Genomic DNA, 119,630 nt, shown 5'->3' on the forward strand with positions numbered 1-119,630 from the left:
CAGAGGCAGAGAAGAAGAGAGGAATTCATCCTCTTCTCCTTGAAACAGGAACACCAGGATGCAAGCGCACTTGAGCTTGCAGGAATAACCAACTACCTGAGGGTCCAGGGTGCAATCGACTGCATACAAGTGGCTGTACTCCTTCACGTTGATGGGGAGCAACACTACAAACATAAGGGCTACAACTTCCTGAATGTGCAGTTGGTGTGTGACCACACCAAGAAGTTCATCTCAGAGAATGCCTGCAGCTCTCCTGGCAGCACCCCTGATGCTTTTATCTTGCACAATAGAGACCATCTTTGGGCCTTCAAGATGCACCAGAGGATGATTGCTTGGTGACAAGGGCTATCTCCACCACACATGGCTTATGACCCCTTTTCACCATCCACCACACAGTCAGAGGGCCTTCAATTGAAGCCACAGAGCAACCCTCAACACCGTGGAGCAAGCCATCGGAATCCTGAAGCAAAGGCTTTGCAGCTTAGATCACTCAAGGGATCTCTTCGGTATTTCAATACACATCCAAGAGACAGTTTTAGGTGGTGTACTACATTCTCTACAACCTTGCAATTCTGAGGGCTCAGTCACTATCTCCTGGAATCCGAAGGCCACCTTGAGGAGAGGAGGAGAAGAAGGTCGCATCCACAATGTGCAACTGGGCAAAGTAAGAGGGACCACATTTTGAGGCTTCACTTCAACACCCACCCCAAAATGGACCCACCATTCCCTAACAGAATGTTCATAGCCGACTTCACATCACAAAGTTTTCTTAGCAACATCACTCAATAAAGGCTAATAGTGAAAACTTTCACTCAACAATTTCATCCAGCAACACATGAATCGTGCAAAAAAAACCTAGAACTATTCACGTTAAAATAAAAGCAAAATACTGCAGATGCTGGAAATGTGAAATAAAAACATAAAATGCTGGAAAAACTCAGCAGGTCTGACAGCATCTGTGGAGAGAGAAACAGAGTTAACATTTCGAGTCCGCACAACTCTTCTTCAGAGCACATGTTCTGTTAGGGAATGGTGGGTCCATGTTGGGGTGGGTGTTGAAGTGAAGCCTCACAATGTGTTCCTCTGAGGAAGAGTCATGCAGACTCGAAACATTAACTCTGTTTCTCTCTCCACAGATGCTGTCAGACCTGCTGAGTGTTTCCAGAATTTTCTGTTTTTATTGCGCGAACTATTCATGCTATGCATCCCTTTAGTGCCTGTCTTGTGGGTTCCCTTGCTTGACTGAGTGCTCCTGTGCAATATTATCACACTGGCTGCTGTATGGCTGTGGAATGTAGCTGACTTTCACTTGGAGAGACTGGAGATGGCCTTACAGGACACCCTAGAGTAGCTCTGGACCTGAGGGCCTGCACCATCTCAGTTTAAGTGGCAGCATTCTGGGCTGGTTGGCTGAGAGGGAACAGCAAGAGAACTGGCAGTAGTGTCAGTGGTGGGAGGAGGAATGGTGTCATCCTGAGAGAGGTCAGCAAGTTTGTGCTCCATTGTGCCTCTGTCATTCCACCAGGGCAGCACCTCAGCAGTCCTGCTGGAGCACAGATTGCCGGACTTCTGTGAGAGTTTGCATGCCCTGTTGAGCACATAGGTCCACAGCCATGATTGCAGCTGCCTGTGCCTGAATGGCAGCAGCTAGGGATCTCTTGACCTCTGTCTGAGATTCTACCGTAGCACTGAGACATCATGAGGCCTTCACCTGTGCTGCAGTGGAAGATGAAACAGTGGCCAGCAGATGTTCCATCATGGGTGAGTCGAGAAATGCTACCACTGAGGTTTCTATCACTTCCACAGTGGAAAGGAGTCATACGGACTTGAAGCATTAATTCTGTTTCTCTCTCCACAGACGATGCCAGACCTGCTGAGTTTTTCCAACATTTTCTGTTTTTATTCCTTGGATGATGTGCCTGCCATAGTTGAACAGCTATAGGTTTACGGAGACATGTAGAGGTGTGTGCGCAGTTGGCATGACTGGAAGGTGTGTGTGTGGGTGAAGTGCAGTTTAAGGATATTAGGTGAGTCCTGAGTGTCAGGATGTGCTGATCGGTGAGTGATGGGAGTGTGGTGCAATGAACAGTGTGCGAGGTGGGTGGTTTGGTAGTGCAAGATGTGATGTGCAGATGCATTCCCTCACCTTAACCACCCAAGTGAGACAATTGAACTTCTGACAGCCCTGGGGCTAAAATGCCAGGCTTTGGATTGTATCATTGCGGCATGGGCAGCAGAAGTCGGGGTTGATTGGCTGACAGACAAATGCAAGGGCATTGGCTGAGTAACTGTGGTGGGCGGATGATTGCTGTCATCCTGAGAGAGGAATGTACCCCTCCTTTCTACCAGTTCCACCAAGGTATCCATTGGAGCATGGGAGAATCTTGAAGCATGGCCTCTTCCCATTACACCTTAACTCACCTTTTCCTCCTCACTCTCTCTTCCACAAGCAGTTCCAGTACCTGCTTTACTTGGACTGCACTGTCTCATTACAAGATGGCGGCTGCATTTAAGTAGTGCAGGCTAGCTGTAAGTGATGCTAGCCTCGCACAAACTTGAATCCCCCGCTGAACACCACATTTACCACTGGCTACAGCAACAATCATAAATTAGCAGGCAGCATGAAGTTGGCGTATTGCCTGCATCAGAAGCAAGGGGCGTGAGTTAATCACTCATTGTGTTCCCCGTGCCTGTTTGAAGAGCTAAAAAGTTTATTTTCCTATGGCTGTATAAATATTGAATTAATCACCAACATTACAACAAAAAAAACGTTGTAAGTTAAACCTACTTAGAACATTTCTTTTAAATGTCCCCATCATTAATATACACAACAAAATACTTATTCATGCATTTTATTTTGAGGAATGCAAATATTTGGAATGGAAGCACCACAGAGTAACAGTTAATTGAAATATTAGTGGCAAGTATTCATCTGTCAGCTTCCCAATACTGAGTTTGATTAGTATGGAATGCATACTAAGTCAATCTCTGATTTGCTTGGCTGTTCACTTCCATCCAAGACAATATCACTAATGGCTCTTGTTGGATTTAGAAGATACCTCGCATTTGGATATACACCTGCCATTTCATCCCAGGTTGGCATGTTTTTAGCTGCTTTCAACCATAAATTTTCAGGCTCGTCTTCAACATCTTCAGTAAACCATGCCTCCTAATAGCACAGTAAAAGAAAATTGGTAACATTTTCTTAGCATTTAATTATGACTAGAAACATCAAGCTATATTAATGATGAAGAATCCTCAACCACTTTGGCTCAGTGGATAGGCACTCAGGAGAGAAAATCTAGAATTAATATGTAATTTTATAAAAGCAATTATGAGAAGATGATTATGAAGCTCATTCAGCTCTCTTAGGCCAAGGCTCCCACCCTAAAGACCCTGGAATTCACCATTGATAAGAAGCTAAAGTGGACCAACCCTATACACAGTGTGGCTACAAGAGCAGGGCAGAGAAAGGGTATTCTGACAAGTGGCTCACTTCCTGATCGCTCTAAACCTGTCCATCATCTACAAGGCTTAAGACAGGAATGTGATGGAATACTCACCACTAGCCAAGATGGGGCAGGCATAACAGCATTTAAGCTCAACACTTTCCAGGAAAAAGCCATGAATCTCTGTCACTGGAACCATCCGTCCATCATTTGCACATTGTGGCTGCAGTATGTACAATTTACAGGATGCACTACAGCAGCCCATTAAGATTACTTCAGTTGCAACTTCCTCCTTTGTGGCATCTACCACCAAGAACAAGAGCTGAAATGCTTGGGAACACCTTCATCTCCAAATTCTCCTCTAAGTCACATACCATCCATCCTTCCTTCATCACCACTGGGGCAGAGTCTTGGAATTCCCTCCCTGAAACCATTGTGGAAGCATCAATACCACAAGGACAGTAGCAGTTCAAGAAGAGGGCCCATAAACACCTGGGGATGGATAATAAATTTGGCCTTGCCAGTATCACCCATGTTCCAAGAATAAAGAACAACAAAAAAGGAACTATGATGGCAAGGGCCAGCTGAAAAAGTTTTCCTACTGTAAAATATGCAGCATTGAGTTTCTTTTCAAGTACAACCATTTGTTATTGTGCACATGACAATCAATACACCAAACAAATATTGTGTGAATGGGATACAGGTAAACAATGATTGGAGAATGAATGGAGAATGGCCTTAAATAGCTTACATAGCATTTGTCTGCAATAAGGTTAAAGAGAACTTGTGGTATGACTAGGCAAAGATCTTCCACTTAGTGTTCCCCAAGTAAATTGTATCAAGAATGAATCAGGGTTTGGTAGTATAAATATGATAACTCTGAGATATTCTTCAAAAAATGCACGCTGTGTTTCATCATACATCCTACATATATTCTGAAAACTCCAGTGAACAAACTACAGTTTGAAAATATGCAAAAGCAACTAGTGAATATTTACTATTCCTGCTTATTCCTAAGGCCTTAAGAAGGCTTTCTCTGTGTCTTTGTTATTTATATGCATTTTTGAAGTAGATTATAATACTATTTAAGAAATCCCTAAATTCTAAAATTTCCACTTTTGTCTTCAAACTCTTACTTGGCCTTGCCTCCCCCGATCTCTGTAATTTCCTCCAGCCCTAAAACCCTCCAAGATATCTGTTCCTCCCACTTTGGTCCATTGAACATCCCCCATTTTAATTGTGCCAACTTTGGTGGCCAAGGCACAAAGCTACGAAATTCCCTCCCTAAACCTCTCTATCCTTTTTTCTCCCTTTGAAGTGCTCCTTAAAACCCATCTCTTTGATCACATGTTTGATCATCTGCCGTAAAATCTGCTTATGTGACTTAGTTTCAATTTTTTTGATAACGCGATTGTGAAATGCCTTGGGGTGTTTTGTTATGTTAAAAGTGCTATGTAAATAAAAATTATTGCTGTTGCTGTTTACAAAACCAACGGAAGATGGACACATGAACCTAAGTGTATTGGGGCTACCCTTCCATTGCCTCAATCATACTCTCAGAGTATGCAGGAGGGAGAACTGACCTCTATATGCTTGGGAACACTGCAGCATCGGTTCAACCATATGTATAATGATTGAACAGTATTGCAAAATATTTTGCAGGGTTTTGGAGCCCATTTGTCACAGCATGTCAATTCTGTGTATGTTTGAGTAAAAGTGCAAAATTAATCTTGAATACTTAACATTAGAGAAAACAATGAAAGGATCAAGGCAGCAAAACAGCCAGCAAGATTAGCAAAATACTGGAAGGTGCAACACAGACTTGCCTTGATTTATAAACTAGGAATTTATGCTGAATGAATGGGATGAATATTTTTCAGCTTGTGTAAGTATATAGTCTGAAATGTGTAAGGGATGCAAACTGGGCTCAGAATGGAGATGGTTAGACTTTTGATTTAGGTTTATTCAATATATTTATAAACCTAAAACCTATTTCTTTCTTTTAATAGTTAATTGTTAACTTATTTTACCAATGATCATCAAAATTGCAAGCACAATAATAGGTAGCACTTACTTGACTTATCATTATCCAGTTTTCTTCTAATACATTTCCATGTGCACTGCTAAAACTTAAAGCGTGTTGAAGAAGACGGTTTGCATGTCCCAATTGACCAGCCAACATATAGCAATAAGCTTTAAGATGAAAGAGTCGTGGATAGAAAACTGGGCAGGTGTTGCATCGTTGTTTGAATTCACGCAGGTACTATTAAAATTTGAAATTAAATGTCATATTTATTCTTACACATTTTAAAACCATATGGTGGTATTTACTTTAATAATTACTGCATTATAATTAGATGCAAATTCATCATATTGAACTAGGAAACAGCTCTCTAAATTTGTGTCAGAGGTCTCTTCACATGGTGGCTAAACAAACACAAAACCAACACTAAGATGCTGGAAGGTTATTGACCTAGCACAAAGTGTGCTTTATCCAAATGGGAATAAATGCATAATAGGACTGGTTAACAAATTGGATTTTGCAGTCAATGGCGAAGCAATGGTGTTCACCACTGATCTTGAAGAAAGTCATTCACAAGGATATATTCATTTCAGTGGTGCAAATTTCTCCTTTTCTGACATCAGTTTGAATCTGGTGCCAGGAGGTCGTGGGAATCTTCATGTCTCTAGCAGTAGTGATATCATCAAGCAGGCTAACCAGCCAATCACATTGAAGTATTATCATTGATAGAAAATCACAAAGTAAAAAACACTGAATCCCTTCACTTTTATTTTTACATTTTACAGAGATAAAAATAAAAGATTGGGATGTATACATGGGATTAGATAGAAACTAAAATATCATGAACAAACTTAAAAAAAAACAAAATTCATTTATTTTTTCATGGGATGTGAACATCGCTGGCAAGGGAGAAGGTCTGTTCTGATGAAAGGACACAGACCTGAAACATTAACTCTGTTTCTCTCTCCATAAATGCTGCCAGACCTGCTAATTATTGCCAACAATTTTTTTATATTCAGCAAATACCATCCTTTGTCCTGGCTATGACTCTAACCAGTAGAGAGTTTTTCCCAATTCCCATTTACTTAATTTTCCTAGGAATCTTTGATACCCCGTTCAGTCAAATGCCCTTTCATGTCAAGGGCAGACACTCCCATCTCACCTCTGTAATTCAGCTCTTTTATCCATGTTTGGACCAAGGCTGTGAGAGGTCTGGAGCTGAGTGGTCCTGGCGGAACCTCAACTGAGCATTGGTGAGCTGGTTAAGTGCTGCTTGACAGCATAGTTGATGACACCTTCCAGCACTTTGCAAATGATTGAGAGTAATGGATGGGGCAGTCATAATGGAACAGCTTGACTAGGGGTGGGGCTAGTTCTGGAGCACAAGTTTTCTGGATGTTCTCAGGGCTCATAGCCTGTGCTATTTACAGTGTGTTCAGCAGTTTCTTGATATCACATGTGGTAAATCGAATTGGCTGAAGATGGCAACCGTGATGAAGGGTGCCTCCAGTGATAGGCAATTTGCTGGCTACTGGCAATGCTTGCCCACCTGCAACCCTGGAAAGGTGGTCTTTTTCCAGGAAGTTGCAGATGTTAGCAGTGACCTGGTGTTTCTCATGCTGCTGCAGGAGCAGTTGGCAGTAGTGTGGCTTATGCTGTTGCCCCTCACCAGAGGTGTAAATGGAGCTTCATAAGCAGTCTCTCAATGAAGAAACACTTTCTGCTATGCACCCGCCTTGATAACCCTGGCGAGTTGCGGACATGGCCTGGATTCCTGGTGCTGTTGGGAAAGAAGGAATTCAGGGTTAAAAAGGCTTCTTAATTGGCTCAATTGCTTTTTCACCAGGCCCAAATGGGTTCCCCACTGGGTTTGGAACCTTCCCCAGGGAAACCTCCACTTGGCTGGAAAATTTCTGCCGTTAAACACCATGCAAATCCAAGGAATGTATAACAAAATTAACCAGCAATATATGCTAGGAAAACAAAATTCATAAAAATAAATCATATCATCATGATTCTTTGAGTAGGATAAAGTGTCACTTTTCCTGTATTTTGTTTGAAGTGGTTACATGAATGTCATTCTGAAATTGAGAACTGAAATATAATAAGGGAAAAACAAACCTCTTTTGTTTGCTGGTAGACTTCCATGACAGTTTCTTGCCTTTCCCACAATGCCTTTCTAAACACTAAAATCTGACACTCCAAAAACTTGGAATAACCATACATTGAGAATAGTGAGGCGTTTGTGTAGGACATCAGTCGCTTTGCCATTTTAAATGAAGGACGAGCTTCGTTCCATTCTGCCAATCTAGAATACCTGTTTGACCAAGTCTAAATATCAGCAATGTAAATTATTACAGCTAAAAACATTGAACAATATTTTCCATACTGATGATAGCTCTAATGAACTGCACTTTAAATATCCGAGAAATAAATAATTGTAATATCACTCATTAGGCAGAAATTTCCCGTCGGGGGGGTTGTGCAGGGGCGGGTGCTCCCTGTGCGGGCGGGGGGATTCCCTGAGCCGGGAGTGCTCTCACGCATGCGCGCAAAAGTGCGCACTGATTTCCCTGTGGCAAAGTGCTGCCTCAAGGAGCTCGGCTCAAGTTTGAAAACTTTATTAAAGGGAGAAAAAAATATTCCTGACATGTCCTCTCATGTGATACTGTCACATGAGCAGGGACATGTCAATTACTTTTATTTAAAAATTTTATACACATTCTAAATCCCTAATGAAACCTCATTCCACCCTTCGATGAGGTTTCATGTTTTTTTTGAAGGCCACTTGGGCTCTTCGCCTGCCCGCCAACCTTAAGGTCGGCCGGGCAGCTCATTTAATTGTCTTAATTAGTTTTTAACAGGCCTTAATAGGCCTTTGACAATTTGGCGGCTGCGCGCCCGCCGAACTGACAATCTAAATAACACGCGGTGACATCAGGACACATGCCTGATGTCACCGTGTGTCATTTTACCCTCACCGATGGGAAAATGCTGCCCGTTATTACAGCATAGTTACTACAGGAACACTTGCCAGTCTTTTGAGTAATTAAAGAATGTGATTCTATAAAAACAGAACCATACGAACATGTGAAAACAAATGAACAGTGTTGGACAGAAAATGACCTCCTAGTTCAACTAGCATGCCCCATATGGTTATCATGCATCGACACACCCCACTTGGCCGGAACCATAAAAAAGATGAAAAAACATAAAATCCAGGCCATTGCAGGGGGAAAAATGCTGGAAATGTTCTCTCAATCTCTTTAGGCAATCTAAACTGGTCCAAGAGATCATATAGACCCTGATTTATGTTATATGTTGCTGACCTCTATATGAGATGATCTCTGTCCTAGCCAGAAATATGCCACCCTCTTGAAGAAAAATAGTGAATCAACATTCATCACACTAGCTAGTAACCTGTTCCACTGTGCAACTATTCACTGGGAAATAAAGAATCACCTAACTTCCATCCTAGTTATACCCTTGCATAACTTTTAAACTTGATCCTTAGTTCTACCTTATCTCATTTTAATTGGTTTACATATAATCTTGTCTCCTCATTACTTTATAAACCTTGACCTATCACTCTTGAGCTCTTTGAACCTATTTTGGTAACTAATGTGTTTTGAACTAGGAATTAATCTTGTGACCCTGCTCTGAACCCTATCTAGAGCTTTTATTGCCCATTCAAAAGCAAAATACTGCAGATGTTGCAAACCTGAAATAAAAACCAAGTACTGGAAATACTCAGCAGGTCTGGTTGCATCTGTGGAGAAAGAAACAGAGTTAACTTTTCAGGTTGTGACCTTTGATCACCTTTCTCTCTCCACAGATGCTACCGGACCTGCTGAGTAGTTCCAGCATTTTCTGTTTTTACATTTACTCCCCGTCGTGTGAGGCATGCCAAAACTGGACATGGTATTGGAACTGAGGTTAGCCAAGGTTTTGTACAAGGAAAAAAATGGTATGCTCTGCCTTGTGGTGCGTTGTGTTGTGAATGCAACTTAGATCCCTTTTTGCCTTAGTTATAACTTCACAACATTCACCATGAATCTTGATGCACTAAAACATCCAGACCTCATTCTTTGACAATTGGCTTTAATTCTGTTCTCTGCAGGGAGCAGCCACTGAACATTTCACCCTACAGCCTCTGTGAGAAGTTCACTCAAATTATAATGCCCCAGCCTCATTAACATTGAACTAGCAAGCTGCCCACTGGAAACAGCTGTAAAGAGACAGCTAAAATATGCAGGTCAGGTGGCTCAACGGCTGTCCACTGACATTCCGATTTTTTTTTATATTCATTCATGGGATGTGGGCTTCTCTGGCTGGGCCAGCATTTATTGCCCATCCTTAGTTGCCCTTGAGAAGGTGGTGGTGAGCTGCCTTCTTTAACTGCTACAGTCCATGTAGTGTGGGTACACACAGTGTTGTTAGGAAGGGACTTCCAGGATCTTGACCCAGTGATAGTGAAGTAACAGCGATATATTTCTAAGTAAGGATGGTGAGTGGCTTGGAGGGGAACTTCCAAGTGGTGGGGTTCAGTAGAATCCTGTAGGTGAAGGTACGGGTGACTTGTGTGCCCAGAATGGCACTCCTGTTCTTCCTGGCCTCACAAATAAAAGCTTATTGCTTAACCTTTTGGGGCCTTAGTTGGGTGTCCAACACATTTCATCGGTCAGAGTGACCACGGCAATTGCTCTAGCCTATACTGTATGCTTTTAGATTTCTTTTTAAAATAATCAGCACATTTTAATAAGGTATCTGCCAAATGCAAGTGAATGCATAAGAACATAAGAAATAAGAACAAAAATGGGCCATAGGGCCCTTTGAATCTGCTCTACCATTTAGTAAGATCATGGCTGATTCTTGACCCTCAACTTCACTTTCCTGTCTGATCACCATTCTCTTAGTATCCAAAAATTTATTGATATTGACCATTGAATATACTCAACAAATGAGCATCCACAGCCCTCTGGGGTAGAGAATTCCAACAATTCACAACCCTCTGAATAAAGAAATTTCTCCTCATCTCAGTCTGAAGTGGCTGTCCCTTTGTCCTGAGACTATGCCCTGTAATTCTAGACTCTCCAGCCAGGGGAAACAGTATCTCAGCATCTTACCTGTCGAGCCCTCTCAGATTCTTCGGCTTCAATGGGATGAACTATAATTCTTTAACTCCAGAGATTATGGGCCCTTTCTATTGAATCTGACCTCATAGGACAACCCTCTGTGAACCTTTCTGCACCCCTCAAAGGCATGTATATCATTCCTTAGGTAAGGAGACCAAAATTGTACAGAACTCTAGGTGTGAGAATTGCAGCAATATTTTCTTACCATTGTACTCCAACTCCTTATCAAAAGATCAACATACCATTTGCCTTCCTAATTGCTTGATGTATCTCCATGTTAACTGTCTATTTCTTGTACAAAGACATCCAAATCCCTTTGAACACCAACATTTAATAGTTGCTCACCATTTAAAAAAACATTCAGTTTTTCTATCCATCCTACCGAAGTGAATAGAATCATAGGCCGCAATTTTCCGGCCCTGTTGGCGTTGGGCATCATGGCAGGCAGCAGGTGGGCGGGGGGTGGGGAGGAACAATATGGCGAGAAGACCAAAAATTGGTTTCATGCCTGCGTGAAAACACAGCAGGATCATCTGATGGAGTCTGCCATGGCGGAACACCAAACCCGTTGGAAGCCGGCGTGAACCCGGTTTGCATCCCGCCAATGAGATGCAAAGCAAGGCCCGACTGGAATCATCGCCCCAATCCAGATTTACCATTACACCAGCGGGAAAGCACACCAGCCCAGAATATGTCTGGACAAGTGTGACGTGCAGAAATTGGGCCTTGCTCAGATCACAGGCATCTGAGGAGCAGAAGATGCTAGATCCCTCCAACTACTGGACTACTGGATCCTGGAGGAACACATGCATTGCATGCTAGGTGGATCCTCATGGACATGACTCCATCATGAAGCAGCTCACGGAAGGTGGGAGGTCTCCATTATTGTTTTGGGTCTGTTTTAGAACATCACAGTCTTGGCTATGGGCTGCTACGGATAATCAGCGAGGGGGGGGTGGAGAGGGAGGTCCAGCTGTTAGTGGGAGAGGAAGGAGTATCCAGCAGGGGGGGTTGGGAGAGGAAATTCAGTTTGACTGGGAGAGGAAAGTGTACGGGAGGGGGGTGGGAGAGGAAGGTCTAGGTTTGACTGGGAGAGGAAGATATACTGGGCAGTTGAGGTTGGGAGGAGGGGAATGAAGGTGTCAGAGGGGGTTGAGGTTGGGTGGAGGGAGTCAAAGGTGTCGGGGGTGAGGTTGGGGGGGGATGAAAGTGTCGGGGGTGAGTTTGGTAGGGGGAAATGAAGGTGTCGGGGTGAGGGGGTACAGGGGAAGAGGGTGTAAGGGGGAGAATGTGGCATGTGGGGAGGTAGGTGTAAGGGAAGGAGTTCGGGGGGAAGGATTCTGGAGGGGAGAAGGAGCTGCGGGGGAGGAGGGAGCTTGGTGGGGGGGGGAAGGAGTCCAGGGGGAGGAGGGAATTCAAAGGGAGGGAGGTGTCTGGGGGAAGGAGGTAGTTAGAGTGGAGGAGGGAGTAAGGGGTGGGGGATGCCCAGGTGAACGTCTGTAGAGTCACTGCCTGCCTGCTCCTGAGGAGCAAACTGAGGGTGGGCGTGGTAGGAGAGAATGGTGAGTTTGAGAGGGGGCAGATGGAGCTGGGATCGCACGGGTGCATTGATAGCAGTAGAAGGGATGGTGAGGGTGGTTGGTGGGGACTCAGAGGCAGACGAGGACCCTTGGGGTGGGAAGGAGGAATTCGGGGAGGTCATTGTGGATGGGGGTGGGATTCTCAGGAAGTTGGGGAACGTGCACGTTGTTCACCTGGACATCCTGAAAAGACGAGGGTTTAGGTTGGTAGGTGGCAGTGGGGAGGTGGAAGTTGATGCTGGGGTGTCGACAGTGATAGCGGGAAAGAACATGGGTGACTGGGGGAGGGGAAATGACAGGGGAGTTGAGCAAAAATCTAACTACGACCATCGTTGTCGAAATCAAAAGTGAGTGGAGCCTTGTATATGACAGGCACAGCTGCTGCATGGGAGTTCATCAGTGAGTGGGCGGAGTTACAGATCAGCTCAGATGGACAACTGATAGAGAACCCCAGCAGGCAGCACTGAAAATGCTCAGGGCAGTGGGATGAGTGTGATGGATGAATGCTCATGTGCATGGGAGATTGCTTGCATGAGGCTCCAAAAGGCCCTGCCACACACAGAGGTCTCCTTCCAAAATCACCCGTGGTCCGGCTGCGCGCAGCTACACTGCTAGTGGTGGAAATGCAGTGGGAGGACTCACAAAGCCTCTCAATGAAGCTGAAAGATAACATTACATATTATTCAGTGAAAGTGAATATATTTTCAGATTATAAAGTGACAAAATGTGTTCATTTGTACAACCACTTGTTATCAGAAGTTCTTAACTTTTCTAGGCCTACCGCTTCTTCTAGGTGTTGCCCTGACATCCGCAGCAGGGGTGGAGACAGCCTGTGCAATGGTTGGCCCTGTTACCTCTGATGACTTCGCCATGTGTCTTCTGGACAGCTGAGGCCTTGAGAGCCCCGGCTTGCTTTGGCTGTCCTCCTGTGGGCCAGCTGCTCCCTCTGTGGTGGTAGAGGACGAGGTTGAGGGGTCAAAGGCAAAGGGAACCCAGAGGGGGCGGACAGCCTCTGAGATTCCTGAGTGGATGACCCGGGGTGTCCAGCTGCTGCTCTTCCTCTCTTTGGGTGCTCAGCGGCCCCGCCACTGACTCCTTGAGGGGAAGGAGCACCTGGAGGGACGTTGAGGTGCCCTGCCTTCCTCTCGGGTTGCCACTGCAGGAACTCACCAATGGCTACTGCAAAGGAGTGCAGGTCTGCGTGCATCTCCACGTTCTGCTTGACCAGGGTCTCCATGGTGAAAGCCATCCTTCCCATGGAGACCTCCATAAATCCACATATGGGCACCACTTCATCAGAGAGCAGGTAGATGCACTCCTCCAACTCGCGTGCCACTCTGTTGAGGGCTTCCAACAGCTCTGCATGATGTTCCCCTGCCTTTTGCTAACTCTCCACGGTGAGTTGGAAGGCTGAATCCAGAGGTTTGTCATCTGACTCGGACCTGATAGTTGCCTCTTCCCCAGCAGTCTTCCGAGTGCCGGGGAGCTCAGCTGAACCTGCCTCCTCCTGCTGCGGACACGTTTCTGTGCAGTGATCACCAGATTATGAAACTGAGCCTGCTGTAGATCTAGGTCCCACCAAGGTGTGTGTCTCTGCGCTGGTGCAAGGTGTGGGTAAGTGCTGTGACGGGCCTTCCGAGCTGCTTATTTCCAGCTCTTCAATGGAAGACGTGTCCTCTTGACTGGAGGTGAGGACCTGGATGAAGCTGAGGACTGACTGGCTGAGGACGTCAGTCAATTGGCAGAGCTCCTGTGAACCAAAGTGGAGATAATTAGTGCATGGCAGCAGAGTCAAAAACAAGAGAAAGAGCACTCACAGTTGCATTTTCACTGCTGACCTCATTGTTGCTGCAGGCATGGTCTACATCCTCACCAGTCAGTGTGACGGCAAGCTCCTAAAAATGAGGAGCCTAATGTGGGCCACTCCACCCTTGGTCTGGGGCCCCTCCCTGCTGATGTGAGCCAGCTTCAATAGCATGAAAACAGGTTGAGAGAGTGTGAATAGGAACATGGTACTGTGTGGAATGTTTGTGTGGTGAACGGAGCCATGGACGGGATGAGGACGCGAGCTCCAGAGGATATGAGCCTGCTGGAAATGTGAGGGTATGTGTGAGAGTTAGTGGTGTTGTCCCTTGAGGTGTGAGATCCCTGTGGATGTGTGATGGGTTTGGGAGTGTGTGAAGTGAGAGTGATGAGGTGGTTGACTTACCCTGGCGGAATGGATGAGATCATTCATCCTCTTCCTGCACTGACCTCCTCTGTGCTCCGGTAGTGCTGACTGCGGCTGCCACCATCTCCCAGACTGGATTGTTGACTCTGGTGGACCTCATGCGGCCGGGGAGGACGGGGGACGGTAGAGGACATCACGGTGGCCTTCCACTGTGTCCAGTAGGCATCCCAAAGAGGTGTCACTAAATTTGGGGGCTGCCGTCTTCTTTGCTTTGGGGCCATCTGTTGCCTTGAGCAGTCCTGGTCTGTGGACATGAAGTAGGCTGCGCTCTGGTACGCTTTAAATATGGCGCCCAGAGCAAGGAAGCGCTGAGGTCACATCGGGGCGAGCAAATCCGAGCCTGGCCACCAGCAATCCGGAGTGTTTCCTGTGAATGCATTATTAATGAGGCGGGACGCGCTGGGAATGGGACGTTACAGCGCGAAAACACACCATTGTGGCCAGCAGGTAAAGCTTCCTTTTTCCTGCCTGCTTCAGCACTTTGTGCAAATCTGGGATGATTCTGCCCATAGACTCATAAAATGGTTACAGCGTGAAAGAGGCCATTTGACCCATCATATCCATGTTGGCTTTCTACAAGAGTATATCAGCTAAATCCCACTCCCCCACACTTTCCTGTAGCTCTGCAATTTTTTTCTCTTTAGCAGGTAATCAAAAACCCCATTTGAAAACACTACCTCCAGCACACCCTCAGGGAGTGCATTCCAGATCATAGCAACTTGCTGATTAAAAACATTTTTCCTCATCTTCTTGTCACTTCTTTTGCCATTCACCTTAAATTGGTGTCCTCTCTTTTGCGACCTTTTTGCCAATGGGAACAGTTTCCCTCTATCTGTCTAAACCCTTCATGGTCTCGAACACATCTATCAAATCAAATCTCCTCTCAACCTTCTCTTCTCTAAGGAGAACAGCCCAGCTTTTTCAATCTATTCATGTAACTGAAACCCCTAATTTCTGGAACCTTTCTTGTAATTTTTTTCTGCACGCTCTCTAAAGCCCTCACATTCTTTCTAAGGTGTGGTGCCCAGAATTGGACACAATTAAGGATAAACCAGCAATAAATAAAGGTTCACCATAACTTTTTGCTTTTATATTCTAAGCCTCTATTTATAAAGCCCAGGATCCCATAAGTCTTTTTATCCACTTTTTCAATCTGCCTTCCACCTTCCAAGATTTCTGAAACTATGGGCTGAATTTTGCCATCGGCGAGCAGGGGGCGGGGCTCGCTCGCCGACGCGCAAAATGACGCAGGATGACATTGGGCGGAACCCCCGACGTCACAGCGCTCCATTTAAATTTTCAGGAAGGCGGGGGCGCAGCGAAATCAGCTGTGCGCTCGCCGACCTGTCAATGGCCAATTGAGGCCATTGACAGGATAATTAAAACAATTAAAGGCCCTGCCCGTCCACTTAGCCTCAGGGAGATCTGCACTCTTTCAGGCGCATGCGCGCAAGAGCACACTCTTGTATTTGGGGAATCCCCGACCGCCCGCATAGTGCTTCCTGCCGGGTATCACATTGGGCGGGCCTTAATTGGCCCGCCCACTTAAAATGACGGCAGGGCCCGCTTCTCCAGCCGGGATCGGCTCCCCGCCCACCGGAGATTGGGTCGGACCTGCCCGCCCGGTAGGCAGAAAATTCTACCCTATGACCCTATTTCCTGCACCAACTTTAGAATTCTGCCCTTTATTTTATATTGCCTCTCCTTGTTTTTCCTGCCAAAATGGAACACTCCACCCTTCTTTGTATTAAATTACATCTGCTAATTGCCTGCCCATTTCACCAGCCTGTCTATGTCCTCTTGAAATCTATCCCTAGCCTCCTTACAATTTATTGCATTTCCAAGTTTTGTGCCAGCTGCAAATTTTGAAATTGTGCCCTGCACAGCCAAGCCCAGGTTATTAATATATAACAAGGAAAGCAGTATCTACCCCTGGGGAATAACACAGTATACCTTCTTCCAGTCTCAAAAACAACTGTTTACCAGTACTCTCTGTTTCCTGTCACTTGGACAACTTTGTATCCATGCTGCTACCGTTGCTTTTATTCCATGGCCTTTAACTTTGCTAGCAAGTCCATTACTTGGCACTTTATTAAGAGACTTTTGGAAGACTATATACAACATATCTACCACATCGCCCTCGTCAACCATCTCTGTTACCATAACGATTACTCAAGCAAGTTAGCTGAATACAATTTGCTTTTATCAAATCCATACAGGCTTTCTCTAATTAATCCACAGTTGTCAAGTGACTGTTAATTTCATCCCAAATTTCATCTCTAAAAGCTTTCCCACCACTGAGATTAAACTGACTGGTCTTTGGCGGATCATATCAAATAGCACGTCCCTTCTGTTGCTCGCAGTGGGCAAAGTACAGGCCGTACCCACCCAGCCCATGTTTGCAAAACTCAGAACACAGTGTCCAACATTAGATGTGATTCTGTGATTGGACAACATTTGCTAAATAATCCTCAGTGTGCTAAAAATTACGTTGACAACCAATTTAAGATTGTCAGTCGGGCTCGCAGTATGGTGCGTGTGTGTGTACTGGAAGTTACATATATTAATGCACAGGGCCCTGTTCTTTGCCGACAGAAAGAACATGTAGACACATTGCATCTGTTTCAGCTAAATAAAATAATTGATTGATAGCCATTCGCTGGTTCATTCGTCAGGGCAATGCCTTGGCCAATCAGAGTCAAGCTGCTTGGTTTAAAATGTCAAACAATGCTTGGCAGTTAACTGTTAGTCACGATTAACTGGTGCATTCTCCATGCCAACGCCTCTACCAATCAGAGCTCACTTGCCAACTAATCAGCACTTTCTTCTCATACAGTATAAAATCGTTGCTTCCTCTGACATTGGTATTCTTGCGATTGTCCTGATGCAAGATGAAAAGCTTTGACAAAATATCTTTTTTCAACAATACTACTGGGTATCTGTTATTCTACATACCACCCGAACCCTTTGATTAGATTCCAGCCTGCACTTCTGGGTATCTGTTATTAAAGAATTCTAGACATTTAAATCCCTTGAACATCTGCTTTGCATTTTTTTATGCTGCTTCTTTGGGACGTTTTTAAACATTAAATGCGATATATAAATGCCAGTTGTCCTTTGATGTCCTATTCCTTATCTAGTAACTTTAAAGGAGTTCAATAGGAACATGCTGTTTGCATCGGGCACATGAAAAGTATCTGGTGTGAGCTTAAATTGTAACAACTCAGGGGTGCTGAATTTTGGATGAGACATTAAACCAGAGCCCAGTTTGTTCTCTCCGGCGGGTGTGAAAGATCCCATGACATTATTTCAAAGAAGAGCCGGGAAGTTATCTTTGATATTTACCCCTCAATCAACAACACTAATAACAGATTACCTGATTATTATCATTTTGGGGGCTTGCTGTGCGAAAGCAGCTGCTGTGTTTCCTACATTACAACAATGACTGTGCTTCAAAGTTAATGTGTAAAGTGCTTTGGGATGTTCCAAGATCATGAATGTTGCTATATAAATGCAAGTCTTTCTTTCTATTGAGCAATTAATATTACATTACCAGAGTGCTACAGATGAATGAAGCACCAGCAGCAAGCTCTTTTCAGACTTTATAACAGGATCATCGATTACTCCATTGATAAAAGCAAGGCATTCATCAAATGGCCTTAGTGCAAAACCTGTAATAAAAATAAATGCCTTATGTCACTTTGATGGATTGTTGATCAATGCTACAAACATAAAATTGGGCACAAAACAGTGGATTTACTTGACATAAATTTCTTTGAAAATTGTGTTTCTTTTTTAAAGTTATATCTTTATGAGGGATATAATTCCTGAAGAATGCAAAGCTTTGTACCACGGTAAGCATTATCAGAATCAGCCATTCCTAGATCAGGGAGAACTCCTTCACTTTACTCTAACCTGACAAGCACATTAAATGCATCAGAATAACAGGAGAAACATGGCAATAAGTAAGGCATTGCTGGTCCACGAGGTCCTTAACTAATTTAGGACTTGCCTGCACATGCAGTACTCAGGAGGATGTTCATGCATGTATTTTATTTGGATGTATCTGCTAGGCAATGTTGGAATTATGTTTTTATGGGTAATTTCAGATGTAAGGAACCAGACATGTCAACAGCCCGCTTTATTATTGTGGAGCTTGGAGGTACTCCTCCTGATCCACAAAAATATTTTAAAACTTATTAGGTGGGATTTTCAAAGTGGGACCAGGAACCCGACATCTGGATGAATTCTGGGTCCCGACACCACACAGTGTTGCACTTGCCATGCTATTTTTAAATTCAAATAGCTGAATTGACTATGAAGCAAGTTTGGCATCAAATTAAAGGCGGGAGTTGCTGGCCTGGCACCAACAGCCCAGGCAGACGGCAGCCATGTTGGGGTCTGCCGCTGCCTTGCCAAAGAGAGTAGGCAGTCCCCCAGAGGGCCAGCAGTGTGATAGGGCTAGAAGGGGCCATGAAGGAAAAATGAAGGTCCAGCACTTGTAACAGCGCATGTAAGTCTTGGTAAAAAAACAGGCAATAAACAAAGATAAATTTTAATTGCTCCCATGCTGAACATGACAGCTGAGCACTAACATGCACCAGACTGTTCGGGTTCATTGTCATAAAATTTAAAAGTTCAATTATGAACTGGATAGGCACTTTACCAATCTCTTTAAGGAGCTTAAGGGGCTGTTAATTGACAGTGGGCAGGTTTTCCGTTCCCTCCGTCCCTGTCAGCCCTTTGAAAATTGCAAACTATCCCAAAAATGTTAGTATCCCGAGACCACCTCCGGGACAGTGATTTTCACACCTCACCTGCACAGGGTCCCGACCCCACAGCCCTTTGAAAATCTGACTCATTGTTTTTGATCCCCTTCGGCTGTGCCAGTGAGTCAAATTGAGTGGAGTGGCACAATGGAATTGGTTATTGGGGTCTTATATAATCATTCTGCCTTATGCCTAAAATAGGCCCCTTCCAGCATGCAAGCAGCCAGATCTGATACAAGCAGTGCAGCATGTTTTTCTCTGTGATGTTCAAAGTGCTGTTATTCCTTTTCTGCCCAGCAGAGTCAGTATAATCTACGCATAGAGTCATCAAATAGAATTATTGAACGGTTACAGCACAGAAGGTGTCCATTCAAGCCATGTGTTCATGCCGGCTCTCTGCAAAAGCAATTTAGCTAGTCGCAATCCCTGGCCTTTCCCTGTGGCCCTGCAAATTTGTATCCTTCTGGTGCTTATAAAATTCCTTTTTGAAAGCCCAGATTGAATCTTCTTTTACCACCCTTTCAGGCATTCCTGATCATAACTACTCGCTGCATAAAGAAGTTTTCTCAACTACTGCAGTAGATAGATGAGTTACTCAACTACACAGAATTCCCAGCCTCTGACCTGCTCTTGTAGCCACAGTATTTATATGGCTGGTCCAGTTTAGTTTCTGGTCAATGGTAACCCCCAGAATGTTGATGCTGAAGCTTTCAATGATGATGAAATCATTGAACATCAATGAGCCGTGGTTAGACTCTCCCTTGTTGGAGATGGTCATTGCCTGGCACCTGTGCAGCATGAATGTTATGTGCCACTTATCAGCCCAAACTTGAATGTTGTCCAGGAACATGGACATGGACTGCTTCAATGTCTAATGAGTCAGGAATGGTACTGAAACCTGTGCAGTCATCAGCAAATGTCCTTGACTTTGACCTAATAATGGAGGGAAATTCATTGGGGAAGCTTTTAGAAACAATGGCTGGAATTTTCCCTCAATTGCATGAAGTGCTGTGGCAGGGGTGATAAAAGACATTTTTCCTATCAGTCACAAGGGCTTGTTTTCAAGCCATATCATCCGCTTCCTGTCTCATTAATTATGTAGCCACAGGAAACATGCCGTATCTCTGGTGGGTGGCCTCTGATTAGCCCGCCATGCCATTACCTTACCATTTCCACACTCCGGGTGCCATATCTAAACTGCAGCTGCACACACAATTCCCAAAGCTTTCAGCCCAGGACTGCTCCAGTGATGACATGGTCCCAGAAAGCCAAGAGTTCAGTGACCTGTCACTGGAATGCCTTTTCAAGGCCCACTGTGATGTCCTCTACCCCAGCTCTGGCCGCAGAAGGTCCAGCAATCTCACCACTCTGGCTTGGGAAGCGGTGGCAATGGTGATCAGTGCCATTGCTGCACACAAGAGATTGCCGATCCAGTGCAGAAAGAGGATGAATGATCTCATCTGTGCCGCCACGGTAAAGCAACCATCTCATCACTCTAAAGTCTCACACTCACAAGGCCAACACATATTTGCTAGCATCTCACTCGCTGCCATCTCAAGGGACTTTCACTCTCACACACACACCCTCACATCTCCACCTGGCCTAATCTCCTCTGGAAACTGCCTCCTCAGCCCTCACCAGCTTGAAGCCACTTGCACAGATCCACATGTGCCCTCACACACACTCTGGGACACCTGCCTTCCCCAAGCAAGCCCTAGCCCTGCAGCCGTTGAAAAGCCATCCCTGCCTTACCACTGATCTGGTAGGTAAAGACCTGCCTGTGAGCCCCCCTAAGAGCGATGTGGTGCTGCCTGTGAAGCCTAACGCTGATGACCGCATGTGCTCTCCGAAGCAAGGTAGACCAACGAACCTTGAAGTCCCGAGCAAAGTGCAGGTCGCCAGGTGCACGTCACTTATGTGCTGTTGTGAAACACGCCAGCGTGATTGTGAACTCATGATCCAGCATGGAGGGGATGATGCCAGCAAGCAGGGCTTATAATGAGATGCTAAAATATTGAAATTAGGTTCCCGACGTGCAGCAGTGGGAAACGCGGCCCGCCATTGATGGGTGGAGCAGGCAATCGCAAAGTGGCTTTACAATGTGAAATCAATTTTTGCGATCTCCTGATATTTTCCGCTCCCACCCGCTGCGAAAAACCCGGGCTAATAATTCAGAACAAAATTAAAATTTACTTGGACAAGTATGGACTAATTAAGGAGAGCCAGCATGGATTTGTTAAAGGTTTAATTGTGTTTAACTAACTTGATTGAGTTTTTTGATGAGGTAACAGCGAGGTTTGATGAGAGCAATGCAGTTGATGTGATGTAAATAGACTTCCAAAAACTTTTGATAAAGTGCTATATAACAGGCTTGTCAGCAAAGCTGAAGCCCACAGAATAAAAGAGAAAGTGGCAGCAAGGATACAAAGTTGATTGAGTGATAGGAAACAGAGGGCTGAATTTTTTTGCCTGTCGGGCGGGCGGGCCAGACCCAATCTCTGGCGGGCGGGGAGCCGATCCCCGCCAGAGAAGCGGGCCCTGCCGCCATTTTAAGTGGGCAGGCCAATTAAGGCCCATCCAGTGTAACCTCTGCCGGGGCGCTTCATGTGCAGGCAGGGGGGGGATTCCCCAAATGCGAGAGTGCACTCTTTCGCGCATGCGCACGAAAGAGCACACATCTCCCTGAGGCTAAGTGCAGCCTCAGGGAGATCACTGAAAGGTTTTCAAACTTTAAAAATAGAAAAATAAAAAAATCATTAACATGTCCCCCTCATGTGACAATATCACATGAGATGGGACATGTTAATAAATTGCACAAAAACTTTATTAAACTTTTTTAAAACCGACATGAAAGCTCATCCTGCCGGTGGATGAGGTTTCATGTTTTTTCAGAAGCCCGCCGGGGCTCCTGGCTTGCTCACCAACCTTAAGGTTGGACGGGCAGGTCCTTTAATTGTTTTAATTATCCTGTCAATGGCCTCAATTGGCCATTGACTTGTCGGTGGGCGGACAACTGATCGCGCTGTGCCCCTGCCTTCCTGAAGATTTAAATGGGGCAGGATGATGTCGGGGGTTCCTCCCAACGTCATCCCGTGTCATTTTCGCGTCAGCAAGTGGGCCCCGCCCCCTTCTCGCCGACAGAAAAATTCAGCCCAGAGTGTGTAGTGAATGATGTTTATGGACTTGAGGATGGTATATAGTGGTGTTCCTTTAGGGGTCGATGGTGAGACCACTGCTTTTCTTGATTTATAATAATGATCTAGGTTTGGGCGTACAGGACACAATTTCAAAAGTTGGAGATGACGTAAAACTTGAAAGAATGGCAAAAGGTGAAAGGATAGTGGTAGACTTCAAGAGGAAATGGACAGGATGGTGGAATAAACCGACACGTGGCAGATGTAATTTAATGCAGAGAAGTCTGAAGTATACCAAATGAATTTGTAAATAATAAAGTAATTATTCATCCAGCAGGATATAACAAAGTATAGTCAAAAACACTTATTGCATCCTGCTGAATGAAATCATCATTAACACTGCTAGTAACAGTGCTAATTGCAACTCCTGGTAATGATTTGTCATGGACAGAATGCATGTGCTCTCTTACTGCCCATGACCAGCATGTTTTGTATGGAAAGAGGTGTGCCTATTCTTATCCCATTTGAGTGTGTATCCCAATTAAATAATTCAGCAGCAAGCTTTTGTAATCAAAGAAAATTATTTATTCTCACACAATTACTCCGAATTAAACGCAATGTCAGACACACTTGTTTTCACACACACATATGCACAAAGATAAAAGTTATGCACTCTTACAGATTGCAAGCTACCCAGCTCCTGCTTCACTCCTCTGTGGCACTTCAACTGGGTGAGGTACCCTGGAATGGGCGGTTATCTTATGAGGAAAGGTTGGACAGGCTAGGCTTGTATCCGCTGGAGTTTAGAAGAGTAAGAGACGACTTGATTGAAACAAATAAGATCCTGAGGGGACTTGACAGGGTGGATGTGGAGAGGATGTTTCCTCTTGTGGAAGAATCTAGATCTAGGGGTCACTGTTTAAAAATAAGGGGTCACACATTTAAAACAAAGATGAGATGAAATTTTTTCTCTCAGAGGGTTGTGAGTCTTTGGAACTCTCTTCCTGAAAAGGTGGTGAAAGCAGAGCCTTTGAATATTTTTAAGGCAGAGGTGGATAGATTCTTGGTAAGCAAGGGGGTGATAGGTTATTTGATTTGAGGTTACTATCAGATCAGCCATGATCGTATTAAATGGCGGAGCAGGTTCTAGGGACCGAGTGGCCTACTCCTGCTCCTCGTTTGTATGCTCACTGTTTGTCTGCTGGTTTGGGAACTTTCTCTTTCCAGATTTAAATCCTGGGAGAAGGTGCCTGCTAACCAGACCTGTGGTTCAGCCCCTTCATTCTGTTTAAATTCTACAGGCCTTGCCTTGAACTCTAGATTCTACTGGCCTGGTTTTGGCTTATTTAGCTTCTATGAGTTCCATCCTGACTCCTTTACCTTGGAAGACTTTCTCCTGACCTCCATAAAATCTGCTGGTTTTCCTTTTGTTTCCCTAATCTTTATTGGCCCTATTTCCCCTTGTAGGATTTTAGGGACCTCCTCAGCTCTCTGCAGCTGAGCAGAATTTTGCTGGTTCCCTTCTGTTTCCCCAGTCTCCATGGACTGCTTTTGGCCTTCTGAGCACAGTACCTGGCACCCTGTCAAGTCCATTCCTGGCGATAGGTCTACCACCTGTATGGGTAAGCTTGGAACAACCATGCCCATCACTACACCGGTGACCAACGTACTCTGCACATAAAATTTCATGAGGGAAACCTCTAAATATGTACCAGTAAACCCTTTTATCAGCACTGTGTTATTTGTTCTGCTTTCGGGTGGCATCTCAGCAACCTTTGCTACAAGAAGTGTTTGAAAGCACTCTGTGTTGCTAAAAACGGTTATTTCTCTCCTCGGAGCTTGTGATACAAAAGGAGTCCTTTTCCATTTGTGTAAGAAACCTTGACAGGTATTGTGTCCTACCCTCACTACATTTGAGTTTGGGATTGGTACCTTCAAGGCTATAGACATGGTTCTGACTGCAGCTCCCCCTGTTGGTCTTTTGGTGAACCAACAGTTTACTTTGATGTATCTAGGCAATGCCCCAACCAATCAGCACTCTCTTCTCATACAGTATAAATTGTTGTTTTCCCCTTATGTTGGTCTTGCGAAGTGTCCAGGTGAATGCAAGACATTCGGTCGGTTTGCAACTGAATTTTCTAAAGGGGTCGGCATATTAAAATTGACCCCATGGGGAGAATTTTATCCCCGTCGGTGGGGGAGGGGAGGGTTGTATGGGGGCAGGCGCAGGCGGGCGGGCGCGCAGCCGATTGGTTGAGTGCTGCCATTTTATGTGGGTGGGCCAATTAAAGCCCACCCAGCATGATGCGCACCTGGAAACGCTGAGCAATCCCTGTGCAGGTAGCAGGGGGGGGGTTCCCTGAGTTGGGGAGTGCGATCTTCCACGTATGCGCGCTAAAGAGTGCAGAAATGCCTCAGGGAGATTACTTTCACCTATAAAACAATGAATAAAGGTTAAAAAAATATTAAGAACATGTCCCCTCATGTAAAACTGTCACATGAGCTGGGACATGTCCATTAATTTTATTGCTCACCGAGCCGAAGATTCTACCACATGTGACAACAGTATATGTGGTATATTCAAACTTGCAAAAAAAATTATTAATACTACTTAAAAGATTTGTTGTAAACATTAAGGCATAGGGTATTAAAGGTGAAGACAGCAAGATTGGATAGCCCCCGAAAACGATTGTGATGCTGATTAGCCTACACTCATTGGGTGTAATACAGAACATCTGCAACATCTGCATGCTGCCTGTTCATTTACAAGATTTATGTGTGTAGCCAGCAAGAATAAGCTATTGATCGGCTGCATGTATTAGTAGGGAGATCAAAATTGACACTTATAAGATCATATTCATAAGATCATAAGAAATTGGAGCGTGAGTTGGTCATTTGGCCCCTCAAGGCTGCTCTGCCATTCAATAAGATCTGATTGTGGCCAAAATTCCACTTTCCTATTTGCCCCCCCAATAACCCTTGACTCCCTTGTAGATCAAAAGTCTGTCTAAATTTGTCTAACTCTTGAATATATTCAATGATTCAGCCTCTACTGCTCCCTGGGGAAGAGAATTCCAAAAACTAACGACCCTCTGAGAAAATAAATTTCTCCTCATGAGCCTTAAATGTGAGCCTGTGCCTCCAGTTCTAGATTCCCCCACAAGGGGAAACATCCTCTCAGCATCTACCCTGTCGAGTCCCCTCAGAAACTTGCCAGCATTACTTAAAGCTAGCATGCACTGCTCACAGCTAGCCTGCACCTCTTAAAGGGAATTTGCATTATGGCTGGCACAAATGCTGGGAGTCCTATCTGGGCTGAATATGATCTGGAAAAGATAGAAGAATGGCTGAACATGGGAAACCATGGGCCTGGTTTTCTGATGCTGCACTGGGGATCTTGGTGGAGTTACTGGAAAGGAGAAACATCCTGTACCAGGAGGCCCCCCTAACACAAAGCAAAAAGGCAGTGAGAGCAGATAGCAGTGGAGTTCAAAGCCAGGAGTCTAGCCCCAAGGACCTGGATACAGTGCAGCAAGAAATTTAATGATCTCACACAAGTGGTCAAGGTCAATGAATGCATCTGCAAATGCCATATCCTACCAGCTGCAGCATGAGTCTCTGCCACTGCTCAATCCGCCTCACCCCATCATGCACCTATCAGCAATCTCCATCAATCAGGGCTCATGCCTAACATTCATATGTACCACCTCACCCTCACAGACCTATCATTGTTGCAAGGCTCACATCCACATCTTGCAGCTTGCACATACTGCCAGCTATAGCACGTCACCCAAACACTCACAGATATATTTCTCTCTTTCTTGCAGGAAAAGTGACAGGAATTAACCAGAGCGGGAAAGGTATGCCTGCATGTCCTAACCCCCATGAAGGAGGCGGCGCTGACCATTATTGGAATGGCAATTGCTAAAGCTGTGGCCAGCAACAAGACTAATGCTATTGAAAAAACCTCATTTTCCTGACTTACCAGCTGCAGATGATTCAAGCATACATCTTTTCTCCCCACTCCCCTCACCATAACCTTATCCTTGTGCCTTTTCTTTACAGATATCTAAGATGTACAACTTATGCAAATTGTGAAGAACACCAAGAAGACAGTGATGATGAAGACACACCATCACTTGATTTCACACTCACTGCCACCAACTCCGATACTGCCACTGTGCATACCCTAGGAGGTGGGATCTGCATGTGGTGAGACACTGAGCATGAACAATCTGCAGCCAGGGCAGGGGGCAATAATAGTTCACCAAAGGGAGAGGTCGCACAAAGGTTCTGCTGGAGTGGACTCAGATAAGGAAATGATATGATAGAATTCAGGTGAAGGTTGATGGATATGCTCAATTAAATGCTTGCTGCATTGGGATGCTCATGAGAAAGATATATTCAATGTCAAGGAGCATGGAGGTGACTGCCATCAACTTGGCATGAGGCTTTGATCAGAGTTTACAACTCATATTTTCCAGCAGTAAAGTGGTGGCCACTACCACGATGCAACTTCTGTTGGCTGATGTCTCAGTTTCCATTGCAGAACAAGCAGCTTCCACTAAAAGTCTGAATGCTGCAGTGGAGCTCAGACTGAAATCATGCAAGGTCAGCTTGATACCATGCAAGCTCAGACTTACATACCAACATATGAACATATGAATTAGGAGCAGGAGTAGGCCGGTCAGCCCTTCGAGCCTGCTCCACCATTCAATAGATCATGGCTGAGCTGATTGTGGCCTCAACTCACTTTCCTTCCTACCCCTATACCCTTTGACTCTCTTCTCAGTCAAGAATCTATCTAACTCAGCCTTAAAAATGTTCAATGACTCTGCTTCCACCACCCTCTGGGGAAGAGAGATACACAAATTCACAGCAGTGGATATTTCTCCTCATCTCTGTCTTAAATGGGAGACCCCTTATTTTTAAACAGTGCTCCCTAGTTCTAGTCTCTACCACAAGGGGAAACATCCTTTCAGCATCCGTCACCTCTAATTCTTCTAAACTCCAATGGATACAAGCCCAACCTGTCCAACATTTCCTCATAGGATAACTCCCTCATCCCAGGAATCAGTTGAGTGAACCTTCTCTGAACTGCTTCTAATGCAATTATGTCCTTTCTTAAATAAGGAGACCAAAACTCAACACAGTACTCCACATGCGGTCTCATCAATACCCTATACAACTGTAGCAAAACATCCCTACTTTTATATTCCATGCTCCTTGCAATAAATGACAAAATTCCATTTACCTTCCTGATCACTTGCTGTTCTTGGATACTAATGTTTTGTGATTCATGTACTAGGACCCAGATCCCTCTGTACCTCAGATTTCTGCAATCTCTTTCCATTTAAACAATATGCTACTTTTTTATTCTTCTTGTCAAAGTGGACAAGTTCACATTTTCCCACATTACACTCCATCTGCCAATTTTGTGCCCACTCACTTATCCTATCCATATCCCTTTGCAGTCCTTTATGTCCTCTTCACAACTTACTTTCCTACCTATCTTTGTGTCATCAGCAAATTTAGCAATCATTCCTTAGGTCTCTTCATCCAAGTCATTAACATAGATTGTTAATAGTTGAGGCCCCAGCACTGATCCTGGTGGCACTCCTCTCCTTACATCTTGCCCCCCCAAAATGACACATTTATCCCTACTTTCTGTTTCCTGTTAGCTAACCAATCCTCTGTCCATGGTAATATGTTACTCCCTATACCTTGAGCTCTTCGTTTGTGTAGTAATCTTTGATGTAACACCTTGTCAAATGCCTTCTGGAAATCTAAGTACACCACATCCACAGGTTCCCCTTTATCCATGACCCTTGTTATTCCTCAAAGAACTCTAATAAATTAGTTTTAAAAAATTTCCTTTTTGCAAAACTATGTTGACTGATTGCACTGAGATTTTCTAAGTACCCTGCTACAACCTCCTTAAAAGCAGATTTCAACATTTTCCCTATGACAGATGTTAACTGACCTGTAGCTTCCTGATTTCTGTCTCCCTCCCATCTTGAATAGAGGAGTTACATTCACTATTTTCCAATCTGATGGGACCTTTCCTGGATCTAGGGAATTTTGGAAAATTTAAATCAATGCATCTACTATCTCAGTAGTTACTTCTTTTAAAGCCTTGGGGTGAAATGCATCAGGACCTGAGGACTTAAAAACTTTTAGTTCTAATAATTTTCTTAGTACTCTTTCCCTGGTGATTGTAATTGTTTTAAGTTCCTCCCTCCCTTTCACCTCTTGATGAACTCTTTTTCTGGGATGTTATTTGTTTTCTCTATAGTTAAGACAGATGCAAAATATTTGTTCAATTCATCTGTAATTTCCTTTTTTTTCAGTTATTAATTCCCCAGACTCACTCTATAAATAACTGCAGAAACTCTGACTATCTGTTTCTATATTTCTAGCTAGCTTTCTCTCACACACTAATTTCTCCCTCATTTTTTTAGCCATTCTTTGCTGTTTTTTTATATTCTGTCCAATCTTCTAACCTGCCACTAATCTTTGCAGAATTGTACACTTTTTCTTTCAATTTGATACTATCTTTAACTTCCTTAGTTAACCACAGATGGTAAGACCTTCCCCTAGAGCTTTTCTTTCTCACTGGAATATATCTTTGTTGAGTGTTACAAATATCTCCTTAAACGCCTGCCACTGCATCTCTATTGACTTATCCCTTAATCTAATTTCCCAGTTCACTTTAGCCAGCTCTGTCTTGATACTGTCTCTCCCTCAAACTGAATGTAAAATTCAATCTTGTTATGATCACTGCTACCTAGGGGTGTCTTTACTATGAGATCATTAATTAATCCTGTCTCATTGTACATTACTAAATCTAGCCTGCACTCTGGTTACCTCTAGCAGGTGCTACTCTAAGGAATTGCCCCAAAAACACTGTATGAGCCTCCAGGCTACCTTTGCCAATCTAATTCATCCAATCTATATGTAGATTAAAATCACCACGGGCAGAATTTTATGTTGATTGGGTGGGTGTGGGCCCAACCCGATCAGACACAAAATCACGCAAGATGACGTTGGGCAAGCGTCCTGACGTCATCCCACGCTCATGCAATACTTCGGTCAGCAGGCACGCGCAGAAGTTTGAAGCCCGCCCACCAACAATTAAGAGGCCAATTAAGGTTATTAAAGGTGCAATCGTCTCCGATTTTTCATGGTCCGTCCAACCTTATGGTTGGTGGATGGGCAAATCGGCCAGGCGGACTTTGCATTTTTCATGAAACCTCATCCAAGAGCGGAATGAGGTTCCCATTATTAAATGAAAGAAAAAGAAAAATCTATGGACAGCATTTTTATCATGTATATGTCCAGGTGACTGATTGTGTTGCTTGGACATTTTTTTCCCTGATTTTAAAAGCTTTATTTAATGCTTTTCAAGTCTTCAGCTCCCTGAGGCAGCTGTTTGCCTTCAGGGAGCTTTCTGTCAGTGCTCACCCGTGCCTGCGCTGACATCAGTGCTTGCCCTCTTCCCGCACCGGCAACGCTGAACTTCTCAGTGTGTGTTTCACGCTGGCTGACTGTTAATTGGTGAAACATTGATGGTCAGCATTGTAGAACTGATGACACATGGGAGTTGTCATTACTCACATCATAGTTGAATGAGTGGGAGCAGAGCCTGGGTAGAAAGGGCCTGTCTATGTTACCACCTCTTCTTCTTCCACAACCTCCTCCTCTTTCACTTGCTCCTCATCTGATAGCTGATGGCACGGGATGTCCTCTCATAATGAACATGTTGGTGTTGCGCAGCATGCAATATACCGCCACAGATCTTGAGGCCCATTCAGCTGAGTGCTGCAGGGCTCCTCCACAGCAGTCCAGGAAACATTATCATTGCTTCAGCACAACAATGTCTGCTCTATCATTTCTTTTGGATGCAGGCCAGATCAGGTAAGGACAGCAGATTTCCTTCCCTAAAGGGGCATTAGTGAGCCAGATGGGTTTTTGTTACAATTGATAATAGCTTCATGGTCACCATTTTAATAATTAATTGAATTTAAATTCCACCACCTGCCATGGTGGGATTTGAATCTGTGTCCCCAGAGTGTTAGCATGGGCCTCTGGATTACTAGTCCAGTAACAGTACCACTACATCACCACTTCCCTGAGTCATGTGAAATGTGGTCAGCACTTGTTGCCCAGTAGCCACCTTGAAAAGGATAGAAAAAGAACTGGGGGCAGAATTTTATGTCCCGAGGGTGGGCGCGCTCCTGACCCAATCGGGTGTAAAATCACGCGAGATGACATCGGGCGAGTGTCCTGATGTCATCGCGCATTTGCGCGATATTTCACTCACTGGGCATGCACAAAAGTCGGAAGCGGCCCACCAATAATTAAGGGGGCAATTAAGCCCATTAAGGGCGCAATTGTCTCCAATTTTTTGTGCCCTGTCTAACTTTATGGTTAGCGAATGGGCAAATCAGCCAGGCGGTCTTTACACTTTTCATCAAACCCCATCCAAGGGCGGATGAAACTCTGTTATAAAATAAAATAAAAATAAATATCTGTGGACAGCATTTTTATGAGGTATATTTTCAGGGGCTTGATTGTGATGCATGAACATTTTTTTGCAGCTTTTTAAACCTTTATTTAATCATTTGAAGGTCTGCAGCTCCCTGAGACAGCTGTCTGCCTTCAGGGAGCTCTCTCGCAGCGCTCACCCGCACCCACGGTGACATCATCGCCCACCCTCTTCCCGTCCCCACCCCGGCACCGCTGAGCTTTTCAGTGTGTGGTTCACAAGCCAGTGTGAAATCGCATTCGGGAGCCAATCAGTGGTCTGTTTCCTGGCTGATCCCGGGCATGTCAATCACGTGCGCCCACCAAAGGTAAAATTCAGGCCTGGGTGTTTTTTCTAGACATTCCTAATGGTACATGCAAAGCTTCTTAGTCTGAACATCTCCTGGTATATATGTGCATAAAGAATTTACAAGGGGAATGCAGGGTCCAAATTGCTGACAGTAACAAATTAGAGTGCATGGCTAACTCTGAGGAAGAATACAGGAAACTACAGGCAGACATGGAGGAGTAGGCAGATATGTGACAAATGCAGTTCAGTACAAGTAAAAGTGCATTTTGATAATAAATGATAATGCTGGAAGTGTAACATGAATGGGAAAATTATCGGCACAGCAAAGGAATACAGATCCACTGGTAAGAATACAAGCATCGTTGAAAACATGGGGCAGAATTTTCCGTTTGTCGGTCAGGCGGACCCAACTGACTCGGTGGCGGGCGGGCAGCCGATTGGCGCTGGAGAAACGGTCCGTGCCACCATTTTCCACGGCCGGGCCAATTAAGGTCCGCCCAGCGGGTAAGCGACTCCCGTGGAGAACGAGAAAATAGTCGCGGGGGCGGGTGGCCTCAGACCGCTGGTTCCAATGGGGAGCAGGCAGCCTGTATAAAGAGTGGCCAGGCAGCCTGCTCGAGGCAGTGCGCCATGGCCACTCGTAAAGAAGGACATGCTGGATTGAGGGCAGAGGAGGAGGAGGGGGCAGGCTGCAGGAGAGGCCAGCAGGGGACCACTGTGCCCCCCGATTTTCAGATGCATGCCTTGCTGTCGTCCTCCAAGACGTGGCTATCCGTCGGCACGTGCTGTATCCAGAGGATGGGAGGAGGAGGGCCCCCCATGTCACCAGCCAGGCATGGGAGGAGGTGGGTGACGCTGTAAGTGCCCATGATGATAAGTGGCGCACTGGCACACAGTGCAGAAAAAGATTCAATGATTTGCTGCACTCTGAACGGGTGAGTACCATGTCTGTCTTGGCCATTTGACCCAGAAGGCAGCCTTAGCCCTTGACCCCCCCCACCACCATGTCTTGCTGTCGTTACTGCATAGGGCATCTGTAGCACACTGGGTGGGAAAATGGGTACTGACCATGCTTACATCAGCTTTAGTGGTTGAGGAGAAGAAGGGTTCTCCCCGCAGCATATGTTGGTGTTTGTGGCATTTGAGTAGTCTGGGGGCAACCTGCAGGGGAGGCCGCATGACACATACTCAGAACTCCAACACATGTCATATTGATGGTAATGAGATGGTGCAAGGGGTGCCTCAAGGTGTTTTGGCCAAGTGCCATCTGCTGGCATCGGTGCCGCGCCTAGTTGCGCCTCCTTGCCATGGGCGCTAAGACCCGTATGCTATTCAAAGTGATGGACGCTGAATGTGTCCAAGGTGGCCGTTGGGGGAGGGGGTTGGGAACAGCCGTACTATCTTCTGGTGACTGATCACCAGTAGTGTGGACAGGAGCCACTGGAGGCCTCAGATGGGCCACTGTGGTTAGTGTGCGGTGTGCGCATGCAGAGTACATGAGCAATCAGCCCCAATAAATCCTCTTCTCTGTTTTGCAGCCAAAAAGTCACCACAATGCCCGGGAGTGCCAGAGGACTGGAGGTGGGCGTGACCTCCTGCACCGCCTCACGCCTTTCGAAGAGCAGGCCATGGAGCTGGGCAGGAGGCAGGAGGCCAGGGTGGCCAGGGGCAGCGAGGCTGGGGTCCAGCGGCCAGGTATTTGAGGTCCACAGTCCCATCCACTCTGTCTGCCCACCATCCAAACCATTGATGGTTGCTGCAATCGTCAATGCTGAAACAATGCTCATTCACAGACTGAGACACTCTGACGTGTGGGTTATACAGAAAGGACCTTCGTCCCTTTGAGGAATTGTGCCTCCACCACCTTCCAAAGTCACCTTATCCCATTTGTGACCACTATCACCATGGTTTAACATGCCATTGGATCGCTGCTGCACAGCCAAAGAGTTATTCCATCTTAGGAGGTTTGGGACCTCCTACACCCTTTCAGCCAGTGTGCCCCACATTACTTTGTCCAAAAGGTCCTCAGCACCTCAGCTGTGAACCTCATGGCACTCAACTTAGATGAATGCCACCATGTTACTCATCCCTGCGCCAAGGGGAAATGTTGCCTTCTGCCCACCCAGTTTATGCTGCTCCTAACGGAATGAAGGTCAATAATGTGACCTCTCAATCTCCTGTGATCCACGGCAAATGTCACAACTGTTTGCGATGTTTCCTCAGCCCCGCAACTATCCAGGCCACAATGCATCCAGGTCAGGTACCTCTGCACTCTCCCCACTCCTATGGTTCATAACAAGCCATGTGCCATTCATGAGGCCATCTGACCAGCCTGTTTGCATGTGCGTTTAATGCTTGGGGCCCGTCTTGATTCTTTTCTACCTCACCAATGTTCTTCTCCTTAGGGTCTTGAAGGGTGAGCGAATTATGAGGCTGGGGGGGAAAGGGATGAAAGGTTGAACTGAATGTACGCTAACTGATGCACTGTCCTTGTTGCTAATTTCAGCATCACCACCAGAGCGACCCACACGTCTGCACCGCAGACCCTCCTCCACACCTGAGGGCCAAGACGTGCAACCTGCGGCACATCATTTCAGCCAGCCAGGCACCAGCGCAGATATACACACCTCGGTGGGAAATTTACCATCGGCTATTGTCCCGGGTCACAGTGGAGGGGGCGCATCACGATTGCTGGAGGAGATGGTAGGGGCAGAGAGTGCCGATGGCGCCAGCAGCCGGAGGGCTGCAGGGGACGAGGCACATGCTGAGTCCGGCACTGATGACGTGCCTCTGGAGTTGTCCCCATTGCAGTAGCTGCAGGACAGGCAGCAGGAAGTGTGTTTGCATCTGGCAGGATTGCATGAGGGAATAGTTCAGTTGCTCTCTGCGACGGAGGGGTCCAGGCAGAGTGCACATGAAGGTTTGGCCCTCAGGGCAGAGCTTCAGGCTTCCTCTAATGAGAGATTGGCGACTCTCATAGAGAGGGGCTTCAATAGAATGGAACATTTTATGATTGGGATACGCTCTGACCTGCAAGCCCTCACAGCGGTATTGGCCATGGGTGGTCATTCCCAATGTGGGAGATGTTGTGGACATCAAGCATCGGCACTCAGTGCCCATGCATCTGCGGTGAAATGGACCTCACATCGACGCAGCAGCTGCCTGTCATCGCTGCGAGCTCCTCTCAGGGCGCTCCGGATGAGGGCAGCAGCTCTTCTGCCCCTCTGCCAGTCAACGTTTCTTCCGTTGAGGCTGCGACAACTAGGGAGGTGCCAGTTCAGGAACTGGCCACTCCCTCCCAGGCGGGGCCATCACAGGCTCCACGGGCCAGAGGACACCTGCCAAGGTCATCAAGGCCAATAGGACAGCAGAGTCAGCAGGCTATCTCTCAAGCCACTTCGAGCGATGGGGCGGCACATAGACGTAGCACCTGAAAATGTAAGCATAAGGTACCTAAGGCACTCCCTGGGTTTGGCACTGGTGATTTTGTGTTGGCCTTAGAATAGGGACCCAAATTTTTCTTATCGCAAAAAAATGCTGTGTGCTTTTCTTTTGGACAGAATAAAGTCCACCTTTGTTATCATTGCTGAGGGTCTTTCGTTTGTGGTGCATTTTTTCTTTTTCACACATTTATCATGAGTGTTTGAGTGGACATTGATGTTTCCATACTAAGCCTTTATATGCAGCTGAACAGGTGGAAGATGTGGCACCTAAGTGCCACATGTGGAAGTGCCAGGCAATGCTGTTCCTGCTGATCAATGTGTGTGAAGCTAGCTGAAGGTTCTTTGTATTAAATTGTCCCGGGTGTCCCTGCCTCCTTGGTGTAAATATGGGTTGTCGTTCTGCCCCTTGTTATCACCCTGTGCTTCCTCATCCTCTAAGGCACTGCTGGATTCATCATGTGCAGCCTCACCCAGGGCGTCAAGGTCTTCATCGTCAACTGCATCCCCCCTTTCCAGCGCAAGATTGTGCAGGGCGCAGCACACTGCCATGATCAGAGAGACGTGATCTGGGTGGTACTGGAGTGCGCCCCCTGAGCGGTCCAGGCAATGGAAGCGCATCTTGAGAAGACCGTTGGTTCTCTCCACCACAGCCCTTGTGGTGCCCTGGCTCCTATTGTACCGCTGCTCAGCTTCTGTTCTTGGATGGCGTCACGAGCCACCTTCTGAGGGAATAGCCCTTGTCACCCAGCAGCCAACCATCCAGCCGAGCCGGAGCACTGAAGAGCCCCGGCACCTGGGAGTGGCTGAGGATGTAGGTGTCGTGGGAGCTGCCTGGATACCTTGCACAGACTTGTAGAATCAGCATCCTGTGATCACACACTATCTGCACGTTCATGGAGTGGAAGCCCTTCCTGTTGATGAAGGCACCAGGCTCACCTACTGGTGCCATAATGGCCACATGTGTGCAGTCTATTACACCCTGGACACGAGGGAAGCCAGCAATGACTGTGAAGCCTCTGGCTCACTGTGCCTGACTTGCCTGGTCGCAGTGCAAGTGGATGAAGGTAGATACCTGTCTGAACAGAGCATCTGTAACCTGCTTGACACAAGTGTGGACAGCTGATTGGGAGACACCGCAAAGATCACCCACTGAGCCCTGGAAGGAGCCAGAGGCATAGAAGTGGAGGGCAACTGTGAGCTTCAGAGCCGCTGGCATGGGGTGCCCACCCACACAGTTAGGGGAGATCTCAGGGCCAATTATCTGACAGATATAGTTGACTGTCTCCCTTGAGAGTCGAAGCCTCCTTCGGCACTGCACCTCAGTCATATTGAGGTAGCTGCTTCGCCGCCTGTATATCCTGGCAGCAGGATAGTGGTGTCTTCTGCGGCCCCTTGCGCCTTGGACAACCTCTTGGCCCTGCGTCCCTTGTGCCTGCGCCTGGCCTCCCAAAGGTGGCTCCCCTGGAGGCTAATTGTCCAGTCCTGGCCTCCTCCTTATTCTATCCCTCCCTTCCTCCTCAGGGGAGCTGCCTCCAGTGGAGAGGTCAGAACCCATACCCCCAGGCTAAATGGAGGTCTCCGGAAAGCTGCAGGCCTGAGAAAGATTACTGTCTGCAGACTGGTTTCAAAGTACACAAGAAGCTCTTGGAAATCGATGAGAACTACTAACAATCATACAGGCAACTTTTAAACACTTTCAGCAATTAAAACTTTGTGTAAAACATGAACAACCCCTCTGAGTCCACATATCCCGACATTGCATGAGTTTTCTTAAAAAAATCTCCTACCTGCCTGCCCGTTGGGCCCGTGCTCCGACTCGAAGTTCGCACGGGCCCCTCAAAATCCAGGAAAATTAGCAAGTTAAGGGCCTTAACGAGGCCTACAATTAATGGCAGGCGAACGCCCTGTTGCTGAGCGCGCCCACCAACCGAAGTATCGTGATGCCGCGCGCTGACGTCGGCACGCTTGCACGACATTTTAAGCGCTGACTTAAGGGTGGGCTCCACCACCCACACGTCAACCGGAAAATTCTGCCATGGTTGAAATTTTTTAAAAAATCCTTAAAGGGGCAATCAGATTTTACACATAGGGCCATTGAAGATAGGAGCGAGGAGGTAATGATAAGTCCAGGGCATGAATTAAATAACATTTTTGATATTGTGTGTAGTTTTGGATCTGTGGAAATGGTGTATTACAGATTCAGTGGTGTGACATTAAAGATCAGAGGATACAGTTATGATGTCTTGCTGAAGATGGAATTAGATAAGCACTTGAAGGGAACAAAAAATTATAAGGGCACAAGAGAGAAGCTGGGAAATGGGATTAGACTAGATGGCTCTGATTTGGCATACACATGGGCAGAATTTTAACTGTTAAGGGGTTTCTTTGGCAGCAGGCAGAAGCATTAAAGCCTTGAAAAGTGCCAGTGGGTCAGGAACCCGATCCTGCCCACTTCCAGGTTTAATCCAGACGGGTCTGGCAGCAAGCAAGGAACTCCCATGGAACTGTTGCATAAGTAATTAAAATATTCAGAGAGGCAATTAACTCAGAATTTAATGCCGCATTCTGACTTTACCTACCAGCGCATGGGTTTCCCGAACTGTGTGGAGCTTGCCAGGGCCAACCAGGCACAGTGGGGAGTGCTAGTTCAGTGCAACTGACCAGCTGAGAAGCCTTCAAAGGGTCAAACCCTGCTTCAGCGAGAGGCTGGTGCTCATGGCACTTCTGAGAGTGTGTTTTCACTGCTTAACAGGTGATTTCCAACTTCTTGCAAGTCAGTTCACTGTCTTTGACGTTACTCACTTTGAGCTGCACTTCCCTGCTATCTGGTTTCACTGTGGTATGGGAGCAGCTTATGCAGCTCTCCCTTCACCTCTGATGAGGAAGAAGGGGAGCAGTAGGAGCAGCAGCAGCACCTGCTTTCTCCTCAGTCACTCCACAGGACAGAGAGGATCCAGCTTGAAGGAGGTGATGCCCCCAACACAGGGGGGAGAGTTTCTCCCCATCGGGGGGGTTGTGCGGGGGCGGGCAAGGGCGGGCACGCAGCCAATCGGCACCCCCGGTCGGCTGGGCGCTGCCATTTTACGTGGGTGGGCCTTAATTGACCCGCCAGCGTGACACATGCCTGGAAGCCCTGTGCGCTCCCTGTGCGCTCCCTGTGCGCTCCCTGTGCGCTCCCTGTGCGCTCCCTGTGCGCTCCCTGTGCGCTCCCTGTGCGCTCCCTGTGCGCTCCCTGTGCGCTCCCTGTGCGGGCGTAGGGGGGGAGGGCGTCGCCTGAGTCGGGAGTGTGCTGTTTTGTGCACAGAGGTGCCTCAGGGAGATTAGTTTTGAGTTTAAACAGTTTAGTGCTGGCCCTGGAGAGGGTCCAGAGGAGGTTCACGAGAACGATCCCAGGAATGAAAGGCTTAACATATGAGGAACGTTTGAGGACTCTGGGTCTATACTTGATGGAGTTTAGAAGGATGAGGGGGGATCTGATTGAAACTTACAGAATACTGAAAGGCCTGGATAGAGTGGACGTGGGGAAGATGTTTCCATTAGTAGGAGAGACTAGGACCCAAAGGCACAGGCTCAGAGTAAAGGGAAGACCTTTTAGAACAGAGATGAGGAGAAACTTCTTTAGCCAGAGAGTGGTGGATCTATGGCATTCATTGCCACAGAAGGCTGTGGAGGCCAGGTCATTAAGTGTATTTAAGACTGAGATAGATAGGTTCTTGATTGGTAAGGGGATCAAAGGTTACGGGGAGAAGGCAGGAGAATGGGGTTGAGAAACTTATCAGCCATGATAAAATGGTGGAGCAGACTCGATGGGCCGAATGGCCTAATTTCTGCTCCTATGTCTTATGGTTATGGTCTTATGGTCTAATAAAGTGTTGGAAAAATTTTTGACACCTTCCCTCCTGTGAATCTGTCACATGAGCTGGGACATGTGCATTAATTTTAATAACATTTTTTCTGAAAGTTTTAAATCATTCATGAAACCTCATCCCACCCGTGGAAAAATGCAAAGGCCGCCTGGCCTCTTCGCCTGCCCGCCAACCTTAAGGTTGGACAGGCAGCTCAGCTGGTTGCATTAACTGCTTTTCAACAGGCCCTAATAGACCTTTGGCAGTTCAGCGGGCATGCAGCCAACTCAGCTGCACACCTGCCGAACTGAAAATCTAAATGCCGTATGGTGACGTCGGGATGCACGCCCAAAATCACCCCGCGTCATTTTATGCCTCGATGAGTGGGCCTTGCCCCCGCTCGCTGAGCCGAAGATTCTGCCCAGGATCTGCAGGCAGAGGTCCAGCTCTTTTGAAATGTGTGATCACCAGTGACTTAGGAGGCACAGGCTTTCAGGTTACTGCTGACATCTGCAGCCTCCTGGAACAAGACCTCCTTCCCAGTGGATCAGGCGTGCATACATTGCCAATTACCAATGACGTGGCTAGCACTGCAGGCTACCCTCCCCCTCCCCCACACCCAGCCCCACTCTGCTTCTCTGCCTCTTACTGAAGTTTGTTGTGCTGTTCTCCTGAAAAGAAAGAAAGCAGAGAGTTGTGAGTGTAAGAAATGGATTGTGTAGGAAGGAGGGAACAACATATGTGGAGGGTGATCGTGAGATATGGGTGAGATGAATGAGGAGAATGCTGGGAAAGTCAGAGTGTAGGGCTTTGCACTTTAAAATGTTATGCCACTCACTTTTCCTGCTCTCCTGACATCCTGGATCCACTTGGAATACAGTCACCAGGTTCACGGAACCACATGCCTGTTGCTGACTTCCTCGGCCATTTCTATCCACACCTGCTTGGTTTGAGAGGCTGGCCTTTTCCTCCTGTCCTTGGGAAACATTACCCCACTTCAGTCCCTCAGTCATCAGGCTGTCCAGGTAACAGTGAGTGATCTGGGAGGGGTAGGGCAGCCTCCCCAAGTCCCCTTTCTGTTTCTGTAGTTGCTCCACCCTCAGGAATCAATGTACAGTTCAGTCATTGATGACCCCTGCTGGGTCCCTTTAAATAGAACCTCTCTCTTTTGACAGATACAGTGTGTCGTCCCATCAGCCCTCTCTGATTGGTCAGGAAACCTGAAACCGGGGTGCTAATCCCACAGCGCACTGCTTCCCAAACCATTTTCTGCTGTGACCTCATTTTAAAGATTTACACCTCAGAGTGAAAATTGGGGCACAGGGCGAAAGTTGTTGAGTGGGCTTGAGGTTCAAACAGCAGGGATCTAGACACAAAAACCTACTAAGACACCTACCATTTTGCAGGCTCTGTTGGGCCTCAGAGCTCATTGTTCAGGTGCACTCACAGGCAAAAAATTACAAACATTTAAAGAGGCCTCAGAGCCGATCCCAGGACTGTCTGAGTCTCTGCTCATTGCTGCCTCAGAGCTCATGACCCCAATTGCTCTTCCTATGACCCCACTAGGAGTCGCGACCCACAGTTTGGGAATCCCTGCCATAATGTGTCACGACAAAGGCCAGACAGAACAAATGGGTAAAAACAAAAAGCTAAAAGCTACTGCGGATGCTGGAAATCCAAAACAAAATAAAAACAGAATTACCTGGAAAAACTCAGCAAGTCTGGCAGCATCGGCGGAGAAGAAATCAGTCAACGTTTCGAGCCCTCATGGCCCTTCAGCAGAACTGAAGCATAGTTTCAACAAGGGAGAAATATAAATTGGTTTAAGGTGGGTGGGGGGGAAGAGACACATTGAGGGTGTGGTGTGAGCAGATAATCAAAAGATGTCAGAGACAAAAGGGTCAAAGAGGTGTTGAAGGTGGTGGTCTTTGTCTGAGAAAAGTGCTAATTAAGAATGCAAGACAGGATATTCAAAGTACAGCTCTAGTGGGGGTGGGGTGGAAAGACTAAAGGTTTTAGTTTTAGATTTAAAAATAATGGAAATAGGTGGGGAAAGAAGAATCTATATAAATTATTGAAAAAAAAGGCGGGTGGGGGGGGAAAAGAAACGGGGTGGGGATGGGGGGAGGGGGGTTTAAGATCTAAAGTTGTTGAATTCAATATTCAGCCCAGAAGGCTGTAAAGTGCCTAGTCGGAAGATGAGGTGCTGTTCCTCCAGTTTGCGTTGGGCTTCACTGGAACAATGCAGCAAGCCAAGGACAGACATGTGGGCAAGAGAACAGGGTGGAGTGTTAAAATGGCAAGCGACAGGGAGGTTTGGGTCTTTCTTGCGGACAGACCGCAGGTGTTCCGCAAAACGGTCGCCCAGTTTGCGTTTGGTCTCTCCAATGTAGAGGAGACCGCATTGGGAGCAACGAATGCAGTAGACTAAGTTAGGGGAAATGCAAGTGAAATGCTGCTTCACTTGAAAGGAGTGTTTGGGCCCTTGGACGGTGAGGAGAGAGGAAGTGAAGGGGCAGGTGTTGCATCTTCTGCGTGGGCATGGGGAGGTGCCATAAGTGGGGATTGAGGAGTAGGGGGTGATGGAGGAGTGGACCAGGGTGTCCCGGAGGGAACGATCCCTACGGAATGCCGTCAAGGGGGGTGAAGGGAAGATGTGTTTGGTGGTGGCATCATGCTGGAGTTGGCGGAAATGGCGGAGGATGATCCTTTGAATGCGGAGGCTGGTGGGGTGATAAGTGAGGACAAGGGGGACCCTATCATGTTTCTGGGAAGGAGGAGAAGGCGTGAGGGAGGATGCGCGGGATATGGGCCGGACACGGTTGAGGGCCCTGTCAACGACCGTGGATGGAAAACCTCGGTTAAGGAAGAAGGAGGACATGTCAGAGGAGCTGTTTTTGAAGGTAGCGTCATCAGAACAGATGCGACGGAGGCGAAGGAACTGAGAGAATGGGATGGAGTCTTTACAGGAAGCGGGGTGTGAGGAGCTGTAGTCGAGGTAGCTGTGGGAGTCGGTAGGCTTGTAATGGATATTGGTGGACAGTCTATCATCAGAAATTGAGACAGAGAGGTCAAGGAAGGGAAGAGAAGTGTCAGAGATGGACCATGTGAAGATGATGGAGGGGTGGAGATTGGAAGCAAAATTAATAAATTTTTCCAGGTCCCGACGAGAGCATGAAGCAGCACCGAAGTAATCATCGATGTACCGGAGAAAGAGTTGTGGGAGGGGGCCGGAGTAGGACTGGAACAAGGAATGTTCCACATACCCCATAAAGAGACAGGCATAGCTGGGGCCCTCCTGGCTAGCTACTGGTTTCTCTGCTGTTTCCAGGTCTGTTATGATAAAAATTCTGCCCAATGGACAAAATAACCTCCTCCTCTGTTGATGTTTCCAAGATTCTATGAAATAATTAAAGTATTTTATTTGTGAAACATTTCAGTCCTAATGTTTTTATGCATATGGAATGAAAAATAGAAACTGAAATACTAAAATAAGTAGACAGAAATTGAGAATATTTTAAAAATGTCATCCGTTATGAAAATACTTACCCTCCTGAAGAGAAAAATCCAGACAAGCTGTATAGAATGTTGCCTGACCAAGTATGTTGTGTCGTGAGACTGAAAAGTCCTTCATATATGTCATTAGGTCAACATAATCTCCAAGTCTACAAAACAAAAGATGTTTTATGTTAATAATAATGTAATGTTTATTGCTCGTAAAGTATTTTATGTGTGAACATGTAATAAATCGCTGTATAAAAAACAATTGCCTACTACAAGGGTCTGGTAGAATAGTGGTTATGTCACTGGACAGAGAACAGGAGTTCAAATCCCACCACAATTGCTAGAGAGCTCAATTCAGGTAATTAATTAAGTAAATCTGGTTAAAAAGTTAGTATCAATAATGGTGACCAAAATTGTCAGATTATTGTAAAAACCCATCTGGCTCAATAGTGCTCCTTTAGGAGAGCAAATATTACCTATAGGCAACACAGACCCACAGCAATGTGGTTGACTTTGAACTGCCCACCGAAGCTATTCAGCAGAAGCAAAAAGCAGAAGAAAACCAAACAGGCCATCCAGCATCAACCTAGACACTGGATTTGGACACAACCCTGCAAATACTCACTAACATCTAGGGGGGCTTGTGCCAGAATTGGAGAGCTGTCCCACAGACAGCCTGACATAATAATATTTTTACAGAATCATAGCTTTCTGCTGACCTTCCAGAGTCTTCCATTGCTATCTCTGGAAATGTCCTGTCTCACTGGCAGGACACACCCACCAGAGATGGTGGCATAGTGGTATAGTTAGGAGTCCTGAGAGTCCTCAACATTGAACTTAGAGTCTCATGTCATCAGGTCAAACATGGGCATGGAACCTCCTGCTGATTATCACCTACCCCAGCTCTCCACCCCACCCCTTCCCGTTCATATACTGATATGGACCAAAACACCTTTATGAAATAACAAAATGCATGCTGGACATCTGAAATGAAAAGAGAAATGCTTGAAATACTCAGCAGGTCCAAATAAAAGATGCTGCTAAGACTGTCATTTTGTGAGATATGGGGAGCATTGTTTGTTCCAGTCCGACTCAGACCCCCTCCCTCATGTCTTTTTCCGGTAAACTGATGACTGTATCTGTGCCATTTCCTGCTCTCACCCCGAACTGGAAGATTTCATCAACTTTACTTCCAAATTCTATGCTTCTCTTACCTGCACATGGTCCAATTCCAACATTTCCCTTCCCTTTCTCGACACGTCTGCCTCCATTTCTGGGAATAGGCTATCAACAAATATTCACTATAAGCTCCCTGACGTCCACAAATACCTTGACACTTTTCACACTGTCATTCCTGTAAGGGCTCCATTCCATTCTTTCAGTTGCTCTGTCTCTGCCACATTGTTCTGATGATAAAACTTTTCATACCAGCGCTTCTGATATGTCTTCCTTTATCCTCAACTGAATCTCCCCCCTCAGCGTTATTGATGGGACTGTCCACCATATCTATCCTGTTTTCTGCACTTCTGCTCTCCCCACTTCCCCTCCCTCTCATAACCATGATAGGACACTCCTTGTCCTCACCATTCTCCATTTTCAACAATTCATCCTCCATCATTTTCACCATCTCCAGCGTGATACTATTATCAAACACATCTTCCCCCCTCCTCCCCTCTAGGCATTCCGAAGGGACCAATCCCTTCAAAATACTCTGGTCCACTCCTCAGTCACCCCCAATACGTCCTCCAATTTTCCACAACACCTTTCCATGCAAACGCAGGAGAAGCGAATCATGCTCTTGCATCTCCTCTCTCCTCACCGTTCAATTTGCACACATTCCTTCCAGGTGAAACAGCAATTTATGTGTGCTTCTTTCAATTTAGTATACTATATTTTCTGCTCACAATACAGTCTGCTCTATGCTGGAGAGGCTAGACAAAGATTGAGTGGGCATTTTGCAGGACATCTCAGTTCAGTCCCAAGCATCACCTTGAATTTAAATATTTGGCCTGTCAACTCTGCCTTTCTCTCCATAGATGCTGCCTGACCTGCTGAGTATTTCCAGCATTTTCTGTTTTTATTTCCATACATCTCCATGTTGAACACCACTAGGAAGAAGCATTGAAATTAGCAAGGGCATAGCATTTACTCTGGGTATGGGACTTTTATGTCCATCATCAAGAATGGCTGGGTAATCACAACTGACTTTCTTTTTTCATTCATTCATGGGATTTGGGCATCGCTGGCTAGGCCAGCATTTATTGCCAATCCCTAATTGTTCGTGAGAAGGTGGTGGCGAGCTGCCTTCTTGAACCACTGCAGTCCATGTAGTGTAGGTACACCCACAGTGCTGTTAGGGAGTTCCAGGATTTTGACTCAGTGATAGTGAAGGAACAGCGATATAGTTCCAAGTCAGGATGGTGAGTAGCTTGCAGGGGAACTTCCAGGCGGTCATGTTCCCATGTATCTGCTGCCCTTGTCCTTCTAGGTCGTAGTGGTTGTGGGTTTGGAAGGTGCTGTCTAAGGAGCCTTGGTGAGTTCCTGCATACATCTTGTAGATGGTACACACTGCTGCCACTGTGCATCGGTGGTGGAGGGAGTGAATATGCATGAATGAGATCAAGCGGGCTGCTTTGTCCTGGATGGTGTCAAGTTTCTTGAGTGGTGTTGGAGCTGCACTCATCTCGGCAACTGAGCTGGCCAAGCCCTGAAGTGCATATCTGCTAGGCTGGGGTTTCAGACGGTGCTGAGAGAATCAACAAGAAGGAAAAACCTATGCTCTCATCCTCACCAATCTACCTGTCACAGATGCAGCTGTCAATGATAGTGTTGGTAGAAATGACACGTACACAGTCCTTATGGAGACAAAGTCCTGTCTTCACGGGACACCCTCCATTGTCTTGTGTGTCAATACCACTGTCCTAAATGGGATAGTTTCAGAACATATCTAGAAGCTTAAAACTGGGCATTCATGATGCGCTGTGGTCCATCACAGTAGAGCTATCTTCTAGCAGTAGAGCTGTAGCACTGAAGACTTTTGCTTCAGAACTAGCCGCATCTCCAGCCAAATGTTCCAGTAGCACCAACCCAATAATGTGGAAAATTGCTCAGTTATGTCCTGTCCAAAAATGTCAGTACAAATCCAATGTGGCCAATTACCGCCCCATTAGTCTATTCTCAATCATCAGCAAAGTGATGGAAAATAGCATCGACAGGGCTACCAAGTGGCACTTACTCACAAATGACCTGCTCACCAATGCTACATTTGGGTTTCACCAAGTCCATTTGGCTCCAGATATCATTACAGCCTTGGTCCAAATAAGGACAAAAGAGATGAATTCCAGAAGTAAGATGAGAGGGACTGTTCTTGTCATCAGGTCAGCATTTGATCAAGTGTGGCCTCAAGGAGCTCTGGTAAATTTGAATTCAATGGGGATCAGGGCAAAGACTCTGTATTGGCTGGAGTCATACCTAGCACAAAGGAAGATAGTTGTTGTTGTTGGAGGTCAATCATCTCAGTTCCAGGACATCACCACAAGAGTTCCTCAGGATAGTGTCCTAGTACCAACCATCTTCAGCTGCTTCATCAATGACCTTCCTTCCATCATAAGGTCCGAAGTGGGGATGTTCATTGACGATTGCACAATGTTCAGCATCATTCACAACTCCACAGATATTGAAGCAGTCCATATCCAAATGCAGCAAGTCCTGGACAATATCCAGGTTTGGGCTGACAAACGGCAAGTAACATTTGCACCACACAAGTGTCAGGCAATGACTCTTTCCAACGAGAGAGAATCGAACCATTGCCACTTGACATTCAATACCATTACCATCACTGAATTCCCCACTATCAACATCCTGGGGGTTACCATTGTCCAGAAATTGAACTGGACTAGCCATATAAATACTGCGGCTACAAGAGCAGGTCAGAGGCTAGGACTCCTGTGGTGAGCAACTCACCTCCTGACTCCCCAAAGCCTGACCATCCACATGGCACAAGTCAGGAGTGTAATGGAATGCTCCCCACTTGCCTGGATAAGTGCAGCTCCCACAACACTCAAGAAGCTTGACACTATCCAGGACAAAGCAATCCACTTGATTGGCACCCCATCAACAAACATTCATTTCCTCCAACACAGGCGCACAATGGCAGCAGTATGTACCATCTACAAGATGCACTGCAGGAACTCACCAAGCCTCCTTAGACAGCATTTCCAAGCCCATGACCACCACCACCTAGAAGGACAAGGGCAGCAGACACATGGGAACACTACCACCTTGAAGCTCCCCTCCAAGCCACTCACCATCCTTGGAAATATATCGCCTGCCATTCCTTCACTATTGCTGGGTCAAAGTCCTGGAACTCTTTCCCTAACAGCATTGTGGGTGTACCTACACCACATGGACTGCAGTGGTTCAAGAAGGCAGCTCGCCACCACCTTCTCACGAACAATTAGGGATTGGCAATAAATGCTGGCCCAGCCAGGGATGCCCAAATCCCTTGAATGAATGGGGGGGGTGGGGGTCACCATTGATCAGAGACAAGGACCGGCCAAATAAATACTCATCAGGAAATCTTACAAGAATACAACTGTATATATTCCTTAGGTCAATGCCTTGACCAATAAGAGTCAAGCTTCCTGGTTTAAATTTCAAACAATGCTTGACAGTTAACGGCCTGTCACCATCAACTTAGTACATTCTTCATGGTAACACTTCTACCAATCAAAGTCTACTTGCCAACCAATCAGCACTCTCTTCTCTTACAGTATAAATTTGCTGTCTCCCTTGGATTTGTATTCTTGTGAAATGTCCTGATGAGTGCAAGACGAAAAGCTTTGCCAAAAATGTCTCTTTTTTCAGTAATACTCAAGTTCTGTGCTATCAAACAACTGTTCATATAAATGCTGTGACTACAAGAGGAAGGCCAGAGGCTGGGTATTCTTTGTGAGTGACTCACCTCCCAACTCACCCAAGGTTTCCACCATCTACAAGTCACAATACAGGAGTTTGATGGAATATTTCCTTCTTGCTTGGATGAATGCAACTCCAACAACACTCAAGAAGCTTGACACTATCCAGGATAAAGTAGTCTGCTTGATTGGCTCCCCATTCACCAATTTAAATATACACTCCCTTCACTACTGATTCACTGTGGCTGCAGTGTGTACTATCCACAAGCTGCACTGCTGCAACTCACCAAAACTTCTTTGACAATAACTGCAGGTCTTGCCAGCAATCCCACATTTGATGAATGAATAAAAAAAAAAGCCACTAGCCTAATGTGGTCAATCACATTTCTGATTTGAATCATAGAAACATATAGCACTGAAGGAAGTCATCTGACCCATCATGACTGCTGGATCTTTGCAAGAACTATCTAATTAGTCTAACTTTCCTGCTCTTTGACCACAACCCTCCAAATTTCTCTTTATCACGTGTATATCCAATTCCTTTCGAAAGTTATTATTGAATGTGCTTCCAACAATTCATTTTGCATTAAAAATAATTATCCTCCTTTTCCCCTCGGGTTTTTTGATGATTATCTTAAGTATGCATCCTTTAATTACTGACTGTTCTAACAGTGAAAATGGTTTCTCTCAATCTATTCTATCAAAACATCTCATCTTATGTTCCTTGATAATTTAATTTCATAGTTGCTTGTTGCTTTCCCAATTGTTTTCTCTCCTAATCTCTTTGTATTCTCTTATCATGCACTCTTCTGTTTTCTACATACTCAATATATGCCACTTTCCTAACCCTCAATTATTCCTTTATGTCTTTATTCATCTATGCAGTCTCACTAATAGTTAGTTTGATCTTTTCTTTTAGTAGAATACATTTCCCTGCACTCTGTTCTAAATGTTTCCCATTGTTCTACATAGTTATTTGCCAATCTAGTTGTCCATTTAATTTTCCCAGGTTCTATTCTCAGTCCCTCAAAATCAGCTTTTCTTCAATCCATTAACTTGAATTTCATCATTGTTATGTCCTTCTCTATCATCATCTTAAAATGGTATAATGGTATAAAAATATTATGGTCGGTATTGCCTAGATGTTCCCCTACCTTTACTTCTCTTATCTGCTCTGGTTCATTACCTATTAATAGGTCCAATAGCAAGTCTTCCCTTGATAGGTGTTTCACACATTGGATTAAAAAGGAATCCTGTACACATTTTAGGAACTCCATTCCCTTATCCCCTTTATTTACTTCTTCTGTCTGATAAATATCAGGGTAATTGAAAACCCTTGTGATTATTACTCTTATGATTTTTACCCAATTCCCTAATTTGTCTGCATATTTCTTCCTCCACCTCCCTTCCACTATTAGGTGGTCACTAAACTACACCTATTAGTATGATGTATCCTTTATTATCTTTTAATTCTAACCATATGGTTTCTATTTTTGTCTAACTAATGATAGCTGTGTCCATTTTTACTGCAATTATGCTATTCTGAATAAGTACAACTACTCCACCTCTCCATTTTCCTTCTCTATCTTTTCTAAATATGTTATAACCTGCAATATTTAAGTTCCTGTCCTGATTTTCCAGTAGCCATGTCTCAGTGATCCCTACTATGGCTTTAATAAATCCAGGTTGGCTGACATTGTTCCTCTAAGTAACAATTAATTTTGTCCCAACTTATGGGGCTGAATTTTTCCGTTGGCGAGAAGGGGGCGGGGCCCGCTTGCCGACACAAAAATGATGCGGGATGACATCGGGGGGAACCCCCGACATCATCCCGCTCCATTTAAATCTTCAGGAAGGCGGAGGCACAGCGCGATCAGCTGTCTGCCCGCCAACCTGCCAATGGCCAATTGAGGCCATTGACAGGATAATTAAAACAATTAAAGGTCCTGCCTGTCCAACCTGGCCGGCAGGCCAGGAGCCCCGGCGGGCTTCTGAAAAACGTGAAACCTCATCCACCGGCGGCGTGAGGTTTCATGTAGGGTTTAAAAAACTTTAATAAAGTTTTAGTGAAATTTATTAACATGTCTCATCTCGTGTTACATTGTCACATGAGGAGGACATGTTAAGGATTTTTTAATTTTTCTATTTTTAATGTTTGTGCAACATTCAGCGATCGCTGAGGCAGCACTTAGCCTCAGGGAGATCTGCACTCTTTCGTGCGCATGCGCGAAAGAGCACGCTCTTGCATTTGGGGAATCCCCCCCTGCCCGCACAGGAAGCGCATAGCGCTTCCCGCCAGGTGTCACGCTGGACCCGCCCACTTAAAATGGCGGCGGGGCCTGCTTCTCCGGTGGGGATCGGCTCCCCGCCCGCCAGAGATTGGGTCGGGCCCGCACGCCAACAGGCAAAAAATTCAGCCCATGGTCTCTTTAGGCCCATGCTAATAGATTAAGAAATGAGAAGTCAGACATTATCTTAATATTCATTTTCATAAGGTATATGCATACATACTTTAACCTTTATGCATGTTTATTAATTAAATGCTAAGATAATTGTGAGTGCATTATTTCCTTCGTTATTGAATGGTTGTAGCTATTTCATAAGTAAGTATATACATATAAAGTATCTGTAGTTGTATTGTATGAGTATATGTATGCTGTTTTCTACTAAAGTTAGTGCATGTGACTAAAACAGTGTTGCCATAGCCACATCTCTAGCTAGTCAGCAATTTCTATTGGGTCATGCTGTTGTCAAGCAACTTGAACTTAAAAACAACTTTTAACAAGCACAATGGGACTCATTTTATTTCAAATCTTTGTTCTGGCAGGAACCATTGTATACAGCAACAGACTGGGGGACAACCAATAAAGGAAGGAGCAGTGATTGGCTGACTCATTTGACTTTCTAATTGCTTCACTGCATGCCTAATCAATATCTCTATCATACTTTTCAAGAATTTCTACAAAAGGACTCCCTTAAGCAAGCTGCTAAAAAAGTAGCACGACACAACACTTAGGTTGCGCTAGAACAAGCTACAGAGATGCAGCCAACAGCGGGTGCCTGTCAGAATTAAACATTGTGGGGATAGGTTGGGCAAGTCGAATTTAAGTAGAAGATTAGCTATGGTCTTATTGGATGGTGGATTGGGTTTGAGTGTCCATATGACCTACTTCTACACTTACTTCTTATGTTCTAGGAGCAAGTTGATATGAAAGCCCCTCAGGTGGAGTTTATTGAGGGGGACAGGGGGCCCAATGTCCACTACCAAAACTGGCAGCAACCTGCCAACCTGATCGCTGGGAGTCCTGAGTGAGTTAAGTTCCTAATTGGCAGCAGAAACCCTGCTACCAGTGCTCCTGGCTCCAATAGGGACATTTAATTGGTGCACAGAGACACTGATTGGCCAGCAGCTCTCCATTACTGGCAGCGTCACTGGGAGTGGTGGCAGCTGCCTATCGTAAACTTAGACCTTCACTAGGGATCATCATTAGATTCCTGGAGAAAGGTTAGTGAGGGCAGGATAGAGGTCATAAGGAGGAGGTCACCAGTGTTTGTGGGGGGATGTCAGAGAAAAGGGCAGGATGGGGTGGCTCTCAGCAGACTCCCCACCCCCCCCCCTCCCCTCCCCACCCCACCACAATGAATGAGGAAATCTCCCTCCTCCCCCATGCTAGCCTGCAAGAAAACCTGACAGGGTTTGCTTGTCAGTCTCCCCACACGGCGTGTCCCCCACCCGCCGCTGGTTGAATATCAGTGGCAGTGGGATGAGGCTTTTAAATGGACATTAATTGTCCACTTAAGGGCCTCAATTGGCATCTGGGTGGGAAGACGTTCTGCCTTGGGCTTAATTGGCAGGAGACGGGGAGGTTGCTGCCTGCAATCTGACCCGGTGAGAAGCAAGTCAAAATAAAATGGCAGAAACATTATGAAAAAGTTTTTTTCTCAGCTGCAGAAATGATGAGACAAACACTTCAGGCTCTCCTGTGTCAGAGACACCTCACCCTGCACCAGCTGATTCTGATAGCTGCTGCACATTATAAATTTCAGTCTAAGTTAACCAGGGTGCATTAGGAATGGAAAAAAAACCCCATCTCAGAATTGCCTCTGTAGGTGGGGGAGGGGGGATATTAAATTCTGCCAATCTTTTCCAAAGACCCTTTTGTAGTTCATGTGCTTCCAACTGACCTCTGTGACCTTGGTCCTTAGGTTATACTTGGGGGGTGGAAACATGGGTATAGGTGAACGAATAGTTCATACATATCATGAATAATATGTTGTCATGTTATACAATGAATAACAGGTTGAGGGATGCCTTTTCACTGGAAAAGAGGGTGAAGGAAGTAAGATAGTGGCATTAAAGGCAGCTTATGTTACTCAGATGGGAAGATTTCAGTGATGGAAAATGCTCTGATGTCCTTGAAGCAGTCACTGAGGATTGGTTTGAGCTCTGGTCATTGTGCTGATCTCCCACATGCAGTTCTGGATCCAATGGAGCCAAGGACTCTCCCCAGCAATGACAAAGTCCAGCTCTTGAATGCCAAAATTATAAGGATACAGAAAACTACAATGCTTTGTGATAGGCAGATCATCTAGGGCAAACTGCATTGATCTTACTGATCTATTCAGCCAGTAAGAGCCTGACTGCCTCCTCAATGGTCCATCTTATAGAGGCATCTGCCTCATTCTTGCACTCCTCTTCTGTCATTTAAGCCTCTTGTAGCAGTGTCCTGGAGCAAGATTAGGCTTTTTTACCTAGAGTCTATCTGCTGGCCTGATCTCCTCCCTTGAACAGGCCAAGAATAGCTGATTTTCACAGTATTCTAGTAACTTCCAGCCTATCAGCTGTTGGCACAGGAATCCTCTTCATTGTATCACACAAAACTAGCACATTGATGAACTGGAAGGCTCTTCAAAGGGGTGATCTGTGGGAGCACACAAAGCAATATGTATGATATTACTTGAACCCTGGACCTTGAGGAAGGGGTGGGAGGCTAAAATTCTGCCTGCAAACTGACCCGGTGAGAAGCAAGTCAAAATAAAATGGCAGAAACATTATGAAAAAGTTTTTTTCTCAGCTGCAGAAATGATGAGACAAGCTCTCCTGTGTCAGAGACACCTCATCCTGCACCAGCTGATTCTGATAGCTGCTGCACATTATAAATTTCAGTCTAAGTTAACCAGGGTGCATTAGGAATGGAAAAAAACAGGAAACCCAAAGCTACAGCACCATTGGCCCTCATTTTTACATATACAAATGAGGCAGGCTGGGACTCAGTGAGTGGATTGAAGGCACTTAAGAAAGCATGAGGGAACTTGGGGACATTGTATTAAAGATAGAAATCTGGCGGAAATAGTTTCTGTCTGATTTTCATGCCTGAAAAATTTCCTTTGCAATTTATGCACAACGTGCTGAAAATGGAGAGAAAATTTGCATCCTAAAGTTTACAGAAGAAACCTTCCATCATGAGGTAGTAAAATGAAAGTATTGTGATACAATGTGAACCCTAAACTCAAAGGGGGCTTATTCCCTTCCTGTTTGTGGCACATTTATCCATTGGGAATTGTGCAAGAAACTTTTTTGTGAGCAAGTTCTGGTGGAAGCCATTCCTGCCTTGAAAAGATTTCTCTCTCCGGGCTGCATCTCCGGGTGTCCCACAATGCACCTGCTATTTGTATTTCCAAATCACAGCTAGTGACAAAGTAGCTTCAATTTTCTTGGATTTGGACCGCTCAGGCTAAATTATACTGAGTTTCATAAGGTGCTGAAAACAGATTTCTACAATAGTAAGTGATTTTTAAAGTAGTTTTTGCCATTTTGCCTACAGATACTTTCACCTCTGTCTATTTCTCACAGATTTTTGGACTTCCAATCCCTACCCGCAGTCAGGGCTTCTCAGAAACAGCTCTGGCATTGCTCATAGACACCTATTCTTGTGCTTCTTTTAGGTGATTCTGAGGTATAGAATCCCAGGGGGTGGCTGACTTCTCTAAAAAAAGGCTCATAGGAATGAGGTGGCTCTTGTCTGATGACAGCTTGCTCTTTGGCAGTTTGATGTTGCCTTTGATGTCCCACTGTTGTGCTATGATGAGTGGGCTGGAGATTTAGCTTGTGCTGTGGTCCTGTGAATCTTGGGTGGCTTGGTAGTCATCGTCTTCTTCACCATTATAATCATCTTCCTCCTCCTATGTTGCCTATCGCTGTGATGCAAAAAAGGAAGCTAGAAGTTAAGCATGAGTGAGTATCACCTCTTGGGATTAAGGGGGTGGATGGTGGAGTTGGTAGGGTGCTGCACAGGGATGCCAGGATGACAGGGTAATGCCCAGTCAGTAACCTGATGCCAACTAGATATTGCCAATTTATCCATCTCCTGTAGCAAGACGTGAGTGCTTCCCCACATGCATTACGACTTTCTCCTCAAAAAGGCGAGGTAGTCAAAGATGAAGAAGACTCTTCCAGTTCCCTGCCTGTGGCATGCATTGAGTCAGGTTGTCCTGCAAGATAGAGTAACTGAGAGTAAAACTAGCAAATTAAATGTGTGTAATCACAATGAATTTTCCAGGCACAGGCCAAGTTAAATATTGATTTCAATGTCAGGCTCCAAGTGGGATACCTGGAAGTGCCATGAACCAGCAGAAAGCTTGCAGAAAGGCTTTCCACTCTCAGCTGCCTCAGGTCCACCCAAACTTCAGCAGAATATAACAGAACAATCTGTCTCTTGAGTCTGACCCAGCTTGCATTGCAACTTAGTGCAGCAGATGAAACTCTTTTTCTAGCTTCCTTTGCTGTAAAACCTTAGGCCAGAATTTTACAGCCCAGTTGCAGTGGGAACCGGGTCGTGAAATGTAGCGAGCCATTCTAAACTCCATTGACTTCGGCATGACCATAAAATCCCATTGCCATAAAATTCCACCCTTGGTGTGCCTTTGCTGCTGTTTGCTTTTGCATTTACTGGTTACAAATCTGTGTAGCAGTTTACCACAAAAGTCACAGCCCAGTGGAATGTTAATTTTAATGGCTTCTGAATTTATGTGGATTATTCTTGCCAAGAATGATCTACATGTAACTTTAATGTGAACATTATTTTAATGAAAACCCCTGCAGAGTGTGGGTGCGTGTATGTGTGTGTGTGTGTGTCAGGAATGCATGAGGTGGCTGGCTACCCTGTTGTTACAGGAGTATCTTAGAATAAGGGTAGTTTGCATAGTCTGATAACAAAGTTTCAAGATAATCCTGCTCCAAGCTGCATTTCTTACGGACTGCATTAGCCATCAGACCTTGCATCCTTTTGATCATATGTGCAGGGTTGGAAAAGAGTTGCTGATGAACCTGTATGTGCTGCCATCCTAGGAGAATGGTATCATGGATCCCATTTCTGTCATGCCACCAGCAGTTGGCATTGTCTCTGCAAAACCACTGAACTATGGGAAAACAGATCGTATGATACCAATAAGATTATTGAATCCCTTTGAGGTACGTCTGTGTAATTATGTTTGAAGGCTGAAAGAGACAGCCTTCTTGGATCTAGCACCTCAGCCATCCATGACGACAATATGAAAATTTATGTGTAAAACACAGATTGCCCTTAGGGCCCCTGCTGTGAGATTTTCTGCTGCAAATGACCCTGGAGCTGGCACCTCCAACAGGATGATCTACAGAGCTATGTAACCCTCCAGCATGGGTAATTGACTCCTCCAACTGACCACAGCCTACAGCCAGCTGTCTAAAATGGTCCCTGGTATCCAAACTTTTGCTTCATGCAAACGTCCTTATTTTAAAACTAGGACTTTGAGATTTGGATCTCAGAGGAAGTGCATCCTATCTATCTAATCTGCAACATCATTCCATCACCAGCTGCTCCATCTCACCAATACAATATGTGACCTAGTATACTTCCTTCTGGCTCACTCCTCATGGGGTGGATATCTTTGACCTGGAACTTGGGAGAGGCAAGGTGAGTGATAGTCCATGATGCAAGATGCTGGCTGGGCTAAGTATCTTGGGCTTTGTTTTTCCTTCCTGGGGCACATCTAGAAGAGGAGAGGAAGAGAGGTTAATGGGGAGCAAAGTTCATATGTTGCTTTCAGTAGGAGTGACAGGGACGTTTCATAATATGGTTTGCTGACAAATAACTACTGACCAAGAAGAAGGAACAGAAGCAGAATATCATCACAAACCCTGCACCTGTCCTCCTGTCCCTGATACCATCTGTGACCTCTTCCCCAAAACTTGGGGAGCCTTTCTTCATATAAGATAAAAAGATAGAGATTTGGACTTTTGCCACCTGTCACAGTTTTTTCTCTTTGTCATGAGCTGTATTCTTCTTTAAGGGGAACGTAAAATAACTAACTGTGGTTATGATGAGACACAGTAAAATTCAGCTGTCAACATGCAGCTCAAATGACTTATGCCAAGTGCATACAGTAAGCAACTACATTCAATGCTATTGTACAAATCTCCTGGGTACCTGCATTGTTCTGAAACTGTTTCTTTCCCCAGACTAGCTTCATCAGAAACACTTGCCACATCTTATTAGTGAAACTTGGTGCTGCCTGACACGTTGCAGATCCCAGAGGCAGTAGAAAAATGTTGATTATGTTGTCAACCCAGTTTTGGAGCTGGTGACCTAGTTACATTGGAGCAGCAGCACACTACTTCCTGGCCCTAAAAAAGTGAGCTTCCAATAAGCGGTATTCCAAACGCTGAAAGTTTTCAATAAATATGATAATTAGATTGAACCTAGAAACTACTCCAGAATCATGCCAGTTTTTGTTGGGATGTTGCAATTTGCTCGCTACCACATTTCCAGGTAGAGGATTCAGACCACAGAATTATGTACATTATGTATGAGCAACACATAATAATAACTACTACAACTACTTCTACCAGCAGGGAGCTGAAAGTAGTTTGTATGGGTCTTACACATAGATCTCCATGTCATAAAAAAGCAGCATTCTCTTCCTCTTTCCTAACTACTTACGCTCTTGGGGTGAATGAGAATTACTTGTGAAAATAGTAGGCTTCAAATGCGAATTGTGCAATGGTTACATTATTACATTTCTTTGATGACATTTCTGACTTGCAACAAAAGTGTTAATCTATTTTAAATTTGATTATTCAACATCTCTTTGAGAATAAAAAATACTAACTTATCAATTAACTTACCTGCCAGTAAGTAGCAAAGCCTTGGTCAGAAAAGGAATTATCAAAACGTCAATATTGGGTTTATTTATTAGTCCAGCAATTTTATGAGCCAGGCGTCCTTAAAATCCAAAAGAACATATTAGATAGTCTATACAGATAGTCTACACAAACAATGAAATGCTAGTTTTTTGTATTATTTGCATCGATGTTAACAGTAACAGTACGTACCATACTCAATAGATTCAGCAAGGCGTCCAGTGCAGAGCTTCATTTCTGAAAGTGCACATACTAAATTACCAATCATTTGTAATCCATTCTGATCCTTGTTAAGAACAAGACACTTCTGTAGAGCCAACCTTTCCATTTTTGCACTCTTCTCTTTAAAGCCAACAAAATGATAACAACGGAAAGAATCAATGTAGGCAGAAATTATCTATGGAGTACAAGAAAACAAAAATAAATTATCAGGAAAGTAAGCCAAGGGTTTCTGCTTGGTTGTGCTGTTCTTTTTAGCCTAATTCACCTGAAATCAGCATAACCGATACAGAGGATTATGTAATTTTAAACACAAATTATGTGCAGAGCTATTTGAGCTTCTGCGATATTTGGTGCTAGTTTAAAAACATTGCATTAGAAACAGGCAGGGCTTACAAAACTGGCCACACACCCAGGATTAATTAGTCACCACTGCGAGTTTCCACTAATTGAGCTGGTTTACAGGCTTCTGAGGAGGCTCCAACAATTAAGCTGCTCTTTTGGCCATAAGGACACTAATAAGAATTCTTTAAAAGCTTCTTAATGTATTTTTTTTAACCTTACTAAGAAACAGCCTACTATAGTATATAATTAACAAATGGTTATGTATATTTTTAGAAGTCATTTTCAGCAATTTAAAATTAGGCTAGTCAGAGGTAATGGATTGACACCATGGGCAGAATCATCCTAGATTTGCACTAAGTGCAGTAGCGGCCGTGAAAAAGGAAGTTTTACCCGCCAACCGCAATGGCAGCTTTTCACACTGTATCATCCCAATTCAGCTTCATTAGTAATACATTCCTGGAAACACGCTGTTTCGATGGTGGGCAGGCTGTCATTTTCCCACCACGCTGTCACCTTGCCGCTTTATTACACTGGACGCCATATTTAAAGTGCAGCCACGAGAACAGCTCTCAGTGCTTCCAGACAAACACAGGTGCAAAGAAGGCATGGCCCGAAAGGCAAGAAGACTGCAGCCCCTAGCTTAATAACTTGTCCCTCAAGCGCCTTTTGGACGCAGTGGATGCTGGCATGATATTCTCTGCCCCTGCTCTGGCTGCAGGAGGGGCATCAACATCACCAGTCCAGCATGGGAGACGGTGGCAATGGTGGTCAGCGCCACTGCCCTGCAAAAGAGGACAGTGCAGAAAGAGGATGAATGATCTCCTCTGTTCCACCAGGGTAAGTCACTCTTCTCATCACTCTCAACTCACCCACTTACAAACCCATCATACATCTACAGGGCGTTCACTGTCGATTCAAGGGACATCACCATTCACTCTCTCACACACACCTTCATTGTCCCCATCCCATCCATGGAACCGCTCACCACCCACACAGGCCAGGGATACTTATCAACTGGTCTGGCAGGCATCCTGCTTACACTCTTTCAATCTGTCTTCATGCAGGACAAGCTGGCACACAACAATGGGGAGAGGTTGCAGACTGGTGGAGGAATGCCTGAAATCCAGGTCCTCACAGACTTTGAAAATAAAACCATCCAGGTGGCTGGTGAGGATCTGGACCAATCCTGTGCTGACAGTGGGTTGGTATTGGTATACCAAGTGAGGATCCAGTAGTGCAACATCCATCAGACAACCATGCTGTGAGTGATGTGTCCTGTTTCAGAGGCCACTGTCATGCATTTTCCTTGCTTCTGCAGGCACATCTGGGAAACAGTCAACAGAGTCCACCACCTAGGTCCTCCAATTAAGCCCTGAAGAAACCTTTGAAGAGGAATCTGAAGGCACCTTCATTGAAGTCCCGTCACAGCGCTCACCCACACCCTCCGCCAGCGCAGAGAAACACACCTCAGTGGGACCTAGCTTTCGAGTAGCCTCGGGATCACAATCTGGTGAGCACATTACACTTTCTGATCCACAGCAGGTTGAGACAGGGACTTCCCAGGTGTCCAGCACTTGGAGAACTGCTGAAGGCCAGAAATCTGCTGAGTTTGAGTCAGATGACGAGCCTCTGGACTGGGTCATGTCACAGTTCTGGAGCTCCAAAAACAAGCTCGGGAGCATCAGGAAGGGATGTCCGCTGCACTCATCAGATTGCAAAGCACGATGAAGGAGTCAGCCCGCCTTCAGACTGGGGTGATAGCGCCGGCATGCCAATGCACCAAGGGTAACACTGGTAGGATGGCAGCTGCCATGGAGACTTTGATCTGGGATGTTGCTCCTGCACTGCTGTGCGGGCTGAACTCCATCGCTGACGCCATAGTTGGCCTCCAATAGTGTGTACGTGAAAGGGGTGTGGGGCAGCTTGATCTCACTCCAGCTACCCCTTTTCCTCTAGGAGTCAGCCAGGGGCCCTTGGGTGAGCAGGATCTGCAGGTGCACACCCCAGGGCCATCCACCCAGGTGATTCCAGGAGTGTCCGGTCCACCTGAACCTGCTCTTCCTATGACCCCAGCAGCTCCAGTTCCACAGGCCGAGGAGGGTGCCACTGCCACACAGCATGACCGCAAAAGCAGGCTAGGGCCCTTCAAGTCTCGGCCCTCCAGAGGATGCCCACCTAAGCTCATCACAGACAGCGCGTCGCAGTCAGCAGGCTGCCTCCACCTCCACTGTGAATGTCGGGGGAGTATCAAGATGTAGTGGCAGGGTTAGAAAAGTTAAGAAGATGCAGTTGCACAGCCTGGGCATGGGTGTAAATCACTTGTACATAATGTTCACCATTGTAAATAAACTCCCAAGAATTTCTCCCTGCCTATGGCTCCTTGTTCTGATGAGCAGTGTTCATGTCATTCTGCACATGATAAAGGCAGGTGTCTCAGTCCAGGGCCTCTTCCCTGTGCTTTGTGCAGTCTTCAGAACAAAGTGATGGTCTGGCTTCACACTCCCTGGACACATTACTGATGCCTGCACCTCAATGGTGCTTGTCATCACTGCCAGAATGTCTTGGGCCACGTCACAGATTTCTGTCTTTCTCGCTATGTACTCTCAGCACCTTTAAGGTGGGGCTGGCCCATCTCTTCAGCATCTGTGGCCAGTGATGCAGTGTCCCTGAAGTGGTCAGATGCTGAAGGCGGACAAAGGATTTGGTGCATTTAAAGTTTCATTGCTGCATCTACATGCTATGACACTGATCACGGAGCGCAAGTGAGCTGCCCTTGGCCAGACAGGAGTCAGACATTCACAGAGGCTATGTGAAGATCTATGGAATGTTCTCACTGCATGTCACCATCATCCTCCTGGAATTGAGCGACTGTTAGGACCTCTGCTCCGTCTCCATGACAGGATCCTTATCACAGAGGGTATGTGCGCTGCCATAAGCCAGACTGGAGGCAAACGTTCACAGGTGCAATGTCAGGTTCTATGGTGTCTCCTCACTGCATGTTGTCATCATCCTCCACAAATCCAGCAGCTATGAGGGCCTCCAGAGTGTGCCTGCCTCATCTGGCCAGTGCAATGGCCTCATCGCCGTTATCGTTGCCTTCGAGGACCTCCTCACCCTCATCCCTGTTGACGTCCTCCATCTTCTCCTCAGCCAGCTCCTCTCCCCGGTGCAGTGCCAGGTTGTAAAGGGCGCAGCAGGCGACAATGATGCGTGACACCCTCTGTGGACTAGATTGCAGGGCTCCACCAGACCGATCCAGGCACCGGAACCTCATTTTCAGCATCCCGATGGTTTGCTCCACCAAGTTGCCAATTGCAGCATGAGCCTCTTTATACCTTCTCTCTGCTGCAGTATGAGGCTGCCACACAGGTGTCATCATCCACGTCTTCTGTGAGTAGCCCTTGTCCCCAAGGAGCCAACTCTGCAACCTCTGTGGACCCTGGAAGACGTCAGAGATCTGAGACCGACTAAGAATGTAGGAGTCATGGACACTCCCTGGGAACTGTGCATCGACCTGCAGGATGCATTTGTGATGGTCTCACACCAGCTGCACATTCAGCAAATGGATGTTCTTGCGGTTGACATAGTTGACCGCTTGTTGTGATGAAGGTTTGAGCACCACCATGAATGCCGTCGATGGTACCCCACACCTGTGGGAAACCTGAGACCTGGGCAAGCACCATCGCTCTTGCATCCTGCCTTTCCTGTTCCCTGGGAAAAATGCACAAAATTGTGTGCCTTCGTGAAGAAGGTATCCGTGACCATGGATGCATTTGTGGGTGGAGGCTTGCGATATCCCACAGAGGTCACCTGTAGAACCCTGAAAGGAGCCACTGGTGTAAAAATTGAGTGTTGTGGCCACTTTCATGGCCACTGGCAGTGGATGCCTTCCATGTCCCCCATGGTGCCAAATGCTGCAGCAGCTGGCAGGTGTGACTGACCTGTCCCCTAGACATGCCCAGTCTTCGGTGCCACTGGTTCTTGGTCAGCTGCAGGAATGAAAGATGGTGTCTACAGAACCTGGGTCTAGCTAGGTACCAGTGATGGCTCGCTGTGGCTCTTCAGCGGCATGTGCAGGAGTCCCAGCTGCTCCTTCTTCTTGAGGGTGCTGCTCCTCCCTCTGACCAGCCAGACACCTCCGTTGCTCTCCTTCGTTCCTGCTCTCTGTATGCCACAAAGCATACAGCTAGGTCACCAGTCTCCATGTTCCTGATGTACTCCTCCTGCAGGATGAATGAGAAAGATGTGTGGGTTAGCTTTGGTGTTCTAAGAACCTCTCTTGGTTAAGTCTGAAGGCCCTTAACGCATCCCGGAGAATGCTGGCCACCAGTTGGATGGCCAAAGTTTAGAGTGCTGCATGACTGCCCGAAACCCCATCCACTTCCGCCTGACTCCACCCGACTGATTGGCGACAGCTTCACCCACTGAGCTCAGCCCAGGCGCAGACATTCTCCTAACCCACAATGCAAGGCTGAGCTGTTAGCTTGAATCAGGGGGAGACTAGTCCAAACCGGGATGATGTCATTGCAATGGGCTGTGAGCACCTCCACCAGTGATTGCTCCATGGCCAGCTTTAGCAAGGAGATTGTACAATGTGCCCAGTTGTCCAACTGTTCTGCAGTCCACTAAAATGCTCACTAGTTTGCAGTCTGTGGTGGAAGGGTAAAAAGTTGCAATTTCATGCATCTGTGTTGCTTGAGTGCGCAGATAAGCCAGAGGCCCGACTCCAAGCATGTCAATGTGGCTGCATCTAAACTGCCTCAGCTGTAGATGAATGGTCACTTTATACAAGGTTTCCCTAATGCACGGCTGCTTCCCTCCCCGCCACCTCGCATGTGCTTGTGCACTACCTTCAACTGCAGTGCAGCCCTTGCATCCCCCACCCCAATTTGCCTCAACCGCAGTGCAGCCCTTGCCCCGAAACCACATTGTCAGCCATCCAGGTGTCAAGAAATTATCGCGTTTTTCCTAATATTATTGTGGGATATTTTAAAGCAAGTTTATGTTTGTGTGTGTGTATGGTTCTATGAGTAGAATTTTCTGCTCATCAGGTGGGCCTGTGCCCAACCCAAATGAGCATAAAATCACCCGTGCTCGCCCTCCTCCCCCACCCACACTAGCAGCACTGAGGGCAGCAGCGCATGTTTCACGCTGGGCAGGCCTTATTTGGCCCCCCAGCGTGAAATCGCGGTTGGGTCCCGATTGTGGGCGGCTGTTGGCTTCCTGACCACTCCTGTTCTCCCCCGCTGAGCTCTCCCGACGAGGGCAAAATCCTGGCCAATGTGTGTGTTTAATTTAATTAAACTAGGGACATGGCTAGTCTGGAAGGTTTAAACTATCAAAGAAGTGAGGTATAAAACAAACATTTGAAGTGGAGATAAGTAAAGCTAGGGTGAAGTCTCAGCAGAGACTATGTGAATTAAATTTGCATTTTTAGATAAGCGGAGAAATGTTTGATTTTCAAAGGGACATGGAGAATGTTTACAACTGGCAAGATAAATAATGCAAAGTTATTATGTGAATTTTTCCTAAAAGTGCTGGCCATAATGAGAACGTGAAAGCTTTTTATATTCTGGGTAAAGTAACTTTTATTGACAAGTGGCAAGAATGGGGTTTACAGCTCAAAAAGGGAGAAATACATTTTATGACGGATGGAAGGCTGTGTGTGGTGAGGCTGTGTGAGATCTTGAAAGGTGACTGTGTGAAATAGACTTGGGAAAAAGCCCCTAGCCATCCTACAGAAGTTTGCTGTTCCAGTAACCAAAGTTGTGTTAAAAGCCTTTGAAAGTCCATTGTCAAGTTGATGCTTGTGGTAAAATTGCTGGATGACTTTATAAATTTGGAATCTATTTGGATTGTTGCCTTAATGGGTGTGTATAGTGGGGAGTCTGGTTAAGTCAAAATTTTTGGGAACTGTTATAACTGTGTAACTGTAATCTTGTTTATGTTTAAGTTTGTTCTTCTTTTGTTAATAAAAGTTTTAATTTAATCTTTAAAATCTCTAAAGGTGTTAATGGACTCATTACTTCTGACTTCGGTGCACCAGCTTCTCGTAATAAATACAAATTGCAAAATCTCAGTGATAGCGTGGCCAAGTTTCCCTTGTGGATTTGGTCAGCCTGGCAAATACCACCAGCCATATCATAACAAAATTGAGAGCTCGTCGGGAATTTTAAAAATTCCTGATAGGCTTAGATTTGGTGAATCTTAAGACTATGAGTACGAGAAGAACATTGAACGCAGAAGTTGGTGTTGAGGGATTTTAAAGTGGTTAGACTGCAAACCTGGCTTTAACAATCGCTAAGACGTTTCTGGGAGTAGAAGATGTAACCCTAACTGGTTTACAAAAAGTAACCAAGGCACAGTTAACAGGATTGGCGAATAAGTTGCTGTTAGGATTAACCACAGGGGCAAAGAAGCGGACATAATTGAAGTTATGGTGCAGCATTTGAAACTGGAAGAGATACCTGAAACTTGTGAGTTACAGCGGGAGGTAGTGTGACTTCAGTTGCAAGTGGAAAAACTTGAATTGGAGGCAAACGAGAGGGAAAAAGGAAAAGAGAGAACATTTCAAAGAGAAATGGAAATAAGAAAACTTGACCTTCTGAGGGAGAAATTAGCAATGGAGGAAAGAGAGAAGGAAAGGGAAAAAGGATATCAGCTTAAAAGGCTGGAAGCTAAAAGAAGAGACTTCAGATGCTGAGGAAAGTTCTGATGTGGAAACAATCACTTCCAGCCCAAAACCCAGTGGGGAGATATTTAAATTTGTCAGGTTCTTCTGAAGTTTGAGGAAAGGGATGTAGAGGCATTCTTTATTTTGTTTGAGAAGATAGCTAAGCAAATGAGGGGCTACTTAAAAATGTAATATTGAGTTACCTTCCAGAGAAGTGTCAAAGTGAGTTGGAAAAGCTATTGCAGTCACACAAAGCTATTTGTGGGAATAAGCTGGGGAAAACAAATTTAGCTACACATGACGTAGATGTGGGAAATTCACTTCCAATAATGCAACATCCTTATAGATTAAATTCAGGAAAATTAGCTCAAGTGCAAAAAGGAATCGAATTCATGCTTCAGAGTGACATCATAGCGTCTATTTGCAGTAATGGCAGTTCACCTATTGTGATGGTACCGAAACCGGATGGAATGCAAAGACTGTGTGTGGATTATCAAAAAGTAAATGCTTTGACAAATGTGGATTCACATCCTATTCCATGGTTGGATGATTGTATTGAGAAAGTGGGACAATCAGAGTTTATCACAAAGACTGACTTTCTGCGAGGATATTGGCAAGTATCATTATCGGAAAGAGCAAAAGAGATATCAGCTTTTGTAATGTTTAAAGGAACATAGGAACATGGAGAAATAGAAGCAGGCATAGGTCATTCAGCCCTTTGAGCCTGCTCTGCCATTCAATATGATCATGGCTGATCCTCTATCTCAACTCCTGGCTCCCGCTCTCTCCCTATACCCCTTGATGCCTTATGCCATTTGGTATGACGAATGCACCAGCAACATTTCAAAGACCGACAAACAAAGTAATTTCAGGACTGAGCAATTGTGCTGTTTATATTGACGACTTGGTAGTTTTCAGTCAAACGTGACAGGAGCATTTACAACATCTGAAAGAACTGTTTGATCGACTGCAAGAAGCTAATTTGGTGGTGAACTTGGCTAAGAGTGAATTTGCAAAAGCACAAATTACAAATCTAGGCCAAGCCATTGGACATGGTCAGGTGGCTACAAGAGATACGAAAGTAAAAGCCATTGTGAATTTCCCAGTGCCTACAACAAAACAGGAAGTTTTGGGATTTCTGGGCATGAGTGGATTTTACCAGGAGTTTGTACCAAAATTTAGTAGTGGTTGCTCCATTGACTGAACTACTAAAAAAGAACAAGACATTTCAATGGGCACAGAAGTGTCAGAATGCATTTGACAGTTTGAAAACTGTGTTGACTACTACACCAGGCTTGGCAGCACCTAATTATGCCAAGCAGTTCAAGTTGGCAATTGACGTAAGTGATTTGGTATTGGTGCTGTGTTGTTACAAGAAGTTGAAACAGGAATTGAAAAGCCTGTAGGATATTTTTCACGGAAGCTGAGTGTACATCAGAAAATATACTATAAACCATTGAAAAAGAAACTCTGGGTCTGGTGTTAGCGTTGCAGCATTTCGAGATTTATGATGCAAGCAATTCTTCAGAAACAATTGTTTATACAGACCACAATACTTTAAAATTTCTGGACAAATTTCGAGGCTGAAGTGCAAGACAGTTCAGATGAAGTTTATTACTGCAGCCCTTTAATTTACAGATTATATATGTGACTGGATGAGGAAATTTAATTATGGATGCATTGTCAAGAGTTTAAAGTTCAAAGGAAATTGGACATTTGAAACATGAACATTGGACTGATATGACTTCTGTTGATACAAAGGATTTGATGGTATTGTTATGCTAATGCATGTATCTGGTAGTGTAATAGTCTTGTGCATATAGATAAGTATAGTAAGCAATGCAAGTAAGATGGGTTGAGAAAATGAAACCATCTTTTAAGATTATGATGGTTCATTTTTCCATAAGAATGGAGGTGCCAAGAATTTATCATATTTTTCCTAATATTATTGTGGGATATTTTAAAGCAGGTTTATGTTTGTGTATGTGTGTGGTTCTGTGCGTGTGTGGCTAATTTAATTAAACTAGTGACAGTTAGACCGCAAGGTCTCAATTATCAAAAAGGTGAGGTATAAAACAGGCATTTGAAATGGAGAGAAGTAAAGCTAGGATGAAGTTTCAGCAGAGTGAAATTTGCATTTTTAGAGAACTAGAGGCGTGTTTGATTTTCAAAGTGACATGGAGAATGTTTACAACTGACAAGATAAATAAGGCAAAGTTATTATGTTCATTTTTCCAAAAGTGCTGGCCATAATGAAGACATGAAAGATTTTTATATTCTGGGAGAAGTAACTTCTAAAGACAAGTGGGAACAATGGGATTTACAGATCAAAAAGGGAGAAATATCTTTACAGAAGGATGGGAGGCTGCGTGAGGTGTGGCCATGTGAGATCTTGGAACAGACTTGGGGGAAAGGCCCCTTGCCACCCTTCAGAAGTGTGTGTGTCCAGCTCACTCAAAGTCTCAGGGTACTCAATTACTCATCCTCACCACTGTGAGAGTGCTTTTTGGTCTGTAGGGAGAGGGTGAATGAGAACTCTGAGGCTGGGAGTGAGCCAGACACAATCTCCCCCCACCACCCCTCACCAACCCTTCTCTTTCTCTCTCTCTCTCTCACACATACACACAAACATACACACCCTCGCTCACTCAAACACACACCCTCTCTCTCACACGCACACACACCCTCTCTCACATAGACACACACACTCACCCTCTCTCTCTCTCACACACACTCACCCTCTCACACACACACACACTCACCCTCTCTCTCTCACACAGACACTCACCTTCTCTCTCTCATGCACACACATGCAGCCTCCCTCTCTCTCTCTCTCCCACACTCTCCCTCACCCATACACTCTCTTATACACACACTTTCTTACACACACACACACAGTCTCTATCTCTCACACGCACCCTCTCTTTCTCTCTCATACAGACACACTCACCCTCTCTCTCCCACATACTCCCTCTCTCACATGCACTCACCCTCTCTCTCTCACACACACTCACCCTCTCTCTCACACCCACTCACCCTCTCTCTCTCACACACACACACGGACACTCACCCTCTCTCACGCACAAACACCCAGCCTCCCTGTCTCTCACACACACATACCCCCTCTCTCTCTCTCACATGCACTCTCCCTCACACAAACACTCTCTCTTACACACAAACACACACTTAATCTCTCACGCGCACTCTCCCTCACACAAACACTCTCTCTTACACACAAACACACACTTTCTCTCTCTCACACATACACACACACACACACTCTCACACACACACATTCTCCCTCATACACACACTCTCACAAACACACTTTCTCTCTCTCACACACACCCTCACTCGCTCACACACACTCACCGTCTCTCTCACACATACACACTCACCATCTCTCTCTCATACACACATACTCACCCTCTCTCTCTCTCACACACATCCTCTCTCTCACACTGACCCTCTCTCTTTCTCACACACAAACACACAATCACCCTCTCTCTCACGCCCATTCACCCCCTCTCTCTCATGCACACACACACACACACACTCACCCTCTCTCTTTCTCTCATGCACATACTCCCAGCCTCCCTCTCTCTCACACACAAACTCAGCCTCTCTCTCACACACACACACCCTCTCTTTCTCACACATTCGCCTTCTCTCTCACGCACACACACCCAGCCTCCCTGTCTCTCAAACACCCCCTCTCTCTCTCACACACACTCTCCCCCACACAAACACTCTCTTACACACACAAACACTCTCTTACACGCACACACACACTCTCACACAAACACTCTCTCTTACACACTCACACACACACACTCTCTCTCTCACACACACACTCACTCTCTCTCTCTCTCACAAACACACACTCTCTCTCTCACACATACACATTCACATCCACGATTCCTCTGACGCCCTACATCATATCAACCATTTCCAGTTCCCTGGCCCCAACCGCCTCCTCTTCACCATGGATGTCCAATCCCTCTATACCTCCATCACCCACCAGGATGGTCTGAGGGCTTTCCGATTTTTCCTCGAACAGAGGCCGGAACAATCCCCATCCACCACTACTCTCCTCCGTCTGACTGAACTTGTTCTCTCATTGAACAATTTCTCCTTAAACTCATCTCACTTCCTCCAAATAAAAGGTATGGTTATGGGTACCCGCATGGGCCCCAGTTATGCCTGTCTCTTTATGGGGTATGTGGAACATCCCTTGTTCCAGTCCTACTCCAGCCCCCTCCCATAACTCTTTCTCCGGTACATTGATGACTGCTTCAGTGCTGCTTCATGCTCTCGTCTGGACCTGGAAAAATTTATTAATTTTGCTTCCAATTTCCACCCCTCCATCATTTTCACATGGTCCATTACTGACACTTCCCTTCCCTTCCTTGACCTCTCTGTCTCAATTTCTGGTGATAGACTGTCCACCAATATCCATTACAAGGCTACCGACTCCCATAGCTACCTCGACTACAACTCCTCACACCCTGCTTCCTGTAAGGACTCCATCCCATTCTCTCAGTTCCTCCTCCTCCGTCACATCTGTTGTGATGATGCCACTTTCCAAAACAGTTCTTCTGATATGTCCTCCTTCTTCCTTAACCGAGGTTTTCCACCCATGACAGGGCCCTTAACCGCGTCTGGCCTATCTCCTGCACATCCGCCCTCACACCTTCCTCTCCCTCCCAGAACCATGATAGGGTCCCCCTTGTCCTCACTTATCACCCCACCAGCCTCTGCATTCAAAGGATCATCCTCCACCATTTCCGCCAACTCCAGCATGATGCCACCACCAAACACATCTTCCTTTCACCCCCCCTGTCGATATTCCTTAGGGACCGTTCCCTCCAGGACACCCTGGTCCATCCTCCATCACCTACATCTCAACCCCCTCCCACGGCACCTTCCCATGCAACCGCAAAAGGTACAACACCAGCCCCTTTACTTCCCCCCTCCTCACTGTCCAAGGGCCCAAACATTTCTTTCAAGTGAAGCAGCACTTCACTTGCACTTCCCTCAATTTAGTCTAATGCATTCGCTGCTCCCAATGCGGTCTCCTCTACATTGGAGAGACCAAACGCAGACTAGGTGACTGCTTTGCGGAACACCTTCGGTCTGTCCACAAGCTTGACCTAGACCTCCCTGTCGCTTGCCATTTCAACACACCACCCTGCTCTCATGCCCACATGTCCGTCCTTGGCCTGCTGCAATGTTCCAGTGAAGCTCAACGCAAACTGGAGGAACAGCACCTCATCTCCCGATTAGGCACTTTACAGCCTTCCGGACTTAACATTGAGTTCAACAACTTCAGATCATGAACTCTCTCCTCCATCCCCACCCTCTTTCCGATCCCTCTTTTTTCTAATAATTTATATATTTTTAAAATATATTTTTCTTTTCCCACCTATTTCTATTATTATTTTTAAATTTATTTCCATCCATTGTTTTATCTCCACCTTTTAGCCTATTTCGATCCCTTCCCCCTACCCCACCCCCACTAGGGCCATTTGTCACTTGCTCATCCTGCTTCTACCCTTAATGTCACCATTAGCACATCCCTTAGGTAATATCACTACCATCAACACCCCTTTGTCCTTTTGTCTACGACATCTTTGGCAATCTCTTTGCTTCCACCTATCACTGGCCCTCTATCCGGCTCCACCTGTCCCACCCCCCTCAAACAGCTTATATTTCACCTCATTTCTATTTTTCTTTAGTTCTGATGAAGAGTCATACAGACTCGAAACGTTAACTCTGTCTTCCTCTCCACAGATGCTGTCAGGCCTGCTGAGTTTTTCCAGATTTTTTTTTTTTGTTACACACTCACCTTCTCTCTCACGCACACATCCCCAGCCTCCCTCTCTCATACACACACACACCCTCTCTCTCTCACACACACACTTTCTCTCTCTCACTCTCTCACACACATACACACACATAATTGAATACAAAAGTAGGGAGGTTTTGCTTCAGTTATACAGAGCACCAGTGAAATCACATCTGGAGCACTGTGTACAGTTTTGGTCTCCTTATCTAAGGAAGGATGTAAATGCTTTGGAAGCAGTTCGCAGAAGGTTTGCTAGGCTAATACCTAGAATGGGCAGGTTGTCTTATGAGGAAAGGTTGGGCATGCTTGGCTTGTACCCACTGGAGTTTAGAAAAGTAAGAGGAGACTTGCTTGAAACATATAAGATCCTGAAGGGGTCTTGATAGGGTGGATGTGGAGAATATTTCCTCTTGTGGGAGAATCTAGAACTAGAGGGTCACTGTTTGAAAGGGGTTGCCCACTGAAGTCAGAGATGAGGAGAATTTTTTCTCTCAGAGGGTTGTGAGTCTTTGGAACTCCTTTCCTCAATAGGTGGTGGAAGCAGAGTCTTTGAATATTTTTAAGGCAGAGATGGATAGATTCTTGGCAAGCAAGGGGGTGAAAGGTTACAGGGGATAGGTGGGAATGTGGACTTGATGTTACAATCAGATCAGTCATGATCTACTAAATGGTGGAGCAGGTCCAAGAAGCTGATTGGCCTACCCTTGCTCCTAATTTGTATGTTCATATCACTTGTTTCCACACTCACAGCCATCAACTGACACTGCACTGTTAGAGGATAGAGTAGAGGTGGATCTGCATGTTTTGAGATACCGGCATGAGAGCAGGGGCAAAACTAGTGCAGATGCCAGCTTTCAGAAAAGCAAGGTTGCACATGAGTTCTGTAACAGACTTGGATGAGTTCTTAAATGTGGTCCACAGAAGAAGGCTTATGGGTATGTACAACAAAATGCTTGGTGTATTGTGAAGCTTGCCAGAAAACATTCCATCAATGTCAAAGATAATTGAGGAGTCTGGCAAAAATTTGGCACAGGGCTTTGTGCAGATGTTGGAACACATAATTTCCAGCATAGTAGTGGTGGCCAACTCCACCAGCACCCAGCCATTTTTCACACAACCATGAAAGATGATAGCTCAGCTTTCATTTCAGTATAAGCAGCTACCACCAGAAGGTTAAGTGCTGCAGTGGAAGCTCAGACTGTAGTCATGCAAGTTCAGGCTGCTACCATCATAGTTGTGGATGATAGTATACAAAGGGGCTTGCAGGTGTTAAAAGCAGTCCAGCAATCTATCTCCAGCAGATCACTAGGATTGCTGAGACACTGCCCCAGAGAGTGGCAGTGCTTTCAAGGAAGACAAACCCACTACCTTCTCTCAGGAAGACAGTATCCCTCCTCTCACCCCTGCCAATTCACCAGTACCCTTGTTGTTGCCAGTCAACCAGCCAGCCCTGAGTGCTGCCAGCCATGCCAAGATGGTTCAGTCCGCAGCTGGACCTTCCAGGCCCAGAACCACTTGAGGTCGTCCTCCAAGACCATCTACAGTCTCCTCCACTGACAGCTACTAGGAGAGCACTGTGTAGAAGCACCAGCAGAGGCAAATGCACATGGAAGACAGGTGTTAAACGAATGCACTTTGGCAACTATTGGCTTTTGTATGCAAAAATGGAATTATAACTTTGTAAAGTTGATTTGGAATTTTTATTTTATGGTGGATTTTATTTTTTTGCATTGTGGCCAAATGGATGTTGTGGTAGTCAGTGATAGAGGGAAGGTGGAACAGTGTGAAACATTGGCAAATGGAGAACTGAAGTGGTGGTTACTGGTATTGTACTCAGGTGGGATCTTGACCAACAGTCTAGCCAAAAAGGGACTGTCTAGTTTGCTTCCCCTCTTCTGCCTTCTCCTCGTCCTGCTAATCCTTCTCCTCATAGTCATGCTTCTCCTCCTCTTCATGTTTCTGCTCCTCAGCTGCTCATTGTATAACTGGCAACAAGGGCTATCTGCTCACGATGCAGCATAAGACCGTAACAAATCACCCAAACTCTGCTGATGCAGGACTCCTCTGGACTGGTCCAATCAGTGAACACATTGGGTAGAATCTTACCAGCCATGCAGAGGCAGCTTTGGTGGCAGGTGTGGGGGAAGTTTTGAGAATTGTGCATCAGGTCAACCACCCATGGTATTCTCACCTCTGGCCAATCTTGCTAAAGATTGATAAGCAACAGAAGTGACTACTGGCCCGGCAGTGGCAATATCCTCGTCAACTGGGGCCAGATTAGGAATGCCACCAGGATCTTACTGGCAGTGGCAGGTGGGCTCCACGTTGTGAACAAAGCCTTGTAGGATACTGGAGGAGTCAATTCCGGTGGCAGGCTGAGGGCTCATGAAATCTCCTGTATTTACAGCCCTCCTGAGGCAGCTTCTACCACAGAGCCGGAGGCCACACCTTCACAGTACTGACCTTGTAGCTGGCCTGTCTGATTGGCCCCAACGAAGCCCCTCCCCCATCCCCTTCCCACTTACCTGGGTTCCAAGGCCTCCCGCCATGTTCCTTCTCCTGGGCCTCCTGCAGTCCCAGCATTGCTGGTGCTGAAGTGCTGCCGGCCTATGACCGGCGGTACACATGCTGCATAGCCACCGGTAATCCCGATGCCAGCCAGGGTAGGTGCCTGGCTGGATTTAAATTGGGGCCCACGGAAATATCTGTGGAGGTGTTGCCAACGTCTCTCCAGCTGGTGGATGGGTCCAATGCCATGGCCATTAAATCTCGCCCATTGTCTTTACTAAAATTCAGGCAGGAGAATTGCTGAACAGCCTGGGTGGATCTGGCCTCTTGCTGAGATTCTTTCCATCCCGCTCCCATCTACTCCTATTTCCCCTTACAGCAGAGTGTCCTGCTCTACATGGCCTCTGTTCATTCTAAAAGGCATGCTATATCCCAAGGCAAATAGGAAAACTGCTCCTCATGCACCCATGCCTGGGAGCAATTAGATTGTGTCCAACCCTTGAAGCCAGCAAAATCTCCTTGAGCAACTGCCTTATCATTCCTGCAACTTTAACCAACTATATGAACCCACTAAACCTCTAGAATTGAAACAACAGCCAAACTAAATCAGCCATCAACTAATCTGTAAGCAGCTGATGATCTCTTTATACGGCACTGTTGATGATCCTTCCTGCTGCTGAGCACGTGTCCAGCTGTGCAAGATTAAGAGAGCATGTAGGCTGGAGCCTTCAGCTACAAAATGACAGCGTTGCCACCAAACCAGTGTTACACATTGATTGATAGCATGATCTTCCTGCTCTGCATACTTCCAGCAGTTGTTTACTGTACACGCACTAACACCCTCACCAATATGGCATCTGGTGTGTCTTGTCCCACTGGTGTGCATGTGCACCATGGACACTACCATAGGCCTCAAACAACACCACGGTACGTGAACAACAGGTGTTACCAATCCTAGTTTCATACTGATGGACTCGCTGATCCCTAGCTCATTTTTTGCTTCTACCCATGGTTAGGAATATGATAGAACAGAATGGATGTGTTTATGTGGATTCCTCTGTTTTACTCTCGATGTAAGAGGAGAAATAAGAGATCTGAAGGAAGTAAAGAGTTTGGTAGCATCAAAGGAGGATGGGACCAACTAAACTTTACATCTCACAATGGATCTACAGGACTTCAAAGATCTTAGGATATGAATGAGAATTTAAATCTCATCAACATTGATTCACTAAGGAACCCCTGGATGAGGTATGCCACCTGCTGCATGATAAATTGCACCTAGGTCAAGAAACTGGACTGCTCTACCAGTGACTATCAAAGTCAGCACAGCTCCAAATTTTTATGCCACTGAATCCTTCCTAACTGCAACAAGGGCATTCTGCATCACCACCAACGTAAGGTCCAGTCCTGCAAACAACACTTTCCCGATTCCATCTTCAGGAGTGTTAGAGAATTCATACATTTTGGGTTGATTCCTATACTGCAGCAAAGTACAACATCATACTTATTTTACAAGAAGTGTCCAAACCTACTTATTATAAGCATATTTCTTCCAGTGAATATCCTGGTGCTATGTCCAAGTCACCTGAAGATCACTGTCATATAAGACTTCTGCATTATTAGAATAGGGTTTGGGGACTGAAATAATCCCCAACTCATCACAGCTGAATTCTGCGAAGTCCTGTGAAGTACACCCCTGGTGCAACTGCCTAGATGACATGCCCTGCATACTATGCACTTGTTCAGCTGGCCTCTGAGGACCAGGCCTGAGATCTGGTATGTGCTCCTGTCCTGAGAAACATCATCAACTACAGCCATACCAATGGTTCTGAGCAAAATGATGGCAGGTCTAATGCTTCCCACCAGATCTTCCCTGCAAGCCAGCATCAGTTGTCTAAAAGCTGAAATCCAGAGTTCTCCTCCATCTCCACCAGAGCTGCAGTCTGTGCTTCAGATGAAAAACAAGAACCTACTTGTCCTCCGGTTCTCTTGTGGGGTGGTGCTTAATTCAAAATAGGGAAATGTTTCCCCCATTGGGAGCTGGGAGAAATGGTGGACTGTTTGCTCTAAGGGCTGTAACTCCATTGGGAGTGCAATGTGTGATAAGCACAAAAGGGGAATGTTCATTTCTGTAGTTTAAAATATAAGTTGCCTACAAAAATAGTGTTTAGTCAGCATGTTTAACTCATTTGTTGCAGTAAAAGTTTTAAAACCTGAAATCTTGTGTCATCCTTTTCAGTTATTAACTGAAAGTTCCAATTTCCTTTTAAACATTATGGGTGGAATTTTACGGCACCATCATGGCGGGGCGCGGCATCATAAAATGTGGCAGGCTGTTCAGAAGTCCATTGACTTCGGCGGGACCGTAAAATCCCGCCAGTGTAAAATTCCCCCCTTATCTGTCTGTATGAGGATCGCAACAGTGATCACATACTTGAGATGATCAGGCCTAATACCTGTTTAAATGTTTTATTTGCCTCTATACTGTTAAAACAAACCTTAAATTCATTATTGGAGATTTCGGCTGTGTTCAATTCCAGTAGTATTGTGAACATTGCAGGCAATTTGCATGTGTATTTCTGAAGGCAGAATATCTGCCATAAAAATGATAGGCATCGAATCTGCTGATGAATAATAGGTGATATTTCTTCCCTGCAATACAAAAATGTCTGTTAAGTAGCAGTAAATTCATATATTAATTATTAACATTGGAAAGCAAAGATTGATTAATTTGTTTTGTTGGTAATGTTGTCAACTATAATAAGGTTAACAGTAAAAATTGATTTAATTAGCAGGATTAAATCCTTGATTGGGTGCTCCCAGTGAGGAATGCCATCCAGAGGGTGCACAGATTCGGAATTGCAAACCCACAATGTCTGATTTTCCTTCTGTATAAATTAATGATAGTTCAGACATGTGGGCGAGCAATTCTCTCTCCAGCATTCATCGTTAGCATCATTTCTCACTGGAAGAGCTTAATCAGGGAATCAGACTTAACATGCCTTCTTTTTAATTCAGCCAATTTGAAATGTTTATATTATTTAGATAAATTAAATGGATGATAACAATAAAGATAGTTATTTTGCAATTTCAAAAATTGACTTTAGGTTGTATTCCAAGTATTACATTTTGTAATGTACTGTTGGGTTTAAGATGTATCAGGGATTTAGCCTTCTGACATTTGTCTCTGTCATTTTTGGCTTAAAGGACAGCTTGTCATTTCTGGCAGTAGCCCAGAGCAAGGAAGCACCACGCAGTTTCTAACTTTCCTCTCAACAATATTTATAAGCACTATACAGGTGCATACTTCCAGCTAGTTAGCTTGAGGAAGATAAGGGAACAGGCATAGAGGAGCAAGTAAAACCATTTTCAATGCCCTGTACTTTGGGAGATTTGTCATTCAGGAAAAGATGTGCCCTGTTAAGCTGATGCCTCCACAAGGAAAGGTTGACTTATATTTCTAGTAGTAGTGACTTTCACATCTTGAGAAGTGAAACTCCTGTGTTGTAAGTTATCCGTACGTCAGCCTCCAGGAGACAGCACAGCTATGTGGCAGCCTCCTTTGCAAAGCCGAAGTCTCGAATGTAGGTCTTATTTTAGGTCTGCAGTATGAACTGTCTGAACGAGTAAGTGTAGGCCCTGGAGTTTCCTGGGCCTACATAAAACACTTAGAATACAATCACACTAATCTGTGTTGTTCCCTCAAGAGCTACTTTTCCTCTTCCAAATCTATAAATAACATACAGTTTCCCTGAAGGAATTCCACCTCTCTCTCACTTTGGTTTCTGCAATTGAAACAACAGGAATCAAGAGGGTTGTAAGAATCAAAACTAAGAATAAAAGTTTTGGAATGCATAAGATCAGCCTTAAAACAGCATCAATAAAAATGCAGACAAGCGATGAAAACCAAAAAATTCTGGGCCCGAAAGCCCACCGATGCTGTTGTGCCTTCAGCAGAGGTGGAACAAGACCTTTCTCTGCCTCCACGTCATGGTGCAGGCCTATAAATATCAGGCTTAACTAATTTAAACAACTGAAACACAACTTGTCTTAGCATCTTTACATAGTAAAGCACCCTGAGGTGATTCACAAGACTATTAGAAAACAATATTTGACACCAAGCCACATAAGAAGACATTAGGGCAGATGACCAAAAGCTTGGTCAAAGAGGTAGGTTTTAAGGAGCATCTTAAAGGAGAAAAGAGAGCAAAGAGGTTGGGAGGTTTAGGGAGGGAATTCCAGAGCTTAGGGCTTTGACAGCTGGAGGCATAGCTACCAAAAGATGGAGTGATTAAAGTTAGGGATCTTAAGAGGCCAGAATTAGAGGCATGCAGATATCTCGGAAGGTTGTGCAGCTGGAGGAGATTACAGGGATAGGGAGGAGTGAGGCAGTGGAGGGATTTGAAAACATGGAAGAGACTTCTAAAATCAAATAAATGATAGGGTCCCCTTTGTCCTTACTTTTCACCCCACCAGTCTCCGCATTCAAAGGATCATCCTCCGCCATTTCCGCCAACTCCAGCATGATGCCACCACCAAACACATCTTCCCTTCACCCCTATCGGCATTCTGTAGGGACTGTTCCCTCTGGGACACCCTGGTCCACTCCTCGATCACCCCCCTACACCTCAACCCCCTCTCACGGCACCTTCCCATGCAATCTCAGAAGGTGCAACACCTGCCCCTTTACTTTCCCACTCCTCACCGTCGAAGGGCCCAAACACTCCTTTCAAGTGCGCTTAGTACAGAGGTCAACAAAGGCGTAGAAGAGAGTTTCAGCAACAGATTAACTGAGGTAGGTAGACACAGAGCAAGGCAATGTGAGCGTAGAAACAGGCATTCTTATGGTTCAAGGCCATCTTGGGGTGAAATCTGACACTGCATTTGTGAACAGTCCAATTCAGCCTCATACTGTTGCCATGGGGTGAGGGTGTTGGAGTTAATGGCTAGGGAATGGAGTTTGTCAGGAGAACCAAGGACAATAAGCTGGATTTACCAGCCCTCTGAAGACAGGCTAGGAGTCAGGATGGCTGGTAAAATAGTGACAGAAGGCATCAATTGGGGAATATGATGTTACCTGCAGTGGGAACTGCCCATCAGGTGGCCGATTAAGCCAGTTAAATGCTCAATTAAGGGCCACTGCCTGCTCCCTGGTGACATTTTACCAGCACATGTTGAAATGCTGATCTAATAAACATCTGTCGATCTAATTTTAAAAAGATTTAAGCCGATCTGGCAGCCAATGTCTTTTGGAGGAGAGAATTACAGTTTTAATGACCCTTTGTGTGAAGGGTTTCCTGATTTCACTAATTTTAAGATTGAAACCCCAGTTCTAGATTCCCCCATTAGAAGACAGAGCTTCTCTTGATTTATTCTAGCAACTCATTTTATAATTTTAAATACCTCAATTAGATTGCCCACAACATTCTAAACTCAAGGTAAGACATGCCAGGTTTCTGCAACCTGGCCTCATAATTTAGCTCCCTAATTCCTGGTATCATTATTGCGAATCTGTGCTCTATTTGCTCTATGCCCAATATATTCTTCGTGTGGTGTGGTGCCCAAACCCAAATACACTACTCCAAATGGAGTTTGACCAAGGCACTTGTTTACTTTCCCTTTATATTCCATTCCCCTGGAGACAAAGGCCTACATTCCCCTTAGATTTATTTTTATACTGCTGCACTAGCTTCTGGTGTTTTTTTTGTATACTTCCCAATCTCCTTCTCAGTTCGTAGTCTCTCTCCAATTAGATAAGATTTCTATTTGTCTTTCTCATATCCAAATCAAGGACCTCCAGTTTCCTCACATTGAACTCTTACAGCTAAATTTTGCCCATTGATTTAATGTCTCTCTTTACAGCTTCCTGCTCCCATCTACACAATTTACTGCCCCTCCTAACTTAGTGTCATTTCAAAACCTGGATATACAGCTATCTATTCCTGTATTCAAGTAATTCATACATATGATGAAAAATTGAGGCACCTTAATTTCCCTGGGGAACATCACTTGTCGTACCTCGTTATCACCTTTATCCTTGACCTCAGTCTCCTACCATCCAACATATTTCTGACCCATATAAGGTTAAGTCCAATTCATTGTACTTTCATTTTTACTTATAGGGCTCGAAATTATTTCACCCCAATTTTTGGGGCAGAGGCCACAGTCCGCAGCGTGGCCCCACCTGTTGTAAACAAGGTGGGTAAGACGTAAAATTCACCTCCCCATCTGATTTCCTTGATTGTGGAGTGTCAAAGTGCAGCTCCCACCCAACCCCGGTCTCCATTTCTGTGCAGGTATCATTCACACAATCCAGGAGCCTGACCAACATTCTTTAGAAATCATGCTTTCCCTTATTAAAGGCGCAGTCCCTATAAAAGGGAAGTTGAAGCAATGTAGGACAAGCAACTGGATAATTGCTTTTGGCCATTGAGAAGCCATGTCACACCTACAGAAGGAGATTCTCAGATTCAGTGATGCTATCCTGGACTCACTCTGCTGAAAGGTTGAAACCAGGAAAGAGGCCATGTTTCCAGTGGGAACAAGAAGCCTTCCACAGTGATCCTGAGAAGGGGGTGGGAGCATGTGGTGAGGGTAGTGAGTGCTGAGAGTGTGGGACCACAGGCCTGGCAGCAGAATTGCAAAGATTTAAATGACCTCACTCAGGTGATCAATGTGAGTGAATGTCACTGCACATCACATTTCGCAGCGACCACACAACTCACCGCTCACACTGTTCAATGACACTGCAGCCCAAAACTCACCAGCAGCCCACCCTCATACTCAGGACTTACCCCTGTCATGACAGTGGATCACAGCCCGAATTACTTACGAGCATTTTGAATTTTTTGAAGAAGACTTTTTTTAAAAAGGACATACAAGCAAAAGCTGGTTGAGACTGTAAAGTTTCTAGAAAATTCCTATGTGGGTTATACTGGACCAACTAGCCCAGAGAGGCCCAGGAACACTGCACCTAAAAAGGTGTCAAGGCCCAATTCAGACAGAGACACTTGAAAGGGAGAGATGCAATGGAAAAGACTGAACTGTAATCTCCTGTGGTTGCAGAGATAATGGTGATTGATTACCATTGCAGCAGAAACCATCTCCTGTTGAGTTGTGTCTCAGAATGTTTAAATGATCTGTGTTGAAAGAAAGCAGATTCAGGGCAAAAGATATGTTTGTTTTTTCCCTTCCAGGAATACACAAGAAAAGGGGTTAAAAAGCCAGCTGCAGACCTGATCAGTGTATTCTAGTTCTGGGGTGCGAGTGTGTGCTGTGAAGGTCACAGCAGAAGGACATCAACAAGACATCCCTGCAGCTTTCTCTGAAGAAGCCTCTGAAGAAGTCATATGGATTCGAAACATTAACTCTGCTTCTTTCTCCACAGATGCTGCCAGATCTGCTGAGTTTTTCCAGCATTTTCTGTTGCTATATCAGATTTCCAGCATCTGCAGTATTTTGCTTTTATTTTAGGAGGATAGGTTAGCATGTGTGCGACTTTCCAGAGGGTGAGATAATTCAGATGACGATCTAGTTGGGATGCTGATGAATACATGCACTGAAAATCTTGGTCTATTTACAAACCTGCAAGACAGCCTCCAGATACTGGCTAGGAACATGGGGGAGCTCAGCTCCACTGTGGTACAGGGTATTGTGCAGAACTTGGAACCCATACTTTCCACTGTGGAAATAATGGACACTATGCGGTCCCTCTCACTCCATCCAGTTGTAGATGGTGTATGTGGTCTTCTCCCTTCTTCCTCCTCCTACCCTTGAAGTGGCCTCTGGATCCCAGGAGGTAGTGACTAGAACCTCATACTTGCAAAGTTGTAGAGGATGCAGCACATCACAACAAACATAGAAATCCCCTCCGGTGCGTACTGCAGAGATCCTCCAGGTGATCTAGGCAATGAAATCTCTGCTTAGTAGACCGATGGTTTGTTCCATGGTATTATGTGTGTCTCCATGGCTCTCATTGAAGGCCCTCTGACCTTGCATGATGGGATGGCAGAACGGGGTCACGAGCCATGTGTGGAAGGGTATTTCTTGTCTCCGAGCAACCATCCTGCTGAGTGGCTTGGAAGTCCAAAAGTGGTCGGTATTGCAGACTACCGAATGATGAAAGCGTCATGTGTGCTTCAAGGATAGCAGGTATTCACCAAAATGAATGTCTTGGTGTGGTTGCACACTAACTGTACATTGACTGGGTGATAGCCCTGGTGGTTGCAGTACTGCTTGTTGTTGACATGAAGGGCCCACAGAGCTCCGTGTGTGCTGTTGATGGAGTCTTGCACCAGTGAGAAGACTGCTATCCTGGTGAACCCACACGCCCTCTCACCCTGGTCCTCAAGGAGAAGTGGAATAAGTCCCCTCTCCTTCTGTAGAGCACCTCTGTGGATGGCCAATTGTGATACATTGCTAATGTCATTGGTTCTTGCCTGGAAAGAGCTGGTTGTGAAGGACAACAGGGCAAAGGTGACCTTCACAGCCACTGGGAAGCTCACGATGGTCTGGGGTTCCAGGTCTTCATAAATGATGTAACACAACTCCATCACCATCTTCTTAGTACAGAAAAGTCTCCCAAGGCACTGCTCCTGGCTCATCCCAATGCAGGATTTGTGCTCCAGGATTACCTCTCAGAATAGGGCTTTTTCCTACTTCCTCATAGAGTTCCGCTCTCTGCCTCCTCCCTTGCACATCTTGCTTATGTTACAGAACAAGTGGCACTGCAGCTAATGCCTTGGTGATGCAAATCCTAGTTTGGAGGGAAAGATGGGCTGCTGTGGGTGAATGGGTGAGAGTGGTGGGAGGGAGCTTCTTCTGTCTGCTTCCATCATCCTGGAAGTAATTTGGGGGTGTTCTAAGATTATGATAAAGAATCCCATCACTTGAGCCTGACAGATCAACAGGACCTATATCTGCTTTTGGTTCTAGTGAAGGCCTCAAAGGTAAAAAGGTAAATGACAGTCAATCCAGATAGATTAATGGTCATTGGGATAAGGGATTGCTTTTCTCATTGCTCTTCCCTTCACTTATTAAAATTAATATAACTTCTCATCCAAAGGTCAACATCTCTGACAATGCAACATTCCATCACATCACACTCAGGTGCCAGCCTAGATATTTATGCTCAAGTCTCTGGAGTGGAACTGTGAACACACAACCTTCTACCTTAGAAGCAAGCATGCTACCAGTATGCAAGCAAATGCTATCTTCCAGTTGTCAGCCCAGGACTGGACGTTTTGCAAGTATATTATTAGTTAGCATGGGGTGCCTCACTCTAGGAGTTTATTTCTATTGTCTGAGTTCCAAACTTTGTCTACCCAGTCTATACGCACATGCTGTGCTATAATAACTGATCACATTATTTGACCTGCTTGAGGACTTTATGATGTATTCTCAGAGAATTTCAGGAGGTAATAGATTAGATTCCAGAGAGGAGTTTGTAAACTGGACACTCTCAAGAATTTACATGCCAATTTGCGTTTTTGGGTCAGAAAATACATTTCCACAGAGATAAGAGCATTTGAATTAGTCAATCTAAAGAAAGGAATATGCCAGATAGATGAGGGGTAGCAGTTGATTTATTACCATTTTTGGTAGTATTGGAGGAAAGTGCTTAAACATAGCCTTGTTTCTATTGGTAGCAATTTGGAAAGAATGTTTAAAATTGGGAAGGGAGGAAAAGATTAATTGGCTCTCCCTCTTGTGATCACACTGTGTTGTTGACACTCAAAAAATGGGCAGAAATTAGAAATTGATTTAATCCACTTTACAGAAGAAAAGTTACATTACTATTGGCAAAAGCACTTTTACCAATCTCTATTAACATGAAAATCAGGCCTTAGAGCCCTTAATTATAAAGTGTAAGGATAACAATAATACAAGTAAAGTCAATTTTTGTTTAAATAATGCATTGAAATAATTCATACTCAGTAACGCCTGTTAAATCTTCTTTTTCACGATGTCGCTTAGAATTTTTGTAGTTTTCGATTCCATATGCAATTAATTGTGACAGACCGAAACTTGGGAATTTTTTGTTCAGCAGCGTTAAACTTTTCTTAAACAAGATCTCTGCTTCTTGAAGATGGCCTATGCTAAGTTGCATCTGTGACAGAATCAACAAAATTTGTCAAGTAAAAGATAACTCTTGTGTCGTTTGGTCCAATTAAGTAATTACTCGAAGACCTCTGTTAGCCAGAGGATACACTGTTTATAACATTCTATCATATGATGCAAAGTTAATAGATGTGTGAAAGATCATGAAGAGATTATCTGGAAGATTGGCAGGTAATTAGGAATGTGGGTGATTGGAGGCCAATGGAAGTAGGAGCCTGGCTTTGGCATTCCTCGTCAAACTAAAAGGGAATGGTGTCTGTGAGATCTGTAGTTTCATAACTTGTGTGTACTTCTGGGGAATGGTCAGGTTTCTTGAGCACAGTGGGCAAACAGCACTGAGAAATAGTGATGAGACCTGGTGAATACTCAGTAGAGTCAAGGGAATGATATATGGGACTTCTGAAAACTCAAGCTCTGATTTTAACTCTTGAGCTGCATTAGAATGATTGACCTAGATTTTGTGGTCAGTGGCAAAAGAACGGGGCTTGCTGTTCACTATTTCCATGGGTTTTTACATAAGAACCTACAGTAAGTAGAGGTCCATTTCAGTGTAGTGCCCATTATGGCACTTCACAACACTCTACTCAGCACTTTTAACTTTCCCTACTCTAAATCATAAGAGCACACTGCAACATCTCTCTTTCCCATCACAAGTACACTCATTCATCTCTTCACACAACACACTGATACTATTCTTTTCCATACTTTCTTCTACTATTTCTTCCTTATTTCATATTCTACGCACTTTACAATCAGCACCTCCTTATTTTCATTTTATCTAGCTTTTCCTCTATATCTCAACACATCAGGAGATGACATTATAAGTGATAAACCATATTCAAAATAAAAAAGGGGAGAAATATTAAATTAACAAATCAGACTTGAAGAGGATAAAATCCCTGGTTCGGCCAGTTGCATTCATGCATTTTGAAAGAATATAGAGAAACACTATTACACATACTGAATCATTTGTTAGAAAAAGGTGTATTGCCAGAGGGCTGGTGATAACTAACATTATACCCATATTTAAGAAGGAAGACAGGTCAGGTATAGGGAGCCATAGAACAGTCAGTTTGACATCAGTGGTAGAAAAAATAATGTAATCCTACTAAAGGAGAAAATCGAAAAACAGCTAGCAATCAAAAATATAATACTAAGTAGTCAGGCAAGATTTTAAAGAAGAATGTCTTGCTTGGACCAACCTCATTGAATTCTATGAAGAGATAACAGAGAGAGTAGACATGGGTAATGTATTAGATATAAGTTATCTATATTTCCAAAAGGTCTTTGATAAGTTGCCGCAGAACAGACTCATGAATAAGATTAGAGCATGCGGAGTCAGAGAGCAAGTTGCAGAATGAATCGCTCGCTGGCTACAACATAAAATGCAGAGAATAGGAGTAAAGGGAAACTATTCAGCGCGGCACAAGATGGAAGTGTGGTCCCACAAGAATCAATGCTGGAAGCATTGTTTTTCAGATGTATATTAACAATTTGAACTTTGGAATCAAAAACACCATTTCTAAATTTGCAGATGACACCAAATTGAGGGATTGTCAATACTGAGGAAGACTGCAACAAATTATATGAAGACATTAATAAACTTGCAGAATTGACATATGATTGTAAAGCTAATTTCAACATAGCGAAGAGTGAGCAATTACACTTGGATGAGTGTCCAGACTTCCATTATTTTGTTGAAACAGGTGCACATAAGGGAGCACATTACTTGATTGACATCTTAAGTTTTATTTCTTCAATCTATTTTGTCAATGGATCAACATTTATTCACACAAGATAAAGAGGTGTCAAGTGCTTATAGTTTCTGTTATTGATACTTTAAAGTTCTGGCTGATTGATACTTTTATAGGGTTGTTGCAGCAGCATTATTTAAAGAAGGTTATGATTAGCTGTTTTTTAAGCATTTTCCCACATGTCATTGTTGCATTAGGGTTCATTGGCTCCAGACAAAGTGTATGCTGGTGAATGGGCATGGAAGTGCTATGAGTTTCCATGAAGGGCTTGGGGGATCATTGTGGGTGGCCGAGGGTCGTTAGCTGACATGAGAGGCATGGGTAAGACCTTTTGAAGTTATCTTTCAAAAGGTTGCCGCATCCAGACTATGCTTCATGACTCTTCTGAGGGGCTGTGAACCATGAGTCCGTGAGAAACTGGCTTGGCTCCACGAAAATTGTGGGCGGCTAGGTGATGCTGACCCCCTCGATGGAGGCAGCCAGGTTGGAAATTCAGAGTGCGGGCTCACTGCCTCCAACCTTCTCCCACGCCAGTGAAAATTGGGGGCACCGGGGATGGGGACGGGAATTCCAGAATCAGGTCCTGTTGACGTTTTCAAATGTCCGTGGAGTCTCCATAACTCCATGAGATTCTGGCCCCATAGCTTCAGCAGAACTCAAGAGAAATAAACATTTTTAGTCATTTCTGCTGTTTCTTCACAGGCTCCGCCAGCATTACAATGGGAGATTTGGAGAATCCTGATACAAATTTTAGATGACTGCACATGATCAACAATGTAAATAAATATTGTTTTACTCACCTCTGCCTTGAGGCTATATAAGCAAGCTTTCTCAAAAGGAAAAATCTTACTGTTCTTTGTGACATCAGCATATTCAAAAGGTGGAATGCCTTTGCGTAATGCAGTAAGAATATTTTCTGCTTCTGTTAGATAAGATAGGGCCTGAAAAGATCATTATACATGCAAATGTAAGTGCAAGTATTCAATAAATCAGCTACATTTCCATTAGGCCTTTTTGCTTGCAGGTCAGAATAATGCACGTTTTGATTTGTACAAATTTTATTCGTATTTGTATAGTTACGCTTATTTACCCCTTAGTGTGCTACTTGCTCAATTAAGACTGGTGCACTGAGGATCCTTGAATCTGCCTCTTAAAGACATGTAGCTCTCAGTCGTTCAATTTTGTTTTGTGTGTTTTCTGCTAAATGTTGCTGCTTTTTGCTGCATGCAATCATTGTTTTGTTGGGGACTTTGCTATTTTTTAGGGAGAGCATATTCCAGATCTTTTATTATTCTTGGTGCAAAAAATGCTTATTGCTTTCACCTCCAAATGGCTTCGGTCTAACTTTAAGATTATGCCTTCTTCCACTGGATTCCTCCACTAGAAAAAGATGGTAGAGTTTGGCCTTGGTCCGGATTTGGAATGCCTAAAAAAAGGATCCCATGTATTTAGCAGCGACATCAAAGCTTGTGCAGATTGAATACAGGTTGCCCCATTGCTCATTTGATATGCTCTGTGCCCATTTTATGCCAGAAAATCAGGCACAGTGCATACCACTTTCTATACCACAGACTTTCTGTAGCTATCCTATTGAATCCCTTTATCATTTTAAACACCTTGATTATATTACCTCTTAACCTTACAAGCTGAAAGAATTATAAAACACATTATAAATCATTTTCTCATAATTTAACCCTTAAATACTGGTAGCATTTAGATGAATCTGTGCTGTATCCATTCCACGGCCAATATACCTTTCCTGAGACTCAATATCCATATTGAATGCGATGTTTCAGATGGGGGTCTGACCAAGGCTCTATACAGCTGAAACAAAACCTTCCTTACTTTTGAATTCCAACCCCTTGAGTTAAAACACGTTTGCTAAGTTTTGTACCTGCACTCTAATGTTAGTTATTGGTGTACAAGGATGCCCAAATCCCTTTGCTCCTCTGCAGTTCCTAGTCCGTCCTGATTAAGAAAATATTGCAATTTGTCTCTCTCAGGTCAAAGTGGATAATCTCAGACTTAATATCATTGATAATACCTGCCTTAGGAAAAGAAAATCAGTACTGCAAAGCATCATGCCAGTTACGTTTTATAGGAACACAGAAACAGGTGAAGGCCATCTAAAGATGTTAGTCAGGAGCTCTGCATGAGAATAGTGGGCTCCAACAAAGAATCAAAGATCTGTGCCAGCTACTTCATGAAGGCCTGTTGCCAAGATCATTTTTCTGGACTGTTCTGTCTGTGGCTATGGAATTGACAACTACACTCAATTTTATGCCACCAGCTCATTTCAAAGGGAAATTTATGTTGAGTAACACAGTGATGTCCAATCAGCAGCTATGAAAGACTTTTCAGGAGAACTGGAGAATTCATCAGGCTTGAAGTGACAACAAGATAGCAGAACAGATGTAGCAGCTCAAAACTGGGCATCCATGAGGCGCTGTGGGCCATCAGCAGCAGCAGAATTGTATTCAACCATAATCTGTAGCCTCATGACCTGGCATATCCCGCACTCTGCCATTACCATCAAGCCAGGGCATCAACCCTGGTTTAATGAAGAGTGCCAGGAGTAGCACGAGTAATGAGGTGTTAACCTTGTGAAGCTACAACACAGGAACTATCTGCATGCCAAACAGTGGAAGTAGCATGTCACAGAGTTAAGTGATCCTACAACCAATGGATCAGATCAAAGCTCTGCAGACCTGTGTCACAAAAGTATAATAATCCTCATAATAGTAAAAGTAGGTTAATAGTGGGGTTTGCACAGTTTATGTGTGTGTGTGGGGGGGATTTAACTGAATTGGAGACAGCTGGTCTGGAGGCTTTGGCTTTGACTCATCAAAAGAAGCTAGGTTTGAAATACTAAATATGTAAACATGGCTGAAGCTGTAGAAGGTGAGTGAGGAGAATTTGCATTTTTAGATAAATCAGGATAGTTTGAATTTCAAAGAGATGGTAGGGTCTTACACCTAGCCAGAGAAGCTAGTCCAAACATTGTGCTTATTTTCCCAGAGGTTACTGAAAATATTAGCACCATGAAAAGATTTATATTATGAGAAAGGTAAAAGTTCCAAAGACATATGGGAACAATGGGATTTACGTTAAAAGGGAGAAACATGTATAAAGGAGATTGAAGCTATGGTCAGAGAAGGCAATGTCCGATCTACCAGAAGTGTGAAAAGCCTGCAGTATTTGTGCATTAAGCCTGATGTCTACAGAAACCGAAGCTGGGAAAAGCCATTTTAAATCCTTCTCTCCAGGGTATTGTGTTGACTTATCTGGGTCTGTTTGAATCTAATTTTTACTCTTTCCTTAACGGGGGTGTAAATGGAAGCCAGATTAATTATGGGTTTTAGGAGTTATTATAGTAGTAATTTGTAGACCTATGTATATGTTTGAAATATTTTCTTTTGTTAATAAATGATTAATTTAGTTTTCTAAAAAGACTCTAAAGTCTTGGTGGAGTTATTACTATTGAAATTGGAACTAGAGGCAGCAGAAAAATAAAAATAAAAAGAGAGATTATTTCAAAAAGAAATGGAAATGCAAAAACTTGATCTCTAGAGGGAAAAATTAGCAATGGGGGAAAAAAAAGGAAAGAGACAGAGAGTACTGGCTTAAAAAGTTGTACTTTAAAAAGGAGACATCAGAGGTTGAGGAAAGTTCTGATGATGAAAAAACCATTAACCTAAAACCCAGTGGGGAGATGTTTAAATCTGTGCAAGCTCTTCTGAAGTTTGAAGAAAGAGATGTGGAAGCATTCTTCATTTCATTTGAGAAAATAGCTAAATAGATGAAATGGCCACAAGAAAACTGGACATTGTTATTACAATCTAGGTTGGTGGGTAGAGCACATGAAGTTTATGCCTCACTGTCAGAAGAAATGTCAGTGGATTATGATGTGGTAAAAAAAGCTATTTTGAGTGCCTATGAATTGGTTCCTGAGGCATACAGGCAGACATTTAGCAATATAAGAAAACAGCCTGGGCAAACTTACATTGTGTCTGAGAGAGTAAAACAAAGTAATTTTGACTGGTTGGTACAGGCATTAAAGATAGAGACAACATATGCAGCTCTTAGAGAAGTAATTCTCTAGGAAGAATTTAAAGATTCAATTTCTTTGGTAACAGGAACTCCTGTGGAGGAACAGAGGGTTAAAGTGGTAAGACAAGCAGCAGAGATAACTGATGATTGTGAGTTAGTTCAAAGAGCTAAGTCTTTTCTTCATCACCCTTTTATCAGAGAAGGATAGAAAGTGGGAAGGTGAAAAGAAGGTGGGCAGTCAGGGGAGGGAAAGAGTAGGTGGAAATTCCCAGGAAGTTTTTTCTCAGGCTAAAAAGGAAGGTGCTGAGGGTAGACGTGACACTCGAAAATTGAGGTGTTTTCATTGTAATAAAGTTGGGCACATGAAGTCAGCGTATCGGAAATTACAGGGAAAATCTTATAATTATTGGGATCAGAAAAGGTCTGGAAGTAAAAGTACTGTGGGTTCTGAAGTTCAGTCACAAGAAAAACCAGTGATTTGTGTACAGGTAAAACAGGTAGAATCAGTGGTAAGTAAAATAGGAATGTGTTCACAAATTACCCAAGGGGGTTCTGAGGAGCAGGTTGCAGAAATGTTTAAAGATTTTGTATGTAAAGGGGAAGTCTTTCCATGTGTACAGGGTGGAGTAGGTAAAGATATTAAAATTTTAAGAAGCACAGGGGCTAGTCAAACCTTAATTTTATGGGATAGTGATATTTGTTGTTCAGAAGGAGTATTGCAGGAACAGGTGATAATAATTGGGGTTCATGGAGATGCTAAACCTATTCCATTGGGGAAGGTAAATCTAAAGACTAAGTGGAAAACAGGTGAGGATATTGTCGGAGTAGTGGAACAATTGCCCATTGCAAGGGCTCAATTTAAGTTAGGTAATGATATAGCTGGGTCACAGATGTGTGTGACGCTTATGTTAGTTGAGCAGCCTGTAGTGGTGTTTTCAACAGAAATGTTGCAGAAAGAGCATCCTGGATTGTTTCTAGATTGTGTGGTAACAAGATCACAAGCTCACAGGTTGAAACAGGAAGGAAAGGAAGTTAAAAGGCAGGGAAAAGGTGTTGAAGTGCAATTAGTGGATACTGTCTTTGTTAAGATTGTTCAGGAAAAAAGAATGGAGGAGAACGCAGCTGAGATATTTAGCTCAAGGCAGTTGGTAGAGTTACAGATAGAGGATCCACAAATAAAACAGTTATATCAGACAGCTTACTCAGAAACAGAGGCAGAATGTATTCCAGAATGTTATTATCTTAAGGGTAATGTGTTAATTAGAAAGTGTTGGCTGTATCAGGTTTCAGCAGATGAAAACTGGAGGAGGTACATCAGACTGTTATACCACTTAGATATAGAAATGAAATACTGAGAATAGCTTATGAAATTCCAATGGGGAGTGGGTCAATTAGAATGACACAGGCAAAAATATAAAAACATTTCTATTGGCTTGGATTGCATAGAGATGTAGTTAAATTCTGTAGAACATGTCACACATGTCAGGTGTTAGGGGAAACCTCAAGCAGCAATTAAGCCGGCACCTTTAATTCCAATTCAAGCTTTTGTAGAACCTTTTGCTAGGGTCATGATTGATTGTGTAAGGCCCCTCCCTAAGACTAAAAGGTGGAAATCAGTACTTACTAACAATAATGGATGTGTCTACAAGGTTCCCTGAATCGATACCTTTGAGAAATATTACAACAAAAAGAACTGTGAGAGAGTTGACTAAATTTTTTACAAGATATGGTTTACCAAAAGAAATATAATCAGATCAAGGCTCAAATTTGATGTCACAGCTGTTTAAGGAAGTAATGAACAATTGGGGATAAAACTGTTTAAGCCAACAGCTTATCATCCTGAATCACAAAGGGGCTTTGGAAAGATGACATCAAACTTTAAAAACTATGACCAAGGCGCATAGTCAGGACTATCCACAAGATTGGGATAGGGGAATTCCATTCTTGTTATTTGCTATTAGGGATGTTCCCAATGCATCAACTGGATGAGGTAAGGGGACGACTGAAATTGATTCATGAGAAATTGGTGGATCAAAATTCATAAACTAATCTCCTGTGTTATGTATCAAACTTCAGAGAAAGATTGGACAGAGCACGTTAACTAGCTAGAGAACATTTAAAGATATCACATTAAGCGATGACAGTGAAGGCAGATAGGAAAGCTACAGCTCATAGTTCTGTTACCAGTACTGGGTGACTCATTTAAGGCAAGGTTTATTGGCCTTACAGGATTGAAAAGAAACTGAGTGGAGTAAATTATCTTTTAAAATTCTAGATAGAAGAAAGAAGCAGAGGGTGTGTCATGTAAATATGCTTAAAAAGTATTTTAACAGGGAAGAGGACCAAAAGGAGATATTAGCAGTGGTAGATAAGGAGAAAGAAGTGGAAATGAAGAATTCTAAAATTGATTTTCCTCTAATTAAATTGGATAAGAGGGGGTGCTTGAAAATTTAAATATAATGTTGAGTTACCTTCCAGATGTGATTTGGAAAAGCTATTGCAGTCACACAAAGCTATTTGTGGGAATAAGCTGGGGAGGACAAATTTAGCCACACATGATGTGAGTGTTGAAGTTTCATTGTTGATAAGGCAACATCTTTATAGATTAAATCCAGCAAAGTTATCGCAAGTACAGAAAGAAATTGAATTCATGCTTCAAAATGATATCATTGAGTCTAGTTGCAGTAACAGGAACTCGCCTATTATGATGGTAGTGAAACCGGATGAACATAAATACTTTATGTGGACAATCGAAAGGTGAATGCAGTGACAAAAGCAGATTCATATCCTATACCATGGTTGGAAGATTGCATTGATAAAGTGGAGCAATCAAAGTTTATCACAAAGATTGACTTGCTGAAAGGATATTGGCAAGTACTGTTATCGAATAGAGCAAAGGAGATATTGGCTTTTGTGATTCTACATGGATTATATCAGTGTTAAGTCATGCCATTTGATATGAAAAATGCACCCGCAACATTTCAAAGACTGGCAAACAAAGTAATTGCAGGACTGAACAATTGTGATGTTTATGTTGATGACTTGATAGTTTTCAGTCAAATGTGGGAGGACCATTTACAGCATCTAGAAGAATTATTTAGCAAGGAGATAATTTGGTGATGAACTTGGCTAAAAGTGAATTTGCAAAAGCGTAAGTTGCACATCTAGGCATACCATTGGAAACGGTAAGGAGGCTCCGAGAGATGTGAAAGTCAAAGCTATCGTGCATTTCCCTGTGCCAACAACAAAACAAGAAGTTTTGAGATTTCTGGGCATGGGTGGGTTTTACCTGAAATTTGTATCAAATGCTAGCTGTGTGGTTGTTCCACTGACTGAACTATTAAAAAATCCAAAGAAGTTTCAATGGACACAGGAATGTCAGAAGGCATTTGGCACTTTGAAAACGGTATTGACTGCGACACCAGTTTTGGCAATACCCAATTATGTCAAGCAATTTAAGTTGGCCACTGATGCAAGCGATATAGGCATTGGAACCGTAATGTTGCAAGAAGATGAAACTGGAATTGAGGAACCAATAGGGTATTTTTCATGGAAGTTGAATGTGCAACAGGGAAGACATTCAACGATCGAAAAGCAGACTCTGGGTCTGGTGTAGCATTGCAGCATTTTGAGATTTACGTCGCTAACAATTTGTCAGAAACAATTGTTTATACAAACCTTAATCCTTTAAAGTTTCTGGACAAATTTTGAGCCCGAAGTGCAAGGCTGTTCAGATGGAGTTTATTACTGCAACCATTGAATCTACAGATTATACATGTGGTTGGACAAGAAAATCTAATTGCATATGCATTGTCAAGAGTTTAAAGCTCGAAGGAAAATTTGACATTTAGAACCCGGACACTGGACTGGAATGATTTCTGTTGATACCATGGATTTGCATATATATTATGTTAATACATGCATCTGGTAATGTAATAGTGTGAGTAGGGAGATAAGTATAGGAAGTAGTGCAAGATGGGTTAAGAAAATGAAGCCGTCTTTTAAAATTATGACGGTCCATTTTCTCGTAAGGAGGGAGGTGTCATGGAAATATAGTAATTCTTATAATATTATTGTGATTTATTGTAAAAGTTGGCTAATAGTGGGATTTGGATAGTTTCTGTGTCTGTGTGTGTGGGTGGGGGAATTTAATTGAATTGGAGACAGCTGGTCTGGAGGCTCTGACTCATCAATAGAAGCTAGGTTTGAAATGCTAAGTACATAAACATGGCTGAAGTTTTAGAAGATGCAGAGAATTTGCATTTTTAGATAAATCAGGGTAGTTTGATTTTCAAAGAGATGGTAGGATGTTACACCTAGCCAGAGAAACTAGGCCAAGCAGTGTGTTTATTTTTCCCAATACTGACCAATATTGGTACCATGAAAAGATTTATATTATGAGAAAGGTAAAGTTTCAAGGACATATGGGAACAATGGGATTTACATTAAAAGGGAGAAACATGTATAAAGGAGATTGAAACTGTGTGTCAGAGAAGGCATTATAAGATCTACCAAAAGTGTGAAAAGCCTCCAGTATTTATGCATCAAGCCTGCTGTCTACAGAAACCAAAGCTGGGAAAAGCCATTTCAAATTCTACTCTCCACTGTATTGTGTTGACTTGCCTGGATCTGTTTGAATCTATTCTTTACCATTGCCTTAACGGGGGTGTAACTGGAAGCCAGGTTAATTGGGGGTTTAATAGTAGTAATTTGTAGACCTATGCATGTGCTAGAAATCTTTTACTTTGTTAATAAATGTTTAATTTAGTTTTCTAAAAAATCTCTAAAGTCTTTTTTTACAGTTGTATAGCATGAGTTGTATTTAAAAATTAAATATACATGTGCCTGCTTAGCTTGGAATAGAGTTTCAAAAATATCTTCATATCATTTTGCAAGATGTTTCTAACACATAATAGGAAAGAATAGCATTTGATTTTTAACCTCTTTTTAAGCGAAATAACATAGTCCCTTGCATGACCACCACCAAATGCAGGATAATTCTTGGTGTACAGACTGCATTAAAATAAAAAATTGCAAAACCATTGTGACCGCGTGATCAAGTTTCCCTTGTGGGTTTGATTCGCCTGGTACACATCATCTGCCACGTCATAACATCCTGCCACATCCAATCATGATTGGAGGTGGATAATTAAGTACCTAACCAAGATCCTAACCTCAATGATGGTGGAATCCAGCATCAGTGTAAAAGATAAGGCTGAAGCATTTGCTACTATCTTCAGCCAGAAGTGCTGAGTGGATGATCCATTTTGGCCTCTTCCTGAGGTCTCCAGCATCAAAGGTACCTCAGCCAATTGGATTCACTCCACGTGATATCAAGAAACAGCTGAAAGCAGCAGATACTGCAAAGGCTGTGGGCTCTGACAACATTCCGGGAATAGTACTGAAGACTTGTGGTCCCGAATGAGCCACATCCCTAGCCAAGCTGTTCTAGTACAAGTACAACACTGGCATTTACCTGACAATGTGGAAAAGTGCCCAGGTATATCCTAACCAATCCAACCAATTTCCGCCCATCAGCCTCCTATTGGTCATCAACAAAGTGATGGAAGGTATTGTCGACAGTGCAAAATCTTGGAATTCACTTCCTAACCGCACTGTGAGGTCATGACCGTCAGCGACTGGCTTCCAGTTTACACAGCTTGTTTGCAGGTGTCATTGTAACAGAGGTTTAGATGCCCAGGAGGTCGTGACCCAGTGATTAATTCACTAGACTAAACGTTTTTTGGTATAAAGCCATCATCCATCCTATAAACGTGGTTGAGTCAGTGCAGACATCAGTGGCTTAACAATGAGTGTATGCTGATGGAATTAGCACACTCCAGGGCCTCTGAGTTGGTGATTTTGTCCTGTCAAAAGATGCCCAGGATATGTCTGAGACAGCGAAGGTGGAAACTGTTCAGCCTTTTCTCCTGCCTAGCATATGTTATCCAGGTCTCACCATTGTAGATGGAGGGGTGCACTGAGGATGCAGGCTTGGTAGACCCACAGTTTGGTGTTCTCAGTTGGGTCACTGTTGTTCCAAACTCTCTTACACAGTTTGACATAATTGCTGCAGCTTTTGCGATGCACATTGATTTCAGTATCAAGTGGCAGATTGCTGCTGATTGTGGAGCTAAGCTGTGTGGAGCTATCAACAACTCCAGTGTTACATCATCAATACTGATAGATGGTGGTATGGCAACATTCTAGACCATGATATTTGTCTTCCTGATGCTGATGGTCAGACTAAACTGTTCACAGGCATGAGAGAGTCTGTCCAAATGCTGCTGCAGGTGTTCTTCAGTATGGAATGCGAATGCGGCATCATCAGCGTAAAGCAACTCTCTGATGAGGACTTGGTGCACTTTTGTCTTGAATCTCAGGTGAGCAAGGCTGAACACCTTCCTCTCGGTTCTGGTATGTAACCAGACCCTCTCTGTAGACCCTGAAGGCAGCAAAGTCATGAATATGCCAAATAGTGTCAGTGCCAGAATACACCTTGTTTAACCACACTGTGGATCTCAAAGTGCAGAATTTTCTATGCCTGCTAATGTCGGGCGTCATGGCTGGAGTGAGCAGACAATATGGCGGGAAGGCCAAAAATGGGTTTCACAACATCATGAAACCAGTTTGCAATCATCTGCTCCACCCATCAATGGCAGGTCACGTTTCCCAGCACTGCATGTCAGGAACTTCCTTGTAATACACCTGCAGTTTTAGGAAAACTCACACCTCATTATCTCTGAGGAGCCACCAATGACTTCCTATGGACTGTACAGTCCAACTTCAAAGAGAGCTATACAAAGGCCATCTGCATTTAATCACCCAGGCTGGCCAGAAGGAGGTGGATCATCTGCTAAGACAAAGGCCCTCCAAACTTCCTTTCAATTCCTAATGGCTAAGACTATTAAGGGTCTTCGGAACTGAGACAATGGCTACATATCCTGAGTCAAAGGTCAGCTGGCGAGGTATGATGTCATGTGACATGGGCCTCTGGCTTGTGGAACAGTTAATGTTGCCATGCTAAACTGTATATCTCAGTCTGCTGTTTAATATCTGACTAGCAGGCCATACCGAAGGAACTCTGGCCCAGGTTGAACACCTAGCCCCATATACCCTGCTTCTGCTAGAAGTCTGTGCCATTGTCTACAGGACTGATTAATCTCTGCATACCTATCTCATTATGTGAAGCCAACACCATCGGAAAAGTGAATTATCCAGCATCAGTTACCAGCCCACCAACCTCCGTCAAAGAATAACTCATTAGACTTTGATTCTGGACTCTTGAATCCACGTGAAACAATATTTCTTTTCTCTGTAGTCTCTGTAATGTAAATCTTTTCTCTATCCCTCTCCTTACAATATGAACATGAGGGGGATGCTGCAAAACCACTTTCGTATTTTTAATGGATGCAAATAAACTAATCCTTTGAGTTCACCCTATCTCAAGTTTGTTGTGGTGCTATTAATAGAAAATTGGATCGCATCAAAACCGAGAGGCTGGGAAATACGCCACCGCTTATAAAGAGGGAAACAAATCAAAACACCTTTCTGTTTACGGACAGGTGATGAGAGGAGAAATTAGTGCTGTTTAAATTAAACCCCATCCTGTCTGTAACTGGTGGTAATTTTCAACTTTACCACTTGGGCAGTAAATCAATTGAGTGGGGCGCCCACTTGTTGTAGAACCCTTCTGATTTTCATTTTCATTCAGTGGCCTCTATTATAGTCAGGTGATTCACTCCTGGTTAGCAACTAAGCAGTGAAGGTGGAAATTACTCACATCAAGGGAAGAATTTTATCCCCGTCGGGGGGGGGGTTGTGCTGGGGCGGGCGTGGGCGGGCACACAGCCAATCGGCTGGGCGCCACCATTTTTCGTGGGCAGGCCAATTAAGGCCTGCCCAGCATGATGCATGCCCGGAAGCGCCGTGCACTCCCTGTGCGGGTGGGATTGGGGGTGGGTTGGTTGCCTGAGTCGGGCGCGAAAAAGCGCAGATATCTCCCTGAGGCACAGAGATTAGTTTTGAGTTTAAACAGTTTAATTAAGTGTTGAAAATTTTTTTATAACATCTCCCCCCATGTAAAACTGTCACATAAGCTGGGACATGTGCATTAATTTTAATAAAAATTTTTCTGAAAATTTTAAATCATTCACGAAACCTCATCCTGCCCATGGATGAGGTTCCATGAAAAATGCTAAGGATGCCTGGGCTCTTTGCCTGCCCGCCAACCTTAAGATTGGACGGGCAGCTCAGCTGATTGTTTTAATTGTGTTTTAACAGGCCTTAATAGGTCTTTGACAGTTCGGCGGGCACGCAGCCAACTCAGTTGCGCGCCCGCCGAACTGAAAATCTAAATGATGCTCAGTGACATCGGGACGCATGCCCACCGTCAACCCACGTCATTTGACGCCTCGGCGACCAGGCCCAGCCCCTGCTCGCCGAGCCGAAGATTCTGTCCCATGTTCCCAATTCTTGATTCAGTTTAAAATTTCTGAACTTTGATTGTCTCTTGGAGCTTCCATATTCATATCCTCGTACTACAATCTCTCTCTTGGGGCAGGATTTTTAGGTCAGTGGGAGGGCATGATCAGCGGGCCCCGGATTGACCGGGGAATGGACAGCTGCCCACGATTGGCTGCCAGCCGCGCACTGAAATGCTCAGTGCTGCCAGGGTGGGAACGGGAGGAGGGCGGGCACTGATGTAAGTGCGGGCACGGGTGAGCATTGAATGAAAGTTCCCCGAAGGCAGAGAGCTGCCTCAGAGAGCTGAATACTTGAAAACAATTAAGTTTTGAAAATTGGGAAAAAAATTTCCAGGCATCACAATCAGTCACCTGAACATATACATGATAAAAATGCTGTCCATAGATTTTTACTTTCTTAATTTAATACCGGAAACCTCATCCCACCCTTGGGTGAGGTTTCATGAAAAATGCTAAGTCTGCCTGGCTAATTCACCTGGCCGCCTACCATAAGGTTGGATGGACCACGAAAAATCGGAGACAAGTGCACCTTTAATTACACTGATTGGCCTCTTAATTCTCGGCGCGTGCGCTTCCAACTTTTGCATGTGCCTACTGACCGAAATATTGCGCAAGCGCAAGGTGATATCGGGACACTTGCCCGATGTCATCTCGCGTGATTTCGCGTCCGACCAGGTTGGGCGTGCACCTGCACACTGACCTAAAAATTCTGCCCTTAATCTTATTCATCTGTAAGAGTAGAACAGAATCTGAAACATTCGATGCCCAAAGCTTTGGTGGAAATCCAACTATATTGTATTATTTTACTAGCTACTCAATGGAAGAGCAGATACTCTTGATCTTGAATTCCATATGTTAGAAAGATATGTGGTACTTCTGCTAAGTATCCAATTGCTTACTGGGCTGCAAGAACATTGTTTTTGTAAACATATTATTAAAATGTCATTGCTTAAATATGAATGCTATCTGAAAACATACCATCAAGTTATTGGATAATTGCGAAGCGGCTGCCGCGGTTTCAAGCAGATAGAAGAACGTCTTTGCCACATTTCCAGCTCCCATCCAGTGACGAACAAGGGAACAATAAACAGATTCCATTATTGGTTTACATTCACAGTCTTTGGCATACAGCTGACTGTTTCCTTCACATTCTTTGAGAATCGCATCCATCTTTTGAATGAATTCTAAATCATGACTAAAGGAGCAAATTTATTGTTATTTCACTGAACAAAAGAGTAACTTACAAATGCTTTAAAACTTTACAATGTTTCATATTACCTGCCAGCTGGTATTTCCATACTTTGGATGACTGGAGCTGAAAGATTAAAAGTAGTATGCCATGATTCTATACTAAATGGGCGAATTTCTTTAAAATTATTGCAAATCAATGAACTCGAGATTCAATAGCATGATAAAATCGGCATTGTGGGGGCGGTGCACCATTAACCAATGATACATGTTAGGAGTGTAGGCTGCCATGAAATCCACACAGCTTGCTCATTTTAATGATCTGTGTGTGTAGCCAGCCAGCAGTACCTGCACAGTTCACTGGCTGCACATTGCATGAGGGGGAAAGTAGGAATGATGATAGTATCAGGTGGAACCCACAATGCTCAAAGGTTGAAAGAATTGCTGTGAAAAATTACTAAGGAAAACAATGAAATGGTTGAAACTGTGAGAAAGCGGGCAACCAGCCTCTCCCATGCTGTACTGGAGACCTTGGTGTAGGAAATGAAGAGGAGAATGGACATCCTTTAACACTGGAGGGTAGGAAGCCATCCAAGCTCATAGTGAAAGCCATGAGAGGAAATCAGCGATGTGTTTGATGTGTGCAGCATTACTCCCAGGTCATAGAGGTAGTGTGGTAAGAGGTTTAATGGTTTGACTATAGTTGTCAAGGTAAGACCATCTCAACTTGAGCTACCTGCCTCAAGATCGAAAATCTGGTCTGCAAGATTAAATTTTAAAAAACTGAAGACTTTAAAAATGCATAAATTCTTAAACATTCTTTTGGCAAACCAGAAGTAAAATTAAAGAAACTTTAAAACTTAAAATCCTTATATAACTCTATAAACTAAAAAAAAGTTAAAAACTTTAAGTGATAGAATTTAAATGTTTCTCTTCAGGGTGCTTTTGGTCTCTTTGGTTGGAAGCTTTGATGAGCAAGCCAAAAATGCCTATACCTCTTAGATGTTCTCTTACCAGTTGGTCTATATTAGGCAGTGTCTGAGGGAAAAGTGGCCCTGAATGAATTCTTTCCTATCCACTTCTATTGCATCTGGCAGGGAAGATCTGTTAGAATATATTTAGAGTCAAGACTTGACTTTGGGCCTCAACCCTTTGATTCTCTTCTGCTGGCCACCAAATAAATTGTCAGACAAATAGAAGAATATTGAGCCTAAAAGGTTTGATACGTGTTTCAGTAATAGGAGGTGAAAGCATGTGCAAGTTAGCATCCCATATTAATTCACACTTTCATTCCAAAATTTAGATATTCTGAATTCCAAGTCCCTGAAAATAAAGTTAACATGCAAGTAAAGAGAATTTTCTGTAACCATCAAACAAGTTGGGTAATATACACTTGACTTCCAGGGCTGTGCATTAATTACAACTCTGAGAACTCTGAATAGACAGAAAGAGAAAACAGAAAAAAATATCCACCAACCACATTTTGATTGTTATCACTTATGATGGAGCTCACTAAACGTGACGGCATGAGAACTTCAAAATGCTGTTGCAGAATCAAACAGAAAACTTTCCCACTGTGCATGCATGTGACAGGCCATTTTATTTTAATATTATAGCAAGCAATTTCAAATCTGAATTATAAAAATAAAGATAATTTGGATTGGCTTAAACTCAAGGATATAATTCTCAGCAATCTTAATCATTTCTATCGTTTATTCCATTCGCACCTATCACTTTTATTGATTACCTTGATCAGAATGCCAGGATTCATTTACACCAATAAAGCTAGTTGATTTCTCTGAATGCAGTCCACCAGATGTGCTAGGATATAAGTCCTTTAGAGGATAATCTAATGGAACATATAACGTTTCATTATTTTTCAATAATATCCCTTAATAAAGCTGTTGAACATTATAATCTGTAAGCTATTGTTCACGTGCAGGTCATTGAGAAGCAGAACCAAAAATGACAGTTATTTAAAAAAAGATTATCACTGGGATTTCTGCTCTTTTTGCTAATTTTTCCTCCATTCTCTGAAGGTATTTACGATTTGCCAAAGTACAGTTCTACTATTCCCAGGATGCCAGTCACCTCTAGTACCTTACTAACATATTACCTGTTCATATGTGAACGTTGATACTGTCTGTAAAATATTTGATCAGAGGGTTAGCTCGATACCTCTTTAGAGAGTACTCAAAACATGCATTTCAAAGTGTCATTGTTTTATTTAAATATATAAAAACAAATGAACTCATTTGTTATAGGGGCTCTTGCTGAGTGTTCCATGACATTTATTTCGAGAGGACTAGAATATAAAAGCAGGGATGTGCTGCTGAGGCTTTATAAGGCTCTGGTCAGACCACATTTAGAATATTGTGAGCAATTTTGGGCCCCGTATCTCAGGAAGGATGTTCTGGCCCTGGAGAGGGTCCAGAGGAGGTTCACGAGAATGATCCCAGGAATGAAAGGCTTAACGTATGAGGAACATCTGAGGACTCTGGGTCTATACTCGATGGAGCTTAGAAGGATGAGGGGGGATCTGATTGAAACTTATAGAATACTGAAAGGCCTGGATAGAGTGGACATGGGGAAGATGTTTCCATTAGTAGGAGAGACTAGGACCCGAGGGCACAGCCTCAGAGTAAAGGGAAGACCTTTTAGAACAGAGATGAGGAGAAACTTCTTTAGCCAGAGAGTGGTGAATCTATGGAATTCATTGCCACATTGTGGAGCAGACTCAATGGGCCGAATAGCCTAATTTCTGCTCCTATGTTTGATAGTCTTATGGTCTTATGAGCCCGCAGCCCAACTTACCTAAACATACACACTCATGAAAGACATTTTTCGACTAGAGACCGTCTCCCTCCAGCAACCGGTTGTGGTAGTTCATAAAGTCAAGTGGCCTCTTCTCTCTGTTGAACACACAGAACTGCTGTCTGTGTATGATATTCATTGATTTTTAGGGAAGCCTGTAACCTGGTCTCAAAAATGGCTTCCTCTACTCTCTTCCCCATAACAACATGAAACACATTGGACCGTAACTTCCAACTAGATTCGGAAAGTGCTGGCCTGCAGGAATTAGAAGAAATAAATCTGTGGTCTGTGGGGGCGATCTAAGGTCCAGAGGGTGGGGGGTATCCGAGGTCTGGGAGGGTTGGAGGGGGTCCGAGGTCCGGGCAAGTTCGGAGGTGAGGTGGGGGGTGGTCGGAGATCGGGGGGGGGTGGGAAGGTTGGAGGTCAGTGGTTGTTGGGGAGATCGTGGGTTGGGGTTGGGGTGTCAGGGGGTGGGGAGGTGGGGACATCGGGAGATAGGAGGCTACAAAGTGACATTGATAGGTTAAGTCAATGGGCAAAGATCTGGCAAATGGAGTATAATGTGGGCAAATGTGAAATCGTTCATTTTGGCAGGAAGAATAAAAAAGAAGCTTATTATCTAAATGGTGGGAGATTGAGGAGCCCTGAGATTCAGAGGGATCTGGGTGTCCTAGTGCATGAATCACAAAAGGTCAGTATGTAGGTACAGCAGGTAATTAGGAACACTAATAGAATTTATTGTGAGGGGAATTGATTACATAAGTAGAGTGGTTATGTTTCAGTTGTACAGGGCATTGGTGAGACCATATCTGGAGTACTGTGTACAATACTGGTCTCCTTATTTAAAGAAAGATGTAAATGCGTTAGAAGCAGTTCAGAGAAGGTTTACCAGATTAACACCAGGAATGGATGGGTTGTATTATGAGGAAAGGCTGGACAGTTTAGGCTTGCATCCACTGGAATTTAGAAGAGTAAGAGGTGACTTAATTGAAGCCTTTAAGATCCTGAGGGCTGTTGACAGGGTGGGCATGGAGAGGATGTTTCCTCTTGTGGGAGAATCTAGAACTAGCGGTTACTGTTTAAAAATAAGGGTCACTTATTTAAGACAGAGATGAGGAGTAATTTTTTTTCTCTCAGGTGGTTGTGAGTCTTTGGAACTCTCTTCCTCAAAAGGCAGTGGAAGCAGAGTCTTTGAATATTTTTAAGGCAGGGCTAGATAGATTATTGATTAACAATGGGGTGAAAGGTTATCAGAGGTAGGTGGGAATGTGGGGTTGAGGTTACATTCAAATCATCCCTGATATTATTGAATGGCAGAGCATGCTCAAGGGGCTGGGTGGCCTATTTCTGCTCCTAACTGGTATGTTCGTATGTCCAGAGGAAGTGTGCAGGTCTGGGCAATTGCCGTGCAAACCTTTACCCGGGAATGCCCGAGAGGGATTCCCCAGCGCATCTTTGGGGTACCCACCCAAATCTGAACTAGAGAGCTCGGAGGTTATGGCCCATTAACTTCATATCTAGGTAGAAATGCTAATTAGCTATCCTTGTTCTCAACTCCCTTTCATCTTAGAAGCAAATGGACAGTTTACAACACAACTGTTTACAACCTGACACCATCAACATCTTTCTGGGATGCTGGAAGACTCCGAGTCTACTTATGGTAAACTCAGAGGCTGCTGCCATTGTCTTCAAGTATAAATATTTTGCATCTTCTTCTCAGTAAAACAATCCAAGCCTTCCTTTGATCTCCAACAATCAAACCACCCAAGCTTACTCTCAGGCAGACTGCAGAATAGGTCACAAGACCCCATTCATTTACCATAAATTTAAAGATAGAATCTGAAAGCATATTAATGTTATAAACCTCACAATTGTATCAATACTTCTGGCTGAAGATTTTTGCAAATGCCTCAGCCTTGCCTTTTGTAATGATATCAGCCCCTTCACACTAACACACACACAATAATCAGCCCCTTCACATTAATACGCACACAGTAATCAGCCCCGTCACACTAACACACACACAATAATCAGCCCCGTCACACTAACACACACACGATATTCAGCCCCTCCACACTGGGTGCTGTGGGGCAGAGACAGGGCTGTTCACACTGAGTGCTGCGGGGCACAGGCAGGGCTGTTCGCACTGGGTGCTGCGGGGCACAGGCAGGGCTGTTCACACTGGGTGCTGCAGGGCACAGGCAGGGCTGTTCACACTGGGTGCTGCAGGGTACAGGCAGGGCTGTTCACACTGGGTGCTGCAGGGCACAGGCAGGGCTGTTCACACTGGGTGCTGCAGGGTACAGGCAGGGCTGTTCACACTGGGTGCTGCGGGGCACAGGCAGGGCTGTTCACACTGGGTGCTGCAGGACACAGGCAGGGCTGTTCACACTGGGTGCTGTGGGGCACAGGCAGGGTTGCACGCACTGGGTGCTGCAGGGCACAGGCAGGGCTGTTCACACTGGGTGCTGCAGGGCACAGGCAGGGCTGTTCACACTGGGTGCTGCAGGGCACAGGCAGGGCTGTTCACACTGGGTGCTGCAGGGCACAGGCAGGGCTGTTCACACTAGGTGCTGCGCGGCGCAGGCAGGGCTGCACTCCACCAGCAGAGACCAGCATGGGGATGATGGGGAGGGGGGGGGGTGTGGGTGAGGAGGGAGGAATGGGCAGAGACGTGAGGGTGAAGGGAACAGGGGAGGATGGTAGGCAGAGAAATGACTAGGGTTGGGAGAGCTGGAGCCCGACATGGAAGGGGTGCACACAGACTCGGGGTGTGGGTCGAGTGAGTATGGCTCAAGATGGGGGGGGTGCATGGAGACTTTAGGCTGAGGAAAGGGGTGGGTTAGAGTTGTACAAGAGGGAAGGGGTTCACACAGACTCAAGACTTGGTGGGTGTTGGGGTGAGTCCTGAAGCAGGCAGGGGGATGAGTGTCAGACAGTCAATCCTGGGGCTGAGGCTAATTGGTGAGTGAGAGATTAAAGTCAGTCCTGTGGCATGCACGCTTTAGTTTTAGTTCTGGGAGGGGCAAGGCCTACCTGTTCAATGGGAGTCATGCACCCGGTGGTGTGTGGGATGTGGTCAGTGCCTCACACATAGTGGTCCTGCGGGTGGCTGGCTGGGTACTGGGTTGCAGGTGGTATAGTCATGGTCAGGGGAGGCATCTGCAGCCTATAAATGGGGAAAACATAATAAAAGGGGCCACTCAAAGCTCTCGTGGTGGGGGAGGGACACCTCTATTTGTGACTGTGCACACAGCCTCAAGATAAGGAGGAGTGAGGTCCACATGGGGCATGGGTACATCAACAGTTATGGGTTCAGTGGGGAGGGCAGAAATATCCACAACATTCACTCTGGGCTCCAGGGTTATTGAGGCAGGCTGGAGAGTGGCCGGAGGGAGGTCTACCTGTGCAGGATGATTGTAGGGTGTAAACAGTGACAGGGGGAGGGTCAAAGCTGGTCTGGAAGTAGAATTGCAGCACCACCATGTTGAGTCCTCGAATCAATGACAGTTTAAAAATGAAACTAGGAACAAATGGCCACAGGAGAGGTCTGAGGCAGTGTGGGCGGAGCCTATGACTGGATTCCAGGGCCCTTTCTGGGGGAACCTCAAACTTATTAGAATTTCAACGTGGAGATGAAGGCTTAGCTGAGAGAACTCATGAAGATTTTATTGAAAAGTTAGAGTTGGAACCAGTAGCTCATGGTGCGCTTTTACATGAGACCATGCTAGACATTGGGATCATATTAGGGGTGGTCTCATTGAGCATTTAACCATCAGAGGAATGTGAGAAGGGAAGACGAAGCCAGCCATTAAGGAAGCACAGCTGCTGGATACATCCAAGAAGCTCTATCAAACCCTGCAAGCTGCATTGTCCATTTGACATGGGTCACTGTGCACAAAGCATCCAATCTTTCCAAAAGTGCAAGGTAGAGATAATGTCAAATCCAATCAGGCAGTGTATTAGTGCCTTTAGTGATCCTCAAAATGACCCTCTTGCATCATATATGGGATTGAGATGTCAAGTTGTTGGGGTGGCTTCTTAGATACCTATGATTGGTGAGGGAGTGCCTCAGCTGTAAGGGTGGAACAGGGAAAGGCAGGTAGCACAAGTGCAGCCCAAGGGCATGACAATGGCTTTCTGCCTTGGGGTGGGAAGTCTGTAATTGGTGGGTGAGATACATTTGTCTCCTATAACTATCTGTCCACAGGAAGGAGGAGGATCGGAGAATGGAGGCTGCCCCCAATGCTGCATTCTTGATAGCAGTGCTTAGACTGAGGAGGAGAAGAAGGGCCTGGTACCATCCAGCACACCTTAGAGCAGAGCCCCGGCCTGAGGTGCATGATCGAGGGTGCCCCAGAAAGGTGCAGAGGCTGAGGAGGTCAGACCCATCCCACAGCAGTGACTGGTGTGACCAAGGGTGCACCGAAGACGACTCTCCTGTTTGAAGATGAGCGAGAGACAGTGCTGCGCACGTCTACATGTGTCAAGAGATGTGGTGGCTCATATCAGCCACATTCTGTGGGAGGATCGGATGCTGCATGGACAGGGAAGCCATCCCCTGACAGTGCCCCTGAAGGTCACCGCCACACTCAATTTTTTTGCAAGCAGCTCATTCCAGGGATCTACAGGGAACCTATGCAGCATCTCTCAGGCCTCAACACATAAATGTATAAAGGAGGTGACAGATGCCCTTACAGTAAGGCTCAACATTATATAAATTTCACATTGGATGAAGCTAGCCAGGCTGCTAGATTTCTAGAATTTACAGCAATCTTCGGCTTCCCAACAGTGAATGGTGTGATCAATTGTACACATGTAGCTTTAAGAGCTCCCTGGCAGCAGCCCCTTACCTTCATTAACAGGACATCAATGTTCAGCTGGTCTGTGATCATCAGACACAGATCATGCACATTTGTGCAAGGTATACTGGGAGTTCTCATGACTCTTAACTCCTGAGTCACTCCCAGGTGCCACAGGTATTCGAAAGGCCGCGGTGCTTACAGGGTTGATTACTTGGGCATAAGGGGTTCCCACTGAAGAGATGGCTCATGACACCCATGCGTCATCCTCAAAGTGCCTCGGAGGGGAGATACAACATGGTGCATTCTGTGACAAGTTCTATCACTGAGCAAACCAGTGGCATCCTGAAGATGTGCTTCCGGTGTTTGGACCTCTGCAGTACTCTCCAGAGAGGGTGTCCTGCATCATCATGGCCTGCTGTGCACTGCACAACCTAGCGCTTCAAAGGGGAGATCACTTGCCACAGGGAGACGTGGAGGAGGCAGAGATTTCCTTGGATGAAGAGGACTTGGAAGGGCAGGAACCTGAGAAGGGCAATGATGGTCAGCTTCCATGTGAAGATGCCCTCGCAGCAGCGCGACACAGGAGACATGCCCATGACACACTGATAGCCACAAGGTTCCTGCAGAAGTAAGATCCAGGCAAGGGGGGCCTGAGTGCATTTCTCCTGTCCCTTAGCGCCATGCCAGTGATTGGAAAGGCTTTTACAAGCAGTGACATCGCAAGCAAGGTCAGCATTTGGCCTTGGACCTGTAATCCTCAAGGATCACAAAGCCCGCACTGTTGGAGAGGTCAGCACCCAAAGCTGCATATAGCCGGTATGTGAGGTAAAAGGCAGCACACCAGCGTGCATCCTGCGTCAGCTGCACATTTTGCAGTTGTTGCCACCTGAAGGTGACACTTTGAGTGGCCACAGAGATTTGCACTTAGTTATAGAGACCATGGCTCCAGGTCACGTACTTTCACACTCACAATGAACACAGGTCAGTGTTGAAGAAACATTACATTTAACCCTCCAACGCTCATGTGCACATCTAATTCTATGGTGTGTTGCAAGGCTTAAAGGATCAATGTCAATGAGCAGTGATTTTCAGGATCTGGCTTGACACATCACACTTACATGACACAAGGGGTGAGAGACTAACATGAGTTTGCTAAACACCACATGAATCTGAGGCACACAAAGACAGCAATCACAGAGTGGGAGCTTGTGTCACCCCCGTAATAAGAGGGCCCAAAGATTCATATGCAAGAGGCATTCACATGATGAGACAATTATCATGAACTCAAAATGCATTTACACCCATGTCACCATTGTGCTCTCAGTATTTATTTTTTCTTACCCTACTGCTAAATCTAGGTGCATCCCCAATATCCGCAGCACAGATGGAGGCAGCCGGCTGATTGCTATGCCCTGTTGTTTGTGATGACCTTGGCAGACTTCCTCTGAAGGGTTGAGGTCTGAAGGGCCTCGACCTGCTTTGGGTCTCCTGCTGTGGGGCTGGTGCACCCTCCTTGACCTGGAGCTGATGGGGTCAAAGACAGAGGGGCTTGGGAGCAGCTGGACACTCTCGGAGATGCCTGGGTAGATGGCCCCAGGGTGTGCAGCTGATGGTCCTCCTCCCTTTGGCTGCCTGAGGCCCCTTGCCTGACTCCATGAGGAGAAGGGGCCCCTGGAGGAAGGCCGAGGTGTCCCGTCCCCCACTTGCCCAGCCACTGATGGATCCCACCTATGCCTGGAGCGATGGAGTGGAGGTCTGCGCACAAATCCGGCAGAACCTGCTGGACCAAGGTCTCCAAGGCAGCCGCCACCCTCCTCCTGGTGACCTCAAGGTGCTCGCATGTCAGAGCTATGACATCACAGACAGACTCCTCCATCCTTCACTCTAGTCTGTTGACTGCCTCTCACAACTCTGCCTGATGTTCCCCGCCTGTTTTAGCATCTCCAGCATCTGTGCCATAGCCGTTTCCAGAGGCTCATCATCTGACTCAGAATCAGCGGGTGCCTGATCTCCAGCAATCCTTCGTGTGCCAGAGACCTGGGCTGTTACTGCCTCTGACTGTTGTGGAGACTGTTGTGCCAGCGGGGGGCATTCCCCAGAAAGTGCCTGCAAGCCTAATCTAGATCTATCATCCACCGAGGTGTGTGTCTCTGCACTGGTGGAGGGTGCAGGTGAATGCAGCGATGGGTCTTCAGCAAATGGATCCTCATCTGAGGTGGGTGGGGGGCTGGGGCTGATGAGCTGGCTGGACCCTTGTCTGGGCCTGCTGGTGCCTGTAAGAGAGAGAAGCCAGCAGTAGTTCATGAAAAGGCAGAATGCAACTTTGCATGTCACTCAATGTGAATGTCAGATGTGATCAACTAGTGGAGTTCTCATCCATACTGAGTTGATCGGTGAGGCCGATCTCACCTTCGCCACAGAAGGGGTCCCTGTCCTCCCCTGCCAACTTGGCTATCTCTTCCTTGTAGTGAGCTCCTAGATGTCCATTGTCCCTCCTCCCATCTGGCATCTCTCCCTCCTGTTGGGGGCCAGCTTGGCCTGCATGAAGGTGATAGATGGAATGTGGTGAGAAGGAGCGGAGGAGAGGTTGGGAAGCGTGCATACCTGCTGTGTGTGCTGAGCCCTCCACAGCAAGGGCTGAAGATGTTGTTTGTGCAGGCTGATAGGTGGTAATGTTAAGATGTGTGTGAGACATTCAGTGCTGATGTCTCCTCCGCTAATAGTGTGAGATCCCTGAGGAACTTAACTCTTTGAGTGCCAAATGCCATTATTAGAGTGTGAGTCTGGAGTGAGCAGAAGGTTGATTTACCCTGGTAGAGCGGATTAGATCATTCATCCTCTTCCTGCACTGCAGGGCGTTTCTTTTTTAGGTGCCAGCGGCACAGGCCTCCGGTGCGACCCTCTCCCAAGCCAGCGAGGACATCCTGGTTCCATCCCTCAGGAAGAGGATATAACAGAGTTTGTGGATGGCATTGAGGAGAGCCATCAGGGAGTCGTGGCTAAATCTGGGGGCGCATGGATTCTTTCTCCTGGGCGCCATCTCAGGATGTGCAGACCAAACAGCTGGACTGCAGAGAGTGAATATATGTGTTCAGGTGGACCTTCGACCCCATAAGGTGATGGTGGGGAGGATAAATCACTGCCTGCCCCACCATGCGATTCAGAGAGCAGCTCGCTGATGCATAATTAATGAGGTGCCAAGTGTGCAATCGAGTGCAAGAACCCACCCCACCACCCAGTAGGAAGGCAGTGGCATAGTGGTATTGTCACAGAACTGGTAATCTAGAGACCCAGGGTAGTGGGGGGGCAGGGTTCGAATCCCACGATGGCAGATGGTGGAATTTGAATTCAATAAAAATCTGGAAATAAAAGACTAATGATGACCATGAAACCATTGTCGATTGTCGTAACCTGTCTTGTTCGCTCATGTCCTTCAGGGAAGGAAATCTGCTGTCCTCACCTGGTCTGACTTACATGTGACTCTAGACCCACAGCAATGTGACTCTTAAATGCTCTCTGAAATGGCCTAGCAAGCCACTCAGTTGTATCAAACTGCTAAAACGTCAATTTAAAAAAAGGAATGAAACCAGGTCGACCACCCAGTATTGATCTATGCATCAGAAACGACAACGGCAAACCGAGCCCTGTCAGGCCTGCAAAGTCCTCCTTACTAACATCTGGGGGCTTGAGCTGTCCCACAGACTAGTCAAGCCTGAAATAGTCATACTCATGGAATCATACCCTATAAATCACATCCCAGACAGCACCATCCCTGGCTATGTCCTGTGCCACTGGAGAGAATGACCCAGCAGAAGTGGCAACACAGTGGTACACTGTCAGGAGGAAGTTGCCCTGGGAGTTCTCAAAATCGACGCTGGCCCCATGAAGTCTCATAGCATCAGGCCAAACATGGACAAGGAAACTTCCTGCTGATTACTGCACCCCCACTTAGCTGATGAATGTTGAACATCACTTGGAGGAAGCACTGAGGGTGGCAAGGGTGCAGAGTGTACTCTGGGTGGGGGACTTCAATGTCCATTGCCAAGAGTGGCTCGGTAGCACCACCACTGACTGAGCTGGCTGATTCATAAAGGACATAGATGCTAGACGGGTCTGCGGCAGGTGGTGAGGGAACCAATAAGAGGGAAAAACATACTTGACCTCATCCTCACCAACCTGCCTGCCGCAGATGCATCTGCCTGTGACAGTGTCAGTAGGAGTGACCATCACAGAGTCCTTGTGGAGACGAAGCCCCACCTTCACATTGAGGATACCCTCCGTCGTGTTGCGTGGCACTACCACCGTGCTAGATGGGATAGATTTCGACTGGATCTAGCAAATCAAGACTGGGCATCCATGAGGTGCTGTGGGCCATCAGCAGTCGGAGAATTGTAGCCAATCACAGTTTATAACCTCATGACCTGGCATATCCCCCACTCTATTATTACCACCTTGGTTCAATGAAGATTGCAGGATGGCATGTCAGGAGCAGCACCAGGCAGATCTACAAATGTGGTGCCAACCTGGTGAAGTTACAACACTGGACTACTTGCGTGCCAAACAACATAAGCAGCAAGTGATAGACAGAGCTAAGCGATTCCACAACCAACGGATCAGATCTAAGCTCTGAAGTCCTGCCACTTCCAGTTGGGAACGGTGGTGGACAGTTAAACAACTCACTGGAGGAGATTGCCCCATGCTCAACGATGGAGGAGCCCAGAACATCAGTGCAAAAGATAAAGCCGAAGCACTTGCAACAATCTTCAGCCAGAAGTGCCAAGTGGATGATCCACCTCGGCCTTCTCTGGAGGTCCCAAGCATCACAGATGCCAGTCTTCAACCAATTTGATTCACTCCACGTGATATCAAGAAACGGCTGAAGACACTGGATACTGCAAAGGCTATGGGCCCTGACAATATTCCAGCAATAGTACTGAAGACTTATGCTCCGGAACTTGCCGCACCCCTAGCCCAAACTGCTCCAGTGCAACAACAACAGTGGCATCTACCTGGCTATGTGGAAAATTGCCCAGGTATGCCCTGTACACAAAAAGCAGGACAAATCCAACCCGGCCAATTACTGGCCTGTCAGTCTACTCTCCATCATCAGTAAAGTGATGGAAGGGGTCATCAACAGTGCTATCAAGCGGCACTTGCTTAGCAATAACCTGCTCACTGATGCTCAGTTTGGGTTCCGTCAGGGTCAATCAGCTTCTGACCTCATTACAGCCTTGGTTCAAACATGGACAAAAGAGCTGAACTCCTGAGGTGAGGTGAAAGTGGCTGCCTCAAGGTAGCATTTGACCAAGTGTGGCATCAAGGAGCCCTAGCAAAACTGGAGTCAATGGGAATCAGGGGGAAAACTCTCCGCTGTTTGCAGTCATACCTTGCACAAAGGAAAATGGTTGTGGTTGTTGGAGGTCAATCATCTCAGTTTCAGGACATCACTGCAAGAGTTCCTCAGGGTAGTGTCCTAGGCCCAACCATCTTCAGCTGCTTCATCAATGACCTTCCTTCCATCATAAGATCAGAAGTGGGAATGTTCCCTGATGACTGCACAATCTTCAGCACCATTCATGACTCCTCAGATACTGAAGCAGTCCATGTCCAAATGCAGCAAGACCTGGACAATATCCAGGTTTGGGCTGACAAGTGTCAAGTAACATTCAAACTACACAAGTGCCAGGTAATGACCATCTCCAACAAGAGCCCCCATGACATTCAATAGTATTATAATCACTGAATCCCCTACTATCAACATCCTGGGAGTTACCACTGACCAGAAACCAAACTGGTTTAGCCATATAAACACTGTGGCTACAAGAGCGGGTCAGAGACCAGGGATCCGGCGACGAGTAACTCACCTCCTGACTCCCCAAAGCCTGTCCACCATCTACAAGGCACAATTCAGGAGTGTGATGGAATACTCCCCACTTGCCTGGATAAGTGCAGCTCCAACAATACTCAAGAAGCTTGACACCATCTAGGACAAAGCAATCCTGCTTCATTGGCACGCCTCCCACAAACATCATTCCCTCCACCACTGACGCACAGTAGCAGCAATGTGTACCATCTACAAGATGCACTGCTGAAGCTCACCAAGGCTCCTTAGACAGCATCTTATAAACCCACGGCCACTATCATCTAGAAGGACAGGGGCAGCAGATAGATGGGAATACCACCACCTGGAAGTTCCCCTCTAAGGCACTCACCATTCTGACTTGGAAATATATCGCTGTTTCTTCACTGTCCCTGGGTCAAAATCCTGGAACTCCCTCCCTAACAGCACTGCGGGTATACCTACTCCATAGGAACTGCAGCAGTTCAAGAAGGCAGCTCACCACCACCTTCTCAAGGGCAATTAGAAATGGGCAACAAATGATGGCCTAGCCAGCATTGCCCACATCCCATAAATGAATACATTTTCAAAAACACACCACTTAGCCCACCCGTCAATGAAACATTTTTACAAATAATTACTTCAAAAAAATCAGATTTTATACTTATGTTGTGATGACCCTTGTGCTTTTGGGAAAAGCCTGTGCTTTCTTTTGGTCATATCCTCTTTAAGACCAACGTCTTAAGATAATTCTGGCAATGTGACCTTAAACCTCTGAGAAGTGCTCAGTTGAGCTAGATTGCCATAGAGTGAATGCATAAAGGAAATAGACAGCTAATTGGATATCGAATTACAACTGATTTTGGAGCCCAAAAGGAAAGATATCTGTGTGTAGAACTGAAACTGAAGTTGAGGTAACCAATACTTTTACAAAGCACTGTATCTGTAATACAGTTCAAAAGGACAGAAAGTTAAAGACAAGGAATGCAGGTATTGTGGGTTGGACAAGAACACTGTTGCTGTTACAGTTGTGCCAGAGCCAACAAGGCTGTCTACAGTGGTCAGAGAAAGGCATCTCTTGGGATTCTGTGCCAGCAAGACTGTTGTGAACCTAGCTAAGGAGGCTCTGCAGTGTGTGCTGCTTGGGTGTCAACCATATCCATGAACCTCGGATAGAATATGGCTGCCAGTGACAGTGCCTCAAGGGCAAAATTCATTGAGTGGGAAGTAGGAGATCCTACACACCAAAGGCTGATTTGAAAAGATTGTGAGCTTGCAAATGGTGCCACATTTGTGCAGGAAGTGATGCAAGTACTTATAACTACATGAGGTGCATCTTTGTTGTATTGACTATTTAAAGTGAAATCCACATTTTTATTTGAAATATACTCTGCCTGTAATTAGTGTTTGTATAGAATTATGTTTATTTTAGTTGGTTTGTTACAGTAAAGGCTTTAAAAAGTTAAATCTTGCACATCGGTTTTCCTTCTGTTGGTATCATGGGGATTCCTTTCTTTTAAAAGATATCAGCCTCTACAAGGATTGTAACAAAATGGTGCAGAATTTAGCCTTTGTTGGGCGGGCTTGGCGGGGACAGTCGGGAAGCCGACTGCCGCCCACGTTTAGGGCCAGACAGTGATTTCATGCTGGCGGGCCAATTAAGGCCCACACAGTGTGAAACGCAAGGGGCAGCGCTCAGCACTGCCTGTGTGGGTAGTGGGGCGGAGTGTGAGTGCAAACTGAGGCACAGAGCTGCCTCAGGGAGATGAAGAGTTTTCAGAAAAATAAATAAAGGCTCATAAAATATTATAAAACATGTCCGTTCATGTGACTCTGTCACATCAGCAGGGACATGTTATTAATTAAATTTTAAAATGTTTATTTTATTTTTATTTGCTTTTGGAAACCTCATCTCGCCTGCGGATGACGTTTCCTAAAAAGAGCAAAGGCTGCTTGGCCTTTTTGCCTGCTCGCCAACCGTAAGATTGGACGGGCAGTGAAAAGTGTAAGTTAATTAAGACTTTTATGGCCTTAACAGGCCTTTTAATTGTCCACAGGCGTGCTGCCGATTCCCGTGCATGCCCGCCGACCAAAATATCACGTGACTGTGCATTGATGTCAGGACGCTTGCCTGACGTCAACAAGTGTCATTTTACGCTCGAGCAGGTTGGGCGCCCGCCCGCCCGCCGAGGTAACAATTTTGTCCAAGATGTTACTGTAGATCTATAATACGCAAACTTTAATGATTATATATCGAATGTTACCATGCTGCTATATCACTGTTTCATTTTTGCTAGTGCCCGGGGTCAGGTAAATTTTAAAGTGTCAAAATGGGGTCATGTTGGAAAATAGTTTGGGAAGCATTCTCTTATGTAATAGCTTTATGGAATGAGACTAACGCACTTTCCTGTTTTACATGCAGAGTAAATCTTCTTGCAGAGAATGATCAGTGCTCGTCTAAACAGTCCGAAAATTGCAAACAATGTGCACTCTGAAATTTGGTTCATATCAAATTAAATATTTTCCTTGCTTATTATCTCTATCTATTTGCATAATTTATTTAATGTTTTACCTGCAGGTTTTAATTACCTTGCTGACTTTCTCCATCTGGAGAATCACTTCGTAAGTTTACATGGCTAGCTGTACCATATAGATCTTTTCGTCTTTGAAGGGCATTTTCAGGTTCTACAATAGAAAACGTGACCATTTTTCGGTGCTGATATATAAAGTCACCTTCTCCACAGGTTTTGCATTTGCGAGCTGCATTCTCCAGAAATTTAGTGCACTTCATGTGGAGTGACTTTTTCTGTTCCTTTAGCCACAGATCGTTAGCTGTTTCATGCACAAGGGCAATGCAGAATCGCATCTGTTTGCATCTCCAGACAGGATTTTTCTCTTTTGTTGTTTCTGAAAGTAGAAATATTCATTATTTTTATTACCCAATACTGTTCGATAGAAGCTTAACAGTAATTTGAACTTGTCCACTACTGTTTTAAAAACACTTCATTACTTTGGAATTAGTTTGGGTTTATATCCTATTCCTTTTTTTCTATAAAATATCAGTGGTGATAACTCAAACAGATTTTTCAATGCCTATATTTATAAATAAGAGGCAAAGCACTGATTGATTCATGCTGCTGTGGCACTGAACCTAAGAGCTACCTGAGGAAAGGAAAGAAAGGTTGTCTGGCAGAATGGGAATGTAGCAGTTGTAGAGGATTTTTATTATCTGAACTGGCACTTCAGTGCAGTACAGAGCACATAATCTAGGCTTTCAGTTCAGTCCGGTACTGAGGGTGTGCTGCACTGTTGTTAAGTGCTGTCTTTTGGATGAAACATTGAACCATCTGCCCTTCTCATGTGGACGTAAAATACTCCATTATATTGTTCAAATCAAAGTAGAGAATTCGTAAGGTGGTTGCCTTACGCTGGCGCTATGGATGAGATCATTCATCCGTTTTCTGCACTGGATGGCCGACCTCTTGTGTGCAACATCGGCACTGACCATCTCTGCCATCGTCTCTCAAGGCAGAGTGTGGTGAGACTGATGGGCCCCATACAGCCAGAGGACATCGCGGCAGGTCTCCACAGCACCCAGAAGGTTTTCCCAGGGATGCATCACTGAATCGGGGAGCTGCATTCTTTTTGGCTTTGGGGACCATGTCTTTACCGGAGCAGTCTCGGGCTGCAAGCATTGAGAGTGTGCACACGGCTACAGTTTAAATATGGCACGAGGAAGCAGCGGGGTAACGATGAGGTGGGTAAATCAGAGGCCGTCCGCCAGCAAGACGGCGTGTTTCCTGTGGCTGCATAATTATGAGATGGGAATGAGGTGATATGGCGCGAAAACCCGCCATTGTGGCCAGCGGTCAAAACAGCTTTTCTTCTGCCTGCTGCCACACGTTGTGCAAATCTGGGGTGATTCCATCCATAGTCTCAGCTTCGAGTAGTTTTTTGAAGTCGTGCAGTCCTCCGACACTGAACAACCATTTCTTCAGGTAAAAAGCTAACTGGTTCACTGATATCCTTGAGGGAAGGAAAACTACTATCTTTTCCCTGGCTGGCATATATGTGACTCCAGTTCCACACCAATATGGCTGACTCTTAGTGCGGAATTGTTACAGATTTCCACTAAGTGCGGTAGTGGGCGGGTAAAACAAAGTTTTACCTGCTGGCTGTGATGGCAGCTTTTCACGCCGTTTGTCTCAAATCCGCCGCGTTAATTACGCATTCCTGGGAAACACGTGATGTCCATGGCATGCAGGCTCTCATTCGTCCGCCACGCCATTACCTCGGGTGCCATATTTAAAGCCCAGCCATGCGCACATATCTCAGTGCTTCCAGCCCAGGACTACTGCAGGGAAGATGTCCATGAAAGGCAAAAAGACTGCAGCCCCTAGGTTTAATGACGCGTCACTGGAACATCTTTTGGATGCTGTGGAGGCCAGTCGCAATGTCCTATACCCCTGCTCTGGCCGCAGGATGGGCAGCGGCGTGACCAATCAGGTTTGGGAGGCGGTGGCAGCAATGGTCAGTGCCAATGCCCTGCAAAAAAGGACAGCCACCCAGTAACATTACAGGATGAATGGCCTCATCTGTTCGGCCAAGGTAATTCACTCTCCTCATCACTTTCAACTCACACACTCACAAACCCATCACACATCCACAGGGACCTCACACCGCAAGGGACAACATCACTAACTCTCACACACACCCTCACATCTCCATCAGCGTCGTACCGTCTCGAGCTCACGTCCTCATCCCGTCCATGTCTCTGCTCACCACAAACATTCCACGTAGTGCCATGCGTCCTGCTCACATTCTCTCCATCTGTTTTCATGCAGGAGAAGCTGGCTCACATCAGCAGGAAGAGGTCCCAGACTGTGGGTGGAGTGGCCCACATTAGGTCCCTCACCCACTTTGAGGAGCGTGCCATTATACTCACTGGTGAGGGAATAGACCATGCCTGTGGTGACACTGGGGTTGGCAGCAAACACCCTTGTGAGGATCCTGCACCACATCATCCCTCTCATCACAACTGTGAGTGCTCTCTCTCCTGCTTCTGACTCTGCTGCCATCCACTAATTATCTCTACTTTGGTTCACAGGGAGCTCTGCCAAGCGACCAACACCCTCAGCCAGCCAGTCCCTCAGCTCCATCCAGGTCCTCACCTCCAGCCAAGAGAACACCTCCTCCACTGGACAGCTGGGAATAAGCAGCCTGATAGATCCATCATAGTGTTTACTCGCACCCTCCACCAGCGCAGAGACACACATCTCAGTGGAATCTAGATCTAGAGCAGGCTTAGGTTCACAATCTGGTGGTCACCACACGGACACATGTCCGCAGCAGCAGGAGGCAGGCTCATGCGAGCTCCCCAGCACTCGGAGGACTGCTAAGGATCAGGCATCTGTGAGGTCTGAGTCAGATGACGAGCTTCTAAATTTGTCCTTCCAACTCACGATGGAGAGTCAGCAGAAGGCGTGGGAACATCACACAGAGCTGTTGGAAGTCCTCAACAAAGTGGCAAGCAATTCTGAGGAGTCCATCCGCCTGCTCTCTGATGAAATGGTGCTTACACGTGCATGTATGGAGCTTTCCATGGGGAGGATGGCGGATGCCATGGAAACCCTGGTCCAGGAGAACGCAGAGATGTATGCAGACCCACACTCCATTGTGGGAGCCATGGGTGAGTTCCTGCAGTGGCGACATGAGAGGGAAATGAGGCACCTTGATGTTCCGCCAGATGCTCTTTTCCCTCAAGGAGTCAGGCCAGGGCCCTCGGGCCCCCAAAACGGGGCGAAGCGGCAATTGAACACCCCTGGGTCATCCACTCAGGAATCTCAGAGGCTGTCCTCTTCCTCCAAGTCCTCTTAGCCTGTGAGCACCTTAACCTCGTCCTGTGTCACTGCAGAGACAGCAGCCGGCCAATGAGTGATGCTGGAGAGAAAAGTGTGTGTGTGGCAGGGCCTTTCAGATCCTCGTGCAAGCACTCTCCCGTGCACATGGATCTTTTACGTATCACAGTCACCTCAATGCCCTGAGCATTTTCAATGCTGCCTGCTGGGGTTCGTGTTCAGTTGTCCATCTGAGCTGACCTGCATCTCCACCCACCCACTGATCACACTCCCATGCAGCACCTGATCTCGCCCACCATGACTCATTTCACTTGCGATTTAGACAGTATAGTCTGGATTTGGTATTTTGTCAGCCTCCCTGTCTTTTCCCCTCCCCCAGTCACCCATTTCCTTCCCCCCATCACAGTTGACCCCCCTGGCATCGCCTTACACCTCCCCTCCACGACCAACCAGCCACAACCCTTTTGCTTCGGGGTGTCCAGGTGAACGTGCACATTCCCTTCCTCCTTGAAAATCCCACCCCCATCCACATTCACCTCCCTGACTTCCTCCTTCCCACCCCCAGGGTCCTTGTCTTATCCAAGACCCCACCAATCACCCTCATCGTCTCTTCTACCGATACTGTCGAACACTCACCCTCCACCCTACTGTCTCACTCTGCCCTTGGTCATTCTTACCATCCCCTCATACCATGCCCACCCTCAGTTTACTTCGCAGGAGGCAGTCATCGCCCCCACCCCCCACCCCCAAGAGCCCCCCATACTTAGTCCCTCCCCCTTCCTGACTCCCTCAGACACCCTTATTTCTTCCACCACCCTTAGTCCTTCCCCCCTCCTGACTCCTTCCTCCAGCCTTACCTCTTCCTCCAGCCTTACTCCTTCCCCCTTCCTGACTCTCTCAGGCACCCTCACTTCTTCCTCCAACTTTACTCCTTGCCCCTTACCGAACCCTTGCTCCAGCCTTACTTCTTCCTCCACCCTTATTCCGTCCCCTCTCGACACTCCTTTCTCCCCCTTGATTCCTTCCCGTCTCCACACTCCTTCCCTCTCCAAGCTCCTTCCCTTATACATTCCAGCCCCCTTACACCTACCTCCCCAGTTGCTGTCTTCTCACCCGGTACCCCGTCCTCCCCTGTACTCCCTCCCCCACCCCCAACCTCACCCCCCGACACCTCCATTCCCCCTCCCAACCTTACCCCCTGACACCTCCATTCCCCCCTCCCAACCTCACCCCCCTGACACCGCTTCCTCTCCCAGTTGATTCTTGCTCTTCCTTTCCCACCCCCTCGACCATCATCCATTGTGAAATCAACGGTGACTTTCCAACTTCTGTGAGCTGCGTCACAGCAGAGCCATGTCCATGAGAATCCACCCAGCATGCCGTGGACATTCCTCCAGGATCCTGTTGCTGTCAGGCTCCAGCATCTTCTGCTCCTCGGATGTCTGCGATGTGAGCAAGGCCCTTGCGGTAAGTCTGACTTCTGCACATCACAGTTGTCAAGATTGTTCTGCACTGGCGTGTTTCTCTGCCGACGTGGGCAGATGATCCAACGAGGGGGAATGAGTCCGGCAGGCTGGCCTTATAATGATATGCAGATGTATTACAGTGAAGTTTCCGAAGTCCGATGGCAGGGAACGCGACCCACCATCGACAGGCTGAGCAGACGACTGCAAACTGATTTCACGACATTGTGAAAACAATCTTTGGCCTTCTCACCATATTGTCTGCTCACACTACCGAACACGTCCAATGCTAGTGGGCATGGAAAATTCCGGCCTTAGCCTAGCAAATAGCCCACTCAGTTATCCATTACCATCTTTTCATGACAGCTAAGCATGGGCAATAAATGCTGGCCTTGCTAGCAATGCTCACACACCACAATTAATTATTTTAAAAAAAACATGATGCAAAACTAGACAAACTCCTCCATGTTTCATATCTTAGGGACTGCACTGGAGAGAACAGTAACTCCAATGAACACCAGGTCACATCCATAATTCTTGCCATTTCATCACTAGCTCCATTATGGGATCTTATTTGCCCAAGCACTTGCCTGTGTCACTAACTCAGGATTAAGCAGTTACTGAATCAAAATGGTTGACACTGGTTGAAGCTCTGAGCACTAACAAGAAATAGGACCTGGGGGTGGAAGAGAATGCCATTCCTTCATAGAGAGTGGAGAAATTAATACACCCAGCTGTGGAGCCTAAAGATCCAGATTTCAGGGATCCATCTTCAAATGCACAATGATTAAGCATTGATTTCTTATTTTTACTGGCTTCTGACTCTGCAAGGCAGCATAATTATGGTTGTTGTGTACATCAGGTGTGAACTGTATAGAAGAGTAGAAGTTTCACAACATAGTTAGTCTAGATGCAAAGTGTCAGGGGGCTAAGACCTCACACTCTATATTTTTAGAATATATAAATTATATATATATATATATAATATATATATCATCATGGCTTATTTGTAAAATTTTACAAACTGGACAAAGACCCTTTTTAAAATGGCTGTAGCTATGTCTGTCTATCTGTGTCAAACAATAGAAGCTAATATGGCAGTTTCACAAAAACTGACACCTCATTATCTCTGAAGAGGCCCTAACAATCCCCTGTGGGCTGCAAAGACCAAATTCAAAGGAACTATACAAAGGCCATCTACATTTCATAAGCCAGGCCTGGGCAACCGGAGCCGATTTGTCTGCGAGGACAAAAGACCCCACAACCCCCTGTTCAAGACTTGATGGTTGGAACATTAGCAATCTCAGGGACCCAGGCAAAGGGATACACACCTTTTGTGAAAACCAGAGTGAAGAGGTGGGATTCATGGAACATGGACACCTAGCTGGTGGAACCAATAATATTGCCTTGTGGTACTAAAAGAACCTCAGTCTGCCATTTTCACATCTACCTAGCAGCAGCACAGAAAAGAGCTGAAAGCCTGACCCCATCTACACTGTTTCAACTGGAACTTCTGTACCACCATCCAATACTGATTCATCTCTGCATGTCTATCTCACCATGGAAGTCAACTCTACAGGAAAAGTGAATTATCCAGCATCAGTTCTGCCTGCTGACCT

At 45.2% G+C, this 119,630-nt stretch overlaps 1 protein-coding gene across 1 annotated transcript; it reads right to left on the bottom strand.

Moving 5' to 3' along the window:
* Positions 1-580: 580 nt before the first annotated feature.
* On the bottom strand, positions 581-114,385 carry LOC144686209 (adenylate cyclase type 10-like). Its single transcript, XM_078551303.1, has 10 exons — positions 114,361-114,385; positions 113,280-113,597; positions 97,023-97,228; positions 84,309-84,449; positions 81,568-81,743; positions 74,092-74,287; positions 56,235-56,439; positions 17,971-18,088; positions 7,594-7,789; positions 581-655 (listed from the first exon to the last, which is right to left on the bottom strand). Exons 1-10 carry the CDS (start codon positions 114,383-114,385, stop codon positions 581-583), a joined length of 1,656 nt encoding a protein of 551 aa, XP_078407429.1.
* Positions 114,386-119,630: the final 5,245 nt, after the last annotated feature.

Source organism: Cetorhinus maximus, chromosome 11 (assembly GCF_964194155.1).
Source record: "Cetorhinus maximus chromosome 11, sCetMax3.hap1.1, whole genome shotgun sequence".
NCBI classification, from domain to species: domain Eukaryota; kingdom Metazoa; phylum Chordata; class Chondrichthyes; order Lamniformes; family Cetorhinidae; genus Cetorhinus; species Cetorhinus maximus.

Coding starts and splice junctions, on each gene's coding strand:
- LOC144686209 (XM_078551303.1), bottom strand. CDS start 114,385: ATGCTTGCAGCCCGAGACTGCTCCG. Junction 18,089..56,234: donor TGCTGAATCTATTGAGTATG/GTACGTACTGTT, acceptor TTTTTATTACAG/GTTTTGCACTAAGGCCATTT. Junction 7,790..17,970: donor CATTCATCTGTAGCACTCTG/GTAATGTAATAT, acceptor TTGGTCAAACAG/GTATTCTAGATTGGCAGAAT.